The sequence below is a fragment of the Pipistrellus kuhlii genome, unplaced genomic scaffold (assembly GCF_014108245.1).
Source record: "Pipistrellus kuhlii isolate mPipKuh1 unplaced genomic scaffold, mPipKuh1.p scaffold_m20_p_37, whole genome shotgun sequence".
Lineage (NCBI taxonomy): Eukaryota > Metazoa > Chordata > Mammalia > Chiroptera > Vespertilionidae > Pipistrellus > Pipistrellus kuhlii.
Genome location: NW_023425537.1, coordinates 4229595 through 4370414, shown reverse-complemented (window position 1 = coordinate 4370414; position 140820 = coordinate 4229595). Strand labels below are relative to the sequence as shown.

Below are 140820 nucleotides of genomic sequence, written 5' to 3'. Positions count from 1 at the left end.
AGGGTGAGCGGCCTGGCTGGGTTCTGGTCTGGTGACCCTGAGCCCAGGCCCCCTGCTATACTGGATGTGTGGTCGGTGGATCTGGGAGGGTGAGCTTTGGGAATGCAGGCCGTGTTCATGGAAGCCGAAGGAAGCACTGGCTGTCATGCTCGTGAGCAAGAGAAGCAGCAGAGCCTGAAGCCTGGCGGGGAGGAGAGAACCCATTTGAGGACACCCCCAGAGCTGGGACCAAACCCGGATCTTTGAAGTTTATGTGGAGGGACAGGTGGGAGGGACCTTGACCAGCCTCCTCTCAGCATTGGGATGGACACCATGACCTCAACTGGTCCCTTTGGTTTGGAGACTCTTGATTAGACTCCATCCATCCATCCACCCATCCATCCATCCATCCATCCACCCACCCATCCATCCACCCACCCACCCACCCATCCATCCACACATCCATCCATCCATCCACCCATCCATCCATCCACACATCCATCCATCCATCCATCCACCCATCCATCCATCCACCCACCCATCCATCCACACATCCATCCATCCACCCATCCACCTATCCACCAATCCTTCCATCAATCCATCCATCCATCCACCCAACCACCCACTCATCTATCCATCTCTCCCTCCACCATCCATCCATCCATCCATCCATCCAGCAAACACTGTGCTCACTGTGTGCCCTGCCCTATTTGTGGCTCGTAAGGGGCAGGTGTATGGAACAGGACCTCCTCCCCCTCTCCCAAGAAAATCCACGGGGGCTGAAGGCGGGGATGGAGGAGTGGGGAGCTGGTGAGTGATGAGGAGGAGGAGAGGAGGAAGGTCCTGGTGAAGGGGCAGGAGGGGGCAGTAAGGAAAGTTCTAGGAGGCCTTCTTGGCTTATGTCAGGGTGGCGTGTGCGTGCGAGGATTCGCACTCAGGCTTCCCACTCCCTGGGAGTGGGTCTCAGGGCACCAAGTTTACCGCCTGCTGCCAACACTTAGAAAGTCTTAATCGGCCTCAAATGAGCCACAAACAAATTCACTAGTGGGGTGGGGCTACTGCTCTTTCTGCTCCTGCCCAGCCCAGCAGCTCTGCCCTGCCTGGCACCTGCAGTGTTTTCAGGGCATCGGTAGAATTGTGCGGGGAGAATAACCCCCGTCCGCCTCAGTTTCCTTCTCTGCAAAGCAGAGGTCTCAGCCCCAGTCTCTGTAGGATGTTATGAAGCTCCCACCAGAGTGCCTGCCGAGCACACAGTAGGCCCTCAGCTGCTGCAGCTGTCCCCGCTGTTCCATTGTTGTTGTTTTTCTATTGCCTGGCTGCCACAGCTGGTGTCCTTTGGAAGCCGCCTTGGGCTGCGGGGTGTGTGTGTGTGTGTGTGTGTGTGTGTGTGTGTGTGCAGACGGCCCCTGGCCCAGCGCTGCTGGTCCCTGTCCCAGGCTTGGGCCGGGGCCTGGGGTCTGGGCCTGGAGACAGCTGTGACCACCCAGCAGCTGAAGCTGCGGAGGCTGGGGGAGGTCCAGGCAGCGGGCATTATTTTGGGCCTGGCCTGCCACCCGCTCCTGTTTCTTTTGGGAGCTGGAGGGGGAGGGACCCTTGGTTCTATTTCTGGGCCTCCCCTTCCTCTCTGCTCGCTTTCTTCCCTCTGCCCCAGGGCTGGGAACAGAGAGCACTCTGGATAGTCCTGGGAGGCTGAGGAAGCAATGGGGGGCAGGGTGGGGCTCGCCCCACAAGCTTTTGCCCGGCTTCCTGGAGGCCAGGGCTATTATTACCGCCCCCCCTTTCGGGATTTGGCCTCCAGCTCCCAGTGGATGGGAGAGCAGGAGCCCTGGGGTCGGGCCTCGAGGGCAACCACCCTGCGGGTCCCCTGAGTCCGCACGTAGCCTGTAGGAAGTGGATGGGGACCAGCAGGAATTCCCGGCAGCTCAGGCACCTGTGGGCCTGTGTACCTGGGGGTGCCCTCCGCCCACTCCCCCCTGGCACACCCTCCTGGGCAAGACGCACCAGGTGATTCATCTTCTTGCCGGAGCAGAAAAACAAGTTCAACTGGACAGTTTAATCTCCCCCCTGCTGGCAGGCACGGTGCCAGCGGCTGCCCCCAGCGTCCCCTCAGCAGGGGGAGTGGACCCCTCCTGTGTTTCTGGGCTCCGCGGGCATTTCTGGTTTCAGGGGCGCCAGCGGGGGTCCAGGTAGGCCCGGTGCTGGTTCGTCGTGATGCCCCTTGGCTGGTAGTTGGCCCCGGGCAGGCACACAGGGCTGACGTAGTGCTCTTGTGGCAGGAGTTTCGTGGCACAGATTGTGCCAGCTGCTTCTGGAGTCTTGCCCCGAGGAGGTGGCAAGGGTGAGGTACCGGAGGAGGAGCCTTCCGAGTAGCATCCTTCTGGCCCGGGATCCGCAGCCTGGGTCCGATGCCCATTGATGGGGTCTGATGCGCCCGCCTCTGCCTGGGGGAATTCTAGAGGTCCCCTCGGGGGCCAGGCCGCCGGTGGTCTCCATGCCCCCGCTATGACTCCCGCTGACCCTCCTTCCCCACTTTCTGGGTGGCATTGTGGGGGTGGGTATCTCTTGCCAGGAGGCTGGCACGTGGGTGGCATTGGAATGGGCCGGGGAGAATACCCGGAGTTGGCTGGCTTGGGGGAGAGACAGGGGGTATCCAGAGCGCTCATGATTCATCAGCACCTCCGTTGGGGGATTTCTTACCCTTTGGCCCCGAGTCGTGGCTATGGGACAAAGAGGCTTTCTTTGCACACAGCCCCCTGGATCGGGCGGGCAAGCTCCCTGAGGCTTACACAGCAGCGCCCTCGATGCTCAGAATGGGCTGAGTCAGATGGAGCCTCTCCCCTGAGGTCCCCCCTCTTCCCAAACTTGCAAACTTTCTTTTGCTGTTGCACCTTCTGCAGGTGCAGGGGACATGGGGAGGGGTCCTTGCCCAAGATGGCATGACTCTGGGGGACTGCGTGTGGAGGAGGCAGCCGGGGTGGGGAAGCTCCCTGCACAGGGCCCTCTGACCGCCTCCTCCCCCCGCCAGTGTGCACCGGCACAGACATGAAGCTGCGGCTCCCCGCTAGTCCTGAGACCCACCTGGACATGCTCCGCCACCTCTACCAGGGCTGCCAGGTGGTGCAGGGTAACCTGGAGCTCACCTACCTGCCTGGCAATGCCAGCCTCCTCTTCCTACAGGTGAGAACCAAGGGCAGCCCAGCCAGAGCCTGCCTCCAGCTGGGCCTCTGTTTCCTCGCGGGTGGTTCCTCACCTGGAAGTCCCTTCTGCTATCTAACCCCTGTCCCTTCCATCGCTAGACCAGCTGATTCCTTCTCTGTAACGTGGCTGGCCGTGGGCATCTCTAGGTGGAACGCATCTGTTCCTTTGCTAAATTCTTTTTAAAAATATATATTTTTTAATTAATTTCAGAGAGGAAGGGAGAGGGAGACAGAGAGATAGAAGCATCAATGATGAAAGCGAATAATTGATCAGCTGCCTCCTGCACACCCCACACTGGGGATCAAGCCTGCAACCTGGGCATGTGCCCTGACCAGGAATTGAACTGTGATCTCCTGGTTCATAGGTCAACACTCAACCACTGGGCAACACCGGCCAGGCCCTTTGCTAAATTCTTGCTCTCTTGCCGGCATGATCACCTCCCCCTGTCCAACTGCCCAGCCACTGTCCCTCTCCCACCCGGAGTAGTGGGAAATGTGGGTTCCAGGGCCAGTTCTGCCACTGACAAACCGTGCGAATGTGGCCTAGGTTCTTGTCTGCACTGGGTCTCAGTTTTCTTATCTGTATATTGGGAGCAATAGGCATGCTTTGACTCCCCCTCTTTGTAGATCAAATGGGGAATGTCTGTGCAAGGGTCATGAGCAGGGCAGTGGAAACCAGCCTGCTGAGCCTTTTCCACGCTGCCCTGGAGTGGGGTCAGGCATGCAGTGCGCAGATGGCATCTCGTCTGAGCCTTTCCTTTTATAGATGAAGAAACTGAGAAGCAGAGAGGGCGGGGCACCTGCTCCTGGCTTACGGAATGCCGGCCCCCCTCCCCAACCCCACCCCACCCCATTATCTTTCCTGATCGTACTGGAATCTGGTTTGGGGCGTGGCCTTGGTTTCCATTTCACACACGAAGAGAGCAGGACTGTTCAGTAGTGGATAGGGGCCTTGCCCAAGATCCCCGAGCACTTGGTAACCCCAAGGAGGCCTTGGAGGTGGCCGTGTGCCAGGACCCCGGCCTGCCTCAACCCCAACCTCCCCCGTGTCCTCCCAGGACATCCAGGAGGTGCAGGGCTACGTGCTCATCGCTCACAGCCAGGTGACCCAGGTCCCGCTGCAGAGGCTGCGGATCATCCGCGGCACCCAGCTCTTCGAGGACAACTACGCCCTGGCCGTGCTGGACAACGGAGCCCGGCCGGACAGCGCCAGCCCCGACGCCGGGGCCTCCCCGGGAGGGCTGCGGGAGCTGCAGCTGCGAAGCCTCACAGGTGGTCCCCCTCCCCCTGACATCGCCGGGTGACGGATGGAGAGCCGGCCGGGGCCCCTGCCGGCCAGGAACCTGCCTCCCCTAGGGGAGGTGTCCTTGTGAAGAACAGAAAAAGTCCCAGCTTGTTCCGGCCACGCAGGCTGACAGCGAGGATGCTGGGTGGTTTTGCCCACGTCTCGGCTGAGGGCCCGCGTGGGGAGCAACCTGTGCAACTGTGTGTGGGAGCCCCGGGGCTGACAGTGGCCCGAACCCTGCCTGCCAGCGGCTGTGCGTGCACTGATGCCATCTCAGTCAGGCCGCCGCCTCGCCAGGGAGCGGAGATGGCCTGCTCCCTCTGCAGATGGGAGAACAGGTTCACGGAGGATACGGGACTTACCTGCTCGAGGTGGCATAGCGAGTTAGTGCCGAGGCGGGGCTTCAGGCGCCACCATCTCTCCTTTTACAGCGAGCACCGAGCAGAGCTGGGAGGAGGAGGAGCGTCCCTGGGCATCTGGGCCCTGACACGGACACCCCCCTCCTCCCGGACCTCGGTTTGCTGTGTCTGTGGGGGCGATGGGGCGGGGATGGTCCTGGTGGGGCTAAAAGATGCGGAGGGGGTCCTCACTGTTCCCTGGGGACGCTGGGGCGGGAGCAGAAGCTGACAGACAGCTTGTTGTCCGTCCCACAGAGATCCTGAAGGGAGGGGTCTTGATCCAGCGGAACCCACAGCTCTGCCACCAGGACACGGTTCTGTGGAAGGACATCTTCCACAAGAACAACCAGCTGGCCCTCATGCAGATCGACACCAACCGCTCGCGGGCCTGTAAGCCGCTCCTCCCTGCCTGCAGCCTCCTCTTCCTCAGCGCTCTCCCCGCCCCCAACTCCGGGTTACACCCCAGCCCTGCACCGACACCACCCTCTTTCTTGGTGCCTCCTGCCATCTCTTCATCTCTGTCTCCCTTTGCTTCTTTTTCCTTCTTAATTTTTATTTATTGATTTTTAATATATATATATATATATATATATATATTATTGATTTTTTACAGAGAGGAAGGGAGAGGGATAGAGAGGTAGAAACATCGATGAGAGAGAAACATCGATCAGCTGCCTCCTGCACACCCCCTACAGGGGATGTGCCCGCAACCAAGGTACATGCTCTTGTCTGGAATTGAACCTGGGACCCTTGAGTCCGCAGGCCAACGCTCTATCCACTGAGCCAAACCAGTTAGGGCATATTTATTGATTTAAAAAATATATATATACTTCTATTGATTTCAGAGAGAGGAAGGGAGAGGGAGAGAGAGGGAGAGAGAGAGAAACATCAATGATGAAAGAGAATCATCCATCAGCTGCCTCCTGTGGGTCGAGACCTGACTGGGAATTGAACCCGAAACCTTGGCATTTTGGAAGCTTTCACCTTCCGAGCTCCCTGGCCAGGGCCTCCTGTTTCGCGATTGTGTCTCAACTTTTGGAGTCCCCTTTGCTCTCTTGGGACTCACCCTCTGTGCCTGCCGCCTCCTGGTCTCGGTCTCACTGCCTCTCTGTTCTCTCCCCAGGTAAACCCTGTTCTCCATCCTGTACCCATCCCCACTGCTGGGGAGAGAGTTCCCGGGACTGTCAGACCCGTGAGTCTCCGGGAGGCCGGGCCTGGGGGCGGGTGGGTGGGTTCCCTGGGGCAGGGACTCCCCCCAGAAGGTGATGCCGGTGAGGGTCTGGCGCCCAGGTGGCCGCCCAGCCCTCACCCTGCCCTCTGCCCGACAGTGACTCGAACCCTGTGTGCCAGCGGCTGTGCCCGCTGCAAGGGCTCCCTGCCCACCGACTGCTGCCACGAGCAGTGCGCTGCCGGCTGCACCGGCCCCAAGCACTCTGACTGCCTGGTATGTGCCCGCTGGGCCCCACCCCTCGGGGAGCTGGGGGAGGGGCACCCTGCCTGGTGCTGCCCTGCTGCCCCTGGCACGTCAGGGAAGGCAGCCCGGTGACCACCAGCCGCCTGTCCCCCCAGGCCTGCCTCCACTTCAACCACAGCGGCATCTGTGAGCTGCACTGCCCGGCGCTGGTCACCTACAACACCGACACCTTCGAGTCCATGCCCAACCCCGAGGGCCGCTACACCTTTGGTGCCAGCTGCGTGACCACCTGTCCCTGTGAGTGCCGTGGAGAGGCCGGGGAGGTTGGATCATGTAGATGGGAGCCTGTTGGGAGCCCCTCGGGCCTCCGGCAGCTGCGGAGCGGCAGAGAGGGCAGAAGCTAAGAGCTCCGTCTTGGGAGCCAGACCACTTCCTGGTCATGTGACCCTACTGTGTCTCAGTGTCCTCGTCTCTAAAACGGTGCAATAACAGCCCCCACCTCCTAAGGTGGCTATAAAGTTTGAACGAATGCAAAGACTGGCCCGGCCACTCACCAGCACAACGGCCCTGAGTCATTTACATAAAATCGAGCTTTGGTTTCCCTTTTGGCAAAGCGGGACTCTCACGGCGTCTGCCGTCCGGGTGTGTTGGGCGGAGCACGTGAGTGGTAGATGCTCAGACCTGTCCGGGGCCTCTCGGTCCCGGTTGATTCACTCGTGTTGTGCTCCCCGGGCTCGGGGACGCTGCTCAGGGTGGGGTGTGAGGGGCCGGGGCACAGGGACACACGATCCTGGTCTCCTCAGACAACTACCTGTCAACGGACGTGGGCTCCTGCACCCTGGTCTGTCCCCTGAACAACCAGGAGGTGACCGCCGAGGACGGAACCCAGCGGTGTGAGAAGTGCAGCAAGCCCTGTGCCCGAGGTACCCACCGCCCCCCAAACCTGCTGCGGTCCGGGCCCTCGGCGCACCCCGCCTGGCCTCGCCCGCTGTCCCCCCAGTCCCTCCTGGGACTCAGTCCTTGTCTCCCACCGTCTCTGCCCGCTCCCCACCCCCCAGGTCAGTCCCACAGGCTCCCCCATATCTTGCTGGTGTGGGGAGAGGGCATGTGGCCCTAAGAGGGGACTGTGGGCAGGACCCAGGAGTCTGAGTTCCTGGTGCTGCATGGCGGGGGGTGGGGGGGTGGCTGGTCAGTCCCGTGGCCGGTCAGTCCCGTGGCCGGTCAGTCCCGTGGCCGGAGCTGAGTGGTCCTCACCTGCCCACTCCCACAGTGTGCTACGGGCTGGGCATGGAGCACCTGCGGGAGGCGAGGGCAGTCACCAGCGCCAACATCCAGGAGTTCGCTGGCTGCAAGAAGATCTTCGGGAGCCTGGCGTTTCTGCCAGAGAGCTTTGAGGGGTACGCGTACGCCGATTCGATTAAGGCGGGCACAGTGGTTGGAGACAGTATGGGGCAGTCACGGATTCCCGAGGACCCAGAGGCGGCAGCGTCTGGTGGGGGAGGGGGGCAGGAGACAGGTGGGGGCCTGGGATTCTGAGGGCGTGGGGACTCCTGGGAGGGGTGTTATTTCCACAAATGGCATGTTATCCGTGAACGTGCACTTGTGTGGCGGTCAGGCCGTCCAGGCCAAGCTACATTCTCCCTGACTTCATAGCAGCTTTATCTCCTAATAGCCCCAAACTGGAAATAACACTTTTGTGTATCAGGAGGTGAACAAATAGATGGTGGTCTGTCTGTACAGTGAAGTCCTCAGCAACAGAAAGAAACACATTGATTACATACATGCTCTCAAGAACATTATTGTAAGGGAAGTTAGGCAGACAAGACAGCCCACACTGTGTGGTTCTCTGTCTGTGAAGCTGCAGACCGGCCAGACCACCTGGTGCTAGCAATCCGAACAGTGTTAAAATGGAGCTGGAGCAATCCTTGGGCATTGTCTGCTCCTTCCTTTTGGGGGCTGGTGGTGAAGGTTCTGCCTCATTCTTTTTTTTTTTTTTTTAATATATATTTTATTTATTTTTACAGAGAGGAAGGGAGAGGGATAGAGAAACTAGAAACATCAATGAGAGAGAAACATCAATCAGCTGCCTCCTGCACACCCCCTACTGGGGATGTGCCCGCAACTAAGGTACATGCCCTTGACTGGAATCGAACCTGGGACCTTTCAGTCCACAGGCCAACGCTCTAGGCACTGAGCCAAACCCGGTTTCTGCAATTCTGCCTCATTCTTTCAAGAGCTGTGGAGCAGCTGGCAGCTAAGGGCCCAGGCCTGGGAGCCAGACTGCCTGGGTTTGAACAGTCCATGTGACCTTGCTGTGCCTTAGTTTCCTCATCTTTAAAATGGGGGCGCAGGTAGTTCCAACCTCATAAAGTGCTTGTAAAGTTTGAACGAGTTCATATGCCTCAGCTCTCAGAGCAGTGCCTGGCGCACACGGAGGGAGTGCTCCTGGAGGCCAGCTTTTTTGCCTGGAGCCTGGAGAGATCAGGGGTGTATTTGCCAGCTCCCCTATGGACCGATGGCTGCTTAGGTCCTTTCCAATTTTTGCTCTTACAGACAGCTCTGCCTTGTACGTGCCTCAGGGCCAGTATCCCTCCAGGCCGCATTCCTAGAAGCAGAATTTCTAGATCAAAGGACATAAATACTGTTTTGATGGGGCCCGGGAACAGCCGGGCTGAGCAGAGGGTTTAAGTGCGGTTATTAATAGAGGGGAGGGTGGGAGGGCGGCGGGGCCGCCCCAGGGGGCTGTGCTCCCGCCCTCCTGGCCCTGCTCACTCCTTCATCTTTCTCCTAGGGACCCCGCCTCCAACACCGCCCCCCTGGAGCCCAAGCAGCTCAGAGTGTTCGAGACCTTGGAGGAGATCACAGGTGGGCTCTGCCACACGCAGCTTGCTGGGAAGAGGCTGGGGGGGGGGGTCATCGTCCTGTCCCTACACCCTAGCCTCCCCCTGCGCCTGCAGGTTACCTGTACATCTCGGCGTGGCCGGACAGCATGCCTGACCTCAGCGTCTTCCAGAACCTGCAAGTGATCCGGGGTCGCGTCCTGCACGAGTGAGCACCCGGGGGGAGGACTACAGGGGGAGCTGGGAGACATGTGGGCACGGGGGCCTCCGGTTGCCCAGGGGCTCCTGGGGCAGCCTGTCTATGGGGACAGCGGTGAGGGCAGCCCTTGCCGGCGGGGAGGGGTCAGGGACGCGCTGCCCACCTGCAGCTGAGCTCGCCTCTCCCCCAGCGGCGCCTACTCGCTGACCCTGCAAGGCCTGGGCATCCGATGGCTGGGGCTGCGCTCGCTGCGGGAGCTGGGCAGCGGGCTGGCCCTCGTCCACCGCAATGCCCACCTCTGCTTTGTGCACACGGTGCCCTGGGAGCAGCTCTTCCGGAACCCTCACCAGGCCCTGCTCCACAGCGCCAACCGGCCGGAGGCCGAGTGCGGTAAGACGGGGCGCCCAGTGCTGCCCGCTCCCCGTCTGCCAGCGCGCAGTGCCCGTGGGTCCTCCTGGCAGCCCTCTGGGACTCGTGCAGACTGCCCGCCCTGGGGCGCCACCCTGACACAGCTCTGGCCGGCTTGACACCTTGGCATGGCTTCTAGCTGAGTCCTGCCTCACTCTAGCTGAGTCCCCACCCTGTTCCTGGGACCTCAGAGCTCTTCCCTCTCCCCGCATCGCCCAGGCCCCACCCCACCCCTCCCACCCAGAGCCACCCCACAGCCTCTTTCCCTGCCTCCCCTGGACCTGAGCCTCCCTAGGAGTCCCCTCTGACTCCCCCCTCTCACTGCAGTGGGTGAGGGCCAGGCCTGCTACCCGCTGTGCGCCCACGGGCACTGCTGGGGCCCGGGGCCCACCCAGTGCGTCAACTGCAGCCAGTTCCTCCGGGGCCAGGGGTGCGTGGAGGAGTGCCGAGTCCTGCAGGGGTATGCGGGGCAGAGCGGGGGGGGTGGGGTGGGGGGAGGGTGCACAGGAGCTCCTTCCAGACCCCCTCACCCACATCCCTCTCCCCCAGGCTCCCCAGGGAGTACGTGAAGGACAGGTACTGTCTGCCTTGCCACCCTGAGTGCCAGCCCCAGAATGGCTCAGCGACCTGCGTAGGATCGGTGAGGTCCTGGTGGGCTCAGAGCCGGGTGGAGGGAAGCAAGGGTTTGGGCAGACTGCCAGGGACCTGGCCAAGTGTGGAGAGACATCTGCGGAGAGAGCCTGAGCTCAGGCCTGAATGGCAGGGGGTGGACCGGCAGGAGGTGGAACAGCAGGGTGTGGACCAGCAGGGTGTGGAAGTGGGGTGGAACAGTGGGAGGTGGAACAGCAGGAGGGTGGAAGGAGACTCCATGCTGGGGACTGAGCTGGGTGATGGACCCTGAGACCCTTCAAACTGTGCAGAGATCCCGGGGAAGCCTGCATTCTTTTTAAAATATTTCTATTGACTTCTGAGGAGAAGGGAACCGGGAGAGAGAGAAACATCAGTGATGAGGGAGAATCACTCATTGGCCGCTTCCTGCATGTCCTGCACTGGGGATCAAGCCCAAATCCCGGCCTGTGCTCTGACTGGCAATCGAGCTGTGACCTCCTAGGTCGATGCTCAACCACTGAGCACGCTGGCCGGACGGAAGCCTGTGCTCTTGGCTGTGGCTGGGCCAGGGTGGCTGGTTAGCCTGTGGGCTGAGGCCTCGGACCACCGGGATCCACATGCAGGCCCTCCTTCCAGCCTCCCCGGCACAGCGAGCGCCATCCCAGTGCCTGTTTGCTTAGGGCAGAGGGAGAATCGATGGAAGGTGGGTTTGCACGGTGCCTGAGCCCGGGAAAGGCTGTCTACATGTTCGTTACTGTTGCTGCTTGCTGTTACACCTTAGACCCGTGGTCGGCAAACTCATTCGTCCACAGAGCCAAATATCCACAGTGCAACGTTTGAAATTTCTTTCGAGAGCCTAATTTTTAAAACTTAAACTTCTTTTAATGCCGCTTCTTCAACATAGACTCGCCCAGGCCGTGGTATTTTGTGGAAGAGCCACACTCAAAAGGGGCCAAAGAGCCGCATGTGGCTCGCGAGCCGCCGTTTGCTGACCACGGCCTTAGTGAATTCCCTTCCTTGGCTCTTCCAGTTCCTCATGTGAAGCCTGCAGCTCAGGGATCGAGCTTTGAAGCAGGGTGGGGAGTGGGGTGCGGGTGAGGGTGGGGCGGGCGGACCGGGTGAAGAGCAGGGGCAGTAGACACAGCGGGTGGAGGCTGGCCCAGTGCTGCTGAGTGGCTGTCAGAAGCTGGAAGGAGACTCGGGCGCCTCACCCTACACCAGCCCCTCATAGACCCCCTGTCTTCCCAGGAGGCTGACCAGTGCATGGCCTGCGCTCACTACAAGGACTCGCCCTTCTGCGTGGCGCGGTGCCCCAGTGGCGTGAAGCCCGACCTCTCCCTCATGCCCATCTGGAAGTTCCCCGATGAGGAGGGCACCTGCCAGCCGTGCCCCATCAACTGCACCCACTCGTGAGTCTGAGCGTGCTTTCCTGCAAAAAGGCGGGCTTTGTCCCAGGAGCCTCTGCGGGACAGCTCTGCTCTGCTGAAACCTGAGGCTTCATTTCACCCCCTTTCTGTCTGATCACAACAGTAACATGCTAAACATTTTTATGAAACATAAACTAGTGCTGCTAGCAGTTCTGTCTTCACTGTTAATCACGTGAGTGTTTCCCCTAGTTTTTATCTGTGTACATGCTTACATATATATTATTCTAACATGTTATACTCTCCAGTTGTTTTTATCTGTGCATTCTAACATATTATTATAACATGTTAGAATGCACAGATAAAAACATATATATATATGTGTGTGTGTGTGTGTGTGTATTATTGTTCTTCAGTTGTTTTTATCTGTACTCTATTTTTTATAAAAAATTTTTTTTTAAATATATTTTTATTCATTTCAGAGAGGAAGAGAGAGGGGAGAGAGACATAGAAGCACCAATGATGAGAGAGAATCATTGATTGGCTGCCTCCTGCATCAACCCAGGCCTGTGCCCTTGACTAGAATCAAACCCGGGACCCTGTGCCCTGAGGCTCTATCCACTGAGCCAGTGGTCAGCAAACTCCTTAGTCAACAGAGCCAAAATATCAACAGGACAACAATGGACATTTCTTTTGAGAGCCAAATTTTTAAAAAAATATATTTTATTGATTTTGTACAGAGAGGAAGGGAGAGAGAGAGTTAGAAACATCTATGAGAGAGAGTCATCAATCAGCTGCCTCTTGCACACCCCTATTGGGAATATGCCCGCAACCAAGGTACATGCCCTTGGCTGGAATCGAACCCGGGACCCTTCAGTCCCCAAGCCGACGCTCTATCCATTGAGCCAAACCGGTTTCAGCGAGAGCCAAATTTTTTAAACTTAAACTTCTTCTAAATAGGCTCACCTAAGTCGTGGTATTTTGTGGAAGAGCCATACTCAAAGGGCCAAAGAGCCGCATGTGGCTCACGAGCCGCGGTTTGCCAACCACTGTACTAAGCCAAACCAGCTAGGGCTTTTTTTTTTTTTTACCGAAGCGGTTTCGTAGACCATGCATCATACATATTGTTTGCAAATGGCTTTTCTTCACTTGACAAAATCTTGCAATGTTTTTTCATGTCCAAACACGGAGATCTACCCTATTCTCCCCCCTCCCCAAAGCTGTCTTTAATTACACATGAAATACGTGAATGCCTCCTTGTGACACATTTTCAGCAATTCAGAAGCACAAACACTGCAAAGCGAACGTGCCCTTTCGGTCCCTGCCCCTCTCCCCCTCCCTGGGGAGAACCCCCAGATCCACCGGGGGCGTGCCTCCTGCAGGCTTTCTCTGCACGGTCACATAAACATGCTGGGCTGAGTCATACAAGATTGCTGTTTTTGTAGGTCAAAGATGCTCAAGAAACAGCAATTTCAACTCCCATACAACCAGTTTGGGCTTTTGTGTGTGCACACTTCTTACTGTGAACGGGGTCAGCCTTAGGATACTGCCCTGCCCTCCCACCACCCGCTCTGTGTGCCCTGGAAGGCTCTCCTGTGACCGCACACGACCTGCCTCCTCTTGTGAACTGCTCGAGCGATAGCGTGGATGTAGAGTCATTTAACCATGTCCCTGCTTGAGGGATATTGATTAGGCTTTTTTATTTTTAGGATTTGATTGATTGATTGTTTTCTAGAGAGAGAAAGGAAAGGGGGGAGAGAGAGAGAGAGAGAGAGAGAGAGAGAGAGAGAGAGAGAGAAATATCCATGTAGTTGCATCACTGACTTATGCACGCAGTGGTTGCTTCTTGCCTGTGCCCTGATGGGAATAAAACGTACAACCTTGGTGTCTTGGGATGATACTCTGAACAACCGCGTTACCCGGCCAGGGCCTTTTATTTTTACTTTTGTTTTTGGGCAGTTGATTGCACGGGAGTGAACACCTTGGGCATGCCCCCCCGTGTTGGCATCTTTAGGGGACACCCTGAGCTGGGGGGGAGGGGGAGGACTGCTGTGACACAGAGTTCGTGCACAGGTGCCGCCGACTGCCCTCCGCAGAAGTGTGCCGGTTCACAGCCTTTCGGGGAGGGGGTGGCTGAGCTTGGGGACTCAGTGTCCTTTGGCGGCCCCCACAGGACACACCGCAGGAGGTGCAGGGGGACAGGGGCAGGGGGCTCCGGGCTGGAAGAGACCCCTTGTGGGGTGTAGGAGGATCACTGATGACCTTGAGCCCCGTTTCTGGCTCTGTCAAACGGGGGTGACCCCGCAGCCACACCTCCCCCCGGGGTTGCTGGGAGCTGGGGGAGCCCAGGAGGTGGCGCCCAGCTCGTTGACGGTCTCTCTCTCCTGCAGCTGCGTGGACCTGGACGAGAAGGGCTGCCCCGCCGAGCAGAGAGCCAGGTCAGCCTGGTCCCCGGGACACGCCCCTTGCTGCTCCCCAGTCCCCACCGGCCCCTGGGTGGTCACTGCTGAAGTGGGGGAGCTCCTGACATGACCCATGACCCTTCCCTGCCCCCTCTTCCCCTGCGGATCCTCCTTCCGATTGGTGTCAGCCGGTGGGTGGAGGACCTGCTCAGGTTGCTTGTGGCCTGAGAAACAGGAAAAGATGGCAGATTCCGGGTACCTCCCACCCCTGAGCAGCTGGACTTCTCCTCAGGGACCGGGGACCCCAGGTAGATGAGAGAGAGGGCAGCTGAGGAGGAGGAGGGGTGGACGCAGGCCTGGGAGCCAGGCCGAGAGGGGCAGGTGCGTCACCTGCCTCGGGGAAAGCAGCCACGTGGCTCGCGGGGAAAGTGTCGGAAAAGCCTCGGCTGTGCTTCCTGGAAGGTTCTGGCGTGGTGACTGTTAGTCAGCACCAAGCAGGGACACAGCACAGGGAGTGAGTCAGGCTCGGCTGGATCTGGAGGGCAGGGGCAGGGGCCCTCCCTCGCCAGCAGGCCGCAGTGGGGAGCTGGGGGAAGGGCTTTGGGGAGAACAAGGTCGGCGTGTGTCCTAGGCAGTCGTTTGTCTGAAGCAGGCGTCTTCAAACTACGGCCCTCGGGCCACATGCGGCCCGCAGAGGAGTCTGATCCGGCCCGCCAGGTTTTTTGGGCAGTGAGCGCAGCCGAGGTGTTACAGTAGGAATTAGTAGTTCATATAGTCCGGCCCTCCAGCTCTCTGAGGGGCTGTGATCTGGCCCCCACTTTAAAAAGTTTGAGGACGCCTGGAAGCAATGCCAGCCCCTGGCCAAGCAGGGGAGGGGGCAGGAGGGCAGTGAGGCGGGGCAGCGCCCAGGAGTGCCCGCTGCTCCGGCTGAGTCTGACAGGCGGTCGGTCCCACAGAGAAGGGGGTCCGGGCAGAGGGAGAGCGTGGGCACAGGTGGGAGTCGGGAGCCGTGGCCTGTGGGTGAGAAATGTGGCGGGAACATCAGAATCCCCGGTGCACATTCCTGGGCCGCACCCCGTTCCCACAGTCAGCATCTGGGGGTGGGGCTCCAGGCGTGTGCCTTCTAACAGGCTCCTTGCTGGTTTTTGTCGGGAAGTTTGAGAATCCTGGGCTAAGCCAGGAGCAACAGCATAGACCGGTGGTCAGCAAACTGCGGCTCGAGAGCCACAGGCGGCTCTTTGGCCCCTTGAGTGTGGCTCTTCCACAAAACACCGCGGCCTGGGCGAGCCTGTGTTGAAGAAGTGGCGTTAGAAGAAGTTTAAGTTTAAAAAATTTGGCTCTCCAAAGAAATTTCAATCGTCGTACTGTTGATATTTGGCTCTGTTGACGGATGAGTTTGCCGACCGCTGGCATAGACAGTTTGGAGAGGTGGGTGGTGAGCGCTTTGAATCGCTAGCTAGGAGTTTGGACTTGGTCCTGGAGGCAGTAGGGAGCCAAGGGGAAGAGAGGGTAGAGGTCTGTGGGTCACCCCCCCAAATTCCCTCTCCAAACCCCAGTGACCATGCGCCTCCATGGGCCCCTTCAGCCCTTCTGCCCCAGGCTGCTCCCCCATCCCTGACCTCGGCCCCCCTCCGCAGCCCTGTTACGTCCGTCATTGCCACGGTGGTGGGCATGCTGCTGTTCATGGTCATAGCCGTGGTCACCGGTGTCCTAATCAGGAGGCGGCGGCAGAAGATTCGCAAGTACACGATGCGGAGGCTGCTGCAGGAGACAGAGGTGACCCCCCCCCCCCCCCCCGCCTGCCTGGGGTCTGCGGCCCAGCCCCCCCAGGCAGCCCAGCCCCCCCAGGCACTGACAGGGTCACCCCCCCCCCCCCCAGCTGGTGGAGCCGCTGACCCCCAGCGGAGCGATGCCCAACCAGGCTCAGATGCGGATCCTCAAGGAGACGGAGCTGAGGAAGGTGAAGGTGCTTGGATCTGGAGCTTTTGGCACCGTCTACAAGGTCAGGGGCGGGGCCAAAGCTGGGGGGGCGGGGCCAAAGCTGGCCGGTCCCAGAGGGTGCATGGGCGGGGGGGGGGGGGGGGTAGGGGGGGGCGGCAAGGGGTCTGAGCTGGGGGCGGGGATGTTTGGTAGGGCAGTTACAGAGGCTGGAACAGGGGAAGGGATTGGTGAGCGGGGCTAAGTACTGAGGTTGTTGCTGAGTTGTGCGGTTGGCCTAGGGGAGGGGAAACACAGGAAGGACCTCCTTGGACACGCTGTTTCCTGCTCACATCCCCCTCTTCCCGCCCAGGGCATCTGGATCCCTGACGGGGAGAATGTGAAGATCCCAGTGGCCATCAAAGTTTTGAGGGAAAACACGTCTCCCAAAGCCAACAAAGAGATCCTGGACGTAGGTCCCTCCGCCCTCGCCAGCCGGGAGTGCGGGACGGGCCCTGGTTGCGGGCCTGGCCTCTGGGCTCCCTCTTCCCTGGGGTTTAAGGAGACACGTGCGTGACCCCCAAACCTGGATGCTCCCCCTCCCCCCCATTCTGCGGGCTGTGGCTCTGGTTGGTGTCAGATGGGGTGGGGGCCCCCAGTCACTCCTTGGCCCTCGGGAGGGGCGCGTGGTGGCTGGGGTGCATGGTGGTTGGGGTGTGTGGTCCCCCACACCCCCTCAGCGTGCCCCTGTGCCCCCAGGAAGCGTATGTGATGGCTGGTGTGGGCTCCCCGTACGTGTCCCGCCTCCTGGGCATCTGCCTGACCTCCACCGTGCAGCTGGTGACCCAGCTCATGCCCTACGGCTGCCTCCTGGACCACGTCCGGGAGCACCGCGGGCGCCTGGGCTCCCAGGACCTGCTCAACTGGTGTGTGCAGATCGCCAAGGTAGGCGCCGGGGGTCTGGGCGCCCCGAGAGCAAGCCTGCCCTCGCAGGGCCGGGAGGGAGCGGTCTCCTGGGAGAGCGTGGCTGGCGCCCGGTCAGCAAAGATGCTGATGCCTCCGACCCCAGGGGATGAGCTACCTGGAGGACGTGCGGCTCGTGCACAGGGACCTGGCTGCCCGGAACGTGCTGGTCAAGAGCCCCAACCACGTCAAGATCACGGACTTCGGGCTGGCGCGGCTGCTGGACATCGACGAGACGGAGTACCACGCGGATGGGGGCAAGGTGGGGTGGGGTCTGGGCCCCGGCTGCACCCTGAGAATGACCCCCCTCCCCCCAGTGACACACCTAATTCAAGGACTTCTCTCCTCTCCCAGGTGCCCATCAAGTGGATGGCGCTGGAGTCCATCCTCCGCCGACGGTTCACCCACCAGAGTGACGTGTGGAGCTACGGTGCGTGGTGGGCCGCACGGGGTGGGGTGACGGGAGCCACGGTCCTGTCCGCGGTGGGATGCTGGTGGAAGGATGAGGATGAATGGAGACGCGTCGGCATAAATGTGGGTCGGGAGGGAGGACCGCGGTGCTTCCACCTGCGAGGGGCTGTGCGTGCCCCAGGGGCTGGGGAAGGACTGAAGGTGGCTCCTGCCCTCCGGCTCCTGCCCCAGGGTGCCAGGCTCCTGGGCAGAAGCCTATGGGACTCGGATGCTAAAGCTCCTCCTGCTGCCCGTCTCTGCCCCAGGTGTGACCGTGTGGGAGCTGATGACGTTTGGGGCCAAACCTTACGACGGGATCCCGGCCCGGGAGATCCCTGACCTGCTGGAGAAGGGCGAGCGGCTGCCCCAGCCGCCCATCTGCACCATCGACGTCTACATGATCATGGTCAAATGTGCGTGGCGTGCGGGGCTGTGCGGCTGCCTGGAGGCCGGTGGGGGGGTTCTGGGTAGAGGCTGTACCAGGAACAGGGAAGGGGAGGCCAAGACAGAATGCATGTGGCCCAGAGGCCCCGCAGGTTACAGGAACCCCCATGGGGTCCCCTTCCCTTCACAGTCCAGTCCGGGGACGCTCCAGCTAGAAAGAGGCTTAGATGCAAAATGAAAAGGACAAACGTACAGAGTCTCAGAGTTGCTGGTACCCCGTCTCTGCCACCTGAGAGCTTTGGGCTGGGATCACTGGACCAGCACGGAGAGGGCGGGGGCGGGGCCGCACACTGGCACCCACGGGGGCTGAGCGGCTGGGCTTCCCCGCCCTCCAGGCTGGATGATCGACTCGGAGTGCCGGCCGCGGTTCCGGGAGCTGGTGGCCGAATTCTCCCGCATGGCCAGGGACCCGCAGCGCTTCGTGGTCATCCAGGTACCGGCCGTCCACCGCCTCCGGGGTCCCAGCCTCCCGGCCCGGCCCCTGGCCTGGCTCAGCGTGCCTCCTGCCCGGCACCCCCTGAGCCTTCCCCGGGGGCCCGCGCCCTGGGCTGGGGAGAGGCCACCACGCTGTCTCCCTCCTCCCCAGAACGAGGACCTGGGCCCCACCAGCCCCCTGGACAGCACCTTCTACCGGTCGCTGCTGGAGGACGAGGACATGGGGGACCTGGTGGACGCGGAGGAGTACCTGGTGCCCCAGCAAGGCTTCTTCTGCCCGGACCCCGCCCCGGGGGCGGGGGGCACCGCCCACCGCAGGCACCGCAGCTCCTCCACCCGGGTCAGTGCCCTTGGCCACGCCCCGGCGGGCGTGGTGACCTCTCCTGACCCTCATGGGCCACACCCCCACCCCCAACCACCGCCTCTCACGGAGACCCCATTTCCCTTAAGGATTCCTGCCTCCTTCCAACCCACGTCCCCGCTCCCCCCACGGTGGCTGTGCCGCACCCCAAAGGGACCTCTATTTATTTCCTGTGACCGTCACCTCCATAGTCTCCATCCCAGACCTGTGAATGACTCCGCCATGGTGACCCTCTCTCGTCCCCAGAGTGGCGGCGGTGGCGGTGACCTGACACTGGGGCTGGAGCCCCCCGAGGAGGAGCCCCCGAAGTCTCCGCTGGCCCCCTCCGAGGGGGCGGGCTCCGATGTGTTCGAGAGCGACTTGGGGATGGGGGCGGCCAAGGGGCTGCCGGGCCTCTCCCCCCACGACCCCAGCCCTCTCCAGCGGTACAGTGAGGACCCCACGCTACCCCTGCCCCCTGAGACCGATGGCTACGTCGCCCCCGCGGCCTGCAGTCCCCAGCCAGGTATGGAGTCCAGGCCGGAGGTGGGGGAGGTGGGGGCTGTGTCAGTGGCCGGGACACAGGGGTGTCTTTCCCTCACAAACCCCCCCTCTCGCCCTTCCAGAGTACGTGAACCAGCCCGAGGTTCGCCTGAAGCTCCCCTCCCCCCTCGAGGGCCCTCTGCCGCCGCCTCGACCTGCCAGTGCCACTCTGGAAAGGCCCAAGACGCTCTCACCCAAGACTCTGTCCCCGGGGAGGAACGGGGTTGTCAAAGACGTTTTTGCCTTTGGGGGTGCTGTGGAGAACCCCGAGTACTTGGCACCCCGTGGCAGGGCTGCCCCTCAGCCCCACCCCCCTCCCGCCTTCAGCCCGGCCTTTGACAACCTCTATTACTGGGACCAGGACCCGTCAGAGCGAGGCCCCCTGCCCAGCACCTTTGAAGGGACCCCGACGGCAGAGAACCCCGAGTACCTGGGCCTGGATGCGCCGGTGTGAGCAGAAGGCCGAGTCTGCTCAGGCCCAGCTGAACCCACAGGGAGACGGGGGAGGCCTGACTTCCGGCTGTGCCAGGACCAGGTGGGGAAAGGGCCTCAGACCGTATCAGCAGAGCCCGCCATGCCAGGCCCCTTCCTTCCTATTCCAACTCCGGGGTGGCTCAGAGGAGCTCAGCCTGGCTGGAAGAGGAGGCAGCATCCGAAGTGTCTTCAGTAATCTGGAGTCCTGTCCCAGCAGCGGACAATGGATGCCACAGCCACAATCTCCTCACCTGAGAGCAGCCCAGCCTGGCTCTCTCCTTCCACACCCCTGGCACTGGAGGACTCCGGGGAGCGGGGCCTCGGAGGGGAAGAGGCCCGAAAGAAGTGTCGAGGGCAAGAACTACCCATCCAGAGACTGTCTGAGCCCTCGCGCTGCCCGGAAGGAGGGACAGCAGCAGTGCCCAGGGCTAATCCTTGTACAGAGTGCTTTCTTTTTCTTTGTTTTGTTTTTACTTATGTTTTTTTGTGGGTTTTTTTTTAAAGAAAAGATAAAATAAGGACACGGGGGATAGGGTATTGTGGGGAAGGGGGGGTCCCTCAGGTTGGGGATGTCCTTTCTCCAAACCCACTTTCTCCATCTGCAAATACATTTTGGAAAACAGCTGGGCACCAGCCTAGGCCTGGTGCCATCCCTTATTGCTTGCCGCCTAACATACACTCAACTCATCTTTTCCCGAGGGAGCGACTAGTCATCTTCAAGAAGCTTGAATGAGAAGGCCGCCTTCCAACGTCCTGGCTTCTGGGTGGAGGGGGGTCTGGGAGTTGAGGATACTGAGCCCTTTGCCAACCGAATCGTTCTTGCTGAGAAGAACACAAATCCCTAAGGCCACCCACCATAATGAGATGGGGAGGAGGGAGCAGGGAGGAGAAGAGGCAGTGTTCACGGTGTCACTCATTTTCCTCACCTTGGCTATGAGAGGAGATCGCAGAGTCAGCAAACACCCGCCCACCCAGCACAGCCACCCGCTCCTCCCCCACACTCCCAGGCTGGACGTAACACACAGTAGTTGGCACAAGTGTTTGTAGTGCCAGTTTATTGCCAATCGCTGACAATGCCTGGGGCTAGTAGAAAATAAATTAGAACTACAGTGGCCTCTTGCAGATGGAGCGAGGCTGGAGCAGGGAGCAAGCTTTTGTGGACACTGGTCCCTGGAAGGGGTACAAGGAGAGGCTCTCCCACCCTCCAGGCCAACGGGAGTTTATTCCCTCCTGGTCCCCAAAGGGGCCACGTGGAGGCCAGGGTCTCAGCTACCTGGAGTCTACGTGAGGGGAAAGAGGCAGCAGGGTCTGGACTCTCAGCAGGACCAAAGGGGAGACCGAGGCTTGTATCCCAGAATGCAACAGGAACCTGGAATCCCATGGAGTCACAGGATGACGCAGGGAGGACGGCTGTTGGTGATCTTTTCTAGCGGTTCTCCGTTGCTGGCCCTTCGGATGGCCTCGATGAGCTGGAGGGCAGAGAGAGGGAACCGGATGATGGGCTGTGGGGGCATGGTGACACGGGGGCACTTCCAACATGGCAGATACTCACATCCTTCTCGTAAGGGAAGCCCCCATTCTCCAGCTTGGAGAACACCAGCTGTCCATTGATCTCGATCTCAAAGGCCCCTGGCATGAAACAAACCAGCGAATGAACGATAGGCAGGGGACAGGGCAAAGGTCAGGCGGTCCTGCACACTCAGACTTCGCACAGGCTTTCGCGTCCTCTCGGCATGTCCCTCTGGAGACCTGTAGCTCTTCAAGCCACTTCCCAACCCTGGGTGTCAAGCCAAAGGGACCCACAGGAGGCGTCCCAAGGGTGCCCCTTCTTGGAACATGAAGGGTTCCGTCCAAAACTGTACTTTCACAGTCTCCCCGGTTTTCCCTTTCACAGTCTCACCCACTACGGAAGGGGGGTCAGGTTGTCAGGACATTGCACTCAGGTGCCCGGTGCTGGTGGGCACGGAACAGCCGCCGCCAGGGACAGAGCGGTGTCGCGGGGCCTCAGAGCCCTGACTCGGCGGGTGCTCCGCGGCCTCACCTGTGCCCCCCAGGCGCGACTCGATCTCGATGCCGGGGTACTGCTCCTTCACGGCGCTCGCCAGCTCCAGGTAGGTCGCCTCAAAGCCGCAGGGTTCACTATGGGGAGACCGACCATACCGGCGTTCGCTTGGGTTTCGGGGTACGGACCGCCCGTGGACCCGCCCCCCTCCGGCCGGAACCGCCCGCCGGCGCCGCTCACCAGTACTCCACCACGATGCGGACCCCGCTGCCCGGCTCGATCTCCCCGCGATGGGGCGCTGCGGACACCGGCCCCACGTCCCCGCTCATCGCTGCCGGCCCCGCTCCCGCCGCTGCTTCCGGGTGTTACGTGACGCCGCGCGCACGTGACGGGGCGGGGCCACGCGTTCCGTCCGGGCGCCCCCTGCAGGCCGCGGTGCCGCTGCGCTAGGTTTGGCCCTGTCCTCGGCCAGGCGGCTCGCGGCTGGGCTGGCCGGGGCAGGCCACCTTCAGAGCGAGCTCGGGGGCTTGTCCTGCACCCGGTGTCCCCTGCACTTCTCGGCCATGACCCGCTTCTGGCTGGGAGGTTGCTTCTGCTTTTGATCTAATTAATGAAATATCTTTAAACGGCAAAGCGCTTCCCAGGAAGAGAATGTGGTGGAGCAAGGGGTCTCAGGACCCTGCGTTGGCCTATGGTATGGAGTAGTTGCCATTTCTCGCTAACATGTGCATGGCATTTTAAAACTCCCCATAGTCCCACCGAAACCGGTTTGGCTCAGCTGATAGAGCGTCGGCCTGAGGACTGAAAAGTCCCAGGTTCGATTCCAGTCAAGGGCATGTACCTCGGTTGCAGGCACATCCCCATTAGGGGGTGTGCAGGAGGCAGCTGATCGATGTTTCTCATTGATGTTTCTAACTATCCCTCTCCCTTCCTCTCTGTAAAAAAATCAATAAAAAATATATATTTTAAAAAACCAAACTCCTCATAGTCACACACTCAAGTATTTCTGGCTCTTAAACTCCAAACTGTGGATGTAACCTGGGGCAGTGACCACCTCTCGCCCTGCATCTGGGAACCATAGGCTTTGGGGCTCCCACTCCTGAGGCTCTCTGATCCCATCACGTGCCTCCAGCTCCTGCACCTCCCCTGTCATCCCAGCCTTACTATGGGCTGACACCACTGTTCCCATTTTTAGACTCTAGATATGGAAGCTGGGAAGGAGGTACTCCTGCGTCCTCCCTCCCTGGCATCCCACTGTAATATACGAACAGGTCACCCCCTCTAGCATCCCCAAACCATTCGTTTTAAAACAATGACATAGAGATTTGTGTATCCATGGCTACAATCAAATTATAGAACATTTCCATCAACCTCAAAAGGTCCCTCTTGTCTGCTTGCAGTCAATCCAGCTCTCAACTCCAGTCCTAGGCAACCACGGACATGCTTTCTGTCTATAAATTTGCCTTTTCTGGACATTTCATGTATTAAATGGAATGATAAAATATGTGGTCCTTCGCTCTGGCTTCTTTCATTCCGTGTACAGGTTCTGAGGTTCATCCATGCTGTAGCTGTACCAGTAGTTTGCTTCATTTTGTTGCTTGCTTTCCCATTTTACGAACATGCCACCTTTTGTTCATCTATTACAATTGATGGACATTTGAAAGTCCAGTTTTTGGCTATTTTGAATAATGCTTCTAAGAATGTTTATGTAATTGTCTTTGTGTTTTCATTTCTCTTGGGTAGATTCTAGGAATAGAATTGCATGGATTGCATGGACAGTTTATGTTTAACTTTTTAAGTAACTGCCAAATTGTTTTTCAAAGTAGCTGGACCATTTTACATTCCCACCAGCAATATATAAGGATTTGTTTCCCCATATCTCTGTCAACACTTGTCTGTCCCTTTGATTATAGTCATTCTGATGAGTGTGAGGTGATATATCATTATGGGTTTTGTTGTTGTTGTTAGTCCTCACTCAAAGATATTTTCTCATTGATTTTTAGAGAGACAGAGAAAGAGAAAATCGATATGAGAGACATGGATTGGTTGCCTCCCACTCGGACCCTGATGGGGCCTGGGGATTGAGCCTGGAACCCAAGTACTGAGCCTGCTACCCAGGTACATGCCCTCGACTAGAATCTAACCCAGAACCCTTCAGTCCACAGGCTGATACTCTCTCCACTGAGCCAAACTGGCCAGGCTCCTTGCGGCTTTAATTTGCATTTATCTGATGACAAATTATGTTGAGCAACTTTACTAGCCATTCATATATCTTGTCTGGAAAAACATCTACTCAAATATTTTGCCCATTTTTAATTGGGTTGTTTGTCTATTATTGATTTGTAAGAGTTCTTTATAGACTCTGGATACAAAGTCCCTAATCAGTTATATTTACTCCCAGTGTTTGACAAGGGGTGTGTGTGTGTGTGTGTGTTTATTTTCTGAATGGTGTCTGAAAGGCAAAAAATTTTAAATTTTTTTCACTTGTCACTTGTGCTTTTGCTGTTGTATTTGACGTACAGAGTCATAAAGATTTTCTCCCATGGTTTCTTCTAGAAGTTTTTTATTTTTAGCTCTCACACTTAGGTTGATCTATTTTGAATTAATTTGTGTACCTTGTGTGAGGTCAAGATCTAGATTCATCCTTTGCATGTGGATATTCAACTGTCCCAGAAGTATTTATTTATTTTATTTATTTTTTTAAAGTATATTTTATTGATTTTGTACAGAGAGGAAGGGAGAGAGATAGAGAGTTAGAAACATCGATGAGAGAGAGTCATCGATCAACTGCCTCTTGCACACCCCCTACTGGGGATATGCCCGCAACCAAGGTACATGCCCCTGACCGGAATTGAACCCGGGACCCTTCAGTCCCCAAGCCGACACTCTATCCATTGAGCCAAACCGGTTTCAGCACAGAAGTATTTATTGAAAAGACTAACCTTTCCCCCACATTGAATGGTCTTGGCACCTTTGTCAAAAATCAATTGACCAGAAATGTAAGGGTTTACATTTGGATTTTTGATTCTGTTTCATTGAGCTATAAATCTTTTCTTTCTTGTTTTTTTTTTAATTTGAAAATTCAGATACAATTTATACACAGTAAAATTCACCCTCTTGAGTGTTTGTGAGTCCTGACACACACAGTGGTATATCCATCATCCTGACCAAAATACAAATACGTAACAATCCATCACCTCCCACAAGTCCTTGTGCCCCTATGATCAACCCCACCTCCCCTCCCCAAACCCAGATCTGTTTTCTGTCTTTATAGTTCCACGCCCTCCAGAAATCCATATACATGGAGACTTACAGCACTCAGCCTCTGAGTCTGACTTCCCTCGCCAACCTATCCTTCAACACCCAGAGTGAACTTTCCAGAATAGATATCCTCGGTGCCTCTACGTAAGCCCAGATAGACCTTGCAGGGTCTGGCCTCTGTCCACAGTTCCTGCCGGTCTGGACAGACAGGATGGGTGGCTCTTAAACCAGGTTTACAGAACAACCACCCGAGGGCTTGTCAATACCATACATTCCTGTCTTGGCCCCAGAGACAGGTTCAGTGGGTGGGGAGGGGTACAGGGATCTGTTTTTTTGCACAAGCGGAGGAGGTGTGGAGGCAGGCGGTCCCAGGCCACACTGGGAAAAGCCCTGCTGAGTCCAAGCACTTGCTCCCCGTACCTTCCACACCCACCTTCTGGCCCCGCACAGCCTCCCCTCTGCTCCTCGTCACTTCCACGGAGGAGACTTCCCTCACTCCCAGGTGAGTCACTCTCCCGGCAGTTGTCACCTGTCATTTCTTACTGTTTGTGCGATCCTTTGATTAACATCAGTCTCCCTGCCTGGGCTGTTTGAGGACAAGGGTGGGGTTTGTTTTTGTTGCTCTCCGGTTCACATACAGTAGGTACTTGACCAATATCAGTTGAATGAAGGAATCATTGAGGGAACTGACTTCTGTGCTTTGCACAAGTTGCTCCGTGGCCCCAGTGACCTCTCCCCTCCCCCACTTCTTTGCTTAGTCCTCTCACACTGGTTTTTCCAGGAAAAAAATCTAGTTTGGAGAAAGTTGAGGCAGGAGACATTTCTCATGGTCTCCCCCAGGGAAGACCTCTTATCACCTTGTGGATTGTTTGTTTACCCAACCATTACCCGCTTTTCTGGCGGGGCGGTTGCCGCTGCTGCCTTTGATCTCAGCTTCCCAGATCCTCCTCCAGCCCTGGTGTTTGCCCAGTGCTGCCCGAGAGCCTGGAGGGAGGGCTCTCAGGGAGTCCCCTGGCACCTGGCCAGAGCTTTGCCCAGCTCACTTCTCCCCCGGAGAGACCCTGGCTCTCCCCTTCACTCTCAGAAGGAGAAGCTGAGTCTCTGGGCTTTGCTTAGAAGGGAGGACACACTCTGAGTGCCTCCTAGGAGCCACGATGCAGCTTGGGTGACTAGACTGGCTGGAGGTCAAGGGGCAGGCTTCCCTCTTTTGCAGAGTGCCCTTTGCCCCAGGGGGTGGGACCGAGAGCCCCCTTGCTTGGCCAATGAGCAGGCTTGGAGAAGGGACAGGGAAGAGTGGGCGGGGCCTTTCCCCTTCACCCCGCCCCCCCCCCCCCACTTTCCCGCCCCCAGCTTCTCCCCGACAGGCGACGTGGACTCCAGATCTTCGCTCTGGAGGCGGTGCAGGTCGGCTGTCTCCGCCTCTCTCTCCCCTGGCACCTGCTGCCAGGCTGAAAGGGACAAAAACAATCCCGGCCGGCGTCGAGTTTCAGGGAGTCCCCGCCCCCGGGGTGCTTCCTCCTCCTAGGCCCCCTCCAGGCCCCGCCTCCACCTGCACAACACATTTCAGTTTCCTTGGGCCAGAAGCGGGGACACACAGGGCTGCTTAGGCTCCCCCCGAACCCCCACGGCTCCCTCCGGAGCGGGGACCCCTCCCGCCACCTGCAGAGAAGAGGGGGTGGAGTGAAACCCAGGCCAGGTGTCTGGGGTCCCTAGACGGAGCCGGATTCCGGACCCTGTGTCTTGCGACTCCTGCTGAGGCTTTTCCAGGTAAGGGGACCGAGCTCGATCCCGGATGACCACCTGCTGTCACCCCCACCCCCATCCCCACCCCCACCCCGATGTCCCGGGCCCCAGGCCGTGCTGGTCCCGGGCCTCGGGCTGGCCGGCTGCCCAGGTGAGCGAGTGGCCGACCGGCTCCCCCTCCCCCGCCCCGTGATGTCGGGCCGGGGGTGGGGGGGGGGGGGGTGCAGGTAGCTCCGGGCCTGGCGTCTCCCCCCGAACCCGCGGCCCCGGCCAGGTAAGGACGACGGCGGGCATTTGGTCCTAGGGGTGCGGAGCCCCGGGTCCGGGGTCCGAGTGGACCGATGGGGCCTCCTGCTGAGTTACCCCGGCCGCCTGCCTCCCCGGCTCTTTTCCTCCAATTCCTCCTGCCGCCCCCGCCTCCCCACCTGCCCCCGCCCGTCCCCGCTCCCATCGCCGGTCCCCGGCTTCCCCGCCCGCCACCCCCCGCCCCGCTGCCCCCGCCCCGCTGCCCCGCACGGCGGCCCGGGCGCGGGGAAGCCGGGCTCAGGTTCCTCCCGGTCGGAGCCGCGCTTTCCCGCGGAAACTGGCCCCTCCCCGTCCCTCCCGGAAGGCGAGCCGGGAGGGGGTCCGAGTCCCAGCCGCTGGGGAGCCGCCCCCTGTCCGCCTGCTTCACCCGGGTCTGAGGTCCCCGAGTTTATCCAGACCGGCGTCTCCGCGGGGCCGGGGCCGGCCCCCTCCCATCGGTGTGGGGGGCAGGAAAGAGGGGGTTCCAGAGGATGGGCTCCCCGCGCAGGACCGCAGCCCTGGCCTCGATGGCAGGCGGGGCCGGGGCGGGGGTTTGGGGGCGCCCTCCCTCCCCCGCTCAGGACGCAGAGGCTTCGAGTGGAAGGCTGGTCTGCGGCCACGCGGTGGGGAGGGTGTGTCCTGGGGGTTTGGGGTCTGCGGAGGGGGAGGGGGTTATGGGGGGAAGAGGGTGGTCTTGTAGGACCGCACTGGCCGGAGGAAGAGCGGGGTCCGGGCCGGGCCGGGGCGCCGGCACGTTGGGTTGGGATGGGGATGCACCTGTCGGCCGCTGGAAGGCGGCCCAGCCCGCAGCCACTCCAGAGGCCCTTCCCGGCTGCCCCCCTGGACTCTGCCCCCCACCCCCGCCCCGACCCCCTGCCCGGGGCCTCCCGAAGGCCGGCGGCGGGAATGATTAACTCCCGGACCCTGGCGCATTCTTCCCGAATCAAACTTTTTTAAAAGAGCTGCCCCTCCCCACTGGGTGTTGTGTTTTTTCTAAGCGAGGGAGTGGGCGGGGCCTCAGGGCCCTGGCCCCTCCCTCCGACTCCGGGTCACAAAGGGGTTTCCCGCCTCCTTCCCTGGCCCTGCACCCTCCGAGCACCCCCAAAGGTGAAGCCTGGGCCCCCTCTCCCCCCATCAATCCCGAGGGAGGCTGGGCCTGGGGTCCCGGGCAGCACCTGGGCCTCCCGCCCCGTCCAGCCCCCCCGCCCCGCCCTCACCTGGGAAGCCCGGACGGCGGCCTGGTTTTTATTGGCCCCAAACACTGGCCCTGCACCCCGCACCCCCGCACCCGGCTGCCAGGTGGGGCAGACTCTGGAAGTAAACAAGGCGGCGCGGAGGGCGGGAGGTGGGTGGGGCCGAGCCACCGGGCAGGGCAGGGCAGGCGCTGGCCGGGCCGCCGCCGCCGCCGCCGGGACTGGGGGCCTTGAGGGTTCCAGTGGACTTGGGAGTTCGGTTTCTTAAACACGCCAATTTCCTAGGGCCCCAGTTTGAAAACTTTTTCTTTTTCTTTTTATTATATTTTTGTTGATTTCATAGAGCGAGGGAGAGGGAGATAGAAACATCCATGATGAGAGTCATAGATTGGCTGCCACCTGCAGGCAACCCGGGCATGTGCCCTTGACCCTTGACCGGAATCTGTTTTTGGGGAACAGCTCCAAGTCGCCCAGGGGAATTGTGAAGAGGATCAGCGCCTCTTAGCCCCTCTCCCTCGGCCTCCCTGGAATGAAGCTACCAGGGCTGTTTGACATATTGGCTAGGGGTGGTGGTGGTGGTGGTGGCAGTGGTGGCGGTGGTGGTGGCGGTGGGATTGTGTTTTGGTGTTGCTATACTGGTGTGTGTTGGTGGTGGGTAATGGATGTGGTTTCCCCTTCCAGCAAGACCCTAAGCCCCTCCCTGTCTCTCCTGGGCCTTCCTTATCGGCCTGTCTGTCCTTAGGTGTCTTGACTTTTCACTCCTGCTCCTGGGGGAGCCGCTGGCCAGGGCACTAGGACAATGTGTTTGGAGGATCTCATCCCACCAGGGAGGTGCGGCTGAGTCTCCTGGACCCTGAGTCCTGGGCGCTAGAGGCGGGCTGCAGCAGCAGAAGGAAAGTCTGGGAGGTCCTACACAAGGGAGGGAGCATTTGGAAGTTTCTTTGGGTGAATGAGGAGCACCCCTGGGAGGCTGGCTCCACTCCAGATGGGCCTCTGAATCCAGGCCAGGCTTTTCTTCTCGCTTTCCTGGGTGAGGGGGCTCCTGGGCTGGGTGATAGATACTGGACTCTATGGAGTGCAAGTCCCACCCGGACTGGAGGAGTGGAGGGAGGCCAAGGGCAGGGAAGGAGGAGATGATGTCAAAGGAGCCTCAGGGCCTGCATCCTTCCCCTCCCCCATCTTGTTCCCTACCCTGTGCCTCCCATTCCTCCCAGCTGGCAGGTTGGGGGCAGGTTGGGGGCGGAAGGTGGGCAGAGGCAGAGTTGTTTGTGTTTCTCCTGAGCCAGGAAGTTGTTCAAATGAGTCAAGGTTGAAGGGAGAGCCCCAGGCAGGCTGCCCCGCCCCACCTTGACTCACCTGTCCCCCCCAAATCCCCTCATTCTCTCTTCCAGGTCCTCCCAGGTCTGCACCAGCCCAGGGGGTCTTGGCTCCTGTGGAGGAGGGGCCTGCACTCCCTCTCCTCCACAGCGGGCCTCTCTGCCTCATTTCTCCTGCTCTTACTGGTCCTGGTTCCCATGCACCCGTGGGTGCTAAGATGTGGAAGACCCTGGCCTGCTGGGGAGACCCCGGGTGGATAGGGCTGGAGCGCGGTAACTGGCTCGAGGCCAGCCCAGTGCCCTGGGAGCCCTTTGGGCTTAATGTGGGAATTTCAGGAAGGCTTCTCCGAGGAGGTCGCTCTAGCATTAGAACTTTTTTTTCTTTTTAAACATGTATTTCTTTACTGATCTCAGAGAGGAAGGGAGAAGGAGAGAGAGATAGAGACATCAATGATGAGAGAGAATCATGGATCGGCTGCCTCCTGCATGCATGCCCCCCACTGGGGTCTGAGCCTACAACCAGGCATGTGTCCCCCGGCCGGAATCGAACCTGGGACCTTTCAGTTCGCAGGCCGATGCTCTACCCACTGAGCCACGCCAGCTAGGGCTCTAGCGTTAGGACTTGAAGGAAGTTGGGCAGGAGGCAGGGCCTGGGGAGGGCACACAGGTTAGGAAGCTACTGGGGCAAAGGTGTCCTTCTCCCCCCACAGCTGAGCCTGCCGCCTGCCTTCCTGGTTCCTGTCTGTCCCCACCTCCTCCCCGCTCTGTGCGTCACCCGGCACTCCGGCATGTGTTGCCACAACAGGCTCTGGCAGCCGGGCCTGGCAACTCGACAAAAACCCGGCGCAGAGCTGAGGACGCCGGAGACAGAGGGGGCCCTCTGGTCTGACACTGCGGGCGTGCGCCCGGGACAGCCTGTGGGCCGTGGAGTCTGCTGGCTTGTGGTGGGGTGACCCTCCTAGCTCTTCCCCTGGGCAGCTGGGGGCTAAAGGAAGGACACTGGACTAGGAGTTCTAGCCCTGGCTTCTACTCCCTGGCTCACCTGTGGTGAGAGCAAAAAGGTTTCCTTCTCACCCTGGCTGGTGTGCTCAATGGTTAGAGCGTCAGCCCGGGCACCGAAGGGCCAAGGAGTCCAGGTCAAGGGCACGAACCTGGGGTTGCAGGTTCGATCCCAACTCCAGTCGGGTGTGTGCAAGAACAACCAATCTATGTGTCTTTCTCGCATTGATGTTTCCCTCCTTCCCTTCCTTCCTTCTTTCCTTCCTTCCACTCTCTCTAAAAATTAATGGGAAAATATCCTCAGGCCCAGCCAGTGTGGCTCAGTGGTGGAGCCTAGACTCAGGAACCAAGAGTTGACCTTCTGAGTCCCAGTGCGGGCACAAGCCGCGATTTCGGGCCTGATCCCCGGTAGGGGGTGTGCAGGAGGCAGCCGATGGATGTTTCTCTCTCATCGGTGTTCCTCCCTTCCTCTCGCTCTAAAATAAATAAAAACAGCAGCACGTATGTTAGCCCTGCTGGCGGGGCTCTGTGGTTGAGCGTTGACCTATGAACCAGGAGGTCCTGGTTCGATGCCTCGTCCGGGCCGGCTGGGTTGCAAGCTCCATCTCTCTCATCGTCGATGTTTCTGTCTCTCTGTCCCTCTCCCTTCCTGTATAACTAAGGGGGCCAGGCGTCCCGCTATTGGCGGGACAGTCCCGATTTTTAACAATTTGTCCTGCGACCAGCTGCGTTTAAAAAAAGTCCCGATTTTTGGAAAGATTCTTTTAAATCTTTTGGACTTTTTAAAGGGAGGCCGCATTCAGACCCCTCTCCTCCCTCAGATGCCATGGAGCTGGGCCTGTCTCCGCCGCATCACAGCAGCTCCCCGGAAGACCTGTACCCAGCCCCGGGGACCCCGCCCGGGACTCCCCCGCCCCCCGACGCCCCTCTTCCCGGGGAGGTGAAGCGGTCCCAACCTCTGTCCATCCCCACCAGCAGGTACGGTGGGGCTGCGGGGCTGAGCGGGGCTGGGGAGGGTGCGGTCCGAATGGGAAATACAACAGGAGCCTGAAGTCAGCTCTTCCCCCACCCGCACAGGAGACTCCGAGAGGAGGAGCTGCGGACCACCTCTCTCCCCTCCATCCCCAACCCCTTCCCGGAGCTGTGCAGTCCTCCCTCACAGCCCCCCCTCTCCGGTGCCAGGGGGCTGCTGCCCCGGGACACCAGCTGCCCCCACGTGAGTGGCCCTGGGAGAGGGCAGGCAGGGCGGAGGGAGGAGATGGGACTGGGGGGGGGGGTTGGAGGCGGGGGATTTGCTCAGGGGTCCCTGAGGGCGGAGCAGGTGGGGGGCGGGGAGCACCCCGCTTTGCGTCTCCTCGAGCCCTCTGCCGTCCTGTCCCGGGGTGCAGGTGGTGAAAGTGTACAGCGAGGACGGGGCCTGCCGGTCGGTGGAGGTGGCGGCGGGCGCCACCGCGCGCTACGTGTGCGAGATGCTGGTGCAGCGCGCCCACGCCCTCAGCGACGAGAACTGGGGGCTGGTGGAGTGCCACCCCCACCTGGCCCTGGGTGAGCTGGGGTGCAAGGGGCTGGCCTGGGCCCGGGGGCAGTGCTTCGCACCTTGGGCCAAGCAGATGGCTCGCCCCCTCCTCTCCCCTCCCCTCTGCCCTTTTCCCTGCGTCTTTTCCCTGCGTGAGCCTCAGTTTCCTCTGACCCCTGCCTTTTGCCCTTGACCCCAGAGCGGGTCTTGGAGGACCACGAGTCGGTAGTGGAAGTCCAAGCTGCGTGGCCGATCGGCGGAGACAGCCGCTTCGTCTTCCGGAAGAACTTCGCCAAGTACGAGCTGTTCAAGAGCTCCCCGGTGAGTGTGTGTGCGGGAGGGGCAGAGGGGAGAGGGGAGGGGGCAGAGGGGAGGGGGGAGAAGCCAGAAGGGAGAGGGGGAGGGGCCAGAGGGGAGGAGGGAGGAGGGGGGAGGAGGGGGCAGAGGGGAGGGGGCAGAGGGGAGGGGGGAGGAGGGGGGCAAGAGGGGAGGTGGCAGAGGGGAGGGGGGGGGAGGAGGGGGCAAGGGGAGAGGGGAGGTGCAGAGGGGGGAGGGGGCAAGAGGGAGTGGGAGGGGCAGGGGGAGGGGAGAGGGGGCAGAGGGAGGTGGCAAGGGGAGGGGGGGAGTGGGCAGAGGGGAGGTGGCAGAGGGAGGGGGGGGGGAGGGGCAGAGGGGAGGTGGCAGAGGGAGAGGGGGGAGGGGCATGGGGAGTGGCAGAGGGGAGGGGGGAGGAGGGGCACAGGGGAGGGGGGAGGGGGCAGAGGGGCGGGGGCACAGGGGAGGGGGGAGGAGGGGCATAGGGGAGGGGAGAGGAGGGGGCAGAGGGGAGGTGGCAGAGGGGAGGGGCGAGGAGGGCGCGGGACTCTGGGCATGGGACACGCTGACCCCTAACCTGCACCCCAGCACTCCCTGTTCCCGGAGAAGATGGTCTCCAGCTGTCTGGACGCCCCGGCGGGCTTATCGCACGAAGACCTCATCCAGGTGAGGACCCTCCATCGTCCCGGTTCCCCTGGGTCCGGCCCGCCTGCTTCTCGGCCCTGAAGTCGGGTGCCTCCCTCCGTGGGCGGAAAGAAGCTAGTGAAGTCCTCAGTGACTGTGGACGCGTCTTTTCCCTGCGTGAGCCTCAGTTTCTTCATCTGTTAAATGGGGACGCTTCATGCACGTGGGGCAAACTCCTCTTATAAGGGCAGGTCCGGGGAAGGTGAGTGCCTGCGTGCTGCGTGTTTTCTGTGTGTGTGTGTGTGTGTGTGTGTGTGTGTGTGTGTGTGGCCTCTGCTAGGCCTCTCACCCTCTTTTTTAAAAAATCACTTTTATTGATTTCAGAGAACGGAGAGGGAGAGAGAGAAACATCAATGATGAGAGAGAATCATTGATCAGCTGCCTCCTGCACGCCCCCTACTGGGGATCAAGCCCCACCCCAGGCCTGTGCCCTTGACCGTAATAGAAGCTGCGGGCCGACGCTCTGTCCACTGAGCCACCCCGGCGGGCGGCCCTCACGCTCCCGCTCTCCTCTGGCCGCAGAACTTCCTGAACGCGGGCAGCTTCCCGGAGATCCAGGGCTTCCTGCAGCTGCGGGGGCTGGGCTCGGGGCGGAAGCCCTGGAAGCGCTGCTTCTGCTCCCTGCGCCGCTCCGGCCTCTACTGCTCCACCGCGGGCACCTCCAAGGTGAGTCTCCGGGGGCGGCCCGGCCCCGGGCCGCTGGGCTGCCTCTCCCTAGGCGACCAGACGTCCGCTTTAGGCGGGACAGTCCCGATTTTCTTCTTCTTCTTTTTTTTAAAAAAATATATTTTATTGAGCCAAACCGGTTTCGGCTATTGGGACTGTTTTATTTATTTATTTTTTTAAATTTGAACTTTAAAAAAAATATATTTTATTGATTTTGTACAGAGAGGAAGGGAGAGAGATATAGTTAGAAACATCGATGAGAGAGTCATCGATCAGCTGCCTCTTGCACACCCCCTACTGGGGATGTGCCCGCAACCAAGGCACATGCCCTTGACCGGAATCGAACCCGGGACCTTTCAGTCCCCAAGCCGACGCTCTATCCATTGAGCCAAACCAGTCCCGGCTATTGGAACTGTTTAAAAACGCCGTAGGATGCAGGACAAATTGCTGAAAAGCGGGATGTCTGGTCACCTTCCTCTTCCTGCTGTAACTCCTGGCCCTCTCTCCCGTGGGCCCTCTCTCCGGCCCCGCTCACCCGCCCCGAGCAGCGGCGGGGAAGGCAGGCGCACTGAGTTTGAGTCCTGCCTCCCTTTCCATGTGCTGTGTGTCCTGGGCCCTTCCCCGCCCTCCCGGCCTGAGAGCGCCTCCCTGGCCGGGCTGGGGGGACGGATACCCCTCCGCGGGCCGGGCTGGGGGGACGGATCCCCTCCGCGGGCCGGGCTGGGGGGACGGATCCCCCTCCGCGGGCCGGGCTGGGGGGACGGATACCCCTCCGCGGGCCGGGCTGGGGGGACGGATCCCCTCCGCGGGCCGGGCTGGGGGGACGGATACCCCTCCGCGGGCCGGGCTGGGGGGACGGATCCCCTCCGCGGGCCGGGCTGGGGGGACGGATACCCCTCCGCGGGCCGGGCTGGGGGGACGGATCCCCCTCCGCGGGCCGGGCTGGGGGGACGGGGGCTGGGTCTGCCCGCACCAAGTCCCCTCCCCTGTGCCGGCAGGACCCCAGGCACCTGCAGTACTTGGCGGACGTGAGCGAGTCCAACGCGTACGTGGTGACCCAGGGCCGCAAGCTGTACGGGATGCCCACCGACTTCGGCTTCTGCATCAAAGTGAGCGCCCGGGCCGGCCTGGGAGGGAGCGGGGACTGCTTAGCCCCCCGGGTCCTGCCTGGGGCTTCTGAGCTCTGCCTGGGATCCCCAGGCTGCTCTCTCTGCCCCTGCCCCTGCCCTGCCCCTGCCCTGCCCCTGTTCCTGCCCCTGTCCCTGCTTCTGCCCCTGCTTCTATCCCTGCCCCTGCCCCTGCCCCTGCCCTGCCCTGCCCCTGTTCCTGCCCCTGCCCTGCCCTGCCCCTTCCCTGCCCCTGTTCCTGCCCCTGTCCCTGCTTCTATCCCTGCCCCTGCCCCTGCCCTGCCCTGCCCCTGCCCCTGCCCTGCCCTGCCCCTGCCCTGCCCTGCCCCTGTTCCTGCCCCTGTCCCTGCTTCTGCCCCTGTTACTACCCCTGCCCCTTCCTCTACCCCTGCTTCTATCCCTGCCCCTGTCCCTGCTTCTGCCCCTGCTTCTATCCCTGCCCCTGCCCCTGCCCTTGTTCCTGCCCCTGTCCCTGCCCTCGGAGACAGGAGGCAGAGGTGGAGGCGGGGCAGGTCCTAAAGGCCGATATGAATCAGCCGGTTTCCCTCCCCGCAGCCCAACAAGCTCCGCAATGGCCACAAGGGGCTGCGTGTCTTCTGCAGCGAGGACGAGCAGAGTCGCACCTGCTGGCTCTCCGCCTTCCGCCTCTTCAAGGTGCGGCCCGCCCTCGGGGTCCCCAGCACCGGGAGGAGGGGCAGCCCCTCTCGGGGGCCTTCAGAATGAGGGCCCCATTCTGCTCCCTCGGAGCCTGAGTCCGAGGCTGGAGCCACAGCCCTGGCTCCCGTCTTGGGGCGGAGCCACAGCCCTGCTCTCCCGGAGGCCGGTCTGGGGGTGTCCCCCCCCCCCCCCCCCCCCCCCCCCCGCACCTGCTTGACCTCGGGCCTCTCTCTCCACACGTCAGTACGGGGTGCAGCTGTACAAGAACTACCAGCAGGCACAGTCCCGCCACCTGCGCCCCTCCTGTATGGGGTCCCCGCCCCTGGTGAGTGGCAGGGGCGGGAGCTGGGGTGGGCGCCAGACCCCGATCCGGGTGCACGGGGTCCTTTCTGACCGCTCCCGGCCCGCTCTGTCCCCCGCGCAGAGGAGCGTCTCGGATAACACGCTGGTGGCCATGGACTTCACCGGCCGCACCGGGCGCATCATCGACAACCCCCGGGAGGCCCTGAGCGTCGCCCTGGAGGAGGCTCACGCCTGGCGGGTGAGGCCAGCACCCCTCCCGTCTGTCCACAGGGGCTTCCATGGAGGGGAGGGGAGGGGGAGGGGGAGGGAAGGCCCCGGTGCAGAAAGGGGCTCTAGGCAATACCCCAGCCAGGGCCTGCCACCCACCCTGTGCCCTCTCTCCACAGAAGAAGACGAACCACCGCTTCAGCCTGCCCACCCCCTGCTCCAGCACCAGCCTCAGCGCGGGTGGGTGAGGGCGCGGCCTCTGGGGCCGGGGGGCATCCCTGCGCCCTCATGGGGGGGGTTCGTAGGAGGACCCCCTCCTCAGACTGACCTCTCCCCCCAGCCATCCACCGATCACAGCCCTGGTTCCACGGGCGGATTTCCCGCGAGGAGAGCCAGCGGCTCATCGCCCAGCAGGGCCTGGTGGATGGGTAAGGGCAGGCGGGGCGGGGCGGGCTGGGCCCTGGGGGGCGGCGGGCCCGGGGGGAGGGAGACCCCGGGGAAGGCAGCCACCCCGCGCCCTCGGCTGACACGGCCTGCTCCTGCAGCCTGTTCCTGGTGCGGGACAGCCAGCGGAACCCGCAGGGCTTCGTGCTGTCTCTGTGCCACCTGCAGAAGGTCAAGCATTACCTGATCCTGCCGGTGAGTCAGCCCCCAGCCCCGTGGTCGGCAAACCGCGGCTCGTGAGTCACAGGCGGCTCTTTGGCCCCCTGGAGTGTGGCTCTTCCACAAAATCCCACGGCCTGGGCGAGTCTGTTTTGAAGAAGTGGCGTTAGGAGAAGTTTAGGTTTTAGAAATACGGCTCTCCAAAGAAATGGCCATCGTTGTACGGTTGATATTTGGCTCTGATGACGAATGAGTTTGCCGACCGCTGCCCAGATCACCGGGTGCCAGCCGGCGGTGCCCGGGCCCCGGGTGGTCCACGAGGTCCGAGGGGTTGGCCACCGCCGCCCTAGATGCCGCCGTGGGGGCCGGGCTCCCGCAGCCCGGGGCCTCCGCCCTCCCCTCCCGGTCCCCGTGTCCGGGGCCCCGCTCTCTCCGGGCACCTCAGGCCTGGCCGGGAGGGAGCCCCTCAGGCTCCCGCCCCCTGACCGCCCCCCCCCCCCCCGGCTCTGCCCAGAGCGAGGAGGAGGGCCGCCTGTACTTCAGCATGGACGAGGGCCAGACGCGCTTCACCGACCTGCTGCAGCTCGTGGAGTTCCACCAGCTGAACCGCGGCATCCTGCCCTGCCTGCTGCGCCACGGCTGCACCCGCGTGGCCCTCTGACCGCGGCCTGTCTCCCGGCCCGGGGCTCACGGGCGGACTCGGAGGGGGGGACAGGATGGAGAATAACCGGAAGGCTCCCCCACTCCAGTTTTCTCCCTGCTCCTTTGCTTCACTGAGACAGTAAGTGTCCCCTCCAGCCCCCCCCCCCCCAGCTCATCCTTAATCCCTCTTCTCAAGGGAAGGCACGGGAGGCGGCCCTCCCCCCTCAGGGAGCTTCTTTCTGGACACTACTCTGGGGCAAGGCATTGTGGGAGAGAGGGGGGTCTCCCAGGTGGTCGGATGCCCCACATGCTGTACAGACCGCGGCCAGTCGATCTGCTCTGTTTTATACGCCTCACAATAAAGGTTATTTTTGGATACACGTGTGAGTTCCGTCTGGTGAGACCTGGCTGGCTGGGGCCGGGAAGGAGGGCCGGAGAGGTGTGCACCAGGCCTTGGTGAATGTGTCAGAGGGATGGATGCCACACACTGGCCAGCGGGATGTCCCTGAGGGGAGGACCCTGGGCTTGGTCACCCGAGAGCCCCCAGGGCCCAGCGCGGAGCCTGACGCAGAGAGGGTGCCCAGTGACTGCTGGTGGGATGACTGAGCGGACAAGGGACTATCCTCCAGATGAGATTTTCAGTGTTTCCAAAACTTTTGACACATGTGTACCCCTTCTATAATTTTCATAATGCTGAGTTCCCCTTGTACTCATGAGAACGTAGAATTAGGCGCAGGTAAGCACGGTGCAGTGCATATCCCCGCCAAACTCCGGCGCAACATGTACCCCCACCAAACTCTTCCCGTGCCCCTGGGGGTTCGCGTACCACACTTTGGGAAACACTGGATCTATGGCGGTAACTCTGAGGGCCTGGGCTGTGGAGATGGGTCAGACAGCGTCCCCATCCTCTTAGGCCTGGGCAGACTGGTCCTGACAAACACAGGTTTGTGTCCACCATCAAGTCCCAGGACGGCTCCAATCCTACCCCCACTGTCCACCCCCCTCTCCTCCCCACCCGAGATCTGCTCACCGTCCCAATGGTTCTGCGCCTTCCGGTGAGCCTTTGTGGAACCCTACAGCACTGGCCCTCTGCGTCTCACTTCCCTCTCCAACCTGGTGTCAGCATCCAGAGTGCTCTGCTCACTCCCCTGTGCCTGCCTCACACCAGACAGACCCCCAGGGTCAGGTCTCTCTCACTGTTTTAATAAGTGTGGCTCTTTTAAAAATATACATATATAGTTTTATTGATTTCAGAGAAGAAGGGAGAGGGAGAAACATCAATGATGAGAATCACTGACCGGCCGCCTCCTGCACGCCCCCAACTGGAGATCAAGTCCACAACCCAGGCATGTGCCCTTGGCTGGAATTGAACCCGGAACTCTTCACTCCACAGGCCAACCCTCTATCCACTGAGCCAAACCAACTAGGGCCAACAAGATGTTATTTTTGCCAAGAAATCAAATCTAAATCTGGATCCAACGGTTCAACAGTTTTCAGCTGGTGTGCCTATTTAGTCAGAGGCACTGACCTCTTTTCCCTTAGATTGGGGGAGAAAAAAAAAAAAAGGCAAAAGCCAACACAACAATAACAGCTGGTGTGAATGGATCAAAATTATACCTATTTTTTTTTTGGTCAGGTCAGCAGAAAATCTATTTGTTGGTGTGCCGCAGAATTTTAGTAAGTAGTTTGTGTGTGCCAGGAGGTGAAGTAGGTTGAGAATCACTGTCTAGTTTATCGGAAACACGGGAACAGGAAGATGTGGGATGACCAGATGACCAGAATCCGGACTGGGAAACTTCAGAACACACACCCCATTTCTTCAATAACAAAACATATTTCAAGAAAAGATGGGGAATCAATCTAGTTTTCAAGAAATTTAGACATACATCAACCAAATATAATGTGTTGACCTTATTTGATTCAAATCCAAACTAGTTAACTGCAAAAAAAAAAAAAAAAAAAAAAACCAACCAAAAAAAAAATTTATGAGCAATTAGGGGAAATTTGAACTCTGTTGAGATACTTGGTGATATTAAGGAATTAGTTAATTTCTGAAGGTGTGACTCTAGTATTGTGGTTATGCTTTTTAAAAAGTCTTTCATTCTGAAGTATTTACTGGTGAAATGATATCTCTGCTTTAAATACATATATAATTGATTTCAGAGAGGAAGGGAGAGTTAGAAACATCAGTGATGAGAGATCACTAATCAGCTGCCTCCTGCACGCCCTCTACTGGGGATGGAGCATGCAACCAGGCATATGCCCTGACCGGAATGAAAATGTGACCTCCTAATAAAAAATACAAAAAAACCCCATGAGCTCCTGGTTCAAGGGTTGACCCACTGAGCCGCACTGGCTGGGGTCAGCTTCGTTTTTGAAATAGCCCAGAGGTTAGGGGAGAGGGGATGGGTATAGTGATGGGTTGGTTCTGAATTGATACTGGATTAAAGCTGGGTAAAGGGCACACGGGGAGTCATTACATTCTTCTCTCAGCTTGAAAGTTTGACTATTACATACATGTTTCCTGTGGAAGCTCCGGATAGGAGGGAGTGTCTGGGCTGAGAAGGGCTGTCCACTCCCTGGCCCTACTGAGGCCAGTCAATCCACGAGCTTTGAACTATGGGTGTGGTGCTCCCTTGCGGGGTTGCATCTGCCCCAAGGAAGAGACAGGTTTTTTAAATTTTTTTTAAAAATATATTTTTATTGATTTTGTACAGAGAGGAAGGGAGAGAGATAGAGAGTTAGAAACATCGATGAGAGAGAGTCATCAATCAGCTGCCTCTTGCACACCCCCCACTGGGGATGTGCCCGCAACCAAGGTACATGCCCTTGTCGGGAATCGAACCCGGGTCCCTTTAGTCCCCAAGCCGACACTCTATCCATTGAGCCAAACCGGTCCCAGCAGGTTTTTTTAATTTTTATAAATTTTAGAGAGGACGGGAGAAGGAGAGTTAGAAACATCAAAGAGAATCATTGATCTGCTGCCTTCTGCATGCCCCCTATTGGGGATCAAGCCCAAAACCCAGGCATGTGCCCTGGACCGGAATCAAACCCGGACCCTTCAGTCCACAGGCCATGGCACTATTCGCTGAACCAAACCAGCTAGGGCCAGGCAGGTTTTTCTTTGCTGGGCACCTGGGCTGTTTAGCTATAGCTGCATTTCCATGGTGTGGGCTTATCTTGGGGTGGTTTTCAGGAGACTGAGGGAGACTGGAGGCCAGTGTCACTCTCAGGGCCACCACGTGGATCCTGCTAGGCTCTCCCTAATGGAGCTGGGCCCTATGACCTTGGACTTGGAGGGGATGCTGTATGCAGGGATGGGATGGGCCACCCCTACCCCCACCCCCACAGAGCCACAGCCACCCGGGCATGTTTCTCTGCATCTCCCTGCCCAGCCTGCGCCCTGAGGGGAACTTGGGATGGCAGAAGGGGGCATTCCTTCCAGATGGGTCCAATTTTCCAGAGCATTCCACCTGTCTCCTTCCTCCCAGCCTGGCTCACCCACACCCATCGGTCCCCAAGCAGGTTCCCGCCTTCCGGTTACCTTCTCTCAAACGGAGCAACCCCATCCCACACACCTGAGGGGGGAGCTGGAAGGCGGGGAGGGCCGGCTTGGTGAATAGGGGTGAGCCTGGAGTGGGAGTGAGGGTGCACCGCGGGACCATCCCATAGTCGCTCTGGCACCAAAGCGCGTGCGAGTGTGATCTGCACCCGCAGCTCGCCCTTCCGGCCCCTCTCCCTCTGGAGCAGCCGATGCTGCCCCTCCGAGGGATGGGGGGGGGGGCACTGGGCCGTCGGGCAGGGTGGGGGGTGGAGTGCAGGCACCTGCTCAGCAGAGGCACCCCCGTCTCTGCAAGGCCCGGCCGCGTCGCCAGGGGGCGCGCTTGGCGGGGCGGTGCCTGGCGCTCGGCGCCGTCGGTCCCTGTAGCGCCCCAGCGATGAGTCCACGGGTCGCGGAGCTAGGGCGTTAGCTCGTTCACTGCGGGTCTGTGGGCTGAGTGGCAGCGCCCAGAGACCCGGAGGATGGAGGGAGGTCTGGGCGCCGCATCCTCGTCTCGTGGCGCGGCGTTGGTGGAGCGAACGCCGGGCAGAGCCTCGCGGGCGCGGCGGCTGGTCCTCGCCCTCCCAGCGGGGCCCGCGCCCCGGCCGCTCAGCCGCGCGGCTGCAGTGACACCCAGCGGCCGCGGCGGGAAGTGCAGGCGCCGTTCGCTCCTCTCCCGGTGCCAGGTCGGTGCCCCTCGAGGTTCCCACTCGTGGTTACCGGCGGGCACCCCGGGGAGTGGAGGCGCGCTCTGCAGCCTGTCCCGCGGGGCCCCTCGCCCCTCCCCCCGCTTCCTCCCTGCAGCCGCCCGGGCGCCGGGAGATCCTGCAGGGCTGCAGTGCCCGGAAGGGCGGGGCGGGGCGCAGCGCGGCGCTGGGCTGTGACCTCGGGCGGTTTCACTTCTGGATCCCGCCCGCCCGGGGGTGATGGCGAGGACCGGGGTGGGGGCGCGGGGAGGGGGGGGGGTACGCGGGCGGGCCGAGGTCCGGTGCTCGGGACCCCGGGTGCGGGTGGTTTTTACTCCTCGGTGTCCTGCACCTCGCACCCCGCCCCGTCCGTTTTCCGTCTCCCGATGGGTTCCCCTCCGCCGTCCCCGGCGGCGCTCCTCCGCAGCTGCACCGCCCCCGCGGGGGCGCCGACCCCCGGAGCGGCCCGGGCGGCGTGGGCGGCAGCGGGAGCGAGCTGTGAAGCCGCAGGCGGGGGGTTAGGCCGCGGGCTGCTGAGCGCCGAGCTGTTTCTCAGAAGTGCAGCCGCCCCTCCCCTCACACCCCCCAGCTCCCACCTCGCGCCGCACCGCACCCCTGCCCCCCTCGGCCCAGCCCCAGCCCCAGCTTTCCTCTCGCAGGCTCCCAGCCTGGGAATCTGGGGTCTGGGTTCCCGCGGAATGAAGAGGAGGCCCCGAGAGAGGCCGGCGGCCGGGCGTGCAGACCCAGCCTCAGTGCCTCTCATGAGCGCTGCCCACTGCACCTCCCTGTCCCCTGCACGCCCGCCCGGGGGCCAGGACTGGGGGTTCCTAGACCCGTTAGAAAAGTGGCCACTTGGGCAACTGCGGGCCGCATCGCCCGAGCTCCAGCGCACCACCTGGGCAGGTGGAGAGCGGGGAGAGGGGACAGGCCTTGTCTGCTCTTCCTGCTTCTGGGGTTGGAGGGAAGGCCTGGCTGGAGCCACGGGGTTGAGGCTAGGCTGAGTCTCAGGTGGAAGCAACTTAAGAGATCTGACAAGGGAGTGAGGCGAGGGGCGGTGGGGAAGGGGAGATCAGGGCCCAAGGAGGTAAAGCAAAGTGCTCAGGGTACCCAGCGAGCCGCAGGGCTCGGACAGAAACCCCGGGGTCCAGACCGCCCAGCCAGGACTGCACCAGGCAGCCGTTAGCTTTGTGGAGGTTCCAGAGCGTTTTGGAGTCAGGGACTGGCTGCCCCCCCCCCTCGCCCTACACCCTCCTCCCCCTGCTCTCCTCCCCCCTCACCCCCCCCTCATCCCCCCGCCCTGTCTAGGGAGGGCAGTTAGGGCTGTGAGAGGAGGGCGAGGTGCTGAGAGTGTGATTCCAGTGGGGGTGGCACGGGGATTAAGCAGTGGAAGGGTGAGCCTGGGGGAGGAGGTGGCATCTGCCCCCCTAGTTCCCATCCACCAGCAGCCCCGGGGCTGTGGTTTGTCTGACTCGGTCGCTCTTCTGGGCCAGGGGGCCAGCGGGCTGAGGTGAGGGAGGGAGGTGATGGGAAAAGACTGCTCTGGGGCTTCCTGCCCCCTCAGCCCTAGGGAAGGGGGGCAGCTGACATCACCCTCTAACCTCCATTCTTTCCACTGCAGCGCTCTTTCCTTGGGTACGTGCATGCTATTTTGGGGGGAAGGTCTGTTATTTGGGGGGAAGGGAGGCAGCTGCCTAGTTCACAGGTCAAGACAGGGTTAAAAACAAAACCACAGCACATTCAACACCCCGTGTCCTTCAGGGACTTTCCATGACACCTCCTTCCCCTCTCCCCCCAGCCAGGGAGCACCTCCCCAGAGGGCCTCCCCGCCCCAGGTGCAGCGGCTTTTGGCTTTTATGCAAACAACTGTCTGACCCAGGAATGCTTTGCAGCCAGAACTTCTGTCCTGGGCCCAATGCACTCCTCCGCCGTCCCTCAGCCTTCCGGCTTCCCAGAGCTCCCGCCTCCAGCTTCCTCAAACTCTGATGCTGGGAGGCGGGAGGCAGGGAAGACGGTCCTCATCCCTCTGCCCGCCCTCGGTGGCAGTTGCCTGCAGGTGGTTTGGGCACCACAGCCTGTGCGAATGGCCTGGTTGTGTTGAGTGGGGGTGGGGAGTGGGGGGGAGGATGCAGGTGTGGGGTGGCCTCCACTGCCAGGCCCACCACCCTTAGTCTAAAGCATCACATTAGTTCCCAGGAATTAGGAAACTGTCCTTGAGCTGGAAACCCCTTCAGCCCCAACCCCAGCACCAACTGTGGCCTCTCTCTGCTGCTCATTGGCAAAGGGGACCTGAGGGTCCCTGTCCCCCTTCTCCCATAGCACACCCCCCACCCCCAATTCTCTCCAAGGCTGAAAGCCAGCCACCAAGAGGCTGTGTTGGAATGCGTGTGATGTTACATACAAACATGGGCTGCAGGGCCAGGCCTCTCTCCCTGCCCTTGGTGGTGACTCTGGACAACCTGCTGCAGAGCCTCCGAACAGTCCGGTGGTGCTGAAGGGAGGGATCTGGTGCTGAAGGCAGAGCCGGCAAAGGCTGCCACCATCCGGGCACCATGTTTGCTAATCCGGAATCTCCCATCTCTTCCACAGAAGAAGAGGAAGGGAAGGTGTTTTGGATGAGGCTGAGCAGCCAGACCACCTCTCAGACTCTCTTCTGGCATTTTCTAAGAGACAACCAAAGACATCAAGACAGGGAGAACCCTGTGCTGGTCTCCTAGTTTCCCTCGCACCTCAGGTGGGGCCTCCGGGTGTCTACACACTATGGCTGAGTGTGGTTCAGCAACTGCAACATGGATGCTCTGGAACCCCAGAGGTGAAGTCAGGAAGCATCCCTGCTCGGAGGGAGGGCAGAGTGGTGTCTTGAAATTAATTTGAAGACACTGTGCTCAGTGTGTTGATCCTGTCAGGTCCAGGCGCCAAACTCCTTGGGCCTCCTGAGTGAACCAAGGACCAGTGGGACCAGAACCTCACTACGGAGACAGGATACCAGGGCCGGCTCAGCAGGGCGTCTGAGATGCTTTATTTTGGCGATAGTTCAGTTCATCTTGGTCCTTGGACATTAAGCAACAGCCAGAGGGGCTAAATCAGGAAATACTCCCAGAGGCAGGATGAAAGCCTTCCCTTTTCTGATAGCAGCAGCTACGAATGACAGGCAAGCACAATGACTAATTTTAAACACACCGATATTTTTTTATTTTCAGTGTAAAAACCAAACACAATAAAGAAACTTTGAACACTATCAGCAGGGTTGGTTTTGATGCGAGGATGCACTCAGTATGGCTGGGTGAGGTTAGCATTGCTACACTTCAGCAGCTGGCTCTAAGCGCTTTGTGGAGATCAGGGCACCTCACCGAGCTCCGAGCGGTTGGACTCCTGGAAAAGCTCAAGAGAAGTCAAGAGGGAAGGTCACTGCTGGGCAGGGAGGGCGTTTCTGAGAAACCCAGAGGAGAATGCTAGGAGCACAGGCTGTCACACTGCTCAGCAAGGTCTCCCTTCCTCTCTCCTGGTGGAAAGGCCGCCGAGCCCCAAACCACCTTCCCTCCCTCCCCTGTCATTCTGCAGACAAGGGTCATCCACAGACCACACGTGCGGTGGCTTTGGCAAGCAGAACTTAAAAATAAGCGATGGTTTTTCCAGCTGCTGAAATGATCCCTCACCAAAGCTTGCACACTGAGAACCTGAGAACCACAGTCTGGGTGAAGGGATGTCTGCTTTTCAAATGACCTGCTAGTTCTTTGCAGCCCACATAATCTGGTTTCTGTGAACCCACAGAAGCAGGCCCACCGAAAAGGGCCTTGTCTGCTAACCTGGAGGAGTCCTTGTGTAAATGAGTCACAGGCAATGGGATCAGTCATGCTTAAGGCTGCCCCATTTTCCCGACATGTGAAAATATACTCTAGAAGCAAAGCTACACTTGGATTGAGAATATGAAATGGGCCCCACGGGGCATGGCACAGGCGGGGGAGAAGATGGTGGCGTTACGGGACAGCCCTCCAGTCTTTCTGGAGGGGGTCATTGGGGAGCTGGACAGTGAGGGCCACCTGGAGAAACTCTGAGTTCCCAGGGGAATTAACGGCTGGAAGCTCATAGGACAGTGAGGGTGCAGAGCTATTCTGCTTCCCTGGCTGCAATGCCGTGAAGTACCCACAGCACGTAGTTCACTCACTTTGGTTCAACATTATTTCTTACTCTTATGCCTTAAAACAACATGAAGGAAACTGTTAGAGACCAGTTGTCTCCATTGACAACTGAATTATTATGGTCCTAGAATACTTCCATGTCTTTATATCTAGATATGGTACATAGAGTGAAAAATGTGCAAGCATCTGACATAATCCCCCAGCCCCTTAAAAAAAAGTAACATTACCCTATACACAAAGTTACATAAAACCTCACATCATCTTTGGGAGGTAGATATCATTTTAACCTTACATTTTTAAATCAAAATATTAACATTATGGTTTCAAATAACAGCTCAATCTCAACGTAACAGTCCATGATTATGACATTCAGAGGAAACTTGCATCCAGTTTCTTCCAAATACAAAGATTTGTTTATCGGTGGCATGTGGGTGCAGACTATATACAGCTTGGATAAACAGATGCACAGTCTTGTGTTAGGAGCTCACGCAAGTTTAAAGCCAACATGTCTCTTCCGAGTCCAAAGTGCTTAGAGGCAGCAGTCCCCGCTCACTGATCCTGCTCAGAGCCACTCAGTCCTTCAGCCTTAGAGAGCAGTCCTTCTCCTAGGGTGGCCCAGAGCTAGCCTTTGGTTTAGGTCACAATTGTCCTTTTTATAGGCACTTAAAATCCCCAATTATTCTGCTTTTCTGAACTCTGCCCACAGAGAGTCTCTGAACTATACTGTCTGAGCACAAAAATAGCTCCCAATTTTTTAAAAAGGATAGATATGTCTGTATCATAAACACAGAGGGAAGGGCGGGTGGGGAGGTAGAAGAGGATCAGGGGGTAATAAATGGTGACAGAGAGTTGACTTTGGGTGGTGAACAAACAATATACAGATGGTGTATTGGGGAATTATACACTTGAAATCTATATAATTTTATTATTAAACAATGTCACCCCCAATATATTCAATAAAAATAAAAAGAGAGAACACTATTTCTTCTTCTGCACAGCCTGATGCTATGTTCTAGAACAAAATCTTCATCTCTTCTTTTACTCTTGAGCTCACAAATCCTAATTTTGAGTCTTTGTGAAAGAGATCAGACACGTTTGAGGGCTTAAATCTTGAGTGTCCCTGAGTTTCCAAATCTCCATTAGAGATCAAGATACCTGTTCCCAGTGAGATAGGCTTTAAAAGTTAGAACTTAAGAAGATTTAACATTTGACATTTCCATTATGGTCATATATATATATATATATATATATATGTCCCTGCTTTTTCTCCTTAAAACATTTTAAACCTCACATTTAGCAAAGGAGAAAAATAATAGTGATATAGAGGTTATTTGGAAGAACTTTATGTTGATCTGAGTTTTGGTAATACAGTGTTTCAACCAAGTAAAATTTTGTGTTTTTAAAACTTTCTCTTTGCAAAAGAAATCAGAGGTCATTTTATATCTGGGCGTTAATGAAGGCAGGACATCCTAACAAATGTTAAGCATTAAAAGGTGAGAAGCTTTGTCACTGACAGAGTCAGAAACTGAGTCAGGACAGCTCAGAGGTAACAAAGCCTACGGTTAGCTAGCTTATCTGTACCAAGGCACCTATCTTTTTGGTGATGGTGGTGGAGGGCAATGGGGGAAACACTCCATTCAGTTCTCTGCTAGTAGGACATACCTAGACCACATTTCAAATAATGAAAAAAATATTTGAAGAGGCAGTTCTTTTCCTTTTCTAACCGCCCCCCAATCCTGTCATCTTAGCGTCAGGGAACTTCTCACGGGGCTGGTCATTTCCCCGATCATGGCCTCCTCAGTATGTGGAGGGAGGCCTGCCTCACAAGAGGGCTGGTGGGAAATGAGTAGAGACCTACTCGGCTCCTGTCCAGAGGCTCTGGCTGAGAAGGTGAATGTGTGCCTGAGGCTGCTGCAGGACTTCCCTGTCCGACTGGGAAAGATGCGAGTCTCCAAGTGTCTTGCTAAGATTCTCCTTCTCCTCTTCCACTGCCCCAGCAGAGGATGGTAGGGGCCATTAGTCAGTAGGTGTGCCCACAGAAGGCAGTATTACCTATGTGGTGGTGGTAACCATGACATACCACCTGGTTCAACTCTAAGATTTAAGAATGTGGAGCTTCCACATATAAATTATATCTGACTGGAAGTGCCCCCATCCAGGCTCAGAATGTTACAATGAAAGTGCAGCCGTTGGAAATCATTCAGAAAACCCATTAGTCACAGGGAAAATGAGAGTCATAGAGACAAAAAGCGTCCCTCGATGGATGGGTGGGCCTTAGTTTCATTACCTTGGGGTGCAAAAGTTGGTGTCTTCAGTGAAGACTTTGCCAATAATCTGGCAGAAATGCTCGATTCCCCTAGCTTTCTTTCCTATTAATCCTTGCTTCCAGATTCTCTTTCTTTTGTCCTCTGAAGAGTCAACAGGATGTGTGGTATTTCAAGAATATAAAAAGCAATGAGTATAAGGAACCTGGCACAGCTTGGGAGGCTAGGATTATGGAAACACAGTGATATAGTGAAGACTACACACCAAAAACACATCTAGTCTTTTAGCTGAAATCTCCAACATGTTGGGACTGTTGCCATGGAATTTCATAAAATCTTTTTTCCTGAGACAGACGCCATGCTACAAAGAGCGGATAAGCCATTTGTGCAGTCAGAGGTGGAACATTTTAATTACATAAATGAGTCTGAGCCTAGTGCTTACACCCTTTAGGAATATCAAGGCAGACACACAAAACAGAAATTTACCAGGAATTTGGGATTTTTGGCTCTGGTAGAAATGTTCATGAAGCTGACTCTTAATTTGTAAACAGGCTCTGTGAAATTGTCCCTGGAAGCAGAATCTATTTTCCCTAACACAAGCTCTTACAGGGGAAAAGATAAAAAAGGCTTTGGCAGGCAGCTGCAGGTGCCAGTTTGTGTGCACACTTTGGGGAAGATCAAAATACCTTCCTGTTTTTTGTTCCTCTCCACCATCCTTTTCACATTCACAACTCAGTGGTTAAAGGAAAAACTTAACAACACTACCATTTTCACATCAAAGATGTGTGGCATAGATATTCATATACAGATTCTTCTACTTAATACTTAATGCTGCTTAAATGCTTACTTTTACAAACATTCATGGGTATTTAATACCTCTACATTAAAAGCTTTGAAAAATAAGTGGTTAGGGCATAATCACATAAATTTAAAGTTGGAAGAGATCTTAGAGACTGTCTAAATCCAATTCTTATTCAACAGTTGAGACAACTTAGTTTTAAGAGTTTAAGTGATTTGCCTAAAGACCTACAGCTAATTAGGGGCAAATGTGAAATTAGCAAACAGATTCTGTGACCCCTATTCCAGTGTTAATTTTACATTAATAACAAAGCTTTTCCTTGATAGCATGCTTCTCTTAAGAGTAAAGATGACCAGAACCATCTGCAAAACTAAGATCAGACATTCAGGACTTTCGGTGGGATACAGTGGCTCCATTTAAAACGAGAAAACAACCTTTCTGGCGAAGACCTGCCAGTGGATGCCCCCCTCACCCCACCATGAAGCTCAGCTCTGAGTCCTCTTCTGTGGAGAGAGGGAGATGAAGTTATACTTTTTGGACTGCTTTTGTTTGTTTTTAAATTGTTGGGAAGTTTGCTTTGGGTCTGTACACTAATGCTCCATGAAGGAGACAGAGCTTCAGGTAGGGAGTGGTATTGCTTTTTCTCCCCTGGTGCTGCTAAACCATTTTCCTCCTCAGAACCCAGCTCTATCCATCTTTTTTTTTTTTAATCCTCACCCGAGGATATTTTTTCCATTGATTTTTAGAGAGTGTAGAAACGAGAGAGGGGACAGGAGAGAGAGAGAGAGAGAGACATTAATGTGAGCCACATTAATTGGTTGCTTTCCACACGCGCCCCTATTGGAGCTGGGAGTTGAACCTGCAACCCAGGTATGTGCCTTTGACCAGGAATTGAACCCAAGATCCTTTGATCCTTTGGTGTGTGGGCTGACCCTCTAACTACTGAGCAATACTGGCCAAGGCCCAGCTCTGCCCATCTTGGTCACAGGAAATGGATGCCACAGCCCACAGTGGACAACTTCCTGGAGTTTCCATGGCAGTCTGTATTAAAAACAATCAGTTTTTCTGTGTAGAATTTCTCCCATAGATGACTTCTTTAACCCAAAGCAGCTTTTAATTGGAGACGAGGGGTAAAGAAGAGAAGCAGATGTATTATCAGATGACTTCGGGTTGTTTTTTTTTTCTTATGTGTTAAGAAAAGAATCTGATGTTCCAAGATGACTTCGGTTTTGTGTTTTTTTGCTTATGTGATAAGAAAAGGATCTAATGTTCCAAGACTGAGTCTTCAGTTATTGATAACAGTTATTTTATGGGTCGTCTTTTTCCTTACTATTAGACTCTAATTGGTTTGGGAGAGTAGAGCCTAACTCTCCGCCTTTTGTTAAACGCAGAAGGACGAGACTTCCCATAAGGTCACTAAGCCAGCTCTTCTTCCGTGTGGACCTGGGCTCATGGCCTCTGGGCGCTTCTGGCTGACATATCTCAGAAGGAGTGTTCCAGGCAGCACTGTGGGGGGGACTCTTTCAACTGGCAACAAACTCCAAGGTATGCCTGTCCTATTGACGCAAAAGAAAGTGATCAAATACTTCTCTGGTTTTTAAATAGCATAAAATTCAAGTCCCTGATGGGCAAACAAAGGTTTCACGTCGGCATTATCTGCAAACAACTTCTGAATGGAGACAGGCTTTTCTTTGCCCACGTGAGCATGACCCTCTGATACTGAAAGTGGTACAAAAAAGAGTCTGGAACTGAGTTTGTTTTGAGAGTGATTTGTTAGGTGGGGGTGTTGGTTTTTAAAAACAATGTGGAATCCTTGGGCGTGATCATTTTTGGGGCCAGATGTTCACTTCAGCATGGCTCTGTGTTCTCCTCGGGCTATATGAGACGAAAACTCATACCGATCATGGCTTCGGTACCCACACATGTTACACTCAAAAGGATCACGAAAGCCGTGGCAACCCATGTGAATGGTGAACATCACATAATCCAGAAAGAGGACTCGACAGTGGTCACAGCGATACACATCCATCATCTCCCCTTCTTTGTTGATCACTTTGATGGAGTCTCGTGGGCAGATGGGCGGGGGCTTGAGGAGTTCATAAGAGCGGGGTACCTCTTTCAGAAGTGGGATGCCATTGCGGGCCCGCGGAGGGACCAGGTGATTTTGCTGGTAGATGTGATTCTGGCGTTCTTCATGGTTGCTGTCAGTGTCTGTGGAGTCGTGGCCACTGTTATTGGGGGAGGGGCCTCTTTCGGAAGGCAGGCTCTTCTCTGGCAGGTGGATGTGCTTCTTGTCCAGGTCCTGGACGGCGCCATTCGGCATCTCGGCCCGGGTGAGGGCTATGGGGTACATGCTGCTGATAACCGGAACCATCTCCGAGGTGGGAGCAGGCGGCGTCTGGACCAAGGGGCGCAGGGCCTCAGCACCGAGATAGCTGATGGCATTATTGATGGCTTGGTCCATCATCCGGGTTTGTATGATCTCACTCTCTTTCTCGTACATGTAGCTGGGGTTATAGTTGACATCAAAGCAGTGGCGCTTCTCACCTAGAACAAGTAAAGATAATGAGTTACAAAAAGAGAAACACAAAGGCAGAGCCATTATAAGATGGTTTTCCAGAGTCCTTGAAAAGAGGGAAAGGGCATGTCGCCTGCAGGTACACCCAGTCCATGCAGAATGGTTCCATACGGTGCTAAAGTCGCAGGGGACAGTGGTTGGAAGCACACGTTAGGGCAATGCACATAAATTAGGTTAGCAAGCAAAGGGGTGTCAGAGATGTCATTATGTTGAAACTACAACGTGAGTTGTTTCCATTGCTCTTGTCAGAGGGAAACTCTGGAGGAAACGAAGCGAGAGAACCGAGGACAAGGTGCAGTGGGGGCTTCTTATGCAGGGCACGGGGGCATCTGCACTTCTGCACATGAACTACTAAGACCAGTCAACCCCCCAACTTCTATTTTGCTTGTTATTTTTTTCTGGTGACACTTTAGGGAGTGTGTGTGTGGGGGAGGTGGATGTATTGCCAAAAGCGGGGATGATCTATGGCTGGCCTGCAGCTTTTAAAATAGCTACCGGGGTAGAAATAATAGCACCAGAAACTCCCCACTCCCTCTATTTGCCACTCCCCAAACACACCAGTCACCAGGCAGACTGAGATGTCAGTAAAAGAGCTTCAAATGTAGAAAGTTTTAGAAAAGCTTTCTTGATGAAAGATCGTGATCTTTGTCCCTTTTATAAAGCGTGTGATTCTTTTGCTTAAAAAAAGGTATCACTGATACATATTTAGGACCCATCTCACACTTAACTGAAAAAATTAGTGATCATTAGGACTATCTCACACTTAACTGAAAAAATTATCTGTGGTCACCCTTTCCTATTTCTCATGTCAAACTGCTGAGAGATTTTGAAAACAGTGTAGCCACCTTTAGGGCGTGTGGGTGTTGTGTGTTAGAAAACCAAGGTGCTCTGGCCACAGGAAAGGCAGGAGCGGGCCTAGAGCGGTGGCAGATGTGCTCAGCGGTGAGTGGCTGGTAGAAGGGAGAGAAAGCGGGAAAGATGTGTCAAGAGCTGGAAGTGGGCCTAAAATGTGATGCTTTTGCATTCTGTAGACGGGCTCTGGCAAGATTTGCAGAACCATATCCTCCCTTCTGTAACATTTCCTGGACATGCTGTGGTTCCAAATTTGTCACCACCAGACAGCAAAGGGTTCAACAATGAAAAAAAACAATATAAGAAAACAAAAGGATTGGAAGAACAAGTTCCTTTTCTTGAGGTCTTTCCAACCTATTAGGAGAGAAATAAGATCTGTATATATGGAACTGGAGAAAAACAAATGTTAAAAGTGGTGAAGGCCTTTGATTTTATTCTAAATGCCATGTTTGAAGCATTTAAGCAGGAGAGTACTGTGTCTTCTGTGAAAAGAATGATAAGGCAAGGTGGATTGGTACAAACCAGTTACTTAAGTGTTAAGTGAATGCCAACATTCAGGGAGGGAAATCATTCTTGGAAAACCTAAGTTTTGAGATGAGTCTTGAAATGGGAGGATTTTGATTTTTTCAGAGAGGTAGATGGGACACCTTCATTGAGGAAGAAGCATGAATGAAGGTAGAAAAGTGGGCCTACAGCAGGGAAAACGGGAAGTCTGGGTATAGCTAAGATCAGACGTATAAAATAAAGTGTTTCTCAAGCTTCACTTATTCCCTCACATTTTGCAATATTCACACCCCAGGGTGGTGTGGTAGTTGACAGCATGAACGCTGGAGTCACATGGACTGGATTTGATGCTGGCTCATCAGTTACTAGTTGCATGACCTTGGGCAAGTTGCTTAACCTCTTTGGCTCCAAGTCCTCTTGTACAATGGGGATAATAATCATATCTACCTCACAGACTCCCTGATAAGCTCTTAGAACCGTACCTGACACATAGAAAAAACTTGGTAAACATCAGGGTTTTTTGTTTTGTTTGAATTGGTTTAATTTCTTTCTTTTGTTAAAATCAATCTTTTTTTTTTTTTTTTTTTTTTTTTTAAGAAAATATGTCATTAACATATGGAAAACCAGAATCACTTGCCACAAAAAGAAGGTAACTATGAAAAATAAAGACAATGAAACTAGGAGTAATTGATTCTATTTTGATCAGACTCTACTGTGAGTACTTGAAACAAAGATCTACCCTGTCTTTGTTCAAAACAGAGATCACCAAGAGTGTTCAACAAGTAGCATCAAAATAAATTTCAGCCGAAACCGGTTTGGCTCAATGGATAGAGCGTCGGCTTGGGGACTGAAGGGACCCGGGTTTGATTCCGGTCAAGGGCATGTACCTTGGTTACGGGCATATCCCCAGTGGGGGGTGTGCAAGAGGCAGCTGATCGATGACTCTCTCTCATCGATGTTTCTAGCTCTCTATCTCTCTCCCTTCCTCTCTGTACAAAAAAACAATAAAATATATTAAAAAATTTTTTCAATCTTTCTTCTTGATATAATCAGGGAGATTGAAAGAGAACTAAAAAGAAAATAAATTTCTTGCCATGTGAATGAAGGTTTTTAAAAGGCCTGTGGGCCTCCTGGCACTTTGTATCCCACATTTTGGAAGATAGTGAAGAGAGATAACACATAGTGGGACCACATGATGGCCATTCTGAATGGTCAACCATAAGGCTTGGATTTGAATAAACAGCAAACCACATCAAGCCCTTGAGCAAGGCAAGCTTGTGACAGAAATGTTGTTTTCAGGCTATTAATGTAACAGCAATGTAGGATGAACCAAACAGAGAGAACTGAGCCAGAAAGACCAGCTGAAAGATTTAATGTAATCAAATGGATTTGTCCTGCATGCCCACTACCTTAACGCCAACCTGATAGATTCTAGACAAATACCTGAGAGAAAAAATATGCAAAGAAAAACATCCCACCTTGGCAACTCAACAAAAAGCAACAGAAAAGCAGACATTTGCTTTCTTATTTTCAGCTTCCAGATCAGATGTATCTTTGATCAAGGCTGTTTGGAAGAATGAGACTAGTAACAGGAAAGCCAGCTAAGGTCACAATTGTTCATTCTCCGGAGAGTAACAGAGAACTGATGAACTTTGGTTTCTTGGCTTTTTCAAGGTTATTGATGATTTTCCAGTGTGGCTAGCTCACTCAACTCCCCATACCAGGGGTCCCTGAGAATCTTTTTATCTTTCCTCCCAACAGAGAGGACCCATAAAGTTTCTAGGGTGGGGCAGGTACAGCCCAAACTCTGTTTTTATCCTTTCTCCCAAGAGCTGGCTTTACTTCATTAGGCCTACAACTTCACATCTATACCTCCTGTAGCACATGCCCGAGAACAGCTGAGTGCTAAAGCTGTAAGAGGCAAAACATTAAGAGGAAAATGAACCCCTGGATGAGTGGAAATAGGTGACTGAGCTCTGCGGTTAACGCACACATTGTTCATTATGAAGAGGATGGGAGAGCCTCAGATCTTCACGTGCATGCACCATGCAATCATCAGATCCCCTCATCTCTGGGTTACGGTAACTTGAGTCGTGCAGATGATTATCAGTCACCTGTAGACTCGATGACTCAATGTGTATGAAACTCAGAAGGGGTAAGCTACAGTAATTGAAAAGCCAATAGCTCACGTTTCTTTAGTAACACACTCATAAAAAGGGTTGGTCAGACCACAACAGTATAACTGCTCCCAACCTGCACGGAGCCTCTAGTCTAGCTTCTAGTCAAAATCATACCACACCTTCGAATGACTAATGATACCAGCTTCAGGCTGAATTAGAGGTTTTGCTTCCAATGAAAATACAAATGGCAACAGCAAGTCATAAGTTTAGAAACCAAGACTGCTTAGTAGGGCCATTCCTTACCTGTGATTCTTAAAAAAAAAAAAAATATATATATATATATATATATATATATTGATTTCAGAGAGGAAAGGAGGAGAGAGAGATGGAAACATCAATAATGAGAATCATTGATCAGTTGCCTCCTGCACACCCTCTAATGGGAATTAAGCCTGCCCTTGAACAGAACTGAATCTAGAACTCTTCAGTCCACAGGCCAATGCTCTATCCACTGAACCAAAACAGCTAGGACATGTAATTCTTTTTTTTTCCTTTTTTTAATATTTAAAAAAATATATTTTATTGATTTTTTACAGAAAGGAAGGGAGAGGGCTAGAGAGTTAGAAACATCAACCAGCTGCCTCCTGCACACCTTCTACTGGGGATGTGCCTGCAATTAAAGAACGTCCCCTTGACCGGAATCGAATCTGGGACCTCTTGGTCCGCAGGACGACACTCCATCCACTGAGCCAAACCAGCCAGGGCGGGCCTGCAATTCTTTTTAAAGGTGTTGATCCCTAATATTTAGGCTTTGGTAACACTACTAAGCAACCACCTGCCCTGAATTGCTGAAATGTGGCCAGGACATATGGTTGTTAGTTTCTAAGTGCCAACTTCAAAGAACAGAATCACAGCCTAAAGCTAGAAGGAACCCTCACTGAGCATGTAGATTCCATCCTCTGTCTTTGGAGTCAAGGGACAAGACCCACCACCCTAATCTGTTTACTTCCAGTCTTTATAATTCACAGTACCCAATACTGTGCCTTATATGTAATACTAGTAAGAATAGCTACTATTTATTGAGCCTCTACAATATACCCAGTGCTGTCCTAGGTACAATACTTGGCATATTGCTTCATTTTACCTAAGATGAATTATCATCTCTTAAACAGATGAAGAGCCTAAAGTGCAATCAGGTTGATTAACTTGTGGAGGTTGCTCAGTTGGTAAATGGAGAACCAAGATGCAACCCCAATATGTGTTTCAGCGTAACTGCTGTTTCCTGGTAACTACCTTGCCCAAGGTGGCACAATCCCAGCACTGGCAGTGACTTTAGGGAAAAGCTACTGTGCTTTGTTCCCTAAGGACCAGCACCATGCATTCAAGATATCTATGAGGCAGAATTGTGATGTCCGCAAGGTGTTCAATGGAGTATCTGGCATGTGTAAGAACTAAATAAATGATAGATCTATCATCATCATCATCATCATCATCATCATATCATTTTAGGAGCTTTGAGGAATACACACATAATTGCAATCCATAGGAGATGCAGCATTTACACAGTTTCTTACAAATCAATATTCTTGATACTATGTGGTGAAACCAAGTATAGAGTAGCCAAGAGAGTGAAGACAGACCACTTCTCAAACATGCCACACATAACATGACACAAATACCAATCTATTCTTTTCTTTAAATTTTTCTTGTGCCCCGTTCAGTTTGGCTCAGTGGATAGAGCTTCGGCCTGTGGACTCAAGGGTCCCAGGTTTGATTCTGGCCAAGGGCCTGTACCTTTGTTGCGGGTACATACCCAGTGGGGAGAGTGCGGGAGGCAGCTGATTGATGTTTCTCTCTCATTGATGTTTCTCTCTCTATCCCTCTCCCTTCCTCTCAGTAAAAAATCAATAAAATATATTAAATTTTTTTTCTTGTAATGGAAGCTGGTGATAGTGATGGTAGTGGAGACAGACATATATATAACAAAAAGCAGCCTGTTAACTGTGCCTTGAGTGCAGAGGGAGAGAGCTGAGAGAGAGCTCAGGAGGGCAGAGGAATGTAGACCATGTGTACCTTTAAGGGCAGATGTGAGGGTGGGCACTTCAGACAGAGCATGGGGAGAACATTACATGGAAGTGGAAAAGTACAGAAGTGTGAGTGCATTGTGGCTGGATGAAGGGAGTAGTTGGCTGAAGGAATAATATTAGAAAAGGTAAACTGGAGACAAAGTGTGGGAGATTCAGACTGCCTGCACTGTTGGGATTTTATTCCAATGGGGCGCCATTGAAAGTTTTTTTTGTTTTTTTTTTTGTCTTGTTTTGTTTTTGCAGAGGAGGAAATGATTTGGACATTATAAAAATAACACCATTCCAATATCACCATCATCATGATGGGTAATGTGAAATAATCAGATTTGCTTTGTTTTAAGTTTCTTCAAGTCACTTGAATGTATTGCTGTGACCTTCATATAATTTTCCATGTGAATTATCACTTACTGGAAGCATATATATATATATATATAAAAAAAAGGTAGGTAAGTAGGGAAAATGGAATATCTGATGATGATTATGGCTCTAATCTCAATCTAAATAAGACTAAAGTGACTAACACTCCTCGCAGGAGGAGGGAAGCAGAGGGGAGCCACAGAATAAGCAGGGAGAGAGAACAGAGAGCTGTGGGGGTGGCAGTGAGGAAAACTGAGCTGTAGAACACATTTTTTTTTTTTTATGCTGTAGAAGCCTTGTTCTCTGTGAAGGGCTACTTGGACGCTGTCTGTCCTGACGGAATCACCAGCAGGAGATAACTTCTTTTCTCAAGAAAACACACAATGGCGGAGGATGAAGAGGGTAAAGGGGCCACAAATGTGGTGATGGAAATAGAAATGATGTATCACAGAACTATAAACTTGGACCAACGTCACCCCAATACATTTAACTTAATAATAAAAAAATGAAAACACACCTTGAAGCAGAATGACTGCCCTTTTTCAGAGCTTTTCTTCCACGAGCTTCAGTGTCTAAACCCATCCCTGTCCACAGATCCCGTGTCCCACACATGACATGCACTGCTCTGGGTGCTCCTCAGACTGCAATACTTTCAAGCTCTAGGTTCTGGCCCTGCTCAGTCACCTACTAGCCCTGTCTCTTTATCTCTCTGACCCCTTTCCCCAAAAGAACTTCGCTGGGTGGTTCCTAATATCCCTTCAAGATCTAAAATGCTATGACTTTTTAATACATATAGGAGCATGGATTCCAGCCTTTTGGGAAAGGGTGGGAGAAGTTACTTTGTGCTTTTAGAGACAGATATTAAAACTGCTCCTGTCACTCTGCTAACCAAAGCGGACAATTTCTCTTTAGTTACTTCACAGGGAGAATTGATGGTGTTTGTTGAAGTGTCAAAACCTCACTCATGTTTACTGCAGGTGAGTGAGATCTTTTTCATGTTCATTTAGACATGAAAACTTCCTTTAATAAAGTAATGCATAAAATAAAATAAGAAGATGCTATGGTCTGAATACCATATCTGTTTTTGGAAAAAGAATGAAAATCAGAAAAAGCAATATGCAGAAATGTCATCATTTCCCTCCTCCCCCCAGGAAAGAAATCTGGTCTCTATTTTGAGCCAAGTATTTGAAGATGGTCTAGTTAGAAGTATAGTCCAACAAGTTTATAATAGGAGAAAAAGATTCAGAGAAAGGACAACCCCTAAAAGGGTTGGGCACTAAAAGTAAAGTCTTCTTGACTTTTGAAAAGAACTAAGAATAATTATTTTGATGATGGAAGACACTGATTTCTAATGAATGCATGTCAATTTATTTCCCATTTTAGAGATAGTGATATAAAATTTATTGCATTATTACGGAAAAATGATTTTATTTTTCTCCTATTTTGACAATGTAATTGCACTCTTACTCTTCAATAGAGTCGTGTTTTTTGTATTGTTTTGTTTTGTTTTTTGTGTGTTTCTAAATGCATTTAAACTTAATCCAATAGGTTCCTCTTCCTCAGTTCAATTTTAATGGATGAGAAATGTTACCTCTGGTAATTATCTCTAGCTTGCTGGGAAAGTATCAGGCTGACCTAATTATATAATTTCACCCTTACCCTCATAGTTCAAGAGGGCAGGAAAGCCAAGGTATGTCTGAGTGCTGTGCAACTGTCAGCAAGGATTAAAGGGAGTGACTCATTCTTCCTTCACACTTTACCCACTGCTATTTCCCTGGCAGCTGATCTTTTCAGAAAACGGAGAGGAAATATAGGAGAGAGAAGAGAGGAGAGAAGAGGGGAGGAGGGAAACTTTAGCCCCATATATTTTACATCACTTGATATTACACTGTCATAATGTTCCTTTTCCTGCTGCCCTTGATATTTTCTATCAAAAAGATTGATTCAGTTAAATGACTAAAAAGGTTATAAAAATATCTCTAAAAGATTCAGGATATAAACTAATACTAGAAGATTAGAATAATATTTAGGAACAAGAATATCACATGTGGGGCAGGAGCTTTATAACCATCTCATGGTGAATGAATGGACAAGAAAGTGAATTAACGAGCAGTGATTCCTAAGTCAAATATATGACTGTTGAGCTAACACAGTTGTTTTATAGAATATCAGGTTCATCTTATTAAAAATACTCCTAAAATATATAATATAGTTCCTAACATAAACACCATACCTATACAATCTTGAGAAAAGAGTTATCTAAAGTCATTCATAAGGGCTTGATAAACACAAAGGGTATTCATAATTGCTACCTTTTCTAACTCATCTCACAGACTTGTCGAATGATAGAGCTGGGAGGGGCCTTTCTGATCACTTCATCACCTATTCGGTCTCCTCATTTCACAGTTGAGTAAACAGGCCCAGAAAGGTTACGTGATTTGTCTCAACACACAGTTAAGAAATGACTGAGCTAGAATCAGAACCTGGGTCTTTTGGCTTCTAATCCAGGGTTCTTCCTACTGCACTATACCACAATTTACCAAAAAAACTTCCCCCAGTTATTTGGGGACCCTGAAGCTCTGCAGTTATTACACCTCAGTGCAAATCAAGAGTTAACACTACGGGGTTTCCTGATTCCACAAAGAGAGAATGTGATGGGTTCAGAAGATGAAAGAAATCAAGCTACAAGATCAGCATCTCTCATGAGTGTGGAAATGGAGGCATGGAAATCCTCTGGTCACAATGGTAACAAACAAATGGAACATCAATCCCTGATGCAATGAGTGAAATGGCATGGACCTGGACATATGAAACGTGGGTTTCTGTTGGTTTGTTTGTGTTAATCCTCACCCAAGATATTTTTCAATTGATTTCAAGAGAGAGTGGAAATGAGGGGGAGAGAGAAACATCTATGTGAGAGAGACACATCGATTGGTTGTCTCACACACAAGCCCCAACCAGGGGCAGGGTTTGAAACTACAACCAAAGTACATGCCTTGACTGAAATTGAACCAGTGACTCTTCAATCTGAGGGCTGATGCTCTAGCCACTGAGCAAAACTGACCAGGGTGAAACGTGTTTTTAATCCATGAAAATACCAAAGCAACTTTTATTATATTAGGTAGGACTGCAGCTCAACAGTAGGTGTAGTTATAAGAACTAGATATCTTCTCTCTTATTTTAGTTCTCTTAGACCAAAATGTATTGATCATAACTGAATTTAAATTAAGGCACTTTAAATTTTTTTCTTGCCCATTTCCCCCCATGAACCTCCCCACATCAGCTAGAGTCAAAACTTTCCCCAAATTAAATTATGCTCATGTTATAGCATAACAATCAAAGCTTTTTTTCTGTACTACAGTCAGAACTTCTTCAAAGCTCAAGAGAGATATGAGCAATGTCTTAAAATAATATCTTGGCATCACAGTTGGTCCACTGTGCCATATGAAAGTCACTGACTTCTTTCAGCAAAGAGAAGGAAGATGGTAAGGAGGAAGAGGGTCTCTCTGAGCTAAAATGCAAAAACTATAGTCTGACAAGATTTATTCTTAAAGTGACTAAAAGGGTATAAATACTTTTCAGCTAAACAAAATAAGTAAGAATAAATATCAATGGGTTCTTTCATTACATCTTTATAATTCACATAAAATGTCAGCCTGTAAGAAATTATCTAGACCAGAATAAATTAACCAGATTTAAAAAACAGATAGGCACTTAATATCTGTAAAAGCTATCGAAAAGAATAAACACAAAAGAACTGTAATAAGAAATCAACAGCAACAGCAGCTTTGGGAAAATAGACTGACAGATTTCTAAAATATCACTGGCATTGAGGGAGGTCTATTTTCATGTGATAACTATTTTTGTTCAATAGCACTTTCAATTTATAGCAAAACTGATACATTTAATTCAGCTGTCTGCTTCACAAATATAAATCTATTTTAAATATCATGGTCATGTTTATGTAAGCATCTGGGAGAGTTCAGCAAAATATCTCTGCCCTTCAGCAGTCCTAATACTTTAATGGACATAATTATTTCTTAGTCATCTCCTTAAGTTGTATTTTTTGACAATGTGAAAACCAATGGCATAAAATTAACTCCAGTCAGATAAATGACTAAATTAAATCTTATTATTTAAATCTATGTTTTCCCAAACTCTTTCTCTTAAAGCCAATTATGAATCAAATTCAAGAAAGTATGGCAATACATTTTAGAGCATGAAAAAAAGTTTGAGCATGATAACGGAACCAACTTGTAAAATATAATTACAAAAGATTACAAAAATGTTATCTTGAACATCTTACTTGCACAAACTCATGCAACATATGTCATTCAGAATAAAGAGGAAGGAACAGCATTTTAAACACCAGCTCCATTTAGGAAATTGGATACCAAATACTCCCATCTTCAGTTGTGAAGATTCTTTAGTTAAGATATTTTATTCTATTTGCTCTAGTTCTCAAAATGAATCACAAAGAATAAACGCGAACAATGGAAAACCAATAACCTTATTTTAACTGAAATTAAGTTAGGAAGGGCCAGTGTAAGAAGCATCCTATGATATCTTATTCAAACTATCTGCTAACAACAGCAGGAAAAGGGGTTGCATTCTTACCAATGAATTTCTGAGGCATTGAGCTTTTTCGTTTTGCCACATTGCTTGCTAATCTGTCCAGAACCAGGGCTCTTTCACTTCCCATCTCTGCCTTGATGTGTCTTGCCTCCGTACTTGCTGGTTTGGGAAAATGTAAAAAGAAGAGGGGGGAAAATTGGTAAATGGGGAAGAACAACAAATAAACTGGAAGAAAAAATGTCAGATATCTGGTACATAATCTTTTGTTACCGGTTATTACTGCTCAGATTCTTGCCTGGGAGACCTGCTGTGGTCAGGGAAGACAGCAACAGGGCACATTCAAATCTTGCAGTCCTTATGTTGAGATGGAAAAGCCCAGCCCATCCCCAAACAGTACCTTCATTAGCAAGAGGAAGTATTAAATAAACAGAATGGACGTGGTTGGTTGCAAAAAGATAGAGAGATCTGGTAACCTCCGATCAGCCTTCTTTCTGATTCTGAGTAACTGCGTGTGACACCTGCAGACTGATATAATTCTTCTTAACAACTTCGAGGGGGGAAAAAGTATGGTGCCCCAGATTTACTGCTCTGTTTATGTTAATAGCACTTTTGAAAATAGATACTCTTACCCAGACAGCAAGAAATCTACTCAGTGATTTGTGTATTGAAATTCTGAGTGTTTTTTTTTTCTTTCTTTCTTTCTTTTCTCCCCCCTCCTCCCCCCCAGCATGCTTCTTTCAGTTCCTATCTTTTAAAATTCTATTTCTCTGGGCTCTGCATTATCTGTTTCATATGTTCTTCACATTAAAAAATGGTCTCAGTTAAAATTTCCCTGAGCAACACTTCTGTCTTGAAATTAAAGAGCAATTTGTATAATGCGTCTTTATTACATTTCTAATGAAAAATGTGAGTAAAAATTGCCTAAGAAAGTGATCTAATTGTTAATCCACAAACAGGCCTTCCAGTGGTGTAGGCCTGTGGTTCCCAGATGTGCCGCTGGTTAAGAGCATGGAAGACACACCTATGCCCAGGCCCCACTTTCAGATCAATTAAATCAGGATCTCTGGTGTAAGGGCCTAGGCAACAGATTTGTGAAGGTCTCCAAATTATTTTGAAATGCAGCCAGAATTGAGAACCACCAGAAGAACATCTAGTCCACTGAGCAGTTAGTGGGACTAAAGAAGGATAGTTTACCCTTATTCAGCAGGCAGTCCCCTAGAAGAGTTCATGCTTAAAGTTCAGAGATACAAGTTGCTCTAAATACAGAGCTTTCAACTTTAACACACGATGCTAACCCAAGCTAGAGACCAGCACACTTTTTTTGTAAAGGGCCAGATAGTAAATACAATATTTTAAACTTTAATGGGACATATATTGTCTGTGTTCCATAGTCTTTGTGGTTTTTAAACTCAACCCACTGCCCTTTAAAAATGTAAAAACCTCAACACAAGGGCTGCTGGCTACCTTTGGTCTGAAGGTCACCGTTCGCTCACTCCTGCCTTAAGCAAATACATTGTGATACTAAAAACGTTTCTCTCTGTTTCATTGTAAGCATTTCAGGAGCTCCTAATGAAAATGAAGGATCCATACATTTCTAATGTCTTTAAGGAAAAAGAATTGGTTTTAGTTACATGATGAGAGTAAAAAGCAAGTGATGATTGCAGAATAGATCCATCTCCCCACCCGCACCCTCCCCCCAATTATATACATAGACTTAGGAATTGACAGTGCTTGTTTTGAAGTTGAGGAGTTTGTTGTGTGAAGAGTTTTTAATATATGGAAATAATGTCACCAATTCTATGATCTCTCAGTGCCCCAAATGGACATGCCCAGAGAGAACACTGGCCACCTCTGCAGGAAATGAGACAAAGAAAGGCTTCCAGGGCAAGACTATCAAGCATGGTCAGGGCAAAAGAATGAAAACTAAAAGAGAAAAAGAGAAGTCAAAGTATTAAATATTTTTTATTTTTTTATTTGCATGTTTTTTATTTTTTTTAATAAACAAAACACTACACCGATCATTACACAATAATTGTAATAAACTCGGGATTTTAAAAAATCAGAAATAAAATGAAATCTGGCTCTAGAAATGATTAAGATGATAATCATCATCATACTTACTATACTTTGTGAGTTTCTTTTAAAAAATGATTCTAGGTTCTAAAGAAATAAACCCCACCCTCCGGTTTAATCTCTTAACAATACTATTTGTGTAATGTAAGGTCAGAGTAAGAGGCTTGCAGCTTTGGGGCTAGTGGTGCAGTACTGCAGCTCTGACTGACAGCCACTGTAAACAACTGGCACTTCAGTGACAGGACCCTGCTACTGAGTGAAGTGTATCAAATTCTGTCCAGCACAGGAATAAGTTGAAATGACCAAACAGGAAACTATTATATATATATGATTTCCTTTCACACAAACCACCACCAGATGTGGTAGTACCCGGCTCCCCAGAGCAGAGAGATGAAAGACAAAGGCCTGGAATTTGAAAGAAGCTCCTGAGGCTGTTAGAAGGAGGCTTTTCCTCAGAAGCATTGAGAGGCAGTTTGTGCTTTGACTTTCTGATTTGAGCACCTTTGAGAGGATTAAATCCCCACACCCTGTATTTATTATAAACAAGATTTAAAGTGAAATCAGAATGAAGAACAGTACTTTGGGAATTTTTACCTTTATCCCCATTTGCCACTATTCTTATTAGTCTCTTCAGTCACTACTCGAATGGCCCTGTCATGACCCAGAGGTATGGCCGTTTAGTCCCAGGACTTTCCCCAGGCATTCTGCTGCCAGTCTAGTTTTCTCTCTTATCTCTCAGTAGCCACCGTCTACATTTTGCAAAAGTCACTATCAGTTACCACAGCAGTTGTCTGAGGACACGTACTCAATATCCTCTATATATTTGGGAGGATGCCGAAGTGGGGATACATTGACCTAAATAATGTAATTAGGGCATGTCACTAAATGGCAGCCCTCCGAGATAACATCACCTTTTCATCCCTGGTTACTCACCAAGCTTGTCTTGACAGTTATTTCTAGATAAATTTTACCCCATAAATCAGTGACCAAATGAGTCACATTTAAAACACAAAATTCTGGAGGTTATGGATAGACAGATAATTTGAGGCATAGGTGGAGACTTTCCCGTTTCCATACTTCTGGTTAGATTGAAAGAAATCCTCTGAAACTAAACCAGAGGGCTTCATCCACCCACACTCTCACTCAAAATATCAACTCCATGAGTCCAACTCTCACTGTATGTGTGAATACACTCTAAAGATTACGTTAATCTTTATTGAATTAACTACTTTCTAATTGGCAAGTTAGGCAAAGGCTAACCTTTCAATTGAATATACTGCACTCTCATTTTCTTTCCCAAACTGCCTTGCCATTCTTGGCCAGCTGCTGTGCAACACCACTAAGTGAGTGCCTTTTAAAACACAAAGAAATGCTTTGGATTTGGACAATATTTTGTGTATTACGAAGAGTGTAGTTAATACACAAAAAAGAAAGGAAAAGAAGACTATTGGCTTTTGGTCCTCTGCTTCAACTTTAAGACCCAACTGTCTACTTATACAAACAGTCTAGACTTGTTATCTTGCTGCATCATGTCTCAGAAATGTAAGTGGAGGGAAACGAGTTTGGCAAGATAGTAAGGGAACAAGATAATGGGCTTAAATGATGAAAAAGGAAATCCGTTCCTGGGTGGTGTTTGGCAGTTTAATGTTGCAAAGGTAGGTGTGGGGATATGGGATTGTGGCAAGGAACTACTTGCACACTTGGCTCATGAGAGAGCACAAGAGTAGAACTGTAATTCTGGATCAATTCCCCTTTATGTCACTTGTCTAGTACATAGTAAATACACAATTTTCATTAGAAAAATGATTTTAAAGACATGCTGAAAACAATAAATAATGAAATGAATATATATATATTATTGATTTTATACAGAGAGGAAGAGAGAGGGATAGAGAGTTAGAAACATTGATGAGAGATGAACATCGATCGGCTGCCTCTTGCACACCCCTGCAACCAAGGTACATGCCCTTGACCGGAGTCGAACCCGGGACCTTTCAGTCCACAGTCCGACGCTCTACCACTGAGCCAAACCGGTTTCGGTGAATATGAAGTCTTAATTACAGAATAGATTACTACTTTTATTTCTGTGCAAGTCTGAAATAGTTTGTCTGGTTTTTGCTAACTGTTCCCATGATGCCATTTCTCTCTGAGAGTGTCTGCAGATTTAAGTATGTAATTTGTTGTACTTTTGTTTTTGTTCAAAATCCTTCATTATATCTTGAAGTGTTAAATAGAGCTCAAGTAATAGGCATGCTTTCTGCCTCTTCTATGGTGTCAGTAGCTAATGGAGAGTGGAACAAAGGGGTGTTATTGTGCAATCAGAATTGTCTAACAAGAGATTGCTATCAAAGACCAAGGCAGGTTCTAACAAAAATGTTACATAAAATTACTGCCATTTTTAACAAGCAGAATGAATATTACCTGTAAGATAGTATCAATTAATATATATATATATATATATATATATATATATATATATATATATGTGTGTGTATATATATACACACACACACACACACACACATATATATATTATTGACTTTTCACAGAGAGGAAGGAAGAGGGACAGACAGAAACATCGATGAGAGAGAAACATCAGCTGCATCCTGCACACTCTCCACTTGGGATGTGTCCGCAACCAAGGTACATGCCCTTGACCGGAATTGAACCTGGGACCTTTGAGTCCACAGGCCGATGCTCTATCCACTGAGTCAAACTGGTTAGAATAGATAGTATCAATTTTAAAAAATATATTTTTATTGATTCAGAGATGAAAAGACAGAGAGAGAGAGACATCAATGATGAGAGAGAATCTTTGGCTGCCTCCTGCACACCCCCCACTGGGGATCGGGCCCACAATCCAGGCATGTGTCCTCACCAGAATCGAACCATGATCTCCTGGTTCATAGGTTGATGCTTGACACTGACCCATGCCAGCCAGGCGATAGTATCAATTTTTAAGCAAAATAATCAATTAGAAAAATGGACTTTTAAAACGTTTTAAAATTTTTCTTTGGTCTGTTACTTGACAAGTTTATTCATAAACTCTCATGCTTCTATTAGCACAAGTGAAAGAATGAAAATAAAGATAAAAGGTTTTGACTACTAGATTCTAAAATAAATATAATTATCTAATTACTTTTAAAAATCTTCTAATTGCTAGAACTTGTCATACAAAAATGTGTCCTGGTCCAAGAATGCATAATTTGTGTGAAATGAGGCTCAATGAATCTCTATATAAACTGTTAGTTCCTATCTGGAATAAGGATCAAACTAATGAGAAAATGAAATCTGTGGGCTTCCCTGTTCATTCTTCTTTTCATATACACTGCATTAAGACAGCAGAATCGGAGTATCTTGATCATGCCACTTGTGACATCTGGTGAAGAAATGTGGACTTAAGTACAATATCACACATATCTCTGTAAGACCTCTGTATTATGTCAGTAAATAAGTGCCCATTCCCTTGTTGGATTTTCTTTACAAATAGCTCTGGCACAGAGCCTGACACAGAGAGAATACAACAAATGCTACCAGAATAAGAGAAAAATGATCATTAAGGTCAGAAGTCCTGTTGTTCAAGGCGGCTTTCTTTTGCAGACTAGACTGCAGGCCAAAGCCTTTTTATCGCTCTGCTTCCCTAAGGGTCTGCTTCCTGATGAGGCAGGCTGATGCCAAGGCTTGGCTCTCACACTAGGCTCTTCAATTTACAACAAGCACTTGATGAGTAAGTGCCGCATCCACAGTAGCTATGGAGCATCATCACATTAAAAGCTAGGAATGAAGAGGTAAGGTATGCCATTGGTGATACCCTAATCATCAGGCTCAGGATGGAACACTATGTCAACACTGGGATTCCCAATTTTAAGAAGGAAACCATATAGACTTTAATGATTGCCACTGCTTTCTATATGGTTTCCTTCTTAAAATTTTTGGACTTCAGGAAAAATCATGGGAACTATTTGAAATAGAAGAGAGAATAATATATTGACTGATATGAAGTATTTATTATACTTGATTAAACTGTGGCTTTATACATTCTGTAATCTGAAATCACCATTACAACATATTTGTTTTATTTAAATCAAAACTTGCTGACTTAGTTAACCCTTTATTTTTTATTTTTTGCTGAGACTTAAAGTATGCTGCACGCATCCATTAAACCACCCTATGAAATGCAAATTAACCTCTGTATTTTAGCATTTCCTGAATCACCTTTTTCCACTAAAGATAACTAAAATACTTCTCTTAATAATTCCTAATTTGAAATTCCTAAAAAAAGATTATGGATGGGAAGTAAAGTGGTAACCTAATTTCAAAATCAATAATTTTGAGCTTATTGTTCATAGAGGGTAGGATACTGATTTTCCCCCTATTCCAGAGAATCAAGACACACATGTATACATTTGTATTTGTGTTACTATATTTCTTTTGCTAATCAGATCTACCCAATAAAAGAGTAACATGCTAATTCATTTTACCTTCGTGATGCCACCAGCCAATCAAGAGTGAGTATGCAAATTAACCCAACAAAGATGGTGGGTTAATTTGCATACACAGGTGCCAAGGCCCTGGAGCTTGAGTTTGAAGACGTAGGATTAGATGTTCTCTTTAATTTTTCTAGCTTTAAATATTATGCTTTATTTGGAATATGATAGATTTTCATAATTTGGGGATTTCTTACAGTAAGAGCTTTGTCTATAGTATGAAGTATAAAACTACAAGTAAAGATGCCTAGGTATTGCCTGACTAACCTTAAGAATGTTGCTTAAGATGTCAAAACAGACGTTTTGGAAAGGTTTCTTTTAAAGAGAGTAAATATTTCTCTTTAGAAATAAAGAGGAAATCCATCTCCTTGATAAAGCCAAAGATGCCATCAGGATAAAAAGCAGAAGTAGAATTCAGTTGGCCAGCTCCGAACACCATAAAATAGGCTTTATCTATAACAAAAGTTCCTCTCTCTCAAAACAGGTGCAATTAAACTCATGATTTCCTGAGTTTCACATTATTTCTATCATCTTTTTGTAATCTTTCCTGAGTTTCACATTATTTCTATCATCTTTTTGTAATCTTTCTGCTTTAGTATGTTTAAACTATTCAACTGCAACTATTACTGTCAAACATCAAATCTCATGAGGATTAGTTCCTAAGCAAGTACTTCAAGTGACCAAATAAAAGTGCCAGACAACCCAAGATACAGAACCAGGATGATGGTCAGTGGGATAGGACAAAGGACAGCTGCAGAGATGCAACACAAAAAAGTTTCAGGCTGTTTCGACTGAAGAATGAAAATCAAATAAAACCACAATTTATACATGGAAAGAATTTAATGTTTCAACCAATCACCACGGGGCATAAAATTCAAAACACTGGCTACAATGTAAATAGAGAAGTATTTGACGTTGGAGCCTTGTGCAAAGAAAATCCATGCAGTTTTAATCAACTCTATCCTAGTCACCCTTCAGGCTGTTCCACTGTCAGTCTTTGCTATTTCAGTTCATGGCAACTGCATTCTTCATCACATCCCTCATCAATCTGTTACGAAATCCTGTTGGTGCTACCTTTAAATACTGTATTTTCCGGCGTATAAGACGACTTTTGAAACGAAAAAAAGCCAACCGAAAATCGGGGGCAAAAGACCAAAATTGCACAAAAATTACCTGCAGATCTTGACGGCAAAGTAAGTCTTTTCTTTGAAGTGGGGGGGTAGTCTTATACAGCGAATATAGGCCTAAACCTATGTTTTAACTGTAAAATTAGGGGGTTGTCTTATACGCAAGAAAATACACTATATATATAATTAGAATATTTCTCACTGCTCCTACCACAACCAAGACACAATTTTCTCTTTCTTGAGTGACTGCAATGGCCTCCTAACCAAACTCTCCAAATTCCAATCTTGCCCCAAATACAATCTATCCTCAATAGCAAAGAGAGTGATTATTTTCAAAGGAAAAAGCCCAATCATGTCACCTCTGTTCAAAACCCTTTAAAGATTTTCTATTTCATTAGAGTAAAAGTTGAAGTTTTTACAATGGCCTACAAGGTCTGATAAGATCTGGTTTCCCATTTCCTCTCTGGCCTTCTGGCCTATTACTCCAACTACACAGGACTATTTATACTTCTTCAAACTCAAGCTCCAGGGCCTTTGCACTTGCTATATCCTAGTTATCAGCAGGGCAGTCCTCTGTCCACATCTCTTTAAGTTTGTTAAATGTCTCCTGGTTGAAGCCTTCACTGACTTCCCTCAGTCCCCATTTTTTCTTTTATTTCTTATTAAATCTGTTAACATTGGCTAATAGCATTCTATAAATTTCAGGTGTACAACTTTATAATGTAATATCTGTAAGCTCTATTGTGTACTCACCACCCTAAGCCTAGTCTCCTTCCATCGCCATGTATTTGATCCTCTTTACCCTCTTTGTCTTCACCCAACCCATCATTTTTCTTGACACTACTTACCACCTCCTAATATACTGTACACATTACTTATCTATTGTACTTTATGTTCTATCTTTCCCCATGAAAATATGAGCTCCATAAGTGCATGATTTTTTTTTGGTCTTTTTATTTACTATTGTATCCCACCATCCAGAACAGGAGATGCTGTGTAGAATGAGTGTTGCATGAACTCACCGGTTTCACCAAGGTCACTGCTCTGAAGAAATGTACGGCAGCGCTCCTTGTGCTCCTCAAGGGAACTTCTCTGCTTGTAACTCCTTCCGCAAAACTCACATTTATAGGGTTTCTCAACTATAAGGAGAGCACAGGGGGCACTCAGTGACCCTCGGGGTTTCAGAACAAATGGTGTATCGGAGTTCTACGAAAACTGCTCACTAGGAATGAAACTTCTGAGGGCAGCCAGAGAATTTGGATACTTTTGCAATTGCATTATTTTTAAATTTAATAAACTGAAGTTTGGTTATGGTCTATGATGAATTATGATGTATTCTTTGAAAGGACAGTCTCCTTTCACAAATAAAAAATTTTGGATTTAATGATTATCATTGAAAATAGTGGTTTGGCTCCAGATCCAATCTTGCTTCTTTAGAGAATAATATGGGGCCTTTTTTTTTTTCTCTTCAAGGAGGTTAGTGTGGTTTAAGAGAGAAATAGGAAGGGATCACTTATTTTGTGATGTCCATCTGGTTGTAAGTAAAAATGCTCTGTGTTGTGGGAGTTAGCCATTCAGCTAGAAATTGATGGCCTTAGAGCGTTGACATATTTAGATAAATTTAGCTCATCGTTGCCAAGTGGATATAAAGTCTGCTAAATTTATAAAAACTGAGCAATGAACTAAGGATAATTTTGAATAACAAAATAAGGATGAATTGCAAAAATGACTTCATCTTAATTTTTAAGATGAAATAAAGGTTTCCTCAAAAGTTCATCCATACAATTCAGGCCATTTATCATCCCAACTCTTTCAAATGCTTTATTGCTTAAAATATGTAAAAACTAACTTCAATTCTGTGTGCAGGGCTGGCCTTTCTGGTTTGTTGATAAAATGTACCCCATAAATTTGTCAGTTTTATAAACTGAGATTTTTATTTTCTAGTCCTCTTTCTCTGTCTAAAACAGAGCCTTTGGGACTTAACGCACTAAAAGATGCTTGTGGAATCCCAAATTAAAATAAATGTCGGTTTGCTAGGGCTAAGAATGTTAAGTTTCTGTATAAATTGGTGTCTTCTAAAGTCTGTCTGAAAAATGACTACTACTGTTAGATCTTAGTTGAAAAAAAAAAAGCAACAGAAGAGAACTATTCTAATTTTTTGAACCAAACTCAGCCCTAATTCATATTTTTGAACACTAAGCTGTAAACCCTTATTTTGCTACTTATATCTGACGGTGGGTTTTGTTGGGCTGATTTGATTATTCCTTGGTCTCTGAATTGTGATCATTTGAGGATTTGGGGCTGAGTTTTAGTCAAAGCTGTGTGTGGATTGACATAAAAACAAACTTTTTTTTCTTCTTCTTCATATAAAATGTAATCAGATAACATCAAGAACATAAGGTCCCAAATTTGAAAAATAAAGTCAGTTTTATTTTTCTAGGAGGGAAAGTCTAAATGATGAAAACAAATTCATCATCGTGCTTGGTTAAAATAAGAAGTGAAAAACAAGATAGAACATTGTTTTCATTGAATTCGTATTGCTGCTCCTCTTTTAGAGATTAAAAATAATTAGGCTGGTAAAGAAGAAAGCTGAGTTTATCCCATGTACACTTAAAACTAATTTAGCCCATGTACACTTAAAACTAATACAATGATATATTATGTCAATTATATCTCAATTAAAAAGAAATTTAGCCAAGACTGGCCAAAAACCTTCAAGTTTAGCCCAGAGTAGCCGAAAGTAACCACCTACCAATGATTTATACCCAGTATACAGTTTTGCATAATTTACAAACTATACAACATTGGCTTGTCCAGACTTTGAATGAAAGGTGTGTGTGTTTTCAAGGAAAATAATATTTTAATAAAGTTCACCATAAGAAAACACTGATGGCTCTAATTTTTTTGGCAAAAAAAAAAAAAGTTATAAAGGCATTTTTATAGGGCAGGCTCTTCCTGCCTGTGTTGTTCTCTAGGGGAGCAAGGTTGGTAAGGAGATGATCATCCCCGTTGAGCCAGACGGAGAGCAATTAATGCCTTAATGGAAGTGTAATTAGCCCTAAAGGTCTCTGCTGTTGTAACCCTTCAACGGCAGTGACAGATGAAAACCTCCCCCTTAGCTCCTCCTAGGTCCTGCAGCGGGCGCGGAGAAACACTGCCCGCATGCTCTCACTTACCAGAGTGTGTTCTGAGATGGCCTGTGAGGGCATCTCTCCTCTGGCACGCGTAGTTGCAGAGGTGACACTTAAAAGGTTTTTCCCCCGTGTGCAGCTTAATGTGGCGGAGGAGGTTGCCTTTCTGAGTGAAAGATGCTCCACACTGATTACACTGGAATGGGCGTTCACCTTTAAAAAGGACAAAAAGGAAATTTCTGATCATTGGCAAATGGTGGGAAGCCTATGCACAGATTAGATGCTTATGGCAAAAGCTCACTTTTTAGACAGTCTGTTTTTATTGGGGTCAGCTCTGAGCTGCATTTCCAGGCAAACATAAGACTTCCCTCTAGAAGAGAAAAAGCACTCACCTTGCAAGGCTATTTTAGTTATCACCTTGTCTTGAATCAGAACAAAAAAACAGAAATAAGAGTAGCTCTAGAAGAGCTTTCTAGATGTAAATTTTTACATTACTTAGCATTCCTTTAAAATATAACCTCAACTTGAAAAAAAGAGCCACAGACTAGTTACTAAGGTAGAGAAATACTTCTTTTAAAAGTATTCATAACAACAACAAAAAAAGTATTCATAACAGGTAGAATCTATTGGGCTCAATGGATCTGTTATATTTGTATACATTTTTATAGACTATTGTCTGAAGATAAATTTTTTAAAACTGGTAATAAAAACTATATTCTTTCATCTACCAAATTTGAACCAAATATATGAGATCTGCTTTCCATAAAAGTTATGCAAAAATATAAGAAAGATGCTTAAGAAGTATACCACACAATTCAGTTCCTACTATGAACTGGAGAAAATGCTCCCTATACTCATTCTGTTATTCATAGCATTTGCAATGTTTGCCAAATGCACTGTGAAACGGAAATAAAAATTACTGGGTAAATGGAAATGCAGAGAGGGAGACATACATCAGAATTATAGCAAAAATCAATGAAAGTAATCAAAAGTTGTCCCACGTTCATTTCTCACATGGTTGCATTAGGACAGTTTTCAGAAGAACGGATAAAGGAGATTATTTACCAGTATGGCTCCGCTTATGAACCATTAAGACATTGAAACTAATGCAGGATAATCCACACACATCACAGTTCATCTTGCCACTTGTTGGCCTGCTATTATCATATGAGACAACATGTCTCTCCAACTTAATGTTTTCATATTCATTATACTCTCTGGAATAGCTGTAAGGAATTTCAGGCTCTTCTGCATTTCCCATGGGCTCTGGCTTCAAAACATTCTCATCCCTTTCACTATATTCATCTTTCACTTTCGTTGAATCGTCTGCGGGAAAATGCAAAAAATAAACAATGATTGTATTTGGATCTATCAAAGCAGTTCAGAGAGCAGACCCACAACTGACAAATACCAAATGAAGCAAATATAAAATTGTACATAATCAAAACAAGGAAACACCATTAAGATGATCACAAGTCATTGGAATTCAGAACCATAGTTAGGAAAACTTGCGCACGAGCACACACACACACACACACACACACACACACACACCAGCATTTTAGGCCATTCAGAAAATAAGATATAATAGATTTAGCTATGATTTCTAAAGCAACTATGAAAAAATCATTTTGAGCAACTCTTCTCCAGTACTGTGAAGAAGAAAAGTTTTCAGATCTAGTACCTTTTTTGGTGGCTTCAGTTAAAAGCTAAAATGATATGCTCTTTGGTTTCAAGAAGAAAATACTGTTTTAATTCTTCCAATGCATCCATTTTAAACCACTAAGATTGAAAGTTGAATAGTTACTACAGCTTTTCTAATTTTAAGCCATGCTTTGCCTCTTCCCTTTCCATGTAGATGAACTGCTAAAATGAGTCTTATCTATCTTGGAACTGATAAAGAGACAACATTGAAAGTAGAGGAAGCTGGCAGTACTAGTGAAATACTGTTGAGAAAGATAAAAGGAGAAGTAATTCTTTAACATAACCTTCTGAGGAGTCACTTTCATTGACATAACTAAATGGAGCCCAACCTAAGCAAGGGGAAAGGAATCTATATCAACTAAACTTAAGACTCAAGAATTGTAGGACTGGGTAGGGAAGAGGGTCTGGTCTAAGTAAGCTGGCTGACCAGGTACTATCTTTAAAAGAGTTGCGACATAACATAAGAAATGAACAAGGCAAATCTATGTACTGACACTAACCAAACCTAAATATTTGCCTGATGTGATGATAATAAACATTTGTAAGGGATTTTTCATATCTAAAACATGCTGCAAAAATGCTTACTTTTAAAAATATTTGTACTCTATTAGAAAGTTATACTTCTTCATGAGGAATCATAAATCAATGGAACTTTAAGGCTGGAAGGGAATTTGGAGATTATCTAAATTCCTTGTTTTTCATATAAGAAAATCTGGGAACAGAGATATTCTTGGTGATTTGTTTAAGGGTCAGTTTACAGAATTAGAATGCTGAACTTAGATTTGACCTCACACACTAGGCACATCAAGTCTAAGTAGCTCATTACTGACATATTCCACACTCCACACTCTCCCATCAATGGTGTAGATGTTAAAAACCAAAACACTCTGAAGAAAAGATATTTTAAAAAACTACATCCCTTCAAAAACACCAGTGAGCGCAGCTCCTGTTGCCACATAGGAGGAAGTAAACTGCAGCTGTGCCTGGCTTACTACCTTCAACCAAGTTTCAATTTTCACTTCTATCAAGCTTACCTTTCATCTATATTAACTGTGTCTGCTTAATAGAGCAAGACAGGGCCTAACCACCAACAGAGGAGCCATTGCTGCACACTGTTCCACCACTTCTCACCACGGTTCATGGTTCACAACCTCTCTCTTTGATTAAAAGAGATGTAGGACTGCAGGACAGGGCCAATATCTTTCAAATTTGCTCATCCCATGCATCTGGGTTATATATGAATTGATATCCATTTCCTAATGGAAAGAGTTCATTCCTTTCTTTCTCTAGATAGGTCTTGCCTACTTTCAGATGGAATTTGGTTGCTTAAGTGGTTTTTGTCTTTTTTTTTTTTTTTTTTTTTTTTTTTTTTTTTTTTTTTTTTTTAAAGAAGGATGCACCTGAGGTGTGTACTCTCCTCCCTTCCTCCATCACTCCAGCTGTGGGTGATATCCCACCAAAGCTTGAGTGCTCATCAGTTTGCATGTAGGCGTTAAAAAGAACCTCAACGGAAAACTTCAGCTACAGAAAAAAACACACAAACCAGCAGATAAAAAAGAGCCAGCAGAAAATAATCCTTTTAATTTGGGTTATAAATGTTAATATGAACAGACTAGCCAATTCCATGGTCAGTGACAATTAAAAACAAGTAAGATCAACATGTTGGATCTTTCTAAAAACACAGAACGAAAGAGAATTAGATGTTCTTTCCCTCAGGATTTTGGTTTCAATGAACTTAACTTAAAACTTAATGCTTGTCCTTTGGGATTTAGCTGTAGAACAAGTTTGAGAACAAGGACCCTAAGGGAAAATGGACAAGCATTTTTTAAATGGACTTACTGGACCAAAAGAGTTCTCGGTATAGATGTTGGTTTGTCTTTAAGGTCTTACCGTTATTTATTTATTTACTTACTTATTTATTTATTTATTTAGAGAGGGAAGGGGAGAGAGAAACATTGATGTTTGACTATATTCTGTGCAGTGAGAAAACCTGAAGTCATTTTCAAGGTCTACCATTCCTTACTTCTTTTCAGTTGAGTCAAGTTTCTAAGCTTTCTAAATCTCTGTTTTCTGCCTAATCAAAAGAAAATAGTATTCCACTGAGTCTCCTATCTACCTTCTCCAGGACTTCTGTGAGGATCAAATGAGATGAGGCACAGGAAAACACTTTACAGACATTTGGTTAAAATTGAAAATGTTTACACCTGGCTATAAAGCAAGTTGTGTTCCTGGGCTATAGAAACTCCAAGGAGGCTAGTTGCTAGGGATAGGAAGCTGGGAGCTGCTACATGATGTCATTATTCAGTGCCCACAGTGACCTTCAAGCTGGGCTGGGCTGTGGGCTGCATTTTGCACCATGGGGTCTCGGCAGAGTCAGCTGCAATTTGTTGGGCTGCCGCTCCAGGGTGGTGGCAGGGCCTGTGTTTTGTGGGCACCAGGTCTGTGTGTTTTGTGGGTGCCAGGTCTGTGGTGCCATTTCTCTGTAAATGGCCAGTGCATGTCATGGCAGCTCCTGTGTTGAACATCTGCCCTCTGGTAGTCAGTGCACGTCATAGCGACCAGATGGTTGGACACTTAGCATAACACACACACACACACACACACACACACATACTAGAGGCCCAGTATGTGAATTCATGCATAGGTTGGGTTCCTTTAGGTGGCCTGCAGGGATGGGGCTGAAACCCACAGCCCACAGATAATAATTTAATTTAAAAAAAAAATTAAAGAAAGAAAGAAACCCGTAGTCCAATGCTGCCTGCAGCTCCTACCTGCTGCTCCTGCTCATCCCAGCCTCACTGTGCCTACCTCGGGCTTGCACCCAATCAATTCTGCCACAGCAGCACCAACCACCCATGAGCCCTGCATCTGGCACCCTTCCAAGGGGAGTCGTCTGCAGAATTGGCTGAAATCAGCCCTCCAATATCCCCCAGAAGTCCCAGATTTTGAGAGGGTGCAGGCCAGGCTGAGGGACCCCACCAGTGCATGATCAGGCCAGGGAAGGACCACAGGAGGGCTCCAGGGCGAGTCCAGCCCATCTCATTCCGTCCGGATCAGCCAGACCCCAGCAGCAAGCTAACCTATGAATCGGGGCATCTGCCCCCTGGTGGTCAGTGCACATCATATCAAACAGTTGAGCAGCCTTAGCATATCATTAGCATGCTATGCCTTGATTGGTTGTTTGGTTGTCCTGCTGTTTGGCCTATTTGCATATTACCTTTTATTATATAGGACACACACACACACACACACACACACACACACACACATGTAAATGTCTAAAATGAAACTTGTCATCTTTGAACCCAAACCTGCTTCTAATGTATGGCTTTTTAAAAAATATATATATATATTTTTATTGATTTCAAAGAGGAAGGGATAGGGAAAGAGAGATAGAAACATCAATGATAAGAGAGAATCAATTCCAGCATTCCCTAAGAACTTGTTAGAAATGCATTCTCAGGCCCCACCCCAGACCCACTAAATCAGTGAGCATTTTATCAAGATCCTCAGATTCCTATGCACATTAAAGTTTGAGAAGCACAGTAGCAATACGACTAATCAGTTTCCCAAGCCTCTTCTCCAGTCTTTCCCACTCATCAACATTCTATCCAAACTTCCAGATGCTGTTTAAATGCTTTTGCTTCTAGTCTTCCTTGATATTCTAAATTAGAAATTTTTTTTCCAATTCCTGTGCTTTCTCATATACATACTTCATTCTACTTTCAGATTCACCTTGTATAGTTGATGTGTTCATAAAATGTTATATGTAAAATCAATAATATTGTTCCACAGATTTACCTTATACATTCAGAGATGTGTTTATCTGGCAACATCTAAACGCAAAATAATCTTTAAAATCTGGCAAGAAATACTTGAGTATACTTGAGGAACTGCCCTACAGTATCCCAAAGTCTTTTGTAAAGTGAATACAGCTTTTGTAATGTGAATAATATTAATTTTGTAAATTCCAGTCTCTTGTTACATGTATCAGGTTTCTTAGACACACAACTAAAATTGCCCCTTGAAAGATTAGCAAGAATCTTCATAGGCCCTAGTAATATTTTGCTTCTTAAGCCAGGTGATGGGTTCATGGATGCTTATTTTGTTATTTTTTAAACTATACATGCATTTATATTTGCCTTTTTGTAAGTATGCTATATACCACAATAAAGAATGTTAAAGGTTTCCTGAATAAATCTTTTATAATTGAACTTGTGGAGAAAAGGATATACCAAACCACAAATCGCTGATAAAGGTAATTGCTAAACATTCCCAGAGGGGAGCAAAAGATGTCTAAATTGAATATAACCTGTAGGAAATTAACTTCTTTCTAAAGGAACTACTCTAGGGTACAATGTTCCATCTTTGTCTATGTTCTGGAGGCCTCTTAGGAAGATCATACACACACACACACACACACACACACCTCCCCCTCTTCCCCCGAGAATTTTGTAGGCTGAAGAGAACAAAGGCTTGGCTCACTGGGGCTGATGCACATGGTTTCATTTCCTGGGGTGATGGTTATCACATGAAAGGCTTGCACTCCAGAGTAGACATTTTTGGTTTCACCTGAGACATTGCAAAAACAATGGGTCTTGGAAAGGATCCAACGTCTAAATCCTTCAGGGGCAATAGCAGTCTCAGCCAACTGTGCCTCAGTTTGTTTTTACAGGCACATAAAATGCTCTGTTGGAGAGAAGAACCTCTCAAAGATGGCAGAGAACAGGCAAGTTGGGTGTTTTAGCATGTTGTAAGTAGGAATTTCCTAGTGTAAAAAGAGGGCTCTGAATTTCCACTCTGACCTATGAGATGTAACTGAAAGAAGGACGAAGTTTGGAAGCACAGCCTCATATTTGCCAGAGATATTGTGAGAAGGGGCAAAAAAATAAATAAATAAATAAAGGCTGTTAGACAGGGAAGACACAAAAGGGTGATGTTGTTTAAGTGTTTTACAAGGATTGGGGGTCATAACCATGAAATCCTCAGCACATGCAAAAGTCAACTGGATAACAAAGAAGCTTAATCATCTTAATGTGGCATTTTAATGATGCCCCTGATTTGCTATGCCAATTCAGAGATAATGAGGCCCTAATGCTACAGATGTTCAGCCAAGCTAAAAGAAAGGGGGGTGGGCTTTTCTAGCATGCCATTTCCTAACTATCCAATTAAACAAATTGTGAAAGCATCTAAATAGTTTACCAGGTTTTGACAGCTGTTAATAGGATTTAGAAGCTCGAAGCACTAAAGAGCAAAATGGGAGATGTATGGGTTGTAGACATTTAGTCTACATGGTTTGTTGCTATGACCCAATATAGCACACATACATGAACTAGAATAGTTTTCCTTATAAAATTAATTTCTGTTTTCTTTTCCCATAACAGCCTCTTTGTATTCTGAACAAGAATAGTGAAATTATGGGTCATTGTCATCTTCTAATGTACATTTTTATGTGTAAAGTGAGAAGGGGAAAAACAGTGATATTTTGAGAACTAAAGAATAAGAAGTTTTAATATTTGCTAACCGGTAAAATTATAAAGCTTCAATTAAAATGAAAGTTTGGGTCATTGATTTATACAATCCACTATGTCTTCATTTTTTTCTTTGTTAAAATTTAAAGATATCTAGTAATTTTTAAAATACCTATTTTAAAGTTAGGAAACACTGATATCAAAGATGAATCAGACCAATAAGTGATAAAATATTAGTATCTCAATTATGGTGAAATAAGAGATAGCGGTATAATATTTGGTTTGGTTTAAGTTCTCATTAAAACACAGACTTTTCAATTTGCCCTTAAAGAACACTAGCATGAAAACAAGAAGACAGCCCTAGCTGGTTTGGCTCAGTGGATAGAGCATCGGCTTTGAACTGAAAGGTCCCAGGTTCAATTCCAGTCAAGGGCACATGCCCAGGGTTGTGGGCTTGATCCCAAGTAGGGGACTTGCAGGAGGGAGCTGATTCATGATTCTCTCTCATCATGGATGTTTCTATCTCTCCCTCATCCTTCCTCTCTGAAATCAATAAAAATATATTAAAAAAGAAAACATGAAGACAGTTTCAGTTGCAAAGGAACCAAAGAATCACCCTCAATTTTACTAATGACATTAATCTGTCTGTGCTTTTTTTTTTTTTTTAATATATTTTATTGATATTTCACAGAGAGGAGGAAGGGAGAGAGATAGAGAGCTAGAAATGTTGATGAGAGAGAAACATCGACCAGCTGCCTCTTGCACACCCCTACCGGGGATGTGCCCGCAACCAATGTACATGCCCTTGACCGGAATCGAACCTGGGACCTTTCAGTCCGCAGTCCGACGCTCTACCACTGAGCCAAAGCGGCTTTGGCTGTGTTTTTTTTAATCCTCACCAGAGAGGAAAGGAGAGAGAGAGAGAGAGAGAGAGAGAGAGAGAGAGAGAGAGAGAGAGAGAGAGAGAGAGAGAGAGAGATATCAGCTGCCGTATGTACACGCCCCGAGATCAGGGATCAAACCCACAACCCAGGTATGAGCCATGACTAGGAATCAAAAGGCAACCTTTCGGTGCACAGGATGATGCTCCAACTAACTAACCCTCTCCAGCCAGGCTAATCTTTGTCTTTTTATCTAACTATCGAATAGCTCATTCGTTATCATAATAAAAAAAATAATTTTGCTTAATAATTTCAATGCAGTTCTTTGCTTTCCCATTAGAACAAGATATTTGTTACTTTAAAAAATATTTTTTATTGATTTTAGAGAGAAGAGAGAAGCAGAGATAAAAACTTAAATGACGAGAGAGAATCATTTATGGGCTGTCTCCTGCATGGCCCCTACTGGGATCAAGCCTGCAACCCGGGCATGTGCCCTTGACTAGAATCCTGGAATTGAACCTGGGACTCTTCCGTCCACAGGCCAACACCCTAGCCACTGAGCCAAACTGGCTAGGTGACTTATTACTTTTAACAATAGGATTACACTACACATGAGCAGTAGGTAAGGTTTTAGCTGCTCAGTTGGGCTAAGCTCTTCAGATATGGAACCAGGTGAATTTTTTATTTGAGTTGTATGGATTGAAAACCATGATGTGTGAAAGTTCCTTCTAAACTATAAAGAAGTGCCTCAGTGAACAGAGTGTCGGCCTGCGGACTGAAGGGTCCTGGCTTCGATTCTGGTCAAGAGTATATGCCTGGGTTGCGGGCTCAATCCCCAGTAGGAGGCATACAGGAGGCGGCCAATCAATGATTCTCTCTCATCATTGATGTTTCTATTTCTCTCTCCCTCTCACTTCATCTCTGAAATCAATATATATATATGTTAAAAGTACACAGATATTAAGTAGTTTTTCATTTCTGTTCATTATAACTATAAACTTTTTCTATTGCTCATTTAACTTATGTATTATAGAATTCTAAAAAATAACTGCTATCAAATGAAAGTTAATGAATGAAAATGCATTTAATGAGATTAAGGCTTTAATTGTTGCTTCACATAATAGAGGAAAGACTAAAGTATGTACCTAGTACACATTTCAATTATAAATCCAGATGAAATTTTTTTTATTTTCATTCATAATACCCTTGTATAAAATAATTTACTCTTTTTATATATATTTTATTGATTTCTTACAGAGAGGAAGAGAGAGAGATAGAGAGCTAGAAACATCGATGAGAGAGAATCACCGATCAGCTGCCTCTTGCACACCCCCTACCAGGGATGTGTCTGCAACCAAGGCACATGCCCTTGACCTGAATAGAACCCGGAACCTTTCAGTTCAAAGGCCGACACTCTATCCACTGAGCCAAACCAGTTTTGGCAATTTAATCTTTTTTTTTTTTTTTTTTTAACAGAATTCAATAAATAAAAAAAATTAAAGCATATTAAACGTTATTCTTAGAAAAATCCAAAAATTGTCATAAAATATAAATAAGTTGACTGAAAATATTCTGATTGTCACAATACCAAACTCAGGATCATGAATAAGGGAAGGACTGAATTGTCTTCTACATCCAAAGCCTTAAGAAGTTCTTGTTATACATAGTATGTGTCGTTTTATATGACAGCATGTTTATTTTCCATAAAGATGAGAAAGATCTCCAAGGCAGGGGACAGCTTTTAATAATATTTTGTGACCCCAGAACCTTCCAGAGGGCCCAACTATTATAGATAATGAATGAATGAACTATTTGGGCATCTTGAACCAATTTCATGATAATAAGACCAGGCAGGGAAGAAATAATAAGTCAATCTGGCGTACCTCTCCCTAACTTGTCTATAACATTTTATTTTTATTACTTATTTATTTATTTATTTTAATCCTTACCCGAGGACTTTTTTCCCTCATTGATTTTTAACAGAGCGTGGAGGGAGGGAAGAAGGAAGAGAGAGAAACATCTATGTGAGAGAGACACATTGATTGGTTGCCTCCCACACATGCCCTGACAAGGGCCAGGGCTCAAACCTGCAGCCCAGGTACTTGCCCTTCGGTCTGTAGGATGACACTTTAAACACTGAGCAGTACCTCTCTAGATCATTTTGAAGGTGAACTGTAGTATGCGGAGTTTCTCCTCATGATACATCAGAATCAACCAGTTCCCTAGTTGACTTCTTTGCCCGAAGTGGTCTGGCAATAAATAGCATTCCTTACTTAAGGTATGCCAACCAGACCCAAAGGCTGTAGGATTTTTGGAAGAGAAGGAAATTATAGAAGAATTAAGTATTATGAAATTCTTGCTCCCTCCCCTCCTCAAAAAAAATTATTACTCTTTTTTGCCCTGACCAATGTGGCTCAGTTGGCTGGGCATCATCCCATGCAGCAAAAAATTGCCAGCTTCATCCCTTGTAGGGGGTATGTAGAAGGTAACCGATCAATGGTTTGCTCTCACATCAGTATTTCTCTCTCCCTCTCCTTTCCCCCCTCTCTCTAAAAATCAATAAACTAAAAACAAAAAAGATTAATTAATTAAAACAAAATATGTACAAAGAGACTGGGCAGGCAGCTGAGACAGGAGCTAAAGAAAAAAAAAAAAAGAAAGAAAAAAAAAAAGGACTCAGCAACAAAGTGAATATGTTCCTAATGAAATTTGCAAGGAGCTAGCACCTCCAAGAAGAAATGGATTACTCTTTCAAAACTATGAAAACGGACATTTGTACTAAATATGAGACCATGTCAGAAGACAGCATTTTGTCAGAGAAACGGCCCTTTAAAAAGCAGCAGCAATACACCCATTGGTTGCTCTCTAGGGACAGATGACATTAACAATTGGTGTTCTCTGGCTACAACCGCCTGGACAAATCTAAGGTTCTTCAGTGGTCAGTGGTCAGTGGGAGCCAGTAGGTGCCCAAGGACTTCAACTACCATCTACAACAAGTCTTTTTACTCGGAGCATGGCTTAACCTCTTTTCTAATAAAGAGAGTGTCTTGGGTTCTGGGAGAAAAAATATGTACAAAATAATGTAAAATTTACCACCTGCTATATATTATTTGGACTTTTCTTCTTCTCTGCTTCTTCCATATCTCCCCCTAACCCTGTCTCTTTCTCTCTGTCTATCAAATAATGGAATAGAGCACTAAGAAACATGAAAAGAAACTCAGCACACACTTGTCCTAGGTGAATGTGCAATGGTAAAAGCATAAGGGAGTAAGCTATCTTGTCACTGGAACATGTTCATCCCTAGGGGTAAAGTATAACAACTGTTTAACAGCTGCCCCGCAACACTTACAGGTTTCGAGCAAAGATGCATCCTACAAGTTCTACAAGAAACTGTGGAAGAAATATTGTCTGGCAGAATAAAACTAGAATGAAATCTAACCAACAAACTAGAGTACACACCCCTTTTTATTTCAAAAGGCAACTTTTAAGATCATGGATAGACCTGGGGGTGGGGGGTAGGGACTGGGAGGAGGGAAGTAAAGGGGTGGGGGAATGGAAGATATCTGTAATATTATCAACAATAAAAATATCTTTTAAAAGAAAAATCACAGAGAGGTTTCTACTAATAATATTCAAATAGCATCAGAATGAGTATTGGTAATAAGAAAGGAACAATATGTTATTTCCCTCTTATTTTGCCCACTGAAAATATATTTGAATGCCTTTTATTTTTAAGTTCTGATGAAAGAGCATGGGCTTTGGAGTAATACAGAATGTCAGTTCAACTTGTATTAACTAGCAGTGTGACCGCAGCAAGTCCCTTGACTTCTGTGAATTTTCTCATTTCTTCAATGCCGGGTAATATGTACACTTAACAGGGTTGTTACAGTAATTAAAGTAGGCAAAGTAATGTATGTAAAAGCCTAGGATAGTAGCTGACACATATCTTCGTGACCTTGGGCTACACAAAGATTTCTTAGATTTGATACTTCTCAAAAGCATGATTCATAAATGAAAATATCTTACAACTCAATAAGACAAATAACCAAATTAAAACTGGAAATGACTTGAATTGACATTTCACCAAAGACATTATACAAATTGAACAATAGGCAAATGAAAAGATGTTTAACATCAATAGTTATTAGAGAAATGCAAATTATAACCACAATGAGACACCACTTTACACCCACTAGAATGGCTATCATCAGAAACCAGGCAACAATAATTGTTGGTGAGGACGTGGAGAAAATGGAACCTTAATGTGCTGCTGGTGGGAATGTAAAGCGGTGCAGCCATTTAGGAAAAAGTCTGGCACTAGAATAGGCAGCCTCTTAACATGGCTCCCAATGATTCCGACTTCTAGAATTCATATCCTTGTATAATTTCCCCCCTTGAATGTGGGCTGGATCTAGTGATTTGCTTCTAATTAATAGGAAATGGCAAGAGTGATGGGAAATCACTTCTGTTATTAATTTATAAAAGATGTGAATTCTGCTTGTTCTTATTTTCTCTCTCTGGTGCTTCTCTGATGAAGTAAACTAGAGAGCCCACATGGCAAGAACCGAAGGCAGTTACTAGCCAAAGCCCAGGGAGGAAATGAGGCCCTCAGTCCAACACCCTCAAGGAATTGAATCTTGTCGCTCACATGAGTGTGTCTGGAAGTTGATCCTTTCTTCATCAAGCCTTCGGGTTTTTTTTTTTTAAAGACCCCTAAAAGGATTTAGAAAACCAAACTGATAGCTAGTTATACTGATACTGACTCTGTCTCGCATTCACTATGACTACAAGAAATATCATAACAAGTGCAGTCTTTTGAACTACTTCCATATGACAAATCCTCATAAGACTATCTTTAACTCCTTTTGGTTCTATACAACTGATTTCATGCCCCTTTCAAAGAGTGTTATGTTAAAAAACACAGAGTGCATCCCTGATTACTGTGGATCAGTGGTTAGAGCACTGGGAACCTGGTCAAGGGCATACATCTGGGTTGCAGGATCAATCCCAAAGCAACCAATGACCCATCAATGTGTCTCACTTATATAAATATTTCTCTCTCTCCTCTCCCCCACCCTTCCATTCTCTCTAAAAATCAATGGGAAAAATATCCTCACTCCTTGGATGAAGATTAAAAAACAACAACACAAGGTGCAGGCTGAAATAATCAACTGAAATAATCAACTGTAAAAGAATAGGCTTCAGGACATCTCCCACATTTAATTACTTTATTATCAACTTCAGAGAACACCTAATTTCTGACTTTTGCTCTTCCTAAATTGTTCTAAAATCTATAAATATCCATAGTTTTCTAATTATATGACTCCTTTATAATATTTTTGCTTTATATTTCTTTTTATATGCTTTTAGACCTCACTTTCTATTATTAATAATTGAATGTGCTTTACTAGCCTTTTACTATTTAATTAATGAGCACTGTCCCTGACCTATGAGTCAGCAGTAGTATAAAGTCCACGGGGAAGCTCTCTGAGGGTTCACTGGGGCTCTCCTAAGAAAATAAAAAATTACCTTTTCTATACAGCCTGAGAGAGAGAACCCTGTATAACTGAAGGATTAGAATCAGAAATTCAAGATGATAATGAGCAAAGAACAGTTCATATAGAAATGCCAGAGCCCTGGCCAGTGTGCTAAGTGGTTGAGCATCTACCTATGCACCGAAGGGCTGTGGATCGATTCCCAGTGAAGGACACATGCCTGGGTTGCAGATTTGATCCCCATTCTTAGTTGGGGCACGTGGAGGAGGCGATCAATTGATGTACCTCTCTCCCATCACATGAATGTTTCTCTGTCTCTCTCCCCCTCCCTTCCACTCTCTAAAAAGAAATCAATGGAGAAAATGTCCTCCGGTGAGGATTAACAACAACAACAAAATCAATGGGGAAGAAATGTCCTCAGGTGAGGATTAACAGAAACAACAAAAATGCCAGAAATAGTTCTGGGCTCCAAGCAGTGAAGAGAGGTAACAAAGGTACATTAAGTTGTGTCCAAATTTTGGTGATAGAATCATGGCCACAAGCCTAGACTGACTTAAGAGAAGCTAATTAAGAGCCTTTCCTATTTCTCTGGGGCTGCCATGAACTTCCTTGAGGTTAACAAAGGCATGCCTGGGATTTCTGCTTTTGTAGGTTCAGGTGCAGAAAAGGCTGGTTCTAACAAATCTTGTCAATGTCTTTAATGCCATCAAGACTGACTAATACAGTGAAATATCTACTATGAGGTTACAAATTATTTTTTTTAAATATATTTTATTGATTTTTTACAGAGAGAAAGGGAGAGAGATACAGAGTTAGAAACATCGATGAGCCAAAACCGGTTTGGCTCAGTGGATAGAGCATCAGCCTGCGGACTAAAAGGTCCTGGGTTCGATTCAGGTCAAGGGCATGTACCTTGGTTGCGGGCATATTCCCAGTATGGGGTGTGCAAGAGGCAGCTGATCAATGATTCTCTCTCATCGATGTTTCTAGCTCTCTGTCCCTCTCTCTTCCTCTCTATGAAAAATCAATAAAATATATTAAAAAAAAAAAAAAGAAAGAAAAGAAAAATCAATGAGAGTCATCGATCAGCTGCCTCTTGCACACCCCATACTGGGAATATGCCCGCAACCAAGGTACATGCCCTTGACCGGAATCGAACCCGGGACCCTTCAGTCCCCAAGCCGACGCTCTATCCATTGAGCCAAACCGGTTTCGGCTACAAATTATTTTTAATTATTAAATCATAGGTCTCCCTAGGTTACTGTTTAGACAGCATTATCCATTGCAGAATCTAGTTTTTAAGATTGTCATTCCTACAATCTCAAATCTAGACCCAATTGCAATTGTTGGTTAAAAAGCAGATTTCAATCAGGCAGCAGAATGAGAAAACATCTGGACCTACCAGTCAGAATGAGAAAGGTCACATGTTAAATCCAGATAATCTTGTTTATTGGCATTTGAAGGTTATACACCAAGGGGTGGATTACCAGGGCCCTCCTTCAGGCCTGGCACTGACATCTTCATTCTATGTGTGTGAAACTTTAAAATCCAAAGCTTTAATACTACTGTTGTCATTTGAATTTTATTAAAGGAATTGTAATTTCCAAATGTAATTTTCCTAATTCTAAACTGAAACACTATGCCAACCTATTACTAGACTACTGAGTATTAGATGCTGGAGGAAACCACATACTAGAATTGTCAAGGGCAGATGATGTCTATTCTGTTAAAAACTTCCATATTTCCATCCAGCATTTTACTATGGATGAAGCATCTGCTACTTTCCCCATCAAAATTAAGAAAAGAAAAGGCTTTGAATCAGCAAGGAACAAAATAAAGATTGCTTTAAGACAGGTTTCAGGTCGGTGTTGAAAAAAGGGGGATTGTGCCTACCACATGACTTTATCATAATTAATGTATATTATTTTATAGCTATTCAAAACTGGACCAAAATTGGTTATGTTGGCAGCAATTCATAGTCTATTATATATGAAACTATTATAAAAAAAAGCAAAGTTAAGATGCCTTAAGACCTCATACACTTTGGTCAGGGCTTTTTCATCTTTTCTGAGTTTTAGAACTCTTTTAAGAATTGTACTCTTTGCCCAGAAAAGTGTACACATGCCCATAGACACACAATTTCACATAGTTTTAAAAGGTTTCTCAAATCTTGAAATCTCAGGGTGAGAATCTTTGCATTATGCCTTTAAACAGGCTCAGGTTTAAACCGAAGACTCCTCTGTGCTATACTTATATGACAATGGTTAGCCTTTAACTTTTTTGTGGATTATAATAAAAAATTTTAGATGTCAATTTAATATATACTCTGTATAAGAAACAACATTTTTTCAAGGGTACTTGAATAAAAAATTTAAAGACCTAAAAATTTTTTGTTTATTGTAAAGAATGATGGTTTAAACTGTTATTGCACCCTTTCAAAAGTATCTAATGGAATATACATTTTAGTGATTTGATCTACTCCATCATAAATTTAAAAATACATACGGTTTTTAATAATAAATTTTCTCCTTAAATTTTTATTTCAATTTCACTTTTCTCATTGAATTTTATCTATATCTACTATTCTTTTAGGCTTGCACCTTTTATTGTTCATTCTGTTACATGTCTCTTCAACATTATATATAAATTAAAATTATTTTTGTTATCATGAAGTTCTATATGTTAGAAAATTTCTTCTGGATTGAGTTATTAGCATACAGTTGATAAAATATGGGTATATTACAAATCTTGATCAATAATTATTAAATATAAAAAGTAAAAATTTGGGGAATGTATTTCTTAAATGAGATGGATGAAAGAAGATGCATTTATGAAAGTTTTTATTAAAGGAATTATTCAATTGGCCCTTTTTTGGAATCCTGGAAGTATGTATTCTAGTACTTCATGGCAAAGAAGCCAAATTTGGGATGGGTGAGAAATATGCCTCTCTTTATAGAGTGGAGAAGGATCATTGTGAAAGGGGAGGACAGAAAGGAGAACCTAACTACACCAGCCTTATGGGGCAGAGAGTTTTAGGAAAGAACACATAATGAAATTGAAGACTTGGCAATTAATTCTCTTAAAATTATCCACACTCATGTAATCCTTGGAAAGTCTTCCATTTATCCCAGGTGGAAAAACACTGCTAAAAAAGACCACATTGTCAAGATGTACTCAATATGCTCTTCTTCCCTTTATACAACCGACAATGATTTAGTGAGCAATAGGAACAATGCAGGGGATTGATGGATAAATGGCTGGGTAGAAAGATGGAAAGAAGAAGAAATCTGAGCTTTTACTGTTACCCCAAACTACAGCATGAAAGAAAAAGACTGTCTTTTCCACCTCATCAACTCTTTGGTGAACAATAAAGTACAGTGAGCCCTGCCACCACGCAGTGTGTGTGGATTTGGATCCAACGGGAATGGTGACTGCCTCCAGCAGTCCTCTGCTCCTCCCGTCTCTGACAGGAGAAGCTAAAATTCTTAGGCCATGGGATTCGGTAGGAAGTGACTGCCTCATGATCACTTGGGACTTTTTAAATTTAATGTCTGGTCACTTGTGTCTAGTCTAAACTTCACTGCTGTTGCTTTATGCTTTTTGTAACAGTATCTAGCCCAAACTCCATTATTTCATTAACTTTACAATAATGTGACCTCTGTATTTAAAGATGAAAATTTTGAATCCTATCATCTTTTTGTGGAGAGAACTCAATATACTCATCTGATCTCCAAAAACTATTCTCTTTCGTGCAAATTACAAGAAAAAAAAAAACACCCTCTGACAAATTATGAAAAACCATGACCTAATGAGTGAGAACAGGATTTCATTCCTCAGTCCGAAGTTTGCTGGTAAATGCACAAATCAAAGAATGAAGGACGGGCTTTTCTTTTTTCTTTTTTTTCCTGTAGCATTTGCTGATGTCAGTGGTATAAACACCATGGCCTATTTCAAGTTGCCAACATGAAGTCAGCCAGCTCACAAAATTCCTGAAAATTTAACAATGGATTATGAGCTGACTGTGGCACAGCACTGGGACTCCTCACTTATCTCTTAGCAGAGTGCCTTCATGTGGTTACCAAACTGCACCAGAGCATGCAATGGCCCAGGACATCATGCCTGGTGTCAAACTCTGAGCAGATGAACTCACTTGGCCAGGACTGATGCTAGGCGAGTTAACAGGCACATACAGGTATTTCATACACCGCTAACCAACTGGACTGGGATCCATTTTATTTCCTACTCATCTGGTTTCACTGCAAGGAGGCACCACTACTACAGCTCCACAGTTAAAGAAAAGCAAAAGGCGGGGAAGAGTCTCAGAAGACCCACTAAGGACAGCGGAAAGGCCCATTTTTCTGTCATGCGTTACAGCAGACCATTTTTTCTTTGGCAGATGTCAATTATCTTCCTCTAAGTTCCTGTGCTATTCAGCTTGGTTAAGAAAAATTCTGATGTGATGTTTTTTGTTTAAAAGATTCAAGGAGAAGTGTCTGGGTTTTATCACCAACAGAACTTACCCGTTGACACAGTAGCAGCCATAACGCCTCTCTGCCCATTGTGAGTATTTACAGAAATCCCCTGTGAGTGAACTGCTGCAGCCAAGTACTGCTGATTTTGTAAGATAACCCCTACATCCCTTGAGCAACAGGTCTTGATCTGGGCTTGAGAGATGTAATATTTTGATAAAAAACGGCACTTCCTTTTGAAGCACATACTTGCGTGTATGAGCAGTACCGCTGGAACCTCAGTGAGTGCCTAGGCGAGGCTTACTTGGTCTCTCCCAGCCCGCTCCAGCCATAGGCCCCTCCTTCGCGTATCTGAATGTAGCAGTAATTAGCATCCATAAACCGCAAATGTGGCTTGTTCTTTTCTCTCCCCTTTCAGAAGCATCAAAGTAATTTGTATTTCTCATGAGTGCAAAAAGTTGTACACCTCAAAAGAGATTGAGACTCTGACATGGAAAGCTACTGAAGATGGGAACTTTATTTCCTAAGAGGGAAAATTTTTTTCAGCACACTTTCTAATGAAAGTTCTTATCTTTAATTTAAGCTTCACATAAGGTATTGCAAGAGAGAAAATGCAAGGCCTTTCAAAAAATTATCAAATTTAACTTTTCTCATGGAATTAGGTACTATCCTAACTCTTACACAACGAAAGTACTTAAACAAATACACTAATTGATCACCACTGTACAAGTCATTAAAAAGAAATCCATTCATGAGTACCAAGTATATATATATATATATATATATATATATATATATATATATACACACACACACACACACACACACACACACACACACACACATAGTACCAGGTATATTTTATATTCAGTTGTAAAAATTTGGGAGATGAAGGGTGTAGTGCATTGAATATCCCCCCAAATTAATGTCTGTCAGGAACTTCCGGATGTGGCCTTATTTGGAAATAAGGTCAATGTTAAGATGAAGTCACATTGGATCAGGATAGGCTCTTAATCCAATGACAGGTGTCCTTACAAGAAGAGAAGACAAGGAAGAAGACCATGTGTTGACAGAAGCAGGGATTGGAGTTATGCTGCCACAAGCCAAGGAACACCAAGGACTGCTAGAAGCTACCAAAAGCTAGAAAAAGACAAGGATTCTTCCCTAGAGCCTTTAGAGGGCCAGCCTTTAGAGCAGCGGTTGCCAACCTTTTGGATCTCACAGACCACCAGTGGTCCACGGACCATCGGTTGGCGAGCGCTGCTTTAGAGGGAGAAGGACTGTGCTGACACCTTGCTTGGGACTCCTAGTTTCCAGAACTGTAAGAGAATAAAGTTTTGTTGTAAGAGAATAAAGCCACTGTGGTAATTTGTTGTAGAAGCCCTAGGAAACTAAGCACAGGGGAAATGTACAAGTTAGGGTAAAGAGCTGATGCTGATGGATAGTGAGGTACATTGTGTACTTTTTGCCCCAGAACAAACTGCTAGTGTAAGTAGAAAGGAATGGTGGTTGGCAGGGTGCTGCTGAAAATGGGGCCAGTAGAGTGTTCAATGCAGTGAGTTAGTAGCCAAATAAATATTCCCTAATTATTCAAAGAGAGAAAAGTAATGCCACAAGCATATGCATGTAGAATCACAACTTCAAACATACATGCCAAGACAGAATCTTTCCTTCCATATTCTAAGTGGGAAATGGCAAAGATGAGGATCCAATTTCAGAGGAAGAAAGACTAAAATAAAAAACTGAGGTTCTACTTTAGTTATGCAGCCCTTAACTGAATCTCTCTCTCTCTCTCTCTCTCTCTCTCTCTCTCTCTCTCTCTCTCTCTCTCTCTCTCTCTCTCTCTCTCTCTCTCAAATATATTTTCAATTGCTTTTTTTACAGAGAGGAAGGGAGAGGGATAGAGAGTTAGAAAAATCGATCAGCTGCCTCCTGCACAACCCCTACTGGGGATGTACCCACAACTAAGGTACATGCTCTTGACTGGAATTGAACGTGGGACCCTATAGTCGGCAGGCTCTATCCACTGAGTCAAATCAGTTAGATCTCTGTCTCTCTTTTTAAAATGGTTTTTATTGATTTCAGAGAGAGGAAGGGAGAGGGAAAGAGAAAGAAACATTAATGATGAGAGAGAAACATCAATGATGAGAGAGAAACATCAATGATGAGAATCATTGATCGGCTGCCTCCTGCATGCCCCCTACTGGGGATCAAGCCTGAAACTCTGGCATTTGCCCTGACAGGGAATCAAATTGTGACCTAATGGTTGATAGGTTGATGCTAAGCCAGTGAGTCACACCAGTTACTTTTCAATCCTGTTATTTTATAATTTAGCATATATAATTTAAAATATATTGTTCATATTATAGTTTTTTAAAAAGTAGTGGCCTGCTGATGCTCTGTCTCTCTCTAAATATGCATAAAGAGGGGAGTCGGTGCCAGCTGCTGGGGGAAGAAGGCCTACACTTGCATGAATTTCATGCACCGGGTCTCTAGTAAAAATATATTAAAAAATAAATAAAATAGCTGAAACCGGTTTGGCTCAGTGGTAGAGCGTCGGTCTGCGGACTGAAAGGTCCCAGGTTCGATTCCGGTCAAGGGCATGTACATTGATTGCAGGCACATCCCCAGTAGAGGGTGTGCAAGAGGCAGCTGGTCGATGTTTCTCTTTCATCGGCGTTTCTAGCTATCTCTCTCCCTTCCTCTCTGTAAAAAATCAATAAAATATATTAAAAAAATAAAATAAAATAAAAGGCAGAGTCCTTGTTATAACCTGTTCCAAATGTATGTGACCCAGATTAAATGACAACAGTAATAGTACAGTAATCAATTTGAAGCTTAATTATGAAATAATGGATTACTTTTCAACACTAAAGTTAACATATTTATTTCTTTCTAAATCAGGCTTAGAAAGAAGAACCATTTTTTCTTTCCCAAATTATTTAGAATGGTTGATTATACCTTCTAGTTTATACCAAGTACTGAATGACACTCCCAGAGCTCTAATAAGTGAGAAAAACTCACAGATATTCCATCAATCCACTGACATGTATTAGAGGTAAGGTGATATAATAGAAATAGCAAAGGCAGCTACAGCAGTTGAAAATGACCCAAAACAAGTGGATCATGGGGGCTGAATCTCTCTTTTCTCCTTGGAAGCCCTTCTGGAGCAGATCTAATTCAGAGGCTGCAAACTACTGTGTGGATTCTTAGAGAAGTGCTGAATGAACCACATAGGTTTTTACAATATTTGTTTTAAATTTCTATTGTTGAGTAGAAATTATTTGGCTTCTTTTTTATTTTGGGTATTTAATCTGTCTCCCCACACACACATAACTACCTGAGACTATAGAAACCATAGCTATTTCTGAACCCAGAGCAAATTCTAACAATAAATTATAAATTTTCAGACCAAATGTTGTATAGAAACCATCATTTCAAACATATACGTAATGGCATTACCTACCAGAACTAAGAAGCCCTAACTCAGAAAAACACAAGCGGAAGGTAGTTATTTGCCTCATTCTGAATGTGGCTCCATGGATGTCACCTTCAAGAAATTGCATAAAGCTGGTAGAACACCATATGCCTTTCCTCAGCACAAATGACCACATCCTGTGCCAGGCAGCATTTTTCAGTCTCTGTGGTTAAGAACTAGTACAAATTAAAGTATAGCTAGGCAGAGCTGGAATGTTAGTTGAAGCTGTGATTTGAATCTCAGAAGTTTTAGACATAGGACTCTATTACTTGATCCTGTAAATATCTAAGACAAAAGATCCCAAGAAACATTTTTTTCTTTTTTCCTTTAAGAAACACATATACAGCCTGACTGATGTGGCTCAGTTGTTGAGCATCAACCTATGAACCAGGAGGACTCATGGGTCAAGGCCAATAGCCTGGCCAATTGTCTGGCCATATGGCTATGCGGAAGGACAACAGAAACTTGGTCTATTAAAGGATGCCCATATGGGGCACTGCCTTATGGACATCACTATGGGAATACAATGGGTGCATTAAAGTAGGGCATGTCAATACCCATCAGAAGAACCCTCTTCCAGGTTTGAAAAGGTGACTAGAACCAATGAGTGCATATTGCAATGTACTTGCTTAAGGTGGCCACTTGGGTCCATGAAATAAGTGGGCATTTGAGGACCACAGGAATGAAGAGAGGTGAATCTGGACATATTCCTTTTTTTACCCTCTGAGGCTCAGAATGCCAACCAAACTGTTCTGTCTTTTAACAAGTGACACAGAGGTTGCAGATGACTATGGGTAAGATTCCTCAGGAAGAAGGCCCGACACATAGCTGACAAGTGGATTATAAGAACCAATGGCAGTAGCCGCAAAAGGGCTACATATGGGTTTTTTACAAAATAAGCATTGACTCTGGATTAGACTTAGCTTACCTGGAGATAGATGCAAATGGTCAGAGTACTAAAAAAGAACTAAAACAGGAGCCATTATACCAATTTGGACTGCCAAGTCATATTTCTTCAGACCAAGGCATACATTTTCTAGCCCATAATGTCAACCAATGGCAGAGAGGTAGCATGCTCATAATAATATTTTCATAGAGAATTGGAACTGACATCTGGAACATTGATTTTTTAAGATCTCCTGAAGTGCTGAGGTATCTTACCTCATCCTTAGCTCAGAATGTCATATATACCTCATTTTCCCTTTTTGTCTCTGAACCTCTCATAATGTGAGATCTCTGACATTCTCATGTATGTGGGTTCCCCATACAGATGAAAGTAATTAGATTTGGTTATTTTCTCTGGTTAACCTGCCTCCTGTAGGTTTAATTATTAGAAGAGCTGAAAGAACCCTGAAGGCTAGAGGCAAATTTCTTCCTTCCCTATACCAGGATCTCTTGACCTTTATGATCCTTTTTCTATAAGAGATTCATTGTCAAACACCAGAGGGTGTCCTGTGGTATAATACAAAAATATATTTGGTCTTAGTCTCAGATTCCTAGCACAGAATTACTAAAACCCTTGCAATTTTCTGTGTGATAGTATATTTTATTATTCCTAACAAATCCCTTTCACTCACACCTGAGTTTATGCTACTGAGGTGACTTAGGGTGGAGACCCTAAATTGCCTCAGTATGGGGTAGTCACTAGAAAGACCAAGTGACTAGGAAATTGGAACTTTCAGCCCCATCCACCAACCACCAGCAAGAGTAGAAGGGACTATAGATTGAGCACTATAAAAACTATTGAACAATGAGATTCAGAGAGCTTCTGGGTTGGTGAACACATCAGAGTTGTGGGAGTCTTATGCCCTGAGGGCATGGAAACTCTCACACCATATCCTGCTTTAGCATCTCTTCCATTTGCCTGTTCCTGTGTTATATCCTTTATAATAAACTAGCTGTAGTAAGAAAGGTGCTTTCTTAAGTTCTGCGAGTCGTTCTAGCAACTTATCAAACCTGAGGGAGGTTTGTGAAAAGCCCTGAATTGGTGGCCAATTGGAATTAGTGCAGGTAACCAGGGGGCCTGGTACTTACAACTCGCGTCTGAAGTCAGAGCAGTGCTGTGACACTGATCCCTCAATCTGGGGGCTCAGCATTAACTCCAGGAGTCAGAATGATAATTGAATTGTTGGTTTCCCAGTTGGTGTCTAAGATTTGAAGCATTGGTTGCTGGTGTTGGAAAACACTCCAGACAAATCTTTCTATAATGAACATGTATTGTTTTTATAGTAAAAAGGAGTAAAAGTAACATTTTAAAAAGTTAGTATAACTTGAATACTAAATACTTAAAATTCTCAAAATTTGCTGATAACCTATATAGCAAATTATTAAATGCAAATACTTGTAAACTAAATCAATCCACAAATACAAGTTTTCCTTGGAGAATTCCTCATTTTTCTTTATATTAGGTCTTAACCATATCTACAACCATTAGTTGTCTGTACACTATGGCTCACCTTCCATATCTTCATCTTCATTGGTTGGGCATTCTGCACTGTCCACATTTTCTGCCTCACGAGGTTTGGTTAAATTGTAGTCATTTAAAATCACTGGACCTTCTAGGAGATAAAAAGAATTTTAACTATGCAGTCAACTTAAACAATTTTTTGTAAACATGTAAACATGAAACAAGATTCTAATCTCAGCTTCACACAGATCCTTAGTGATAGTGTCCCTTTCACACATGCTGTAGGTGAAACATGTGAAAACTCGTGAGGTTTAGAAATGTATCCAGGGTTCATGCACGTTTCCATTAAACATGATTTTCTTGAATATTTTTTTCACCTGAGTTAAAATGAACTCAGGTTCTTTCTGTATAGAAATTCTCTCTCCTTTGGGATATCTCACAATATCTGGTAGGATGTTATTGCTAGTTATGACCGATAAGTATTGATACATAGTGATGAGAAATATTTAGCCTGAAAATATTAATATAACCCAATTTTGGAAAGATGCTTTCCTTAGAGTAAGCTTCCTATTTTCCTTTTCTGTTCACATTATAAATGTAATTATGTGGAGCCAGAACAGTGTGGTTCAATGGTTGAGCATCAACCTATGAACTGGAGGTCAATTCCAGGTCAGGGCACATGCCCAGGTTGGGGCTTAATCCCCAGTAGAGGGCGTGCAGGAGGCAGCCAATCAATGATTCCCATCAGTGATGTTTCTCTCTTCCTCTCTAAAATCAATAAAAATATATCAAAAAGAAAAAAGAATCAGCCCAGCAAATAACAAAATTCCTACATGAAAACAAATGTGATAAACAGGATCAAAACTCACCCTAAAAAAGAACACTCACAGGAAAATTGGGGCCAACTCACAGTAACACAAAAAGGCATTTAAGTGATAATTTTTTTAATGCAACATAAGCTTTGATTTAAAAAGTGAGTTAATCAACACAGAAAACATAGGAGTTATTTGGGGAAAATAAATTATTTTAAATGTTTAAAGTTCATTCTGAAGCAGGGGTCAGCAAACTCTGGCCCAAGGGCCAAATCTAACCATGGCCTGTCTTTGTATGGGCTCAGGAGGTAGAATGGCTTTTACATTTTTTAAAGGGTTGTAAAAAATATAAAGAGGTTTCTGCAATAGAGGCCAGATGTGGCCCAGAAAATCTAAAGTATTTATTATCTGCCCTTTACAAAAAAAGTTTGCTGATCAGTGTTCTAGAGTGAAAAGCTCAAGTTGTTCAAATAGAAGCTACTATATTACTCAACAAAAACTGTCTTTCTTCAAGCGAATCAGTAGGTGGGGTATGGTTTGGTCCTAAAATACCAAAGAACTTATATTATCTAAATTGATGAGTTGTTTTTGTAACAGGAAGAGACAACCATATTTTTCTTCCTCAACACATTTCCATAGCATTTTTACTGCAATCAGAATGTTCCTCTTTCTTTGGTAATTTCAGTAAAGTTCTATTTCTAGACAGGAAAGAACTGATGCTGCTTTACCTGTAGGCACAGACTGCTCCTGACTGCTTTTCAGTTCCACATTTGGTTTTATATCTGAAAAAGTATATATAATAAATATTAGCTGCTTAGAGAAAATTTTTTCATATTTGAGAATCCTAAAATTTAATAAAGATACCATTTTGGAACCTTTAGCAGTAGATTTCCTCTTCAGAGCACTGTCAACCCAGAATTTTATTTCTCTATGTCCTCCTTAAAAAGTGCCTCTGGGAGTATAAAAGGTGTTAGCTGCACAGCAATGGTATTTTACAGAGATGAAGACCGCTGGCCGGTGTGGCTCAGTTGATTGGAAGTAGTGGGTGTGATTTCCAGTCAGGGCACATATCTAGCTTGCAGGTTGGGCACATGAGGGAGGCAATCCATTGATGTTTCTCTCTTTCTCTCTCCCTTCCTTCCTCTCTAAAATAATTTATTTTAAAAAGAAGGAAAGAACTTGCTACATACTTGTCTTTTAAAAAGAGAGAGATTAAGAAGAAAAATTAGTGCTTTGTATTTACCCACATACTTAATATGTCTGGTGCTTTTGATTTTTTTTTTTTTTCCATGAAGACATGAGCTCCCTTCTGTGGAACTCAGTCTAAAAAACTTCCTTTAGCCCTCACCAGTTTGGTTCAGTGGATAAAGCACCGGCCTACAGACTAAAGGGTTGGATTCCAGTCAAGGACGTGTGCCCAAGTTGCAGGCTTGATCCCCAAGTTGTGGGTGAGCAGGAGACAACCAATCAATGATTCTCTCTTATTGATGTTTCTATCTCTCTCTCCCTCTCCCTTCTTCTCTGAAACCAATAAAAATATATTTTAAAAAGTAATAAAAAAAATAATTTCCTTTTGCATTTTTAGTGGTGCCACTGCGTGAATGACAACTTAGTTTTAATTTATTTGGAAATATTTTTATTTTGGCTTCAATTCTAAAGGATATTCTTACTTGATATAGAATTCTGGGTTGACAGTTCTCATTTAGCACTTTAAAAATGGCATTCTACTGTCTTCTAGCCTCTACTGTTTCTGATAAATTAGTGATAACATTTACATATTACTAGAGGCCCAGTGTACACATTTATGAACCCATCCTCTGGGTAGCCTGCAGGATCAGGCTGAAATCTGCAGTCCAACACCACTTACAGCTCCTACCCGCTCATCCAAGTCCTACTGTGCCTGCCATGAGTTCATGCCCCATCAGTTCCAAATGGGAGAGGCTCGCCCTGCATCTGGTGCCCTCCCAAAGGGAGTGGCCTGCGTGATAGGGCTGAAACCGGCTCTCTGACATCCCCCAAAGGGTCCTGGATTGTGAGAGGGTGCAGGCCAGGCTGAGGGACCCCACCGGTTCATGATCAGGCTGGGGAGGAACTGTGGGAGGGCTCCAGGGCATGTCCGGCCCATCTGTCCTGATCAGCCAGACTCCAGCAGCAAGTTAACCTAGCCGTCAGAGCTTCTACCCCCTGGTGGTGAGTGCATATCATAGTGAGCAGTTGAGCAGCCTTAGCATATCATTAGCATATTACGCTTTGATTGGTTGTTCGGTTGTTCTGCTGTTCAGTCTATTTGCATAATACACTTTTATTATATAGGCCCTGTGCATGAAATTTGTGTATGGAGGGAAGGGATTATCCCTCAGCCCAGCCTGCACCCTCTCCAATCTGGGACCCTTGTGGGATCGGGCCTAAACCAGCAGTTGGACATCCCTCTTGCAATCTGGGATCGCTGGCTCCTTACTGCTCACCTGCCTGCCTGATTGCCCCAACCACTCTGCCTGCTGGCCTGATCACCCCCAACTTCCCCCCCCACATCCTGATTGCCCCCCAGCTGGCCTACTCATCCCAACTGCCCCCCTGCCAGCCTGCTCACCTCCAACTGCTCTCCCCTGCCAGCCTGATCGCCCCTAACCGCCTCTGCCTTGGCCTTGCCACCATGGCTTTGTCCAGGAGGTCTCCTGGTTTTATTAGTATAGATTCTTTTTCTTGAATACTTTCAAGATTTTCTCTTTTTTCTCTTTATTTTTGGCTTGATATGCCCAGATAGATTTTATGTGAATTTATCCCATTTGAGTTCATTGAAATTATCTGTAAAATTATGTTTTTCACCAAACTTGAGGAAATTTTGGACATCATTTCTAAAAATTTTCCTCCTCCATTCTCTTGCTCCTTTCCTTTAAGGATTCCAATTGCATATATATGTTAGACTTTTTCATATTTCCCCACAGTTCCCTCAGATTCTATTCTTCTTCCCCCCTCAATATTTTTTATCTCTGTTGTTCAGATTGAATACTTTCACTGATATATTAGAGGCCCGGTGCACAAATTCACGCATGGGTGGGGTCCCTTGGCCTGGCCAGCAATCAGGGCTGTCTCACCTAATCCCAATTGACCCAGACCCAACCAGTGCCACCCTTGTCAAGCCCTTCCAGGCAGGGGGTGTAGCCTCAGATCCCCTGGCCTGGCGCCAGGATGGGGGGCATGGCCTGAGGTCCCCAGCCCAGACTGGGGTGGGGGGCATGCCTTGAGGTGAGAGACATGGCCTGAGATCCCCTTTAAAGGCCTGCTGGGTGGGAGGCATGGCCTGAGGTCCCCTGTCAAGCCCAGCCAGGAGGGTAAGAGAGATAGAAACATCAATGAGGAGAGAGAATCATTGACTGGCTGCCTCCTGCACACCCCCTAACCCTAACCCTAACCCCTAACCCTAACCCTAACCCTCATCCTATCTCATTCTTTAAGAAATATATATTTATTGTTGAAAGTATTACAGTTATCCCCTCCCCCCTCTTCCCCACTGACTCGCTCTAGCCCGCTCCCACTTGCCCCACCCCAGGCCTTCACTACATGTGATATTCCACCAAATATGCATAACATGAATCTAACCATGGAAAAACAAACTAAACTCTAATTGGGGGACAGTTTACAAAATAACTGGCTTGTAATCCTCAAAAGTGTTAAGGTCATGAAAAACTGAGGAACTGTTTCAGGCTGAAAGAGAGTGAAGAGTTATGACAACTAAATACAGAGTTGAATACTCTTGTAGTAAAGGACATTAGAGAAACAACTGGAGAAATCAGAATGGGGTCCAAAGATTAAATAGTAGTAATATATCTATGTTAATTTCCTGATTTTGATAGTTGTTTTGTAGAAGGTGGAACATACATACTAAAGTATTCAAGGGTATCATATCAGCAACTTACTCTAAAAATTTCCAGAAAAAACAGGGTTTTTTTTGTATAGTATTGCAACTTTTCTATAAGTTTGATAGTGTTGTGAAACTTTTAATTGCATACTAAGGGGATTCTTAACAGAAAAAAAAGGAAAGAAACCTAGTTCAAAGGTTTCACATGAGCAACCTTCATGTGAAAACATCTTCTAGTTGCTACAAAGATGGCTTTTGATTTGGTGACCTAAAGGAAAAAGGTCCTGGTCCCCTGAACCTTTTAAACCCTCTGACAATGACATTTAAATAACTCTCAATATTTTTTCAAGAGGCCTTTGTGTGCTGTAAATAACATTAGAAATAACTGAGTAGTTTGTAATAGAAGATTCTGACTCTTATTGAATAGTATTCAGAATTTTAAGGAGACATTAAACCATGCATAATCAGGAGCATGGATGTTCTTCTTAGGTGCTAAAAAAATACTTAAAACACAAGGACAAAATAGATTGAAGTACACTTTCGCCCCCTGAAATTAAGGTCTTTATAAAAACATGAAGTCATAGGTAGATGGTAAAGGAATTCCCAACTGTTAAATATGTCTAAAACTTTTCCATTTTTAATGGACCGTTTTGTAATTTCTTATACTTCAGTTAAAAAAAAAGCTAAAAAAAATTCCATTTAGTGGAATATACTGGTGTTTTTCAATGTGTTGTCAGTCAATATAGCTTTAAAATATTTAAAAGAACATTCTAGAAAACTAAGAAAGAAGGGACCATATATTGCTTTTCACAGAAATACAGTTTTCTTTACTGATGTTTATACATATCCGGTACAGATGATGGAAGAATTTCAAAATAGGTTAATTTCATTGAAAAACAATATTGTCTATAACTCTCCTGTTACTTGAATAGGCAAAGCATGCTCCTGCCTCAGGACTTTTGTACTTACCTTCCCCTCTGAGCAGAATGCTCTTCCCCAGCTAGCTACCTGGCCACTTCCCATCTTCATTCAGGTGTTGTATGCTCAAAAGTCACCTTACCAAATATGCTTTACATAAATACCCTAAATAAAATGTCACCCTCCATTGTCACTTTGTTTTCTCTTACCTTGCTTTATTTTTCTTCATAAATTTATTTATTGTCAACACCTGACATATTTTTGGCCATTTTTGTTTTTATTTGCCTCCCAACACCAGAATGTAAGGTCCATGAGAACAGAGATGGTATGTGCATTTTTTTCTTGCTATTTTGCTGTGTCTTTAACTCCCAAAATAGTGCCTACTCATGATGGACATGAATTTTTACATCTCTTAATCCTTATGAACACTCTAGACTCTAGAGTAAGGTTCTGCAAACTACAACTTACCACTTGTCTTTGTGTGGCCTGTGAATTAAGAATGGTTTTTTAATATTTTTAAGTGGTTAGAAAAATAATGAGAATATTATTTTGTGCCACTTGAAAACTATGTAAAGGTCTATATCATTGCCCATAAAGTTCTATTGTAAATACAGACAAACCCAATCACTTACATATTGTCCAGTGCTGCTTTCATAGTCCAACAGCAAAGTTGAGTAGTTGCAACACAGACTATATGACTTACAAAGCTTAAAACATTCACTATCTGATCCTTTACAGAAAAAGTTTGCCAAATTCTAGATCTATTACTAATACTAATCTAATAGTAATACTTTACTGTCTAACAAAGTAGTTACTAGGCACTTGTATTTAAGTTTAAATTTAAATTAATTAAAATTTAAAATGTAGCTTTTCAGTCACACCAGCTACATTTCAGGTATTCAAAGAACATGTCGCTAGTGGTTACTCAATTGTACAACAAAAAGAACATTTCTATCACCTCAGAAAGTTATACCAAATAGCACTGTTTTAGAATATCTCACTGCTGCTTGGGATACTACTGCAATTTTAAAACAAACATGAAAACTCTGGTTTTTACATTTTTAAATCATTAGAAAAAAATTAGAAGTATATTGTTTTGTGTAACTTGAGTGAAGGGGGAAAAAGTAAATCAAACCATGTAAGAAGTTAAACATTAACCAAAGTTTCAAAGATATTATGCCAAGAAACAGCTTAACAGGACTATCTCCTATCAATATCACTATTTTTATTATTGGAATTCTAGGAAACAGTTGTGATTTCCATTAATGTAGTTATCAAAGTTACAAGTCATCTAGACAGCACCTTTCACACAAAATATTTTACAAATGTGACCGATTGAAAAATTAATGTCACTTTTCAGAGCGTAAAACATAAAACCCACCACATGATGCCAAATATTCAGATAAAATATTTTTAAATGTACTTATATGTATGTGTACAAATATACATGTGGCATCATGCTTCCATTAGGATTTTTTGGTATCATTAAATAAAAAAAATATTTCTTATCTCATTTAAAAGCCAAAATTATAAACCAGCAGAAAACCCTAGTTAACACTCATTCATCTCAGGTGCCCTTCTTCCTTTCCTGCAACTTAATACTCAATATAATATTTCTTAAGCTTAATTAAATCATGAGTGCTTTCTAGTGACACCTTACCTTTTAAAAACAAATCTTATAAAAGGCATAGCTATTCTCTTACTGAGAGGGCCGACAGATATATTGGACTGTAAAAGTTAAAGGCTATTTCTTTTGTAGCTTTCCAAAGCACTTCACCAATTCAAGCTTTACTAGCAATATCAAGTTGTTTCCTACCAGTACTGAAAACCACCCTTCCTCACATGCTTACTGAAAGATGACAATTTCAAGTTTTTTTTTATTCCTTCAGATTCTCTTTTCATTGACAAAGATGCCATTTAAAAAAATTTCACTAGCTAGAATTTTTGTTATAATATCAATATTTTTCTCAGCATTTTTATATGCTGCAAAATTAAAGGGAGTAGATTACAACTAAAATTTAAACTTGGAAATGTCATGAGTCTGGTTAATTAAGATTTCATCAAAGTTCACATGGGAATGTCATTACCTCTTTGGTCTAATATAAACCACTTACTAACAAAACCAAATATTTACATTAGCAACAAAATTTGTAACCATATTTTTAACTTGATGGTTATGAAGTTGCCTTCATTTTGAGACTATTAAGTAATTATTATTCAATTGAGAATAGCAGCTAACAAAATTATACTTTAAGTTTCAGAGATCAGATTTTCACTGGCTGTTCTGTTTTCCCAGTAGGAAGTTGTAGGTGCTAAAGGAGAGCAAAATGTCAAATCTCAGAAAAACTGCTGCATTGACTCTGCCAGCTGCCAGCAGTTCTGGTGTCTGCCAGAAAGCTGTCCCTGAACGCTGACATTCCTTTTTATCCTCATAACAATAAACTGACTCTTATCCCCATGTCTCTTAAAAATAGCTTTTTTTAATCTAAAATTATCACTTTTACTTTTTAACCAAAATCTTTGGAAACTGAGTCCTTACTATAAAAATGTACTTACATTAACATTAGGGACAGAAGTGTTAGCTATTATTTCTGAAAGGTCCTTTATCATTTTTTTTTAATACTACCACATATAATCAATTCCTGGAATCTTGGCATCAAAGAATAATTCTGCATAATGAAAAATGACACCTAAGACTAATGAAATCAGAATATTAGAAATGGAATGGATATCTGAACTAGCCAAGTGACCTTCCTCTGCCCCCTGATGCTTGAATTTCCTCCAATATCGCCTAATTTGGACTGAATGGGCTCCCCTTAGACACTTCCAATAATACAGAAGTTATTGCTTTCCATTCCAGGAAAAACATTTAATAAGCTAAATGTAGCTGAACTCAAATTTCCTGAAATGTCCATTTCAGGTCCTAGTTCAGCTTCCGAGGAGCATACAGATAAGTTATTACTCAGATGCTATTACTCAGTTCCCTAACCCCCAGGAGAGCTTTCTTCTGAACCTGGTTTTGTTTGCTTGTGGCCCTCCAAAAAGGTATCATGAAGCACTTAAATGAAATTTCGCATTATCTCACAGCATCTCTGGGAAATGAAGAGGTATAATTGCATTTATAATTCTCCCCATTTTACCAACAAAGTTCATGACACAAAGAATGACAAAATACAATCACCTAATTGTCCAAGGGTACAATGTCGGTGACACATTAAGGAGAGAAGCAGGACTAATTTCTTGAGTTTTATCTTTGTTTCAAAGAATTTAATGTTTTAATTTAAGTGCTTTTCTATAGATTATCGATTTTATTTTATTTTATTTTTTAAATATATTTTATTGATTTTGTACAGAGAGGAAGGGAGAGAGATAGAGAGCCAGAAACATCGATGAGAGAGAGTCATCGATCAGCTGCCTCCTGCACACCCCCTACTGGGGATATGCCCGCAACCAAGGTACATGCCCTTGACCGGAATCGAACCCGGTACCCTTCAGTCCCCAAGCCGACGCTCTATCCATTGAGCCAAACCGGTCCCAGATTATCGATTTTAGAAGAACAGAAATAGAACAAATTTTAGACTTAATTAATTTCAAATGACTATAATTGAAGGGGAATGAAGACATAAAAACAAGAAGCATGACTTATAGGGGTGTCGAACTCAATCAGAGAAGGGGCCAAAATCTAAAATCCAGCCTAAATCTCGGGCCGAATGGTTTACTGAACAGTCATAAACTGTCATTGTGATGGAAACGCAGCGGAGTGCAGTGATGACAGCGCGGTGCGGGCCACATTGCAAGGCCTGGCGGGACGGATTTGGCCCGCGGGCCTTGTGTTTGACACATTTTAAGTCTTAAAATGAGAGTAATCCCTCCAACCATGAAATACTTCCTTTCTTTCTTCCTTGGATTAAGATAAAGGTTAAGAGATATCAAGGCTACTTTCTGAGGGCGCCAGATTAAATACAGCCCATGTTACTATTCCAATTCTTCCTACCTTACCTCTTTTCAAAATTAAGTATTCCATTTCCCCCTAGATTAAATGTCTAATGAAGAAATTATAGACTATGGAGCACAGGTTTCAAACAACAAATTTAACATCTAATGCTATTTTCCCTTGAAAGGTCAGTTACTCTGAATTTATAGACAGATATATTTCAATTTTACCATGGCTATCACATGCCATAAATGAGCATGTAGAGAGAAAAAGAAGAATGTGCATTTCATGTTATTGCTACTTTAAAAAAAAAAAAAGTTTGTGCTAATATAAGTGAATCCCACATGTTCCTAGTAAATTTTTCACTTTATAAATGTAAAGTGCCTAGATTTTTAAAAATAAAATAACTGGGGTAGAAAACAGAATCATTAATTTAAATTGGGTAATATATCTAAATGTAAGTTTAAAAAAATCAAATTTCTACAAAACAGAATATTTTCATGGCCTTGGAATAGGCAAAGATTTCAACAGGACATAAAATGCATTTAATCCCAAAACAGAAAATTTGATAAATTAGCCTTTATTAAAATTAAGAATTCTAGTCATTAAATTAAGATTAAGAAAATAAATAAGCAAGGTATAGACTGGGAGAAAATATTTATAATACACTTTTGACAAAGTATACATTTCCAAAATATTTTTGAAATGCCTACAAAACTAATTAAAAATATAAAGAACCAAACTTTTAAAAAATGCACTTCAGACACTTCAGGGAAGTGGATATCCAAATGACCAATAAACATATGAAAAGGTAATCAACATCAATATTCATCAGGAAAATGCAAATTAAAGCCACAATGAAATACCATTACACACCCACTAAAATGGCTAAAATTAAAAAGGGCTGACTGACAATAGCAAATGTTGGCAAGATATGGAACTTGAACTCTCAGACATTGTTAGTGGGAGTGCTAACTGGCCCAACCACTTTGAAAACTGCTTGACAATATGTATTAAAGCTAAATATACACCTACCCTATGACCCAGAAATGCTAATCCTAAATCTATACCTAAGAGAAATGAGTGTATATGTCCACTAAAAGACATGCATAAGCATTTTCATAAGACAAACACTAGAAATAATCAACCATCCATCAAGAGTAGAATGAATAAACAAATTGTAGTATATTCATACTATTCAACAACAAATGAGAATGAATAAATGTTACAATATGAATGGATCTCAAGAGTATATTTAGAAAGAAAAAAAAAAGCCAGACATTTAAAAAGGACATATTGTATGATTCCATTTGTATGTAATTCAAGAACAGGAAAACTGATATATGATTTATATAAGTCCAAATAATGGTTAACTTTGGGTGAGGAGGGTATATTAATTATAAATGGACACAAGGGAACCTCCTGGGGTGATGCACATGTCCCATATCTTGATCTGGAAGGTGTTTATATAGGTAAAAATAAATCAAGCTACATACATTAAGACATGTGTACTTATTTTAAAAATTTCTGTTGGCCTGGCCAGTGTGGCTCAGGGGTTGAATATTGACCTATGAACCAGGAGGTCACAGTTAGATTCCCAGTCAGGGCACATGCCTGGGTTGTGGGCTTGATCCCCAGTGTGGGGTATGCATCAATAAAAATATATTTTTTACTTTTTATATATAAATAGATAGCTTTACTAGAGGCCCGGTGCATGGAAATTCATGCACTGGATGGGGGGCAGGTCTCTCAGCCCGGCCTGCCCCCTCTCACAGTTGGGGAGCCCTCAGGAGCAGGAGGTGACCTGGCGATCAGGGAAGGCGACACCCCATCACACCTCTGCTGCAGTGACCTCAGCTGGCCCTAATTATCTGAGCCTCAGGCCAGCCCTGGGCAGTTGAGGGGCTGAGGGGACTGGGAGACTCCAGAAGCAGGTGTGCAGAGCGGCCAGACCTGCCTGGGGGTGGGCCCAGCCATGCAGAGCGCTTGCTGCCTCCAGCAGGGCTGAAGGGCTGGGCACCGCCATCTTGTAGCTGCGGGTGCTACCACCATTGAGGATGTGGCAGTTAATTATCATATTCCCTTCTTATTGGCTGTGGGTGCTGCCAATGATTCATCCCTCTCTCTTCCTCTCTGAAATCAATCCTATCTAATAAAGAGGAAGAGAGAGGGATGAGTCATTGATTAGTTGCCTCCTGCAGGCTCCACACTGGGAGATCGAGCCTGCAACTCTGGCATGTGCCCTGACAGGACATCAAATTTTGACATCCTGGTTCATAGGTCAATGTTCAACCACTGAGCCACACAGGCTGAGCAATCAAAATATGTATATTTTAAAAATCTGTTGAACACTCAAACATTATCACATATCTAAAATCCAAACCTTACAACTGCAATTAGAGCAGTATGTTCCAACTTTTTAAAAAATATATATATTTTATTATTTTTTACAGAGAGGAAGGGAGAGGGATAGAGAGTTAGAAACATCAATGAGAAAGAAACATCGATCAGCTGCCTCCTGCACACCTCCTACTAGGGCTGTGCTTGCAACCAAGGTACATGCCCTTGACCGGAATCGAACCTGGGACCTTTTAGTCCGCAGACCGATGCTCTTTCCATTGAGCCAAACAGACCAGGGCAGTATGTTCCAACTTTTGCAAAAAATTTGAATTCCACAGGTTTTAATGATTCTTCTAATCGTCTTTATAGATTATATCTACACTAACCATCCACTGAAAAGACACCATATATCTTAAAATTTTTCATGGTTAGGAAATTTATTTACATATCATATGACAATTAAATATGAAGCTGGTGTCAGTGATAGCTAATTTCCCAAATTTCCCTGAGAATTAAGATTTCAAGATGTTCTGTCATGTGATTGTTTTGGCCTTTGATTTTTTTTTTTTTAACTTAGGATATAGGTTGTTTGCCATTCATCTTTAGAAAACAAACAACATTTTAAAATATATATATTTTATTGATTTTTTTACAGAGAGGAGGAGAGAGGAACAGAGAGCTAGAAACGTTGATGAGAGAGAAACATCGACCAGCTGCCTCTTGCACACCCCTACCGGGGATGTGCCCGCAACCAATGTACATGCCCTTGACCGGAATCAAACCCGGGACCTTTCAGTCTGCAGACCAAAGCTCTACCACTGAGCCAAACCGGTTTCGGCCAAATAGCCTTTTTTTTATTCACATTTGTCTCCAGCATCAGCCCCACTTATTTATGTGCTTCTCATCTTTTAGCTAAAATTCTGGGGGGAAAAATGGTCTGATCAATGTTTCCGCTTCCTCTATTCCCATTCCTGCTCTAAACCACTTCAATTTGGTTTCCATCCCCACTACTCCACAAAAAAACAGCTTTGTTAAAGTCAATAGCAGGTTTTATGTCACCAAAATTAACCCACACTTTTTGTCCTCACCTTACTTGATTTTTCAGCAATATTCAACATAGCTGACCACCCACTCCTTCTTGGAACACTCCTATCATGAATTCCGTTACACCACAATCTGCTGATTTTCCTCCTGTCTTGCCCTATTGCTCTTTCTCTTTTGCTATCTCCAGCCTCCTCCACCTGACTACCTAAATAAGATGTTCCTCAGCCCTCAATTCTGCGTCTTCTTCTCACTACATGCTCTCTTTAGGTGATACAATTTATTACCATGGCATTAAAAATCACTTATGTGCTAAGGATAACCAAACTTCTATCTAGCTCGACCTCTTATTTAGAGGAGAGGTTCACCAGCCTTGCCCCTACTTTAGCACTCTTTTTATTTCCTTCATAATACATGGCATAGTTTTAATTATTTCTTTTGCTATTTACTTGTTTTGGAGGCCTGTTTTCTTACTTGACTATAAATCCCATGAGGGCAAAAGCATTGTCTGTTTTCTTTACCACCATATTACCAATATTTTTGCATACATAGCACATAACAAGCATTCAATAAATAAATATTTTTGAATAAAAAATGAAGACTTCTATATTCAATATAGTAAAGAGGTAATATGCAAATTAACTCTCATGCCCTCACAAGATGGCTGCCTACAATCAGGCTGGCAGGGGGGTTATTGAGGGATGACCAAATGACTAAACAGCAAACTGCATGGGGCAACCAGGCTGGCAGGGGAGGCAGTTAGGGGTGACCAGGCCAGCAGTGGGGTGCAATAAAAGGCGATCAGGTTGGTGTGTGTGGGGGCAGTTAGGGGCGACCAGACAGGGACAGCAGTTGGGGTGACCAGGCAGGCAAGAAGGTAAGCATTTAGGAGCCAGCGGTCCAGAATGTGAGAGGGATGTCCAACTGTCGGTTTAGGAACTGGTTTCGGCTACAAGTTGTTTTTAAAATAAAGCCCTAACTGTAATATAAAAGTGAAACTGATGATAAGATAACTTGTATTTCAATATATAAATGTACCAGAATAATTATTCTAGAAGACATAAGTAGTCAGATATATTTGTAGAATCACCATGAATGCAAGAGCTAAAAATACAGAAGAATGCAGTTGTATCAATAAGGGCCAAATTCTTGGCTCTAAACTAAAGAATCATCTCTTAATTTATATAGTAGTTGCATTTGTAGACAATTTGGATCATAATAAAACCATGCAAAAATACTTCATCTTTATATATAAAATGCAGTTCAGTTCTAGCAGTCATTAGACGTATCGATACATAAAATGTTACCAAGTATCAGAAAAGAGAAAGATTCCAACTTAGAATGAAGGACATAATGGATGAGTGAGAATTTCAATTGGCACAATGGTAATCATATTAACAGTGTTGAAAAGTCAGAAGTTAGTTTTGGTTAGAGAGACCATGAGTTCATTTTTGGATTATTGAGTTTGAACTGCAATAGAAAAATGGGGAGTTAGGCAAAGCAGGAAAAACTAAGCAGCCCAGAAGAACATGAGGGGACAAAGGATACCTACCATTGGCAAGGAATATTGAAGCTACATTGTGAGTTATCTGAAATGCCCAGCTAAGAAATACTTAAAATGGCCCAGTTGACCTGACTTAGTGGTTGAGCATCAACCTATGAACCAGGAGGTCATGGTTTGATTCCGTCAGGGCACATGATCCCTGGGGTGTGCAGGAGGCAGCCAATCAGTGATTCTCTCATTGTTGATGTTTCTATCTCTCCCCCCATCTCCCATCCTCCCTGAAATCAATAAAAATATATATTTTCAAAAAGAAATACTTGCCCTAACCCGTTTGGCTGAGTGGATAGAGCGTTGGCCTGCGAACTGAGGGGTCCTGGGTTTGAGTCATCAAAGGCATGTACCTTGGTTGCAGGTACATCCCCAGTAGGGGGTGTGTAGGAGGCAGCTGATCAATGTTTCTTTCTCATCTGATGTTTCTAACTCTCTATCTCTCCCCCTTCCTCTCTGTAAAAAATCAATTATATATATAAATATAATTTTTTTAAAGAAATACTTAAAATGGTTTTTGAATAGGGGAGTAACTTGAGATTTTAGGAAGATCATTTTGGTAGCAATCCTCAAATTGAATCGAAAGATGCAAGTTTAGATACAGGATTACCAATAGAAAAAAACATACAGCCATCTGAATCAGTAATTTTCAAAATGTGTTCAATGGAACTCCAGGGTTTCAGAGGGCTAGCACAAGTGTCGATCTGTGGCTGGAGTAAGAAAGGACCAATAGCTAGGTAGGCCTAGCAACAGGCTCTTGCTCTCTTTCCCCACCTCAAGTGGAATATCACACTTGCGTCTGTTCCACATAAGACTTTTTAAAATATATTTTTATTATTGATTTTAAAGAAGAAGGGAGACGGAGACATAGAAACATCCATGATGAGAGAGAATCACTGATCGGCTGCCTCCTGCATGTCCCACACTGGGAGCCGAGCCCACAACCCATGTATGTGCCCTGACCAGGAATTGAACTGTGACCTCTGGTCCATAGGTTATTGCTCAACCACTAAGCCACACCTGCTGGGCTATTTTTCAAATTCTGAATGGTACAGCTTAAGCCTTTGTACAGGGAATAGTAAAGTTACTGATACTCTTACTTAAATAATTTTACATGAACAAATATTCACAGGAAAAAATACTGTGGAAATTTCAGTGCTTCACTGAAATAAAGAATGTAGCAGCCTTAGTCGTTTGGCTCAGTGGACAGAGCGTCGGCCTGTGGACTGAAGGGTCCTGGGTTTGATTCCAGTCAGGGGCACATGCCCAGACTGCAGTAGAGGGAAAGCAGGAGGAAGCTGATCAATGATTCTCTGTCATCATTGATGTTTCAATCTCTCCCTCTCCCTTCCTCTCTGAAATCAATAAAAAAAGAATGGAGCAAATCCAAAAGTTAGAAGAAACTATATTATTTTTCCCAGAGGAGAGAAGAGCCAATATTGGATTAAAAAGATGGTAGTATTCATCCTATTGGATTTAGCCAATATTTCAAACTCTTCTACCAAACCTCTCAATATTACTATTTACCTTACTCTCTTTACTATAAAAGCCAAACCAATGGTCAAATGGCCAAACATATAGGAACTCACTCATTAATTCACTCAATAAATATGACTGCACTCCTACAATGTGCTGGGGACTGGGCCGTGATAAAAAAAATCCCAACATTTTGAAATGTGAGTCTAGAAGAGGTTACAGGGGTATTAATGTCCAAAATATGTAAGTAATCTAGTTAAATAATCTTTAGATAATTAAGAGTTAAGAATAGAAAATATAGTTTTTTATTATGATGCTATTGAAATGTTTACTATTTCTCCTATTAAAAATGAAACCTGATGTTTTCATTTCTAAAAACACTCAATAATTATAGTTTGTTTTCTTAATATTTCTTTATTGCTGAAGTATTATATATGTCCCCTGTTCTTCCACTCAATAAGTGTAATTTGTGATATGTGTATGTGTTGCCAATTTCATTGCTATAAATGTTAGGAAGTGAGCTGATTTTGAATTACTGATAATGAGTAAAGAATATTGTTCTAGCCCTAGCTGGTTTGACTCAGTGGATAGAGCGTCTCCCTGCAGACTGAAGGATCCCAGGTTCCATTCCAAATAAGGCCACATGCCTGGGTTTCAGACTTGATCCCCGTTAGGGGGAATGCAGGAGGCAGCTGATCAATGATTCTCTCATCAATGATGTTTCTATCTCTCTTTCCCTCTCCCTACCTCTCTGAAATAAAAAATATATATTAAAAATAATATTGTTCTATAAATGCTTTTATTCTGTTTCATATCCATTAGTAAACACAACTTTTTTATCTCTCTTAGGTGGGACACATCCTATATAATCAGAGGCTAATATGCAAATTGACCAAACAGCAGAATGACCCATTACTCTGACTCGCACTGACCACAGGAAGGCAGACGCTCGATGCAGGAGCTGCCCCTGGTGGTCAGTGCGCTCCCACAGGGGGAGCGATGCTCAGCCAGAAGCCGGGCTCACAGGCTGGCAAGTGCAGTGGCGGTAGCGGGAGCCTTCCCACCTCCACAGCAGCACTAAGGATCTCCGACCGGGGGAGTGGGCCTGAGCCATCAGCTGGACACCCCTGAGGGCTCCCAGACCGTGAGAGGGCACAGGCCAGGCTGAGTGACCCTCCCCCCATGCACCAGGTCTCTAGTATCCAATATATGGTATCAACTACATATTATTTTGATTTACTGTACACCATGACTTTAGACTCTAAAAACTGAATGCAAAAAACAGGTTTCAATTAAGACTGAAAATTTTATCATTCATAATCACTGGGGATTACAGTATTTTGAGATATTACATTATAGTAATAGTTATACATAGATCACATTTACATATAATAGAAATATACTATAATTACGTTTATATTATTTCATCTTTTTGTGGTGATTTAAAAGGCCTTAGGGTCATCCTTATGATTTTTAATAATTATAAATATATCACTTAATGGAGAATTTTATTTTTAAAAAGCCAAGTAGCAGAGTGTACTATATGTCTTATGATGTTTAGGTTCTCTTTTTACAATAATTAATGAATCCTTAGCATAATAAAAGGTTTATTGAGCACTTACTACATGCAGGTTTCTGTGATGATCAGTTCTCATACATGACCTAAGAACTAAATCTTGAGTTAGGAGCCAATTAACAGTGGATGGCCAATAAAATGCCTACCAATGATATTTTAGTCCCAAATAAGTGTAAGTATATACTACTATACATTTATATACTAATGACAAATTTATAATAAGATGTTTTTAAAATATTAATATCTCTGGAAATTTTTATGCTAATTTTAATCATCTATATCTTGCTGATTGAGAAAACAAATTTCTGCTTATATCTGATCTGTATTTCAATGAATTAATATGTAATCCTAAAATCTGCTGATATAAAGTTAATATATAAGATCTGGCTTTAAGTTATAGGCTAGCCAAAACACACACAAAAACCAAAATTTTTGTTTTCTAAGTTTCCTTTTTCTATTATACCATTTAATTAAGTACTTTATGAATTTTCTGAGTTCTATCAAAGAATTGCTAATACCAATCCCCTACTCACAAAAATTAATTTAAAAAAAGGCATCATAATAAACATAATAAAAATTACTCCTCAGCACTAGTTTCTCAACTGAATGCAACAAACTCTGAGGGTCTTTTATGAACCAGGAACTATTTCCAGCACTGAATGTAGAAAAATAAGAAGCTTAAAGACTAGTGGGGAAATAAACACTTAAATCAACAAATATTCTCAGTACAATTGGCAGAAGTACGCACAGAAAGGAAAGGCCTCTAGCCTAGCTAAGGGAGGTGAAGAACTGGGTAGAATAAGTACCAGAAGGTTCAGGGAAGGTCATCAGAAGGAGATTATGCCTGAGTCTTGAAAGATGAGCAGACAGGCACAGCCAGGTAATGTATGCGGTGAAAATTTTAGCAGACATAGAAGAAGTGTGAAAGAGTTTATTTCATTGGATTATAGGTAATTTTCTAAAATTATGTCCTACTAGGACCCCATGGCCTTTCTGTGGCTTTTGTTCCTTTGACTTTTACCATTTCACCCTTCATCAGCTCATAATGGTGGGCTAGTATACTCCACCATCCGAAGGGTATATCTCTGTAAATCTCAACCATCCAGAGCATGGAAAGGGACCTTGAAATGAAAAATGGCTTCCACAAAAGCAATGTGGTAAGAAGTAGAAGGTGACATCAAGAAGGAGACAAAAACTGCACAATACCCAGGGAATAATTAGTGTAGGGGCATTCAGTTCTGCACAGATCAAAACTCCTGTGAGAATATACTATAGAACAAGATGTTAGCTGATGGTCAAAATAGTGACCCAAGGTCACCAAAACAAAGTTATCTCTTGTGTACCTTTTATAAAGCAGAGGGCTGTAAAACAAATACACTTAGAAAAATCTCTATCCATTATTGTTTAAATAGAAAGATTTTATATTTAACGAAAAACATGCCAATACTTGTGAAATTCATATTTATGAACCACCTCATTTCCCAAACATACCAGATAGATGGAACTAATTATTACAGTACAAATAACAAAATTTAGTAACATAAATAGTCTTTGGATAAAAAAATATTTAGGATCATCAGAACAAATAACCAGCGCATAATGCTATATAAACCGGAGTACAAGCCAGTATTTGTGCTCACCTTTCACTATGCTATATAAGTAAAATGTGTACTATGAAAAACAAACAAACAAAAAGAAAATATTTAGGATCACAGATCCTGAGAAAAAATTTATAGCTTCTGATTTAATATGTACATTGACTAATTTTATATGACAAGATTTATACTTCAAAGGCATATTTTATCTGATATTTGCACACATAAAGTCTCAATAAATGTCTATTGAATAAAAATATGAATGAATTTAAAAAGATTTTGTATGCTAAAGAAATAATTAACCATATAGCTTCACAGTAAACTCTAGCATATCAATTTGGCCAACAAATTGGGCAAAAAATAAAGACATTCCATAAAGTACTCCACTTTCTGACATTGTCAAAAAATGAGCATACAATATAGATCAAATCTCTATGCTAGATTGAGACCAAAATATCAAAATAATATAAATGTACCTTAAATATCACACACAAGCCCTATTAGTCAATCTTGGGTAGCTCTCAATGAACAAGATATTTAACTACATTACTCTGTCCTCAAGGACTTAACGTTAGAATAGCTTAAAGTCACATCTTTAACCATTTTTAATTTTTTTATTAAGTGTTGAAGTTTTTGCATTAAGCTTACTATATACTATCCATCTCCATGGACCTATGAATTTAATCATCTAAACTCACTACTGATCACTGATCTATATTCTACATTTTATCTCTTCCCATATATAGTACATTCTGAATTCTATTTAAGTTTTCATTCCTTGCCCAGAGAGTCTTCATCCAGGCTTACCTAAAAATTTTTGTTAGAGCATTAATATTCTAATTTATGCTATTTAGTTAATAATTTCTTTACTTCAAATTAAATGAATTTGGTAGTAGTAACATTTACAGAGAATCACCCTAATTTCCACGAATTTACACTATTCTGAAAAAATAGTGTTGGCATCCTGATTTATAATTTCATAAAAACAAATTCAGCAATTCATTTATAATAAAAGAATGAGAGTTCTTAAAAGTATTTTTTCATTATGTACAGTAATCTAATTTTTTTCCTGTCTTTGGCCAGAACTTTTACATGTTAAAAATTACACTTCATAAATCATTTTTAAAATATTCAAAGTGCTAATTTTTAAATTATTTTAAAAACCCTAATAATTAAACATTTTTTAAGCATAAAAAATTTTTCATCAGAGAAAATAATTGAAGATTACTCAATAATGGCCATTTTAAAGTTTCTATGAACACACTAAATACATACTGTTCATTGACTTATTTACTTAGAGGGGAAAAAGATGTGTATATGGGCCAAAAAACTGTTAGAATTCCCTTGTACAAACTGAGGATTTAGGACCACACCACGGCACTCAATTATATTGTGAAATAAAAGCTTCATCATATTTATTTTCATATCCCAAATTAATCTAACTTTAATAACTTCATATGCTCTAGACCTCACGCTGCCAAAGATGAGGTTCATTGGCAATAAGAGATCCTTTGATTTTTTTATGAAGAAAAATCCATGCTATTCATGATATTTATAAAATTAACATTTCAATTAGGTTTCATTCTCTCATTTATTAATTAAATGAACACATTTCTCATAAATTCTGATTTTCTAAATAGGAACACCTCCCCCAACTTGAGATACATCTGCCATTTTCAAGATTTTAGTAAACACTTGTTGAAAAGACTATTGAAAAGTTTATAATAGGGTGAAATTTTAGTTATCCCAAAGAAGTATATATGGAAATTTTTTGGAGAAGCGAGGATAATTTTATGGCTTTCAAAGTTAATTCAAATGAAACTCCAACGTGAGCCTGATTTTTGCTATGGGTAAAGAAAGGACCATTGGGAGATCCAGTTCCAAGGGACCAGCAGATGCCAACCACTTTAAAATTTACCTTTCCTATATGACAGCACTTATTCTTAAAAGAAAAAAGTCACCTTTCTTTCTAAACATGCCACCCAGATTAGCCTAAATCCAATGGGCACTGAGGCCCCAGATGAAAAAAGAAAAATCCCCCAAAGGATTATTTATTCCAAGCCATGTTTGCTGCCATTTCAGGGTCGCCCGTAAGCGCTCTTCCTCTGTAGACTTAAGCGTTGACCCCTCATGTTTGACACCCCCTAAAAAATAACATTTCGGACAAGTTACCCCTTTCCAAAGTTGGCAAGGAGAAGGGAAGCAAATGAGATGTAGGAGAACCGACGCGCTTTTCCCTCTGAAATGCCTCATGTTTACTTTTGACCAAAGAAACAAATAGAAGCAAAACCGAGATTCAGAAGGAACTCTCTCTGCTGCGTGCCCTGGCCGAGCTTTCCAAAGACCCTTTACCAAAGAAGCAGGCTGGAGGCTCACCTTCCATCTCGCCGCCTGGCTGGGCTGGAGCAGCCGCTTGGCTATCCGGCCACTCCACGTGCTCCTGCCTTCGCCAGGACGCAGCTCGCAGCTGGCGGGAGATTCCCGGCTCGGGGAGTCCCCGAGATCCGCTGGCGAGTCGGCGCAGATCGAAAGGGACAGGAGCCCGCGACCTGCCGTGCGCGGGGTTACAGCGGCGCTGGCTGGCGGCCGCTTTGAAAGACGCTCACCGAGGAGAGGAGCGCAGGAGGTCCCGCGCCTCCATCCCCTTTTTGAATGTCAAACTGGAGAACCCCTATAGGATGGAAATGGCGCATCAGCAACTTGTCTCAAAAAGTCTATTTTAGAAGAATATGGATAGGAGAGTATTATCACATTGGGTCAGGGGCGGGGGAGTCTGCATGGCTCTCTTGCAAGTTTAAAGTTAAAAGAGGTTTGTCTTAAGTTGAGCAAGATCTGGAACTTTTGGTCTAGATTCCGAGATCATAGCCATGAATGAGATGAGAACTTCATTCGAAGTATTCTGTTTTTCTTCCTCAGTTTTTCATTTCACACGATAGAAGTTCTTGGTCCAAATTTGCAGAAATTTCTAGGACAGTTCAAAAGGACTTGGACATTTTTATCAACCCAACTTTTTCATTTTGGGAAGCAATTCTCTCACTTGGATTTTCCTTTCTGGAAACTGCTTAGTTTATCTGCCACCACTCACAAAATGCTACACACTCTATGACTGTGAATTTTTTACCCTGCCTTCTTTCAAATAGGACCCCAGACAGCTTACAAAAATACATATATAATGTATCAGAAAAGTACGTTTTTAAAAAGTGGAGGTAAGGGTCAGGGGATAAGATAGTAAAATTAACTCAAAGATGTCAGTGCACAAAGATGTACTATAAGCATCTTTTCCCAACATCCTTCCCACTTTATAGAGTAAAGCACACATTTGTCTGTAGGGAGAGGAAAGGGAAAATGACCACATAACAGTTTTTCAGAAGTAGATCTTTCCTTCACACTAAGTCTAAGGGACATGTTTAGACTTATAAAGATACCTAGTGTACTGAATTGGACAATATGTGAATGATCCTCAAAAAGATCACTACCACCTTTGGTATAAATTTATATTATTAGTGTATATAATATAAATATATCTGAGACTTAAGGTTGGGAGTCTGTGCATCAGCAGATCATATTGGAAGAAACCCACTCTTACAAGTATGCTTGCAATTTTATGAATTTTAGTTTATTTTAAATACGCATTGGTACAGAAGGTCAACATATATACATATCTATGTGTGAGTGTGTGTGTGTGTGTGTGTGTGTGTGTGTGTGTGTGATTTTTTTAAAATTAGTGAGTGCGCTGAAACTGGTTTGGCTCAGTGGTAGAGCGTCGGTCTGTGGACTGAAAGGTCCCAGGTTCGATTACGGTCAAGGACATGTACGTTGGTTGCGGGCAAATCCCTGGTAGGGGGTGTGCAGGAGGCAGCTGGTCAATGTTCCTCTCTCATCGACGTTTCTAGCTCTGTATCTCTCTCCCTTCTTCTCTGTAAAAAATCAATAAAATATATATATTTTTTAATTAGTGAGTGCCTTAGATGGGCTTTGTTTTAAGGCTAGGCATCTCTACACTTGTATGGATTGGAGTTCTAGAGGATAATATCAATTTCAGAGAAATACTCTGAACACAAAGTCTAATTTTAGTATTGAAAGGGGAAATTTGTTGTTTGTTAGTTTCTATAAGCAAAAAATAGCACATCAAAGTAACAGAAGAGGAACTGTAAAACTTCACATGGATGGTGTAAGGATGAATATTAAGAAGTTATTAAAAAAAAACTTTTATCTTCATGGCAATGTTCTTTATAGTTAACATTGGAATGTGTTACTACCCTCTAAATAATTCAAAATTGTGTATTTCCAACTCCAGAGAGTGATACCTAAGAGGATGGTAAAAAGTAAATGGGTAAAATAATTTGTGGCTACTCTACACACCTTAAGTGTGGGCTTCACATAGTGGCTTCCTTCCAAAAAAGTATAGTAACTTTATAGTAGAGAATTTTATAGTAGAGAAACCTGGTAAACACTACTTCAGCCAGGTGATCAAGTAACACTAATAGTGTAAGGCATGTTGATAGAATTTTCACTTGCTATGATGTGAGGAGAAGGGCATTTTACCTCTATAGCCTTCCACACCAAAACCCCACAATCCCAGACTATGAGTGAGGAAAACAACAGGCAAATTCCAGGAAAGACATTGTTCAAAGAACCCCACCAGCTAAGATCAAAGGTCAGATCGATGCCATCAAAACTGTTACTGTCAAAGCCATCAAATTTTATAAAATGTCTGAGAAGCTGTTTCAGCCAAGAGGAACCTAAGGGCACATGATAACTAAATGTAATATGGGAAACAGGATGGGATCCTAGAGCAGAAAAAGAACATTAGCTAAAAAATAAGGAAATCTGGCCCTAGCTGGTTTGGCTCAGTTGTTAGATCTGAACAGTTGTTAGAGTTGAAGGGTCCCGGGTTCGATTCTGGTGAAGGGCACATGCCCAGGTTTCAAGGCTCCATCCCCAGTAGGGGGCAGGCAGGAGGCAGCCAGACAATGATTCTCTCTCTCATCATTGATGTTCCTATCTCTCTCTCCCTCTCCCTTCCTCTCTGAAACCAACAAAAATATACCATTCATTTGGTTAAATTTCTTCTGATAGCATTCACATTTATCATACAGGATCTACAAGGATCAATTACTTATAACTGGGAAGCTAATAAAACACTGGATTTATAACATACTTTGACTAAAACAGGAATAAACTTTGGTAAACTTCTAGGGAATCAAAGATAATTTGTCCTCATTTTCGTCGCCTTAAGAAGGAACAGTTGGGGCTAAACTGAATCTAGACATGGTAACCGGCAGGGGTGGATCTGACTCAGTTAATCACATTTCATGGCTTATGCTATGTAAGTAAAATTAACGGTGACTAAAAATGAAATCACTGACAAAGGTTGCTCCTGGACCATCTGAGACGGTCCAAGTACTGACTCGGCTGGAAGGAAATAAAACTGAAAAAAGAAAGATTAAAAAAAAAAAATACACACACACCCCATCTCTTGATCTCACCCAAAATAATCATTCTGCACCCTGTCTGAACCTTGGGCTCCTACCCACCAGCCTACTCAAAACCACGACCGAGGGTGTCCCGCTGCTAAGAAACAGACAACACGCAGAGGCTTTCGGGCCTCCGAGTGAGTAGCCAGGAAGGAAGCAGGAAAGACGCCGGTCTGACCTTGCCTTCTCCGTCCCCCCCGGGAATAGCAGATTGGGGGGCTCTTGCCTTTCAACAGAGCCCATTCCTAAGCGCAAGGTGACCGCACAGATTTGCATGGCTACACAGACTTGCAGCCAATGCAAGGTCTCTCCTGTCACCTGGTGAAGCTGAAAACGAAGCTCAAACGTTCCTCTGAAGTGGGAAGGCATGGAAACACCTCCTTCGTCTCGTGGGTAGGAAAATGCAGTTGGGTACAAAGTGGGTATGAGAGTTTGAAAAAGGTGGCGACACAGTTTCAGACGCTGTTCACGAGAAAAAGGACACCGGAAATGCTCTCTGATCCCTGTGAGGGTGGAAGTTCTCACAAGCTTCTCCCATCTCTGGGGCCTACTATAATCCCACGCCCAGCCGCCCTACCCCGCCGCCATCTTTAGGACCTGCAGTGTTCTTCTTGGGGACTCTTCAGCCCCTAGCCTACGGAAGTGGCCGAAACGCCACGCCTTGGGCTCTTTCCTTCCGGGAAGGCCAGGCTGCTCAGAGAAGCAGGATGCCAGCACGCGCGGGAAAATGGCGTCAGACCGGAGGTGCGAAGCTTCCACACTGACGCAGGCCACGTGCGTGCGTGCGCATGCGCTCTAGGGGGCGGGGCAGGGCGCTGGCCTCCAGTGCGCATGCCCAGAGCCCTCTCGCCCCGCCCCTGGGCGTGACCCCGGCGGTTTGCCCCGCCCAGCGGAGGGGGGGTGAGGAGGCATTGGGCGGGGCCGAGAGAGGAAGGAGCAGGCCCCCCTCGACGCCTCCCCAGGACGCTAGCCCCTGAGAGGCGATGCGAGCGTGGGTCTTGGTGTCCACGGTGCTCTGGTACCTCACCAGAGGTGGGATGCTCCCGCCGGGCCTCCAGGACCCTCCCCTCTTGTCTATCTCCTTCGCTTCGCCCCACTCTGAGCCCCCGGCTCCTCTTCCGCCTAAAATGTCAGTGGTTTCTTTCCCCCACAGTTGGATGGCAGCGTTTTTCCGAATTCACTGAGAAAGGCTTCGTTTATGGCAACCTGGTGCACACAGGTAATAAAGACCTCGTCACCTGCACAGTCTATCCGGAGAGCCGGGGTGCCATGGACCTGCTCAAGTTCTTCTTCCCGTGGAGGGAAAGGCAGTCACTGCTCGTGGACCGTCTGCTGGGTGCTGGGTGGCACTTCCTGGAGGTGGCTTCGCGTCATCCTTACAGCTACCCTACTGCGCCTTAGCTATGTCACCTGGCCGGAAGCCCCGCATCTCCTGAGGATAAGGACCTAGGACTCGATCCGGATCTCTTTCTCTGATGCCATCTCACGTACAGGTGTCTCTGCTCCTTTGCCACGTACCAGGCCGACTCAGAGGAGGAATGTCCAGGACCGGAAGTTTCTCTCTTTGGAACACTCTGATCTCTCCCCCTTCTTATCTAGAACTCCTCCAGCATCTTTTACGGTTCAACTCAAATGCCCTTTATCCCTGTGATGAAACTCCCACATTCCCCAAGGAAAACTAGTCAAATCGCTAACTTTAGATAACTTTGGTCTGGCTCATAGCATTTCTCATGTTTGGAATCTCTCGGTTTTTGGGGCTCTGCCCCTCTCTGACACCACCAAATTGTAGGACAGAGTCTTCTTTATATGTTCAGAACCCGGCATTCGATAGGCTTTAAAATTAATAACTTGGACCACATTGGTTCCAAGCAGATTATTGCTGCTCTCACCAAATCTGAAACAATAGGTTAATTGCAGAAACTCGACCTAGCATGCCCCATATAGGCTTAACTATTGTTCCCAACTAGAGGACATTTATAGTTAAATATCAAGTTTCCTTTAGGGGTGACAATGATCATCTAAAATAGTTTTGCAACCAAACCCAAGTCCTTTTCTGATCTTTAAACTGATTCCACTAACTTTTCAAATAATTATGATTGCAGTGAATTCTGAATTTGTACATTGTATTGTGTACATTTTTTATAAACAAAACTATAATATTACAGAAAAAGAAAAGTATTTACTAATAGTCTAGAGTTTTAAAAACTATGAGAAAGAGCCCTAGCCGGCTTGCCTTAGATAAAAGGTTTGCGCGGACTGAAAGGTCACTTGTTCGATTCCGATAAAGGGCACCTACCTCGTTTGGAAGCTCCTCCTCTGCCTGGGCCCTGGTTAGAGATGTGCAGGAGGCAGCCAATCTATGTGTTTCTTCACATCAATATGATACTTCTCTCTCTCTCTCTCTCTCTCTCTCTCTCTCTCTCTCTCTCTCTCTCTCCCAGTTTATCTAAAAATCAATGGGGAAATACCCTCGGGTGAGGATTAAAAACAAAACAAAAACTATGGAAAACAAAAAGGGCTTTAGCATTCTAAATGTTATCATGAATGATACACTGATTTTAAAAATAGTGAAATCTGAAAAGAACTAATCAGAGTATCTTTGGGACAAAATGGTAGGTATTGCATTTATTAAGTAAATTTTGCTATATAATGTAGTAATATATTATTTTATCTTATCACAGTGAAGATATATGTAGAATTACACCAAAATAGCCCATTCCTTGTCTGTATGGATATACAACTTGCTAAAAAAGAAACAGTGGACCCCACCTACTCATGGGTTGGGCCTGATGAAAAGCCATTAACAGGTAAATTATTTTATTTTAATATCTTCTTTTCTAATGATGTGAACATCTATACTAATAAAAGGGTAACATGCTTAATTAGACTAGACAATTTCAGGATGTCCTCCCAGGCAAATCCACAGTGGCAGGGGCCAAGGCAGAGTGGTTAGGGGTGATCAGGCTGGCAGGGAGGGCAGTTAGGAAGTGATCAGGCCAGCAAGGAAGGGCAATTAGAGGATGATCAGGCCAGCAGGAGATGGCAGTTAGGAGGTGATCAGGTTGGCAGGGGAGCAGTTAGGGGCATCAAGCCAGCAGGCAAAGGTGGTCAAGGGCAATCAGGCAGGCAGGCAGGTGAGCGTTAGGGAGCCAGTGGTCCTGGATTGCGAGAGGGATGTCTGACTGGCGTCCACAGGGATCAGGCCTAAATCAGCAGTGGGACATCCCCTGAGGTGTCCTCGATTGGAGAGCGTGCAGGCCGGGCTGAGGGACAGCCCCCTATGCATGAATTTCATGCACACGGCCTCTAGTTTTGTTTAGAAAAGCACTGTCACTTATTGGAATAAACAAATGAAAAATTTAATTTTTTTAAATATGTTTTTGTTGGTTTCAAAGAGGAAGGGAGAGTGAGAGAGTGAAACATGATGAAAGAGAATCATTGATTGGCTGCCTCTTGCACACCTCACAATAGAGACTGAGCCCTCAACCTGGGCATGTGCCCTGACCAGGAATCAAACCTTGATCTCCTGGTTGATAGGTCAACACTCCACCACTGAGCCATGACAGCTGGGCTGAATTTTAATTGCAGTTCCACTTGCTCCATACTTAAAATCGTATACCTTGGTCTGTGCCTTATTTTCTCCTTATGTAAAAACTGAAGCAGTAATTTTTGCACCCCACTTCCCAGAGTTGTATTAGTTAAAAATTTTTATAAAAATTAAAATTTATCCTTATAGCACCTGTAAAAGGAAATGAGGTGTCTGATATGTAATTTTCATGATATTAGAAGAGTGCCAGTGGATTATAAATATTAATTTCTGTCTTATGTGAAGAAATTGAATAGCATTATAGGGCAGTGTAATTTTATTTACTGAATTATAAGTATAAACCAATTGAAATTAGATGCATCAAGAAATGAATTAAAGAAAACCAAAACCTATTTCAAAGCTGTACTTATCTCATCTGGTTCTCCAAAGAGCAATATGACAGAATTAAGATTTTGTCGAATTCTTAAAGTTAAAATAGTCCATTAAATTTTACATTTTTGTATTTTTTTTGTAACCCTAAGCTTACTAAATAACGTTTGAATTGTTATATATTAAATAACCAAGTAATTTACTATTTCTGTTTAGGAAATTATCGAATAAATATAACTAAAACAGGAAAGCTGATGGTGAAAAATTTCCTGGAGTCTTTATCTGGACTTTATTCATGTACTCTTTCTTATAAGATTATCAAAGTACAAACCCAAAAAGAAAAGATGGTAAAAAATAGATATGACTTTATGATGTTTGGTAAGAATATAGGCACATTTTAACTTAATATGCTTAGCTTGATCAGAATTAAGTGTATAGTTTCTTTAGTGAAAATGAGTCTGTCATATCCAGGATATCCCCCAAAAATGTACATGTACTTTAACAGCTGATAGCTCAATTTTGAAAATGAAATATATTTTAATAAACATCGCCTTTATAATTATTCTAAGTGTGTGTATACATTATCTAATCATGATTTACAGAGCATTCTGAGTGTATTTGACCAGGCAAACTCTTTTTTAAAAAAATGTATTTTATTGATTTTTCATAGAGAGGAAGAGAGAGGGATAGAGAGCCAGAAACATCGATGAGAGAGAATCATCAATCAGCTGCCTCTTGCATACCCCCTACTGGGGATGTGCCCGCAACCAAGGTACATGCCCTTGACCGGAATCAAACCCGGGACCTTTCAGTCCACAGGCCGATGCTCTATCCACTGAGCCAAACCGGTTTTGGCTGACCAGGCAAACTCTTAAATTAATGTCAAGAAGACATTGTATACTAAATGATTCTCTTTCAGCTTCCCACTTCCCATTGTTTAGGTATGCAATCTACTTTGTCATAATTTTGACAGGTATCTTAAAAACTGATGTTTAATCCTATAAAAGCAAATTAATGATCCCTTTCATTGGCTATTCCGACAACAATGACACTCTGCCAGTGAAGACCCTCCCCCAATCTTATTTTTTCCTTAACACATATACATAGCCAGTCCACCAAAGCCATTTCTTTACGTGTACTGAGTAGATAATATATCAGATGAAAATAATATTCTTTTCATTCAAGTTATTAGTTTTGTATAGTTTTATGAGAGCAAACTGATAAAACATTTTATTGGCTAAGTTAAGTATCTATGCTGATTTGCAAGATTGATGAATTTACTATTATGTGTTACTTGAAAATTGTTATGGATAATTAATGTTAGACACAATTGTTTTTATTCTCATCTTCCTTTAAGCCTATCGGGAACCTGATTATTCATATCAGATGGCTGTACATTTTACCACAAAATCTTGTATAGGAAGATATAATGAAATGCTTTTTACATTGCTGAAGAAAATCTTGAATAATTTAATTTCTGATTTGTCTTGCCATATCAAACAACCATCATATAAATGCCATTTTGTCAAACTTCCAAAACATGGCATCATACCTGAATTATTTATAGCCTTTCAAGGTAAAAAAATTTTAAACTTTAATTTTATGAGTTTAATCTTGAACCATGACAGATTATAAAACTAATTACCATGTTAATGTGAGCTATCTTACAAATAGTAGGCCTTAAATGTTTATTAAGCACTAAAATATATTGTTAGTCTTAGCCTGGTTAAAAAATTAACACATTACACTTACAAGGGTATTTCTTGGATCACATGATCTCACACATCTAGAGGAAATAATGAACAAGATAAACTGATGAACAAAAACAGACCCAGAGAAAGAGAAGCAGCGATAAAGGGGTAAGGGGCAGAGATCAACCAAAGGACTTGTGTACATGCATATGGGCCTAGCCAGTGGCCATGGACAAAAGGGGGGTTGGGGCATATTTGGGGAGAAGTTTGGGATGGGAATGGGGGGATGAGGACAATTATGTGATACCATAATCAATAAAATTTTAAAAAATAATAATAAAAAGTTTAAAAATTAACACATTACAGTATTTACCTTCAATTGTGATATATGGTTGCTTATTTTTATAAATACAGCTAATATTTACCATAGCTTTTTACAGAATTTTAAATTGGATTCTGGAGAACTTAATAAAATGGGAGGAACCAAAAAAAAATTATTTTTATTTTATTTCTATTTATTTTAAAGCCTTGTAGTTACTTCCATTAGCCCCCAGATGGAGTAAAATCATAATGTATAAATTATTTAGTTTTTGCAACTTTATTACTGGGATCATATAGATTCAACACATGCACCCATTCATACTACTGAGTTCAGTATTTAGAGCTTTATTGGAATGTTTGGAACTTTTTAGGATCCTTTTGTGAAGATATCATTTTTCCTTTCCAGTTCATGCTTTTGTACCACAGTGGGGAAGTTCATGCAATGAAGTTAATGACTGTGAAAATATCACTAATCATAATATCCTCCAGGTGAGAATTTCATTGTAAGGGAAAAGCATTTGAATAGTCAATAAAGCTATTTAAAATTTTTCTAATTAATTAATTAATTTTTCTAATTATTTCTTCGTGCTGTGAATATTTATCAATAATAAAGACATTCTACAGAAGTAGACTTAACTTATTCTTTTATTTTAAAAACAAATATAAAGTATTATTGACTTAAGTCAGAAGTCTTCATTTTTTTTTTTTTTTTTACTGACTTTTGATTTTGTTATTTATACTGAGATTGTGAGTCTTGGCTATTTCAAGATGCTTTGTTTTGGAATAGTACATATGGAATATTATATAGCTCCCTAGGTTAATATGTTTTTCTGAGACAGAAAATGGGTTCTTGGTTTTTGTTTCCCAAATGTTAACTAAGTAGCAGCTTGAAGAACAACCTCACAATCAGGTCGTCCTAGGTTAAACCAATGGTTCTTTCAAAATTGTATCTATGATCTATATATATAAAAGCCTAAGTGACTGTTAGGACCAAATGACCAGCCAACTGGATGACTGGCCGGTAGCTGTGACACACACTGACCACCAGGGAGCAGATGCTCAATGCAGGAGCTGCCCCCTGGTGGTCAGTGTGCTCCCACAGCCAACCTCCCGCAGCTGGCCAGCGTCTCACGGTTTCTTCCCCTGGCTGGCTGGCCAGATCAGCTTAGATCTGGCCAGGCTAAGGAACCTCACCCATGCACGAATTCGTGCACCGGTTCATGTCTCCTCAGCCATCCTCAGAGGCTAAGGACATAGTCTAAAAAAATCTCTTCACTCTCCTGATCTAGTTCCTGAGTCCATAACGTTTATTTTATGCATGGGTTATGGGAAGCACTGAGTTTATATTAGTCCTCATTAAACTCTACGCTTAAAAAAATAAAATTTATTCATTAGTTTGTAGTGCTGATTAAAGAAAATGTTTAATTTCCATTTTACTTGGTTCTTTGGAATTGGAAATAATATCTAAAAATAGAATAGACATGCTGCAATTAATTCAAAACAAAGGTTAACTTTTCTTAACCAGTGTACATATGAATTAATAGTTGATAAGGTCAAGGCTAATTTTAGTATTAACATAACTTTTCAGGAATTCATCTTTTGTGTAAAACATGGATGGCATGAGTATGCTGATAGCACGTTTCATTGCCTCTGATGCAGGAGGAGAAATTGCTTCACAATTTAATCATTGTACTTCTCACTGCTATTTTAAAATATAGGCAAAAGATCGAATAGCAGAATTTTTCCGGAGCCAAGCATTTATTTTCTACCGTGAATATAATAAAACTCTACCAGCTATGCATTTTATCGACCACAGTTTTCAAATGGCACGTATGGATAGCTGCCGTTCAGGCTTTGGGAAAAATGAAGGTCTACACAGTAATTGTGCTTCCTGTTGCGGTAATTATAAAATATAAATATCTACAGATGATGTATTATAGAGTTGTATACCTGAAACCTATATAATTTTATTAACCAATTTCAATAAATGCAATAAAAATTAAAAATATATATATTTAGGGTACTTAGAATAAATTAATAATCACTTAGGATAATTGAATTGAACCTTTGTAGCAATCAATTCTTCTTAATATACTCTTTTATATAACAAAACATTTTTATAGTGTTCTGACTTAAGCTACTATACTGTGAAGGAAAACAGAATGGTCCTATCTAGAAAACAGAATTGAAAATAGGAACTAGAGAATCTTATCTAATAAAAGAGTAATATGCAAATTGACCATACCTCCACTACACCCACAAACCACACCCACCAGCCATGCCCACCAGCCAATCAGAGAGAGTATGCAAATAAACCCAAGCAAGATGGCTGCAGCCACAGAGAGCAGGAGGGAGGTTTGGGTTTCTCTGGCAATGGAAGAAGTCAAGTTTTCTGCCTGCCCTTGCTGGCGGCAGCCATAGAACAAGCAGAAGGCTTGGTTTCACTCCAGGCTATGAAGTTTCAATTGTAGGAGGTAAATAAATTCCAGATACCAGGGTGTCCACTTGGGTTGCCAGAGGGCATGGCTGGCCTGCAAACCACCACAGGCCCCTCGCCCAGGCTGCCACACACCCCAAGGGAACCCCCACCCTGATCCGGGACACCCTTCAGGCCAAACCAGCTGGCCCCCACCCTTGCATCAGGGCTTTATCCTGTCTAATACAAGAGTAATATGCTGATTGACCATCACTCCAACACACAATATGGCTGCCCCCATGTGGACACAAGATGGCCACCAAAAGATGGCCAGCAGGGAAGGGCATTTGGGAGGGACCAGGCCTGCAAAGGAACTCATAAATGGGGCACTGCATAAGATAGTATAAATGCTGATACTAATGGGAAAGATGGGATTCTAACTTTCTTCTGCCTTAATATCATTAAATTACAATGTTTGAAATTCATAACTATTCTCTATAACTTACTTGACAGAACATTACTCAATATACCATAGATATAGAAATGATATGTTATTAAAGGCAGGTTTAAACTCTTGATATAAAATATCTCTAATTGAAAGTATAATAATCTACTCCATGTGTTTTCCTCTGCAGTGGCTTGTAGTCCTGGGACTTTTAGTCCTGATGCTGATGTTACTTGTCACACCTGCATTTCCATCATTGCTTACGGAGCTAAATTTTGCCCATAAACTTCAAACAAAAATTGCAATATGAAGACTAGAGGTGAAAGCATTGCTACTTGCTTGTTGAAGTGGGGGACATAAGATTTGTTCACATCCCAGAGCATCATAGTTCCATTAAGAAAGATCAATGAAACCAAAACATTGGAAAACATACATTTTAGAAACTAAAAAAAAAAAAAAAAAAAAAAAAAGATAGTTGACATGGCATTTCTAAGAAGGCATTTAATCTAATATCGCCATTGTACAAAGGAATGTGTATTTAGTGGATGATTTTAATGAAATGTTTTGTTGTTTACAAACTGAATCTGTTGCTTTGTGCCTAAGACTATATTAAGGTCAAAAAGAGTAGCAAAATATAATGTAATAAAAACTTTGTACTTTCCATATATTAATTTGCTTGAAATCACTTATACAATATAAAGGCATATATATATATATATATATATATATATATATATATATATATAATTTTTGTATTTAGAAACAAAAAGTTTTCTTTTTGTCACTTTGCTTGTAATTAACAGACCTTATTTTTTAGTATAGTTTTATATTATAGAATAACTGAGCAGATATTAAAGAGTTCATATACTCGCTCTAGCCCACACTCTCACGCCTCCTGTTTTCCCTATTACTAACATATTGCATTAGTATGATACATTTGTCACAATTAGGAACCAAACCTAATATATTATTAGCTGTAACAGTACATGGTTTAATTAAGGTTCATTCTTTGTGTAATACAGTTCTATGTGTTTTGACAAATTCGTAATGATATGCATCCACCATTACAGTTTCATACAAAATAGTTTCACTGCCCTGACAGGTTTGGCTCAGTGGATAGAGCGGCGGCCTGCGGACTGAAGTGTCCCAGGTTCGATTCCAGTCAAGGGCATGTACCTTGGTTTTCAGGCACATCTCCAGTAGGGGGTGTGCAGGAGGCAGCTGATCGATGTTTCTCTCTCATTGATGTTTCTAACTCTCTATCCCTCTCCCTTCCTCTCTGTAAAAATTCAATAAAATATATTTTTAAAAATAGTTTCACCACCCTAAAAATCCCCTGTGCTTCATCTGTTCATCTCTCCCCCTCACCCTAGAATTCTTGACAACCACTGATCTTTTTACAGTCTCTATAATTTTGCCTTTTTGAAAAATCTATACTTGGAATCATACAGCATGTAAAATTTTCAGACTAGCTTCTTTTACTTACCAATATATATTTAAGTCTCCTCCATGTTTTTCTGTGACTTGATAATTTTTTTATTGCTGAATAATATTTTATTGTATGGATATATGAAGGACATCTTAGTTGCTCCCCGTTTTGGGTAATTATGAATAAAGCAGCTGTAAACATTTGCGTGAAGGTTCTTCATGTTTTTGTTGTCAATCCTCACCTGAGGATATTTTTTCCATTGATTTTTTTCTTTAGAGAGAGACGAAGGAAAGTAGGTGGGAGGGAGGGGGAGAGGGGGAAGGAAAGGAGAGAAACATCGATGTAAGAGAAGTACATCAATTGGTTGCCTCTCGTATGTGCCACGCACCCACACCGGGGTTGGGAATAACCTACAACCCAGTTACATGACCTTAACCAGGAACAGAACCCAAGACCCTTAAGTGTGCAGGCTGATGCTCTACCAGAGAGCCACGCTGGCCAGGGTTGTGTGTAGGTTTTTGTGTGGACGTAAGTTTTCAACTTTGCCATGTAAATACCTAAGAACATGGATTTATGGTAAGATTATGTGCAGTTTTGTTAGAAAATGGCAAACTGTCTCCCAAATTGGTTTACCATTTTGCAATGAATGTGCTCCTCATCCTCACTAGCTTTGTTATTTTCAGTTTTAGGATTTTAGCCATTTTAATAAGTATATAGTGGTATTTCATTGTCCTTTTAATTTTAAATCCCCTGATAGCATCAAATTCTAAGCATCTTTTCATGTGCTTATTTGTCATTGGTGTATCTTCTTTGGTGAGTTGTTCAGATTTTTTTTTTTTTTAACATACTTTTATTGATTTCAGAGAAGAAGGGAGACAGAGATAGAAACATTAACAATGACAGAGAATCATTGATCGGCTGCCTCCTGCCCCTTACTGGGGATTGAGCCCACAATTCAGGCGAGTGTCCTGATTGGGAATCGAACCAGCAATCTTTCAGGTCATGGGCCAACACTCAACCACTGAGCCACACCTGCCAGCCAATAGATACTTTTAAGAATTTTTGTTAGTAGGATGTTGTAATGGTAAAAAACTGGAAACAACTTGAGTGTTCTCCAACAATAGAATGGATAAACAAACTGGTGCCCAGCCAGTGTAGCATAGTGGTTGAGCATCAGTCCATGAAACTAGAGGCTGCCAGTTCAGTTTCCGGTCAGGAAACACTCCCAGGTTGCAGGCTCAATCCCCAGTTGGGGGAGTGAAGGAGGCAGCCGACTGGTGTTTCTCTCTTACGGTTATTTTTCTCTCCCTTTCTCCTTCTAGCTCTAAAATCAATAAAAAAATATTTTTTGAAAAGTTCAACACATGTGATACACATGTGTACAAGTTACTCTAGAGTTTATACTAGCAGTCAAATTCCTGGGTCATAGGGTAGTAAATCTTCCATTTGTAATGACAAATTAGTATTCAAGTGAATGTACTAATTTACCTTCTCAGTGGTAGTATATGAAAGTGTCAGGCACTTAACACACTTGATAAATGTTACTTTTTTTCCCACAGGGTAAAATTTTTATATTTAGAATTTGCCAGCTGGACTATTTAGATGATTCCAATTTTGTTGACAACATCTTCCCTGTGAGCCTGGCATAGTAACAGGCACTGCTAACCAATCAGGTTGGCACTTAAGATGGCGCCAACTGCATCCTGGGACTAATAGTTTTACACCCCCCTCTCTTGCCCATTCCTAATTGTCCCGGAAACTATATGTCCAGGGAATTGCCACAAACCAGCTTAATAGAGATGAGCTGACAAAGAACTACAAAGTCAGAAGGGACAAAATCCTGGGACTTCTGGATCCCTTGAAAAGCACGGGCATTCACTTCTACTAAGACCTAGCCCTCAGCCCAGACTCTCTTAACTGGTCCTTCAACAGGGGCAGGGTCCCCTTCTTCAGGGTCTCAGCCATAAGCTGCTCCTCCTCAGACAGCTCTGAGCGTAAAAAGTGGGAGGGGCACGTAGTGGGACAGGGCTTCCGTGTCTGGTCAGACCAAGACAAGCATGAGAAGAGGTTCCAGAGAGCTCCTGGGAGTGAAAGATGGGAGTATTTCCAACGGGCTCCTGCTGTGGCTCCGTAGCCTACAGGTGGTCAGAGACCGTGCCACACGGGGAGAGGAGGCATCCCTCAGCCCCTGGTCTGGGGAAGATGGCTGGTTTCTGAAATGCGATGGCTTATTCCTCACAAAAGGTAAAGGCAATGTGTACCACCTTCCTCCCAAGATGTGGTTCCCCACAGATCATTCTGCATGTCCTCCACATCAGTACCCACCCAGACTCCTCCTCACCCTTCAAGGCTTCCAGGAACTCCAGAATGGCTTCTACGCATGCCTCAACCAAGATGCCAGCAGCATTAAAAAGGCTACTCAGGAGAGGACCTGCTGGGCCCTCCATCTGCAGCTCACCGGAGGGCAGGACTTGAGACACCTGTAGCCAGGAGGTGGGGAGGTGAGCACTAGTCCCACTAGAACAGGTTGCCTGCAGTATGTCTGCTGCCCTGCACTTCACCTTGTCCCTCTCTCTGCCCAAGTTCTTTCTAGAGCCTCTTACTTTTTCATCTAGATCCTTCAACTCCTTGTCTGTGGTGGGGCACTTAGTGAGATAGCTTAGCACATCTTGATCCTCTTCAGTCAGATCCTGGAGACCTCTCGCTGTGTCCTGCATCTTCTCCTTCATGTTTCTTAAATCCTCCAAGTTCAAAGACTTTACTATTGAGGCAGCAGCTAAGAACCCATCCTACCCAACCCAACAAGCTCCATTACCAAGACCCTATTCCTCATCTGTTTCTTCTGGAGAACACTTCTGTTCCCTCCCTCTAATCTTTTCCTAGTAAAATGAAGCATCTTTCTTCCCAAACACCCGCCATAATTGCTGCCCGCTGACTCCACTTCCATCTCCCTCGCTCACCCCCAGTCTAGTACCAACCCCAAATTCTCCTCCACCTCCAGGAAATCCAAGCTTATTGAGTCCTTACCTTTCAAAGTGCAGTCTTTCGATCACACTAAGAGTAGTGAGGATCTAGAGGAAGTTGGAGCAGTGCTTCTTAGCCTTGACTGTACATGAGGATCACCTGGGAAGTGATTTTAAAAATCCTGATGCCCAGGCCATACCACCAGATCAATGAAATCAGAATTTCCGAAGGTGGCACTCGGACATACTTTCAAAGTTCCCCTAGGTCCGTACTCCCTTAGCGAGTGCTAGCGATAAACCCAGAGGCTGAAATAAGCACAAAATACAGATTTGGGCAACTCAGTATAAGAAAACAGAGCAGCCCCTTGAAACCAGTACATTTTGGTTCAAGCCAGAGAAATCAGTCACGCTGGAGGACAGCAGGGGTGTGAGCGAATTGGGGGCATCAGAAGAAGATTTCCTGATCCTGGGAGAATGAGACAGCTCCCTGAAGAAGAAGAAGAGCGGCCTGCCTGAGGAAAGGAGTGGGTGGCAGGAGTACTGGGGTAGGGAGTGAGGCTGCCCTCCACACAGATGCCCTGGACACACAATATGGGCTGCTCCTTTTTATTCTCCCCACTGCTGCCTCCCTCCAGCCTCACCTGTCCCGGAGCGAATCCAGATATCGCTGGGATACCCTGGACCTCAACATCGTGATGTCATGCTTGTGGGACTCCTGAAAGGCGCCTCCGATTGTAATTCCCCTGGGCAATTTCCCTGTCCACTCCCCGCGTTGAGCCTACCACATCCACAGCTTGGAACTCAGCCTGTGAACCTGGAAAGAGAGGGATAGAGGTCACACCGATCTCTGAATTTCCAGAGAAAAACGCATTTGGAACTGGTGAGGCATGACAGAAGTGGAAATAGTGCCGGGGATCAGTCCTGTGTGTGCGACACCAACGTCTCAGGACCAGTTTGTTTCTTGAGCAATGTAACCGTTTGCATATACTTTATCAGAGAGAAAAGCAAAAGCAAGCCTTATGCACACAAAGAGTACAGCATAGGAAGGGGGATAAAAGACTAATTTTATAGGGAGACATGAAAAACATGACCTCAGCCAAGAGACCAGGGTAAACATCAGTAGTGAAAGTCATGCTGAAAGTCCATTCCTTTGATATAATGTAATGAGAATAGCTCTACCTCTATGGTCTTCCTTCCCAAAACCCATTATTATCTCAGTCTAATCATGAGAAAAAGGCACCAAATTCCAATAGAGAGGCATCCTACAATATGCCTGACAAATACCCCTTAAAACTATCAAGATCACAAAAAACAAGGAAAGTCTGAGACATTGTCACAGCCAAAAGGAGCGTAAGGAGATATGACAACTAAAGGTAATGTGGGCCCTAGCCGGTTTGGCTCAGTGGATAGAGCGTCAGCCTGCAAAATGAAGCGCCCCAGGTTCGATTTCCGCACATGCCTGAGTTGCAGGCTTGATCCCCAGTAGGGGGTGTGCAGGAGGCAGCCGATCAATTCTCTCTCATCATTGATGTTTCTATCTCTCTTTCCTTCTCCCTTCCTCTCTGAAATCAATAAAGAAATATATTTAAAAAAAAAAAAAAAAAAAGTAATGTGTTATCTTAAATGGGGTCCTGGAACAGGAAAGGTATATTAGATAAATTAAGAGAATCTCAATGAAGTGTGGACTTTAGGTAGTAAAAACAAACAAACCCTAAGCACGCTTTAACAACACTGTGGGCACCATGTAGTTAAAAAAAATAAAATAACCACTTGAAAAGGGAGCAGGCCAAGTTGCTAAAAATCAATTCAAATTACCAATTCACTTCATTCTTATGGACTTTTTAAAAAAGTTTAGTTTCACCTCTGCCTCTGAATGTTTTATGCAAACAGATAGACTTTCCCTTTAAGGAAGTTAAACTGACTTAGTCAAATTTTTATGATCGTGGCAAAACATCCCGGTTGCTTTAGTAAACTCCAATATGAAAACAGCCGCCACATCCGAGTAATCTGGACACTGATCTTGGTCACGTGACAGCAGTGCTTGGCATGGCAGGTGCTCTGAAACTGCACAGAGGGACTGTCAGAATTCTCTTCCTTCTCAGGATGACACCCAATGGGCGACAGCCAAGGCGTCTGAGCTGTAAAACTCCTCTCCATGATGTGTGAGACACTGGTCCATCTTCAAGTGAGGGTTCCACAACACTTACCCTGGGGCTCCTCAAATCCGGAAAACCCCAAGGAGAGCTAAGTGTGGAGGCAGGGGGTGGAGCATACTCCTCTATGAGTCCCCTCAAGCCCTTGGTGAGTTCTGCTCACCAGCCACTTAGTCATGATCTCCGGGGAACACCAAGGGGTAATCATAATAACCGCCAGAGAATGACTTGGTGAACTTTGAGTGTTCCTCTGTGCAGGCCCTGTGATAAATGATTTACGTAATTTTTCTCATTTGATTCTTGCAACAGTCTTGCTCAAGTTGACAGATGAGAAAACAAACTTGTTCAGAGGTCACCCCGCTGGTAAGTGGCGGAGCCAGGCTTAGAGACCAGATGCCCCCAGCTCTGAAGCCTGCGTGTTTCCTTAACCACTAAGCAAATGACCTCCATTTATGTACCCACTAAAGTGATAAACATATAAACACATATGAAGACATCAGCTAATTTTAAAACAAATTATTTACAAAGGGAAAATTGGGAAAGAAAGACTATGAATAGTTTCCAAGAAAAATAAATTTCCTCCCAACCGGTGTGGCTCAGTGGTTCAGCAACAATCTATGCACCAGGTGGTCAGGGTTCAATTCCCAGTCAGGGCACATACCTGGATTGTGGGTTTGATCTCCAATGTGGAGTATACAGGAGGCAGCCAATGATTCTCTTTCATCATTGATGTCTCTCTCTCTCTCTCTCTCTCTCTCTCTCTCTCTCTCTCGCTCTCGCTCTCGCTCTCTCTCTCTTTTTCTCTTTCCCTTCCTCTCTGAAATCAATAAAAATACATTTTTTAAAAGAAAAATAAATTTCCACTTCCTCATTCCCATCTGCCGTGCCACTCTTCTGTGCATTTCTTAAATGAGGTGTGTAGATGTGTTCATACAAATTCTACAGTGCCTTTGTTGACTGGTTGACTTGGTTGCTGGCAATGGGGAGTTGAGGGTGGGGGGCAGTAGGAGGGGGCCAAATTTCCTGGCTGGCCATCTCTCCTGGACCTCATACTGACCTGGAAACCAGAATCCAGACATTCACACTGCCCTTCACCCTCTCACCCTCCAGTATGTCCTCCAGGGTGAGGTCTGTTCTGTAGAAATGGCGTGTATTCGTCCCCATCACCAGACAGAAACAATGAAACTTGTCAGCATCAAGGACGCTTCTGACTTCAATCATATCGCCTGCAGCGTCCAACTCCTGGACTCTTGTGATTGTCTTAAATACGCTGGGCATTGTGCCTGGACCTACTGGGAAAAGGAAGCCAATTTCAGTTTGGGAGATATTCGTTCAGGTTTTTTAATCTACCTCAGGCAGGTTGGGGTCAAGGAAGATCCAAAGATTCTAGGCCAACCAGGACTTGGGATTATTTGCCCTCCCTGTTTCTGCCCCTCATGGAATCTTTCTGGAGGAAGTGATTGACCCCAAATGGAAAGTCAGACCTGTTTTCTGTGTCTCCCACAGCATAGCTGTCCCCTTGCCCAGAGGGACCTTGAGGGATGGGAAGGCAGGCCCTCCATCCCTTAGACCACATGTGTCAAACACAAGGCCCGCGGGCCAAATCCGTCCCGCCAGGCCTTGCAATGTGGCCCGCACCACGCTGTCATCACTGCACTCCGCTGTGTTTCCATCACAATGACAGTTTATGACTGTTCAGTAAACCATTCAGCCCGCGATTTAGGCTGGATTTTAGATTTTGGCCCCTTCTCTGATTGAGTTCGACACCCCTACCTTAGACTCTCACCAGTGCAGATAAGCAGAGGACCCAGGAAGGGATGAGGGGCAACTGATTACTTCTTCCTTTCGTTCTGACTCCTGGGCCTCGCTCCCTTGCTATGTTCATTTCCCAACAAGTCGGCCTCAGAAGGAAACAAAAGAGAGGACTGAGTACAAGAGTGGCTTGGAGCTGGGCACCCTGGCCAGCGCACCGCCGGGTCCTCTCTCCTCAGTTTCACCTTCTGAAGGGTCCCCTTACACTGGGTAACCTAAAATGAATTCCAAAATGCCACCTGGGGCATCTCCCCCCACCCACTCTCCCTTTCACCCTCTCCCGGTCTATCTCCCCTGCTCTGTGGGACCCTCCCCAGGCTCACCACCCATCCGGTCTGACACAGCTGCTCCCTCCCGTTTCTACTCAGCAGCAGCTTTGTCCCCACATTAGGGCTCTCTTGTCTCTAAATCCTTCTTACTCCCTCCCCTTCCATCAACCACTCAACAACTCCTTTAAGATCTCTTTCCCTTTCCTCAGGCTCCTTGGCTTCCCTCCTGGGGCCAGGGCTCCACTTCTCCATCCTTCCTCTGACCACCTTCCCTTAGGTCCCTCTGACTGGCCAGGCACCTGCTCACCAATGCTTTCTCTCCTGTCCCTGTCCCCATCGTGGTGTCCAGCTCTCGCCTCGCTCCCAACCTAGGAATTCTTTGGGGTGTCTGGAAAGGCAGTCAGTGTGCTCAGGGCCCACAGGCCCATGGCAGGAGCCACCCGCCTCTCCTCTGCCCTCAACTGCTCACCGGAAATGGAGGTTGTGAGAATACCCTTTGTGAGATCTCTGCGCAACTCCTGCCTGCGGTGTCAGAGGAAGCTGTCACAAGGGGATTGAAAGGAGCTGGGAAGCTGGGTAGAGTTAGGTGCCCCACCTATCAGACCTTTAGATATGCCGCCTTATGGCAGAGCTGGAGGCCAAAGGTAAGAGGGAGCAGGTGGCATGTGTATAGCTTTGTCTCTAACTGATATATATTCTAGTTGATTAGGTGAGTTTGGGCCAGGGAATGGTGCAGAACAAGGCACGCTAGGCCATGCAATTCAGTGAGTTTGGAATAAACAAAATATGGGTGGTACGAACCAAGGGCCAGTAGGCAATGGCTACGGCTTGTTAAAAATCACGAGAGTGATCTAACCAGAACCAGCTACCTGGATGCCATGCAATGGTAGGTTACACTGAAAACTCAAAGAGCAAAAAGTAACTAACACCTGTAGAGACAGGCAGGGTCAAAAAGAAGGACTCAGCCATAGCTGAGTGGATAGAGCATCGGCCCTCGGACTGAAGGGTCTCAGGTTCGATTCTAGTCAAGAGCACGTACCTCGGTTGCAGGCTCCATCTCCAGCCTAGGTTGGGGTATGCGCGGGAGGCAGGCAATGGAAGTATCTCTGCCACATCGATGTTTCTCTCTGCCTCTCCTCCTCTCTTCCACTCTCTCTAAAAATCAATGGGAAAATATGCTCAGGCGAGGATTAACAAAAAACAAAACAAAAAGGAGGACTCGGCCTCGCTGCCCCCTCACAAGCTCCCAGGTGGCCCTGGGCAAATGCCACCTGTCTTCACCCGCCTCCTTTCCCGGGAGGGGCCCTGGCTCCACTCCTTGGTCAGGGGCACTCACCAGCGTGAGCCTGCCTTCTGCTGGCCCCTGCCTCCCTCAGCTCCCAAAGAACATTTCAGGAGAGGGTGATGGTAGTAATTAATAATAATACCAATATGCCTACCACGTACTTAGTGTTTACTGCATGCCAGGCATTGTAACAATAGCATTAAGAGGTATTATCTTTTTTACTTTATTTTAGAGATGTTTTCACATTTAAGTTCACAGCAGCACTATTTTTGTTGTTGATGTCAATCCTCACCCGAGGATATTTTTCCATTGATTTTTAGAGAGAGTGGAAAAGAGAGGGGAAGACAGAGAAACACGATGTGAGAGAAACACATTGATTGGTTGCTTCCTGCATGTACCCCAACCAAGACCCAGGCTGGGGAGGCGATGGCAACCAAGATACGTGCCTTTAACCAAAATCGAACCCAGGACCCTTTGGCCCACAGGCCAGTGCTCTACCCACTGAGCCAAACCGGCTAGTGCAAGAAGTACTATCTTTATACAGCAGAGGGAGAATCTGAAGCTCAGAGAAGTAACTTGACAAGGCCACAAAGCCAGCAAGCAGCAGAGCTGGGATTTGAAGCAAATGATTGCTGCTTGTCCCAAGCCCTCACCTGGCTGCACTCTGCGGGTCCACGGAAGCTCCCGGGGCACTCCGCCTGCAGGACTGAGCCCGGTGGCTGCATTCTCCTCCCAGTGCTGTGTGAGCGCAGCAGGGGTGGCGGGAGGTGGATTTCAGCGAAGATCCCGTACTCTCCCCGACAACGCTCCGAGGACTGAGATGCTGGACCAGGGCCAGCGAGGAGCCCAGGCTGCAGGGCCGCTCCTCCCTTCCACCCAGGACTTTGTACCCGTCCTGGGAACAGCAGACGGTTACTGCTCAGAATACACTGAATGCTAGGAACCTTGGAGATAAGAATTCAAAGAGGTAAGTTCCCTTGCTAAAGGACTCCCTCTCTGGCCATGTGAGCCGAACGAAATCCTGCCCCTCCCACTCATGCTTACAGGTGTGGGGAGGGAGAAGCATGAAGATCCTCTGAGACACAAAGGCCAGGAGGAGGGGGAGCCCCCCAGAGAGGGAGGAGTCAGAACGGGGAAG

At 46.1% G+C, this 140820-nt stretch overlaps 6 protein-coding genes across 12 annotated transcripts in view; 3 read left to right on the top strand and 3 right to left on the bottom strand.

Annotated features, from left to right (window-relative positions):
* Positions 1-20283, top strand: part of ERBB2 (erb-b2 receptor tyrosine kinase 2) — a 23794-nt gene extending 3511 nt beyond the window's left edge. Inside the window, exons 2-27 of one of the 2 annotated variants that reach the window (XM_036407859.2) lie at positions 3005-3156; positions 4235-4448; positions 5115-5249; positions 5983-6051; positions 6188-6303; positions 6429-6570; positions 7077-7196; positions 7544-7670; positions 9065-9138; positions 9231-9321; positions 9503-9702; positions 10048-10180; positions 10270-10360; positions 11578-11738; positions 14084-14131; positions 15733-15871; positions 15975-16097; positions 16386-16484; positions 16772-16957; positions 17082-17237; positions 17330-17405; positions 17692-17838; positions 18205-18302; positions 18456-18644; positions 18912-19170; positions 19271-20283. In XM_036407859.2, the coding sequence (XP_036263752.1) occupies positions 3005-3156; positions 4235-4448; positions 5115-5249; positions 5983-6051; positions 6188-6303; positions 6429-6570; positions 7077-7196; positions 7544-7670; positions 9065-9138; positions 9231-9321; positions 9503-9702; positions 10048-10180; positions 10270-10360; positions 11578-11738; positions 14084-14131; positions 15733-15871; positions 15975-16097; positions 16386-16484; positions 16772-16957; positions 17082-17237; positions 17330-17405; positions 17692-17838; positions 18205-18302; positions 18456-18644; positions 18912-19170; positions 19271-19641 (3716 nt within the window). In that variant the 3' untranslated portion in view covers positions 19642-20283. The remainder of the gene's footprint in view (positions 1-3004; positions 3157-4234; positions 4449-5114; positions 5250-5982; positions 6052-6187; positions 6304-6428; positions 6571-7076; positions 7197-7543; positions 7671-9064; positions 9139-9230; positions 9322-9502; positions 9703-10047; positions 10181-10269; positions 10361-11577; positions 11739-14083; positions 14132-15732; positions 15872-15974; positions 16098-16385; positions 16485-16771; positions 16958-17081; positions 17238-17329; positions 17406-17691; positions 17839-18204; positions 18303-18455; positions 18645-18911; positions 19171-19270) is intronic. The other variant, XM_036407860.2, reaches the window with a different exon arrangement.
* Positions 20284-20699: 416 nt separating this feature from the next.
* MIEN1 (migration and invasion enhancer 1) lies at positions 20700-22062 on the bottom strand. The gene is made up of 4 exons (XM_036407879.2): positions 21904-22062; positions 21703-21800; positions 21214-21290; positions 20700-21130 (listed from the first exon to the last, which is right to left on the bottom strand). Exons 1-4 carry the CDS (start codon positions 21990-21992, stop codon positions 21047-21049), a joined length of 348 nt encoding a protein of 115 aa, XP_036263772.1. The 5' UTR covers positions 21993-22062; the 3' UTR covers positions 20700-21046.
* A 3706-nt stretch (positions 22063-25768) lies between these two features.
* On the top strand, positions 25769-37560 carry GRB7 (growth factor receptor bound protein 7). Of its 3 annotated transcripts, none has more exons than XM_045570803.1 (15): positions 25769-26702; positions 31247-31438; positions 31538-31676; positions 31849-32005; positions 32176-32297; positions 32880-32957; positions 33498-33641; positions 34640-34750; positions 35324-35422; positions 35670-35750; positions 35850-35966; positions 36115-36175; positions 36276-36363; positions 36481-36574; positions 37053-37560. In XM_045570803.1, the coding sequence occupies exons 2-15, from the start codon at positions 31287-31289 to the stop codon at positions 37197-37199; spliced, it is 1590 nt and encodes a 529-aa protein (XP_045426759.1). In that variant the 5' UTR covers positions 25769-26702; positions 31247-31286; the 3' UTR covers positions 37200-37560. The 3 variants fall into 3 exon arrangements, with proteins under 3 accessions (XP_045426759.1, XP_036263755.1, XP_036263756.1); XM_036407862.2 differs by having other exon boundaries at positions 25770-26691; positions 31282-31438; XM_036407863.2 differs by lacking the exon at positions 25769-26702 and adding an exon at positions 26800-26818 and having other exon boundaries at positions 31282-31438.
* Positions 37561-49831: 12271 nt separating this feature from the next.
* Positions 49832-118181, bottom strand: IKZF3 (IKAROS family zinc finger 3). 4 transcript variants are annotated; one of them, XM_036407662.2, is made up of 8 exons: positions 117882-118181; positions 97943-97996; positions 96452-96550; positions 73563-73823; positions 72543-72710; positions 70389-70505; positions 61722-61838; positions 49832-51153 (listed from the first exon to the last, which is right to left on the bottom strand). In XM_036407662.2, the coding sequence occupies exons 1-8, from the start codon at positions 117886-117888 to the stop codon at positions 50450-50452; spliced, it is 1527 nt and encodes a 508-aa protein (XP_036263555.1). In that variant the 5' UTR covers positions 117889-118181; the 3' UTR covers positions 49832-50449. The 4 variants fall into 4 exon arrangements, with proteins under 4 accessions (XP_036263555.1, XP_036263554.1, XP_036263557.1 ...); XM_036407661.2 differs by having other exon boundaries at positions 96452-96553; positions 117882-118177; XM_036407664.2 differs by lacking the exons at positions 70389-70505; positions 72543-72710; positions 73563-73823; ... (1 more) ...; positions 97943-97996; positions 117882-118181 and adding an exon at positions 62077-62242.
* A 3784-nt stretch (positions 118182-121965) lies between these two features.
* On the top strand, positions 121966-130131 carry ZPBP2 (zona pellucida binding protein 2). Its single transcript, XM_045570746.1, is given in 8 exon segments — positions 121966-122014; positions 122136-122318; positions 123664-123789; positions 125115-125276; positions 126256-126474; positions 127317-127399; positions 128629-128809; positions 129962-130131. Coding segments are annotated over 8 exon segments (1173 nt in total).
* Positions 130132-132755: 2624 nt separating this feature from the next.
* Positions 132756-140820, bottom strand: part of GSDMB (gasdermin B) — an 8152-nt gene continuing 87 nt past the window's right edge. Inside the window, exons 2-6 of the mRNA XM_036461421.2 lie at positions 140475-140577; positions 134946-134977; positions 133804-133989; positions 133542-133680; positions 132756-133188 (exon numbers count right to left, since the gene is read on the bottom strand). Coding sequence (XP_036317314.2) covers positions 133085-133188; positions 133542-133680; positions 133804-133989; positions 134946-134977; positions 140475-140577 — 564 coding nt within the window. The 3' untranslated portion in view covers positions 132756-133084. The remainder of the gene's footprint in view (positions 133189-133541; positions 133681-133803; positions 133990-134945; positions 134978-140474; positions 140578-140820) is intronic.

Bases quoted from the DNA above. Each gene is read 5' to 3' on its own strand.
- GRB7 (XM_045570803.1), top strand. From the start codon at position 31,287: ATGGAGCTGGGCCTGTCTCCGCCGCATCACAGCAGCTCCCCGGAAGAC. The intron at 32,006-32,175 runs GTGAGCTGGGGT...CCTTGACCCCAG, and splicing joins CCACCCCCACCTGGCCCTGG to AGCGGGTCTTGGAGGACCAC. The intron at 32,958-33,497 runs GTGAGGACCCTC...CTCTGGCCGCAG, and splicing joins CGCACGAAGACCTCATCCAG to AACTTCCTGAACGCGGGCAG.
- IKZF3 (XM_036407661.2), bottom strand. The intron at 96,554-97,942 runs GTAAAGCAGCAT...TTTATCTCCTAG, and splicing joins GGAGCAGTCTGTGCCTACAG to AAGGTCCAGTGATTTTAAAT. The intron at 73,824-96,451 runs GTGAGCCATAGT...ATTTTCCCGCAG, and splicing joins TGAAGATGAAGATATGGAAG to ACGATTCAACGAAAGTGAAA.
- MIEN1 (XM_036407879.2), bottom strand. From the start codon at position 21,992: ATGAGCGGGGACGTGGGGCCGGTGTCCGCAGCGCCCCATCGCGGGGAG. The intron at 21,801-21,903 runs GTGAGCGGCGCC...GTCTCCCCATAG, and splicing joins CGCATCGTGGTGGAGTACTG to TGAACCCTGCGGCTTTGAGG. The intron at 21,131-21,213 runs GTGAGTATCTGC...TCTGCCCTCCAG, and splicing joins GCTTCCCTTACGAGAAGGAT to CTCATCGAGGCCATCCGAAG.